General features: G+C 37.8%; 9 protein-coding genes across 15 annotated transcripts; 4 read left to right on the plus strand and 5 right to left on the minus strand.

Annotated features, from left to right (window-relative positions):
- Nucleotides 1-740: 740 nt before the first annotated feature.
- On the plus strand, nucleotides 741-24,654 carry abat (4-aminobutyrate aminotransferase). Its single transcript, XM_088437047.1, has 16 exons — nucleotides 741-1,005; nucleotides 7,061-7,197; nucleotides 9,622-9,719; nucleotides 9,872-9,901; nucleotides 13,122-13,239; nucleotides 14,275-14,324; nucleotides 14,441-14,521; nucleotides 15,512-15,604; nucleotides 16,702-16,764; nucleotides 16,891-16,954; nucleotides 18,253-18,401; nucleotides 18,817-18,954; nucleotides 19,930-20,097; nucleotides 20,210-20,356; nucleotides 20,622-20,733; nucleotides 21,459-24,654. Exons 2-16 carry the CDS (start codon nucleotides 7,128-7,130, stop codon nucleotides 21,578-21,580), a joined length of 1,503 nt encoding a protein of 500 aa, XP_088293173.1. The 5' UTR covers nucleotides 741-1,005; nucleotides 7,061-7,127; the 3' UTR covers nucleotides 21,581-24,654.
- A 457-nt stretch (nucleotides 24,655-25,111) lies between these two features.
- On the plus strand, nucleotides 25,112-33,052 carry rcn3 (reticulocalbin 3, EF-hand calcium binding domain). Of its 3 annotated transcripts, none has more exons than XM_088437044.1 (8): nucleotides 25,112-25,222; nucleotides 25,950-26,183; nucleotides 27,533-27,726; nucleotides 27,794-27,966; nucleotides 28,409-28,469; nucleotides 28,568-28,659; nucleotides 29,066-29,173; nucleotides 30,815-31,536. In XM_088437044.1, exons 2-8 carry the CDS (start codon nucleotides 25,969-25,971, stop codon nucleotides 30,920-30,922), a joined length of 951 nt encoding a protein of 316 aa, XP_088293170.1. In that variant the 5' UTR covers nucleotides 25,112-25,222; nucleotides 25,950-25,968; the 3' UTR covers nucleotides 30,923-31,536. The 3 variants fall into 3 exon arrangements, with proteins under 3 accessions (XP_088293170.1, XP_088293169.1, XP_088293168.1); XM_088437043.1 differs by lacking the exon at nucleotides 30,815-31,536 and adding an exon at nucleotides 32,010-33,052 and having other exon boundaries at nucleotides 25,134-25,222; nucleotides 25,960-26,183; XM_088437042.1 differs by having other exon boundaries at nucleotides 25,134-25,222; nucleotides 25,960-26,183.
- Nucleotides 32,189-38,483, minus strand: nosip (nitric oxide synthase interacting protein). 2 transcript variants are annotated; one of them, XM_088437046.1, is made up of 10 exons: nucleotides 38,371-38,483; nucleotides 38,143-38,236; nucleotides 37,313-37,418; nucleotides 36,594-36,675; nucleotides 36,246-36,381; nucleotides 36,010-36,161; nucleotides 33,049-33,165; nucleotides 32,771-32,841; nucleotides 32,577-32,685; nucleotides 32,189-32,479 (listed from the first exon to the last, which is right to left on the minus strand). In XM_088437046.1, exons 2-10 carry the CDS (start codon nucleotides 38,210-38,212, stop codon nucleotides 32,408-32,410), a joined length of 915 nt encoding a protein of 304 aa, XP_088293172.1. In that variant the 5' UTR covers nucleotides 38,213-38,236; nucleotides 38,371-38,483; the 3' UTR covers nucleotides 32,189-32,407. The 2 variants fall into 2 exon arrangements, with proteins under 2 accessions (XP_088293172.1, XP_088293171.1); XM_088437045.1 differs by having other exon boundaries at nucleotides 38,143-38,481.
- A 4,792-nt stretch (nucleotides 38,484-43,275) lies between these two features.
- Nucleotides 43,276-57,375, plus strand: bcl2l12 (BCL2 like 12). Of its 2 annotated transcripts, none has more exons than XM_088437510.1 (8): nucleotides 43,276-43,499; nucleotides 45,192-45,357; nucleotides 48,235-48,439; nucleotides 49,570-49,840; nucleotides 50,987-51,094; nucleotides 52,621-52,709; nucleotides 52,921-53,184; nucleotides 55,802-57,375. In XM_088437510.1, the coding sequence occupies exons 2-8, from the start codon at nucleotides 45,194-45,196 to the stop codon at nucleotides 55,841-55,843; spliced, it is 1,143 nt and encodes a 380-aa protein (XP_088293636.1). In that variant the 5' UTR covers nucleotides 43,276-43,499; nucleotides 45,192-45,193; the 3' UTR covers nucleotides 55,844-57,375. The 2 variants fall into 2 exon arrangements, with proteins under 2 accessions (XP_088293636.1, XP_088293637.1); XM_088437511.1 differs by having other exon boundaries at nucleotides 43,276-43,494.
- tspan4b (tetraspanin 4b) lies at nucleotides 57,082-70,993 on the minus strand. The gene is made up of 8 exons (XM_088437512.1): nucleotides 70,738-70,993; nucleotides 65,630-65,699; nucleotides 64,510-64,701; nucleotides 64,298-64,372; nucleotides 62,987-63,082; nucleotides 61,132-61,242; nucleotides 59,233-59,316; nucleotides 57,082-58,743 (listed from the first exon to the last, which is right to left on the minus strand). The coding sequence occupies exons 2-8, from the start codon at nucleotides 65,696-65,698 to the stop codon at nucleotides 58,675-58,677; spliced, it is 696 nt and encodes a 231-aa protein (XP_088293638.1). The 5' UTR covers nucleotide 65,699; nucleotides 70,738-70,993; the 3' UTR covers nucleotides 57,082-58,674.
- A 1,001-nt stretch (nucleotides 70,994-71,994) lies between these two features.
- Nucleotides 71,995-79,805, minus strand: unc119c (unc-119 lipid binding chaperone c). Its single transcript, XM_088437705.1, has 5 exons — nucleotides 79,474-79,805; nucleotides 79,259-79,372; nucleotides 77,173-77,263; nucleotides 76,731-76,903; nucleotides 71,995-72,892 (listed from the first exon to the last, which is right to left on the minus strand). Exons 1-5 carry the CDS (start codon nucleotides 79,679-79,681, stop codon nucleotides 72,750-72,752), a joined length of 729 nt encoding a protein of 242 aa, XP_088293831.1. The 5' UTR covers nucleotides 79,682-79,805; the 3' UTR covers nucleotides 71,995-72,749.
- Nucleotides 79,806-81,351: 1,546 nt separating this feature from the next.
- LOC148410192 (putative RNA-binding protein 46) lies at nucleotides 81,352-90,311 on the minus strand. Of its 3 annotated transcripts, none has more exons than XM_088437361.1 (11): nucleotides 90,158-90,311; nucleotides 89,313-89,495; nucleotides 89,048-89,228; nucleotides 88,785-88,941; nucleotides 88,448-88,574; nucleotides 87,707-87,801; nucleotides 86,335-86,698; nucleotides 86,048-86,241; nucleotides 83,817-83,919; nucleotides 81,914-81,954; nucleotides 81,352-81,659 (listed from the first exon to the last, which is right to left on the minus strand). In XM_088437361.1, the coding sequence occupies exons 1-11, from the start codon at nucleotides 90,174-90,176 to the stop codon at nucleotides 81,615-81,617; spliced, it is 1,509 nt and encodes a 502-aa protein (XP_088293487.1). In that variant the 5' UTR covers nucleotides 90,177-90,311; the 3' UTR covers nucleotides 81,352-81,614. The 3 variants fall into 3 exon arrangements, with proteins under 3 accessions (XP_088293487.1, XP_088293486.1, XP_088293485.1); XM_088437360.1 differs by having other exon boundaries at nucleotides 86,048-86,238; nucleotides 88,785-88,953; XM_088437359.1 differs by having other exon boundaries at nucleotides 88,785-88,953.
- Nucleotides 90,312-96,787: 6,476 nt separating this feature from the next.
- Nucleotides 96,788-111,819, minus strand: LOC148410193 (mitochondrial adenyl nucleotide antiporter SLC25A23-like). Its single transcript, XM_088437055.1, has 10 exons — nucleotides 111,506-111,819; nucleotides 106,455-106,578; nucleotides 106,215-106,302; nucleotides 105,930-106,041; nucleotides 102,980-103,138; nucleotides 101,656-101,808; nucleotides 101,339-101,452; nucleotides 98,519-98,686; nucleotides 97,613-97,763; nucleotides 96,788-97,528 (listed from the first exon to the last, which is right to left on the minus strand). Exons 1-10 carry the CDS (start codon nucleotides 111,713-111,715, stop codon nucleotides 97,347-97,349), a joined length of 1,461 nt encoding a protein of 486 aa, XP_088293181.1. The 5' UTR covers nucleotides 111,716-111,819; the 3' UTR covers nucleotides 96,788-97,346.
- Nucleotides 111,820-116,949: 5,130 nt separating this feature from the next.
- gps1 (G protein pathway suppressor 1) lies at nucleotides 116,950-129,824 on the plus strand. The gene is made up of 14 exons (XM_088437834.1): nucleotides 116,950-117,091; nucleotides 118,118-118,210; nucleotides 119,016-119,197; nucleotides 120,149-120,313; nucleotides 122,062-122,197; nucleotides 123,421-123,498; nucleotides 123,785-123,845; nucleotides 123,973-124,058; nucleotides 125,410-125,504; nucleotides 125,591-125,696; nucleotides 126,026-126,106; nucleotides 127,887-128,024; nucleotides 128,098-128,232; nucleotides 129,428-129,824. The coding sequence occupies exons 1-14, from the start codon at nucleotides 117,059-117,061 to the stop codon at nucleotides 129,500-129,502; spliced, it is 1,464 nt and encodes a 487-aa protein (XP_088293960.1). The 5' UTR covers nucleotides 116,950-117,058; the 3' UTR covers nucleotides 129,503-129,824.
- Nucleotides 129,825-131,412: the final 1,588 nt, after the last annotated feature.

Genomic DNA, 131,412 nt, shown 5'->3' on the forward strand with positions numbered 1-131,412 from the left:
GAGAACCACTGCTAAAAGGTGCAGGATTTTCTGTTAAATATCATTTTGAAGACCCATGTTGAGGTTTGGTCCGCATTGCTGAGAGTATTCATGGACTCTGTCTGATTCTGAGTCTGAACCATTCCTCACCTTGCGCACGTCACATGAGCAAACTCAGAAAATAGGTTGGCCGTGATTGGTTGTTACCTGAGCAACTGTAATGTCATTTTCAGCCAACTGTAAGTGGCAAAATTTCCACCCCCTGGAATGCATGAAAATGGCCTGGAGTTTGCAGTTTAATTTATATTGCACGAATGCAATATTGATCAAATGCAGTGTTTGGACAAGTGGCGGTGCATTGTGAACAAAATTGTTTTACTTCACTTTCGGTTTTAAAATGCAGTGAAATGATAAATGAGTTAGAGACCTCTGCTATACATCTACTCGAAAGACAGCGTGTTGCTGCGAGTAAGGTTGCGTGATCAAGTGGTGTTCGGATTGTATTTAAAGCTGGTTCAGACCACAGAAGTGGGTAGATACGGATTTTCAGTGGTGTTTAACGTGCCCCCCCAATTGCGTTTTTTAAGCATAATTCAAATGATTATTCTGAATAGACAAATCACATTACGTAACTCATCCAGCGGGGCTTTCGCAGAAAAGTTGTTTGCGAATCTACTGACCACTAGGGGGCCGAGATGGATGTAAAAATGCAAAGTGGGAAAGCAGCCAATCACACGCGGGTCTACGACAGGGGGACAACTCCGCATGGGGGCCAACGGATCTCGGCACTGTATGAAGCAATCATCAGCGCGCGTTTGAAACGGCGTGGTAGAACAGAACTATTTTCTCCAGACCGACTGGCGGCGGAGCGGTACAAGTTTGTCAACCACCTGAACGGAACGAGAAGCAAGAAGCCCCCCACCCCCCACCCCCTTTCTTTCCTGTAGCGACGAGACTGCGCGCTGCAGTCGAGCGAGCTCTCTGCAAGCACAGACGCTCAACCCCGATCCAGTCGTCCGATCGGCGGTAAGTGTTCGAACCGTTGCATGCTCCTCCAGATCTGCGCCGACATGGTGCTGCAGCAGGCCGTCGTGTTTTGTCACGCCTCCGAGTCGACACTGAGCAGGTGACTGCAGCGTTCATGTCACAAGTGCAGCAGATGTTGCGCAGCCTGCAGGATAATAACGGAACCTATTGGAAAAAGCTTGACCGATATTCTCTACTCGTTCATAACACCTCATGTGTGGGCCAGTCAGATCCAGTTGGAACCAGATTCTAGTGAGGACTACAAGGAACACACCAAAAAAAAAAAAAAATCGCAACTTGAAAACAAGTTGAAAAGGCATTAATCATCACACACTTTATATGGCCTGATGATGAGGGCAGTAAACCTTTGGATCCCTGTTTGATTAGGATATTTTCTCAGTACTATTCTGCATTACTTGAAAGAATTAGTAGTGTTAAGTCTGTTAAAATTCGGTATTCATTCTCAGTGAATATTGACTAACTCAAAGCATTAGTTCAATTAATGACTTCTGGATTTGACTGTGCTATTCTGCAGCATATAACAATTTAAAAGCAATTATATATATATATATATATATATATATATATATATATATATATATATATATATATATATATATATATATATATATATATATATATTGATAAGATCGTCTGTGTCACATCAAAGCTTGAAGTCTTGCAGCTCGGCCGTTTGGTAACACCACACTGCAGCCCGGGTTACACAACAGTCCACTTTGTCAATGCACTTTTCAGGTCAGAGGACAGCCTGCTGATTTTATCGGCCCTGGCCAATGCAGTCATATACTCCTGCGCCTGCTGTTTTAGTTCATATTAAACGGATCTATTTAGTTTGTTGTCTTTTGGGGTTTTTTTAATTGATGAATTGTTAACTTTTAAAACAAACCTTTTCCCTTCATGTCTACATTCAGTCATAAGTGTTGAGAAATTACAAATTTGTCATCCATTGCAGGAAGTAATGTATATTATTTTATTTGCAACAGCTGAGTAACTTGAGCAAAGTAACACACGTTACGACTATCGGCGTATGTCATCAAATATGCAAACAATATAACCTCTAAATTCCAGTCTTATTAACTCCTGGGTGTCCGGGGATTTTTCACTAACCTGGCCTAATTATACCCAACTTGGGCTGACTTTGAAAGGGTCATAACACAGTAAAATAAATATATAAATTGCACCCTGATGTTGAAAGGATTAATGCAAAAAATCTGTGAAAATGCATAATAAATCATCAGGTTTTTAATTTGTTCAAAATTGACAATATTTCCAATATTTAAAGGCAGTAAATGAGCCCGACCTGGGCTAAATTTGACATTTTCAGGGTGTACCTCTCAACCTCCCGTTTGCAAGAAGGGACGGCAGGACGGCATATTGAAAGTTGTCATGTTTTGACAATCAATGCAATATTTTAGCCTCCGAGTGTATTTTTTTTTTTTTTGGTATGCTTTTCCCGAGAAATTTCCACCAGGATTTAAATAAGGTCACAAGCTGCTTCTCCCCTTGTGCCTTTAACCTCTTTCCAGTACATAGTTCAAAAGGAAATGAGATTCCAGCAACATTTTCAACAAATAAACATTAACTGCCTTAACAAAAGAAAGAGCAAAGGCGGCAGAGCCTGAGCTTAACTTATTCACTTTGGAACTCACAGCCAACTCAAATAAAAACAAGTTAAGCTACCTACCAGTTGATGTGGAGGAATGCAGCCATGTGATGTCAAAACGCTCAGGATTGAAATGAGTGTCAGTCAATTGTCAATCAGTCCAAGCAGCTGAAAATAGTGTTTCAAGGTGGTGAGGTTGCAACAATCCAAATTGATGCACCATGTGTAATTTCCTGCCAATTGCCATGTATTTGCTGTGTTGATTTGATGATTACAATAATCGCATTCTATTAAATGGACCAGGGATCTACTCGGCCCCAAATTCAACCCAGGAATTTGAAACAAGGACACCATGGCCAATATATTTTTGTCTTTCTCCTGCTTTGCAGAGAGGCCTCAAATACTAACCAAGGAGGGGCATTTTTTAGCCTGATTTCAAATAACATTGAACAGTAAAACTAAGCATAACTTAGTCTTGATTAAATCAGTACCAGTATTAGTTTAGCACATTTCAAGCTTCATTTCAACCTTCAGTTCACATTTCAGCAGCTAACCCCAACCCATTGACTCATCTTTTTAAGTGAAACATCACTTGAATACTTGTTTGCATTGCACTTCACTTATCGTTTGAATTCAGGCCACTGAGTTCATTGGAAGGTGGCTCAGTGGCGCAGGGGTTAACACGTCGGCCTCACAGTTCACAGACTCGAGTTCAAATCCACCTAGCCCCGGCCTTTCGTTGTGAAGTCTGCTTGTTCTCCCCCAGCCTGCATGGGTTCTCTCCGGGCACTCTGGCTTCCTCCCACACTCCAAAAACATGCTTGGCAAGAGTATTGGACATACTAAATTAGCATATAAAAGGTGTGATTGGGTGCATGGGTAGGTGTTTGCCTCTGTGTAACCTGCCTAGTCCACAAAGTCAGCTGGGATAGGCACCAGCAAGCCTGCGACCCTTGTGAAGAGACCCTATAACCCTATAGAAAATGGACGGACGGATTGATTGGATATGTGTGATAGAAGGATATGTCTTTCGCATGTTAATATTGCTAAAGCCAAAAGCTTTAGCGACACACAACATTTCGAGCCAGTCCATGGAAGGATAGAAAAGTAGCGGTCTGTTAAGTTATTTTTGTAAAACCTCTCTTTTCTGAGTCAGCTTTGCAATGTCATAGCCCATAAATGTCTTTCACAGTAAACATTATGATTGCCTTGTTATGGTCATGTGATCACAGTTAGCACTGCCATATTACAGAATTTTGTGGTGCAGACAATGTTTTTAAGTAAGGAGTAGAACATGGGTGTCAAATCCAGTGTAAATTGTACCTCTAGTTTCTGTGGGAGGGCTGTTATGATTGTGAAGTTAAATCAATTTTGAATATGATCATCACACAGTTACCAAGTTTTGAGATCAGAGGCTTGTAAAAACTTCCACTGTGGGATTGGTAACCAAAAAATGGGTTGTTTCTTCAAAAAATGTTGTCAAAGTTGAAGATTACTTGCAAATTTGATTTTTAGTCACAACCTTGAAGTCATAATTCGCATTTCACGGGCCAACTAAAATGATGTGGCAGGCCGGATTTGTTGCCGGACTTGTTTGACACCTGTGGAATAAAGCACATCTGTTTTCAATTATTAGAGGTAAAAACAATCAGAACAATCTTCTTTTTTTTTTTTTTACTTCCAATTCTTCCCACTGACTGTCGTTTGACTAGACATGAGATCTAATCAACCGTGATGTGACAGTTAATTACAGTTGCGTTAGCACTGAGCCATGTGATTTATATCCTCTCCAGCATATTGCCTTGATCTTTCTCTATATTCAACATAAGTGTGGACGTTTTTTTTTTTTTTTTCCATCAGATAGCTGATGAAAATTGTTTGCTCAAGTTCAAAGTCTGAAGTCTTAGTTTAGGTAAAGAAGAACAGAAACCTTTGCTTCAAAAACACCTAAAAAAAAAATTCCAATATTTTTGTTATCAACAGAACTAAAACCCTTTACTAAAAGCCACTCCCGGCATCAATTTTCAATCAGGCATTCATGAAGTCGTTGCATCCTTTATCCCACAATTCTGGCTTATTCCAGTTCCAACTTGTTGTGTGCCTTCCTTCATATTATGCTTTTATGGTAACTAGTAGGACACTTTTGGCAAAACTCCCACTACATTCAGTATTAAATGAGCAAAGCAGTCACTCGATTTAAAACACAACGGCAAGCATATCTGTGAAAAAAATCTTTGTGATATAATCCTTTTACTGATTTTATTGGATCATTGGATTGTATTGCTGTTGTGAACCACCTTGTATCTAACTTTCAAAGGCGCTAGAGTAATAAAAAATATCTGGGTTTTATGATATCATCCTCTTGCCCTACATCTCTTTATTTTTCCCGCGCCACACACCAAACCATTTGCTCCTCCGGAGCATATGAAGGATGCAGTCTTGTGTAACACTCTCTAAACCAGTTTCATCCAGTCCATGAGGCGTTGCCAAGTAACCGGCTATGTGATGTGTGCGATAATCGGGGTCCACTTTGTGAAAACAGAATGCTGGAGTTTTCCCCATTTTGTGGCTAGTATTACATAAGGATCGGGGAAACCAGAGAACAGACTCAGTTTCTTAATTTGGTTTTAGTAGAATTTGGAATGCAAATCAGCTTTCCCCATTGTTCTCGACGTCACACTGCAGTTGAGGTACATCCACTTGGGGCTCCACACTGCTCACATTTACAAATAAAAGAACGATCTACCTAAACTTGATTGAGGAAGAAAACGGGCTTTTGTAGAATTGCAATTCATGACAAAGTTTAGGGTTAGGGTTAGGGTTAGATTAATGTTGCATTCATGGAATATGAATTGTTGTGGATTTTTTTAGAATTTAGTCGCGATTATTTATTTATTTGAAGCTTCAATGACACAAGTCCAGCAGAACAATCTGGAGTTCTCTATGACAGTGGTTCTCAAAGTCTATGGCAGGGGTCCGTGAAATTATTTGAGATAAAAAAAAAACCAAACAAACAAACAAAAATGGCTTTGGCAGGTTTCTGATCCCTGACATAAGTCTGCTTCAGTCGGAGGTGGGCCCGCTGCACATACTGCGTGACCCGTGTGTATTTTTGGGGGGACTAAGTCATCCAACGCTTGTTTGCTTCAACAACAAAAAGTAGAAAGGGGGCGAAGTCGCAGACGGACACGTTTGCCGATGCCCGCATTTGGCTGGTGCTTCCGCATCTCCCGGCATGTTGTTTACAACAAAAAGCTATGAAAAGAATACACAAACAGAGCTTCTGATCCAATTCACCGGGATGTAAGTCTGCTTCAGTCGATGTTCGGTCCATGTGTTTTTTAAATGTTTTTTAAAGCTCCACATCACAAAAGGGCTCGCTCATGGTTGGCATTCCGTCAGCGACTCGCCTTTTCGCTTAGATAAAGCAAATTGGCGTTGCATGTCCTTTTCCCCGTAAATACTCAGAAGAATCTGTTCAAGAGCACTCATCCACCTATCAATTTTCTCTCCTTCCATTATTTCAAAATACTAAACTGGCCACAGTGAAAACGAAGCATAATGGCGGCTGCTGATACATAAACAACACCCCCCCAAGTTCAACCAAACAATCGGTCTAGTTAGCACAACACACCCCCTCGAGCTACCAAGGTATGCAGCCGAAGACCCTAGTCGCAACTAGGCGCTTAGAAGGTTCCTGGTAGACCATAGGTCTCAAATTCCAGTCCCCGAGGGCCATAAACCTACATGTTTTCGATGCTGCTCTCTAAAACACACCTGATTCAAATTATTAGCTCATCAGCAAGCTCTGCAGGAGCTTGAAAATGATCCTAATAATTTGAATCAGGTGTGTTTAAGAGAGCAGCATCGAAAACATGCAGGTTTATGGCCTGATTCAAATTATTAGCTCATCAGCAAGCTCTGCAGGAGCTTGAAAATGATCCTAATAATTTGAATCAGGTGTGTTTAAGAGAGCAGCATCAAAAACATGCAGGTTTGCCGCCCTCAAGGACTGGAGTTTGAGACCTACTATGTGGGAGACACTTAGGGAAACCTTTCAGACTGGAACGTTTTTTGGTGTGAACGGAAAGGGTAACTCAAGATACAGGTACAGCGGATGGTTCCTGATTAAGTACTTGCAATGTGAAAGGTAGCTCATGACTTGTTTGTAATGGTGTCTGATTGGACACACATTTTGCTCCACTGCCTTTCCTAAGCATAACCAAAAAAGTGGCACTGGTTTTTCTCCCAAGAATATTTCTTGATTAACAACCATATCATGTGCTGTTCTCAGAGTTTCTCTTTTCACACATTGAGCATGTCTCATTGGTCAAGAGACTGAATTTAGTTATTGTTTGATTGAACATGTCTACCTGTTGCCAAATAAAATCTGTATATGCTTATGTCCTTCCCTCCTTCTCCCAACTCCAGGTGGCCTGGTCGGAGAAGCTAGATAAGGGCACCCTCTGCCTCTCTCAAATTCTGTCTGACTACTGACATGGCGTCCTCTGTGATCAGCCGTCATCTTGTGCTGTCCCTCCATAAGAACCTTCACTTCAGTGTTTCAGGTAAAATCATTGTCCTCTTCATCATATAGCATTAACCACACGAGTCCTACTCTGTATTAATTTCATCATTTGATTCATGTTTGACGAACCGACGCGAAGTGGAAGATTGCAGAAAATGAACAATGTGTAGGAGAAAAGTTTCTTGTTCCAAACAGTAGTTATCTTTCAAAAGAGTTTGACTCCTAATCTATGGGAATAGGAACCATCTATAACAATTTCTTGAACTTTACATTATTCAAATAGCGAAAGCCATACTCAATGTTTTAAATTTTGCAAATAAGTATTTGACCATTTTTATTGTTCTGACTAATGTTAAAATCCAACAACAGTAGCTTTGATATGTAGTGAGGCAGTGGTGAGTTTGAAACTGACATCTATTATTAATATTATTCATTCAAAAAAATGTAATATTATTTGTGTAAAAGTATTTCATAATAAATAAATAAAACTGTTCTGAAGGCCGACGATCACTTGCAATGCCATGAACATATATCTTGACTTTTGGAACATTGAGAAGTTGATTTAAGAGCAATACAGTTCCACATACTTATTTTTATTCAGTGATTTTACTGTTCTGGTCAACTTACATCAAATAAGGCAGTAAGTGGCGTAGCCTTCTGAACTTGGGGTGTCAAGACAACAGATTAATTTCTATCAATTCATTTGACACATTATTTTTTTTCACATTAATATAGTTTTGAATATCTGACTTTATGCTTTCTCTATGTTGAGTAGATCCGTTTTTATGCATTGGCTTTGCTTGATTTGTTGGGGTTTAGAAAAGGTCAATCACACACTCAAGTGGACACTTGTTAGACAGGATAGACAATATATATTTTTTTTAATATTTACTTTTAATTATTTGAGGACTGGCAAAAGAAAACAGCATCATTCCTCCCATGGTTGAAAGTAAAGGTTGCAATCAACACTTTGGACTAGTCTAAAACAAAGCAAAGAAAATAAATGACTGAAAACACTTATTTGTTCTTGTATATCAGTTATTTCATCTGCCACAATAAACACAGTGTATCTAAATTTAAAATGAATGATGTTTATTTTCTCTAAAAATGTTTTATCTGATTTTAAAAATAAGTAGATCAATTAATTACATATTTTAATGAATCTCTCAAATGTTGTAATCTTTTGTTTTGACAGCACTTGACTACTCGGAACTACAGTGAGTTTAACATCTCAGATACATTAATTAAAACTGAGGTATGACATCAGTCAGGAATAGACAAAAAATCCATGATATGCAGTAGAGTTTTTGGTCGTAAAGTGAGAAGTACCTTTGGGCCTTCAAGCACCTTTTTGCATTAGCTGTTAATAATAAACTTTTTGTAGGTATCAAAGTTCCTCTAAGCTATTCATGTATGAATGTATCAATGTCAAAGTTGCATTTGACCTTACTGTTATTTTCAAAAGTTTTAAAATATTCTTGTCAGCTCTTGTGTATTTGTATTTCTATTTTAAAGGTATGTGTACCATACCTTGCATTTAACAGGATGATTTTTTTTGGGCAGCTAATTCTATATAAATAATTTTATCCATGGGTGTCTGAGCATTTTTCACAAACCTGCATTTATTGTGAAGGAACTTGAGCTGACTTTGAAAGGGTCCCAAGTATGAATATATTTTTACACATTTTGACTTTCAAACCTTCAACCTTCAACTTTTGTTCAGTGGCATATATATATATATATATATATATATATATATATATATATATATATATATATATATATATATATATATATATATGTGTGTGTGTGTTAGTTAGTTAGTTAGTTAGTTCGTTGTTTTGTTTTTTAGAGAGGGGTGACCTATGTCCCTATTCCGGACAAAAATTGTAAAAATATAATAATAGCTAAAGTAACTATGCATTTATGAAATTATGACTTTTGAAGACTTTTGCACTATGGGAGTCCAGGCTAAGCCAATCAACAAAGGCTTGCAAATGTTATAAGTTGACCGCTAGCACCACCTGGTGGTTGTGGGGAGTCAGCAAAAAAAATTCTATTGCACCTCAGTTGCAAGTTGAAAAGATTATAAATCATCAGCTTTTCAAATGTCTAAAATTGACAATATTTCTGATATTCAATGGTAGTAAATGAGCCTGAAATGGGCTAAACTTGACATCTGCAGGGTGTACCTCTCGACTTCCTGTTTGCAAGCATTTAGACGGGACGACAGGACGGCATTTTGAAAGTTGACATGTTTTGACAATCAATGCAATATTTTAGCCTTCTTGTTTGTGTGTGTGTGTGTGTGTTTGTTGTTGTTTTTTTTTAATGATTTTCCTTCGATATCACACATCAAAAACATCCAAAAGCCTGAATTGGGTCAGAATTTCCGTCAGGAGTTAAAATTGCTTGAAAATATTGAATACAATCAGATATTCCATGTGTTTCCCTGTGTTTTCAGGATGCCGATATGCAAGCAAAGCGGCACCAAAGGCCCAGGTGGAGTTTGATTATGATGGACCCTCCATGAAAACTGAAGTTCCTGGGCCAAGATCACAGGTAAAAAACACATACACGCACTTGTGTTCCTAAATGCAGAAACAGGTAGATAGTAATACAGTATATTATGTATATTTTATATATAATCGTATTACTGTCATTGACTATTATATAGTAATATGGCTTTTACTGACTATTATTTCTATCTTCAGGAACTGACAAAACAACTTGGAGAAATTCAGGTAAATTGAGGTGTGTGTATATGTGTGTGCATGCATGCACATACCGTCATCTAATCAAGTGTCAACACTATGAAAATTGTTTCACATTTGAAAATACATACATTTTAGTGCATAGCATGAGAAAGGGCACTATGGTCATGTAACAGGAGTTTTAAAAAGTTTACACAACCCAGTTCAAATTCCTGGTTTTATTAATATAAAAAGGATGAGACCAATAAACAGTAAATGAATTCAACTTTTTCCATCAGCAATATGAACTGCTGGGTGTACCACTCAAATTAAAAAATATTTTTGAGGTAGATAAACAAGTGAGATGATGTACCGTATTTCTCAGAGTACAAGTCGAGTTTTTTTGTTCTGCCTTATAGATTGTCATTATGCTACCAAACATTCCTAATTACTAATAGAATAATTTAAGAGTCAAACATACGCTGAGAAATCCATGGTTTGTTTTGCTTTTGGAACAACAACAAAAATATGGTTTTAAAGGGAAAGAATGGAAGAATTAGACCGTTTTTCATTGCAGACAGCAGGGGGTGCTGCAGGTACTGAATTTACCATTGTCCGTAGCTATAACAAACATGGCCGCCTCCGGAGAAGTGCCACCTCCCACGTAATATAATTTATCGGTAATAACAACTAGACTAGATGATTATATTTAAAACATATTGTTGGTCATTAACAACACATTCATTTGCAAGTTTTTTTAAATTTACTATCATTTAATTTATTCCTTTTTAATGAAAACCAGTCGAAATCTTACACACTGGCCCTTTAAAGGCTCAGTGTTGTTTTCTTAAATGCACTTTTTTTAAATGAGATTTTCTCTTTCTTGTCTCATATACAATAACACCAGTTTTCTGACCACTTTTCTTCTTTTCATTGATTTTGGAGATACCTTAGAATTTTTTTTGTATTCTTCTTATTTTTGAACCTCCCTTGCTGCCGTGGAAGCTGTCATTTAAAACGACATGGATTGAACATCTGACTGGTGAATTCTAAATGCAGCTCACCTTCATTTGTAAAAGGATATTCACACTTATGCAACCACATTATATTAGTTTTTGAATTGGTTGTTAATTAGTTCTAGGTTGTCTTTTTTTTTAACTGTCGCTTATGGCGGAAAACATTTTTCAATTATTCACGGTGTATTTTTATCATAAAAACATGATATTTGAACAGAGGTGTATTGACTTTTTACAGCCAATTTATGTGTATGTGTATGTGTGCGTGAGGCAAAATGAGATCTTCAATTGTATCTGCCCAGTGAACTAGTTAAAGAGAGCCTGTAGCACAAGTGATGTTGCTTTAGACTGTACCACTTTCCTTTGTCCTCTTTTCTGTGGCCTATCGCTCTGTTCATGTGATGCCTGTATTCTTTCATAACCTTATTATTGAGGCGTGTATTTACAAAATCATATATATATATATATATATATATATATATATATATATATATATATATATATATATATATATACACACACACACACAAACATTTTAAGGTTTCACAGCTTAGTGGGCCCCCGTGTTACAAGATTAATGCGTTTAGAACCCCAGGTAAAAACATCAAAATTGTACATATATATTAAAAATTTGGAACCAAAATACTATAAGTGCTACGTGTATATAATATACATGTATACAATCAGGAAACATCATAAATAAAAAATATAGAAAGGATTTATTTACCTTTGAGTGGCGCTTGTTATGCCCATATTCCCTAGTAAGGGTAGCCTAGGCTAGGCTAGCTTCGTATTTCTTGATTATCTCCAGCTTCGTTTCCATATAAATCATCTTCTTACTTCTCTCTAACATCACTAGCAATCTTGGGACCCATGGCTAACCCATTCAAGTTTGAATTAAGCAGTAAAATGCACTATAAATATAGTTGTGTAACCACTCACGATAGAACAAAGTTTGGCCGACCAATAGCAGACCAGCATCTTCGTGAGGAGACGTCGACCAATAGCAAACCAGCATTGTAGTGACGTGTTGCAGGGAGGCAAGTTTGACGGCAACAGAAAATAAGTGCAATTACTTAAGAATGCCTGCCAATGGAGACAAAACAACACAAATCAGGCAATGCCCTAGGGTCATGACAGTGGTTTTTGTCGCAAAGCGGGGAAAATACCTTGAAGAGGGGACGAAAAAACTTTGTATTCCACATCGCAACATGAAAAAAAACATAAGCCAGGGACGCTGTAACCGGGGGTCCACAGTATATGTGTGACTGAGTCATTTGCCAATGCTCTCCATCTTGCGAACCCTGATGGATGGATGGATGGATGGATGGACACACAAAGGACAGATGTATGGATGGGCACAAGAAGAACGGATGGATAGATGGATGGAGTACAGTGTAAAAGCTTGTTCTTGAAAAAAATCCAACAGTAACAACAACAAAATATTTTTACAATATTAAGAGTTTTGATCATTCACTGCATTTGATGACTATACTGGAGACGTCAAAAGATCCATTTCAACTGGGCTGCAAGGTAATAAAAGTGATAAAACCTACTTGTGCACCCCTCAAGTTACCTGTTAGCGTAAAGAGCAGCGAAATAAGAGACCAACAAATATAAAAACCTTCTTTGTGGAGATATGAGTATTGGAGTGGCATTAATCTGGCACCGTCTGAAGATATTTACTATTACAGTCTCACAATGAACATTATAATATTGCCGCAGGATACTATTGTTCTACTCGTATTCTGAGGTAGCATGTCAGATGTAGGTACTGTACTTTAAATCTGTGACTGAGGAAAGCCAGGTGGAGCGAGAGTTACTCATGTGCACAATGTTTATTCAGCTCCAATTTATACAGATGGCAGCTTGGGATGTAGTCAGCTACTGGCACAGTGATGGAGGGAGGGTACGTGAGAGCACTCTGCTTGGCATTTTAGTGTGACCCACAAGGCCTGGGGGCTAAATGTTAATCGACCACGATAACAAAATGAACCTTAATAATAACTCATTCATGGGAAGTGAGAGGAGACTAATAGGACATGCACAAGGCACTGCCATCTGCTTTGGCAAAGTACGTGCGTGTGTGCTTGTGTGTGTGTGCGTGCGTGCGTGTGTGTGTGCGAGTGCATTTATCTCTCCCTCTCAAAATGTTCATGTTTGTTTCTGCTTTATTTTATTCCCAACTGAGTTTCAAATCTGGCATAAATTGTATTGAATTTTTGTTTTCAAATATAACTTATGTCTCTTCCCAGAATGTTGGTGCTATCAATTTCTTCTGTAACTATGAAGAGAGCAGGGGGAATTACCTGGTGGATGTGGATGGCAACCGAATGCTGGACATCTATACGCAGATCTCCTCCATTCCAATTGGTTAGTCACAAAGGAGACAGTTGAAAGTTGCATAACGTGTGGTTGAGTTTGGATTACAGAGCAAATGCTTAAAATGCATCCCCTGCCCCGTTGAACAGCTGAACACAACAATCTCAGTGGCACCAAATATACTCTAACAATAATTAGTATTTGAAAAGGGTTTTTAATCAATTGTGAATCTTTTCATCTCAAGTATCAAATAGATAATAAAACTGTGGCTGTTTATTTGAGCTTTATCATATTGTTAAACTAGGCTGCACCCATGTAAGAGAAGAGCTGCCTTACGTTTATTGGTCTTGAAGTATGAAACCAGCTGTGTGTAAAAGGGGGCAAAGTGTCAGCATGTGTCATATCTATCGCCTTCTTTTTTGCACATCATTGAGCAGGGACTGAATGGAATGACTTTGTGTTGTGATACTTGTCATATACTATGGTGTTTCCCAACCTCTGTTGGGCCAATGCAAAAATCTCATTTAAAACCCCTGAACAAAAATGCGACAAAAATGTACGGGGGATTTCAAAATTCTACACACTCTGCTTGGATTTATTCTGTATGTATTTATTATTTTGGTTTATGCCAATGCTTCTCAATTATTTCTTGCAAAGCCCCCCTTAGAAAATAGAAAACCTTTTGGCCCCCCCGCCCCCCCATGATTGCATTGCATATTCAGACAGACAGACACAAAGCCTCCTTCAGAAAATAGAAAACTTTATGCCCCCCAATGATTGAATTGCATATTCAGATGGATGGATGGATGGATGGATGGATGGATGGATGAATGGATGAATGGATAGATGGATAGATAGATAGACAGACACTGCAGCTAACCACGGACTATATGCAAAGGCTCATCAGTCAATGTGTTACCATCCTTTTCTTCAATTGGAAAACCAAAATGTTGCCACAGAGATGATTTAAAAGTAATCGGGCCATCGTGTATTTCTGCTGTGTACTCAATTGAGCAGATGGATTGAGCGTATGACCATTAATGTCAATGTTATTAATAAGCCCGCCCTTTTTTTATCCTCTCTCAGGATACAACCACCCTGCTCTCCTCAAACTAATGTCAAACCCTAACAATTTGGTAAGTCAACTTCTCGATCATGTTAGCTGTGATAACTTAAATAACTTAAATAAATAAATTTCCGTTTGCTACTCAGCAGTTTTAATCAACAACACTGATTTCCTTTAATGTTTCAGAGTACAGTTGTGAACCGACCCGCCCTTGGAATCTTGCCGCCTGAGAATTTCCCTGACAAAGTCACAGAAAGCCTTCTTTCAGTGAGTTACTCCCACAAAAACATGCTCTTCTTGATTCAGTTGCATAGTCATTATTCAAAAGCATGGTAGGCTGCAGTACTTAAAAAAACAATAATTAAAATACAGAATGCATAAAAGTCAGAGTTGGGCGATTTTGCTGGTTCGATATTCAGAGCCCAGCCACTTTTCCGTCATCGTCGGTCCGTCATGTTTCAAGTCATGTTTCAAGCCGTACAAAATTGGAATCGTCTGTCATTTGTCAGTGTATTTTTGCCCAACCTTCCGCCATCACGTGAGGGCGACAGTTGACATTTTTTTTCTGGTCTGTCATTCGTATGATGCTGGTGTACGTCTGCCTGCACCTGTGCCAATTCTTTTTTCTGTTTTAGTACTTACCAAAGTTAACACCATGTCTGTGGTTCTACAGTTACACTGCCTTTGAAATACAACACAGTAATATAAGTGTAACATGAAAACGATGCCACCTAAGGGTTTCAACACGAGGTCATAATGACAAAAATCATGATACAAAAGCCACCCCGGACCTGATTAATACAAAAAACTGAAGTATTATGAAAATAAGGCGTTTCAAAACCGATACACAATATATTGGAAAATGAATGTCATATTGCGATATGCGTATTGCATCACTTTGTATTGCAATATATCGATATAGCGGTATTATTGCCCAACCTTACAGATAATCATCCAAGTCAGTTGAATTATATATCAGTAAGCAAAAAGGGGTGTGGTGGGCTAATGGACATCTGAAGGACATCTGACGTAGTGTCTAGACCGATGATTACAACGGATGAAAATTGCAAGTCTGACATCTTTAATTCGACATTTTTCTCGTTTAGCATTGCCGTCATTCATCGGTCTGTTGGCAAAACAGACATTTGCGCCCAACTCTGATAATAGCTATATTTTTTTATGTGCAATGTTTTGTCTTGTCAAGTCAATTAACAGCTTGGCAATGTGTCATTTTCATGGTCTTATCTTCTTATTCAGGTGACTCCAAGTGGAATGAGTCGTGTCCAGACAATGGCCTGTGGCTCATGTTCCAATGAGAATGCTTTCAAGGCCATGTTTATCTGGTACAGGGTGAGTCCAATCACTCTGAGTAAACATATTTGAAGAAAAACAAGTGTCAACAAAATGTGATGTTTTGTTTTGTTCATTATGACTACGACTAGGGCTAAGCATGAATTAGTGGTGCCTCAAATTAAGTTGTAAATCGGTCATTAAAAAAAAATACAGAATCATAATTTTCAGATTCAAGGGAGAACGACTCATAACATATTGGTGGGGTACTAATCCAAGAAGTCGGCATGACGTCTGTAACACAGCCACCATTGAATGCGGATTTTGAGTGCAAGTCCTAGTGCTATGTATGAATATGATTATGATTATAATACTAGTCTGGCAACTGTGGTAAAAACAAACAAACAGGGATAGCTGATAGGACGACACTCGGAGGACACAGATAGGTGGAAACAAATGAGGAACACCAAACGGGAACATAGAATAAGATCCCCAAAACTGAAATGAACAAAAAAAACAATGTAAACACATAACCAAAAAAACAACAACAACAACAACAAAACACCAACAGAACGTGACAAATCGGTCATTCATTTGCTGTAGTTGCAGACCTAAATCTCGAGTCAATATCTTCCGAAAAGTATACCGCTAAACAGATGACAAATTTAATACCAAATCTTAAGGGGCATGGTATAAGAAACTTTCCGGGTAACTTTCGGTACGTATATGATTATATATCACTTTTGGCACTGTGTCGATTACATTTCTTATGAAAGAAGAAATGTTTGGGTGGCTTTCTAACCCTTAAGTAAGTTACCTGACTCCCTTAAACCCAGTCTCTCACGGGTCAGCTCTTTCATGACATCAGTGGGTTTAGTCTACATGGACAGTATTCTATGAGTGGCTTAACCAGGAGGAGCATGTTGTTTTCTTTGATTGGGAGGGGCTGGTTCTGAGAGCACTAGAATGCTCAAAGATGTGTGAATGAAGAAAATGAACACTTTAGCATGGTTTTGGTGAGGACATAACATTGCAACATAAAAAGCTTTAAAACTAAAAGTGTTAAATGATCCAAAATGTTTAATTTGCATGATACAGGGCCTGTAATTTATTTGTTAATGCAACTGAAACTCAATGTTTGGTTGTTGTTGTTGTAGAATAGAGAGCGGGGCCACACAGCACCATCTGACGTAGACCTCACATCCTGCATGGTAAACCAGGTAAAAAAGAAGAAAAAAACCCACTTTACATTAGATTTCCTATCAAATTCTGTATTGTTTTGGGGTGGGTACAAAGCGATGCCTTTGTGTTGGTTTTCATCCCTTGATATCCCCCTTTTTCTTCAGGGTCCAGGTTGTCCAGACCTGAGTATTTTATCATTCATGGGAGGATTCCATGGTAGAACTCTGGGTAGGTGTCAATAATATGCAACATACTTCAAATCAGTCAATCAATCAATTTATTTTAAGTGCAAAATCACAATGGTATATGGTCCCAATACACTTCACAAAATAATACTATGAAAACTCTCAACAAAAGAACCAAATGCAGAAGAAAAACTCCGGGAGAACATGCAAACTCCACACAGGAAGGCCGGAGCCAGGTAGATTTGAACCGGGACCTTTGAACTGTGAGGCGGACGTGCTATTCACTGCGCCACTGAACCGCCCGATGTCAGCTACCTATTAATTTTAAATGCATGTGACAAGAATTCTCGTCACTGGCACACAACTTAAGTATTCTCAAAGACAAGAATTCTCGTTTGTGGCACTCAAAGAGTTAAAACCACATTCTGATATTATCCTGCTCAGTATGTAAATACAAAATAACGGGGGGCAAGGACAGATCCTTTTGGCACACCCAAAATGACCGCAGAATATTCAGAGAAACAGTTTGTCAAACCGACCTGGAATCAGAAAAGTGCCTGGACATTAATCCCAAAGCAGTGTTCTCACCGAGATGAAAGTATACTGTGGTTCACAGCATCAAAAGCAGCACTAAGATCCAGAAATAGACGCAGAGATGATGCAGTCTGCAGAGCTCAATAAGTCATTTACAACTCTAGTCAGAGCGGTTTCAGTGAAATTGGAGGAGCGGAAGCCGGATAGAAAATAGTCAAAAAGATTTTTAGTACCAAGATACGCAGTATTGGAGATGGGGCGTGTAATACTACTGTATTTAAGATGGGAAATATGTCCTGTAAGAGGTCTGATTGGAGCTCTGAGGAAGCTATCAAAGAGGCCAAAGCCACTGAGGAGATTGAGTCCAGTTGTGGAATTGGTGAAAAAGGATACTGACCTGTCCAATTGTTGGAAACCTGCTGATTAATGCTTTCCTGTCTTGTTTGGAAGATCTCATTGAAAAACTGAAGAAAATCGTCAGCAGTTTAGGACATTTTAGGAGCCGTTTAGCATGGGTAAGCTTGGCCAAAGTAATAAACAGGATTTAATCAAACCAGAGAAGTAAAAAATTCTGGCAGCTGAAAGTGCAAAACTTTGGGTCCATACAAGGTGAAAAAAGACAAGATTTTTTTTTGCTGGACACATTTTTTCAAGTCTACGACAATAACGTTTCAATGAGCGATTATGTTGTGAAAACCAGGGTACAGATTTAATTTGCAAACCTTTACTTGTTTGTAGATTAATGCCATCACACTAAGGCATTGAATTAAAATCATGATGCTATTTAAAACACTTTGTTTTGCCCAGGTTGCTTGTCAACAACACACTCCAAAGCCATACACAAGTTGGATGTGCCTGCTTTTGATTGGCCGATCGCCTCCTTCCCCAAGCTGCAGTATCCATTGGAGGAGTTTAGCAGAGAGAACGCGCAAGAGGAGGCTCGCTGTTTGGAGGAGGTACGTTGTGTTTTGATTATGACCTACATGTAAAAGTAATGATGACAATAATAAAACTATCATGTTTTGAATGACTAATTTTCATTGGTTCATGCTTGGTTTCTATAATTTACCTATATGCATTTTTCTTTTTACTTTTACTTTGTTTTTACGAAAACTTTGTCCCTAACCTGACGACGGGTCACGGGGCTCCCCATCTGGGGGTAAGCCTGAAGGGGCTGCTTGGAAACTAGCACCTGCCCCATGGGGCATGTATACAGGCTCTTTGGATGAGGAATGTCACCTCTCTGGCATGGAAGGAGCCAGAGCTGGTGTGTTTGTTGAGAAGCTCCAGCTAAATATAGTCAGCCTTAGCGTAGTTTGTGGTACCAGTCGTGAATCAGTCTTCATTTGGCATCTTTGAATGTGTCTTAAGGTGGAGGACCTGATCGTAAAGTGGAGACAGAAGGGCAAGCCTGTTGCCGGGATTATAATTGAACCCATTCAAGCTGAGGGAGGAGATAATCACGCCTCTGCGGAGTTCTTTAGGAGCCTCCGCAACATCGCAAGCAAGGTAACAAGAACAGTAATGCTTTCCCCTCCCATGTATGTCCATGTTCCATGGCCGAATTTGCTGTCCTCTAATTGTCCATTTCCCTGTAATGGTGGGAGTCGGCCGGCAAACACAAGACGAAAAATCATTCACAATCACACCGAAGGACAATTTTGAGAGTCCTATATACCTTCCGTGCATGGTTGTTTTTTTTTTATTCTGTTTTGCTATTTTTTTTTTGTATTGTTGCCAAACTGTTGGTGCGCCTTCTACACAGTAACATAGAAAATACCAGAATTTGACCCCAAAATTGAAGGTGCGTCCTATATTTCGAGAAATACTGTAAATGTAATATTATTTTATGTACGAGATGAAAATCACTTAAACACACAAAATCACTTAAACACACAAAAATAATAAAAAAAATGGATATAAAAGAAATTATTTTAAAGTGATAAATACAGTTTCTTTCCCTGGTAATGAGTTACTTTTTTTTATAAAGTAATTCAATCACTAACTTTCTTTTTGAGGAAGTACTGAGTAACTGTTATTAAATTCCTTTGTAATATAAAGTAACGCTCCCAAAACCTTTCACTAGTGAATGAGTGATAGGTGAAATACCTTACCAGTTATTAGTCTTTTTTTGTGTGTTTTTCAAAATGTTAAAAGGTCTGGTTCCAGCATGTTACTATCATGATTCCGACCCTTGGTATTTCTGGGTTAGTCGAGTGCTGCAACTCCAGTGCAGACTTATAATGAGGCCGTTTTGAGATTATACATGGTCCAAGTGCCTTTGGTGTTTTTATACTGCATCATTTGAGATAACAAGCAATCTAACTAGAAGAGATTTTTTTTGCTGTTTATTGAGGCAGAAAAGCAAGTAGTGAAAAAGAGATGTGTGAAGTCTGTGAATGGGATATTACAATCAATTGCACCTTTATAGTCAGACTTTCTCAGTTATCGTGTATTGGTCGATTTACCTTTTTCCCCCACCAGCATGGCTGCGCTTTTCACGTGGATGAAGTCCAGACTGGAGGAGGGTGTACAGGAAAGTTCTGGGCCCATGAGCACTGGGGCATGGACAACCCCGCTGACATTGTCTCCTTCAGCAAGAAGCTTCTGACTGGTGGCTATTTTTACAGAGATGAATTTCAGGCTGATAAGGTTTGCCACTTTTGAGAGATATCCAAATCATGGCCAAAGCCTTTATCTAATCATCATGTCCTAATTATTATTTTAAAGCCCCTCGCTGTTGTGTTCTTTTGCCCATTTTCAGGGATATCGGATCTTTAACACATGGATGGGTGACCCTTCAAAGAACTTGTTGCTGTCGGAGGTCCTAAGTGTGATTCGCAGAGAAAACCTCCTTGGGGAAGTGAACCGTTCAGGAAAAGCTTTGTTAAATGGCCTGTATGAGTTACAGGTAATGTGTTTGTGTGTTAATCTCTATGATGATTGTAAAGTTGTTAAGTCTTTTTTTTTTATTGGATGCACCGACCAGGTGAAGGAGCCTTAGCTGTGATATGCATGGCAATTTATTTATTCATATACAGTGTGAATGTATGAATCTGAATTTCTCAAAAATAGATTTTGCTTCAAACATTTGTTTTGGAAAGAAACTACTGACTATATTTCTCTCACTCTTGCTTGTTGAGAGTATGACCTAGATAGATGCTTGTGCTCCTCAGGCTCAGTACCCTGGCATCCTGAGTCGAGCTCGAGGGCAAGGAACCTTCTGTGCCATTGATATCCGCGATGATGAAACACGCAACAACATCCTTTCCAAGGCCCGAAACAAGGGTATGGAATGTATCCCTCTTCATATACAGTGCATCCGGACCGTATTCATAGCACTTCACTTTTTCCACATGTTGTCACATTACTGTCTCATTCCAAACTATATTAACTCCTGGGGGAAATTTTGACCCAGCTCGGGCTTTTGGATGTTTTTGATGTGAGGTATAAAAGGAAACGCATACCAAAAAAACATGAGGCGGCTAAAATATTGCATAGATTGTCAAAACTTGTCAACTTTCAATATGTCGTCCTTTGTAAATGTTTGTACGGGAGGGCGAGAGGTACACCCTGCACATGTCACATTTAACCGATGTCGGGCTCATTTACTCCCATTAAAATTTGGAAATATTGTCAATTTTGGACATACAATCATGCATTAACTCTGATTTTTGCATTAATCCTTAACGGCAACTCACTTACAGGTTGCAATAGAAATTTTTGTAGTGAGACTTCAGAACCCCCGCTCTAAAACTGATGCATACTATATCTAATTAGATATATATATTTTACGCCTTTTATATGACGTGATATGACTTATTCTGCATTCAAATTAATGTTATTCAAACAGATATGTGGAAAATATTGGTCTGTTTTGAGTTATGAAGTTATACGTCGACTGCCCAAATATGGGGACTGAAATGGAGGGGGGAAAAAATTGTCTTGTACTCGGAGGAATACGATAACTGTTTTGACAGTGCAGCAATGTTGTAACTGTATTCTGTCAATAGGTCTACTCCTGGGAGGGTGTGGGGATCGGTCAATCCGTTTCCGTCCAGCGCTGGTCTTCAAGGAGTATCACGTGCACATCTTCCTCAACATCTTCAACGATGTATTGGCCCAGATCAAATGAAAGGCAAACGAACAAGGTTTCAAAACAGAATCGAGGGAGGGAAACCTCCTTGACGTCCTTGACAAGATAAGCACAAACGACACTAATGAAAAAGATCTTTGAGCTAAGGTCAGTTAAGTTTACCCAAGCCACAACAATGGTAACGTGATGTCACAAAGCTATAGATTAATATAGTATTTCAAATCATTGTCATGATTCTATGAAAATGTTACCAAAATGAAGCGAAACAGAACCTATCATGTGCGGATGGAGGTAAACTGGCAAGTCAGTGGCTGAAACCAGAGCGTAAAGTCCATCACTTGTATTACGAATTCCCTACCAGCATCGTTCTTCTTGTAACCATCCACTGATGTTTCTCAAGATACTTTTACACATAATACACTAACTTTCACAAAAACAACCTGATGCTCCATCTGTCATGTGTGAGCGGTATTCTAATTAATATCGACATCAATGTGATGGAATCTGATATCATTTCCTTGATATCATATGTAATAAAGCAAAACATTTTGTCCTAAAGGTCAGGCCTGGGTGAGCTGGCCATGTAAATTCTTAAGGCCTTTTCACACTGCACTACTTCTCTTGGTTGACTCTCGGGCAGCCCAAAAGGACGACAGGGCCCAGGTGCATGTTTGCCCATGTTTTGAAGAACTAGGTCTTTCCCGCTTACATGATTTATTGCTGTCAGCACTTTAACCCATGGGGGAAAACTTTGACCCAATGTTTTTTAATGTGTGATATCAAAGGAAAGGCGTCCAAAATAAAACACTATGAGACTAAAATATTGCATGGAATTATGAAAACCTGTCGACCTTCAATATGCCATCCCTTCTAAATGCGTGCAAACGGGAGGTCAAGAGCTACACCCTGCAGGTGTCAAAGTTAGCCCATTTACTGCCATTAAAAAATTGAAAATATTGTAAATATTGAACACCCGATGTTTAATTATGCATTTCCCCCGATTTTTGCATGAATCCATGTAACAGCAACTCTCGAATAGGGTGCAATATAACTTTTAGTGTTGAAACCCCAAAGCCACTGGAGGGCGCTAGCGGACATCTTATGACATTTGCAAGCCTTTCAATGATTTCATTGGGTAGCTTAGCCTGACTCCCATTATGCAAAGTTCTTGCTCTGCATTGTGGGACTTGTCGTTGACAAAAGGCTTTGATCCAATAGTTAAATTTTGCAAGAAAGCTTTTATTTGGCTACAGGGAAGCATTTTATATCATGCTGCAACGCATAACAATATATTTGCATATTCCTGTCTTTGAAAGCTGTAAGTGTAAATTGTAAGTGTGTAAATTTACATATTTATGGATAGGGCTGATGTCACTGAACATTTTGTGGGTGTCGAAAGTAAAAATATATTTATATTTGATGATGTTTTGACCCTTTCAAAGTCAGCCCAAGTGATAATAAGGGCAGGTTAGTGAAGAATCCCCAGGACACCCAGGGGTTAAATTTCCTCTGTCAACCCCTTTACTATTTAATGCACCTTCTGACGTCACTACGACACCACCCTTGAAACTGAGCATCTTTCAATCCGCAGAATGAACAGTTACGTCAACAGCATGTTCTGTATTGCTTTGTGCAGTTTGAAAAGGCCTTTTCTCATCCCCTGACAAGAAGAATCAGCCATACATTATTTCTTACAAACTGTACAATCATTTTGTTACAACATTTGTGGAGTTATGTCTTTTTGTTTCTTCTGTAAAATGGCATCCCGGTTCGTTATCAATCTCGGGTACAGAATGGTTTGGGAAATCGGCAAGAACAGAGAAACACCAAGGCCTTTTAAGACTAGCCATTTTAAGAGTGTAGGACTGTTATTTCGACATCATTGTCTAAATGTAAATGATACCAATCAATACTCTGACCTCTAATACAATGCTCAGAGGAACATACTGTAAACAGTATCTTTTAGCATTCATACACTGATTGTTCATCACCAAATGACGTTTCTAAAATTAGCACAGATGCTTGTTTGAGAAGGCAGGCAATAATCTTTAATACAGGATTCAGTGTTAGTGATGAGTACAATGCCAGCCTGCATGTCCGTGTCCCATTTAAAATGTCCTTGTAAAGATTCTTCTGGCTGTTGTCTTGCTATTAATAGGAATGACTTCATTTGAAATATTGTAGCCCAGACAAATGCCAACTTTAAATTGACCATGAAAATGTCAAAGAATATTTAGTGCCTGCATGATATTTGGTATTGTTCTTAAATATGACTTTTTATACTCATGCATTTATTGTGGCCATTTATGAAAGCCCTTTCAGATTTGTTTCCATGAATAGAAAAAGTCTGCTTTTCAAAGCTACCGTTTTTTTTTTTATGTTTATTTCAAAAAGGATTTAAAAACTAAACCAAAATGGCTAAAACTAAATCTGTAAATGCCCGGGAATCTAACAACAAACCAGTGTTTTTTTGTAGTAGTTTTTTTTTTTTTTTTTTTTCAACATATGCACATTGAAGGTTAGTGATGCCCTTTCGTAATTATGGGCATCTGAAGAATCTCCCAGTGCAATTTGAAATCAAGTGAACGAAAGTTATTGAAGGTCATTCAGTGGGTTCTATGAATACTTGTGACTTTTACAAAGATGTAGCACATACTGTATGTATAACAGCTTTATAACACGTACAAACAGATTTGTGTAAGTTCAAAAGATGCAGTAAAAATTATGTTGAAAACTGCTACATGTTGACCATCTTTGTGAATGTTTCATGCAGTCTCTTGCGCAAGTGTCAGAAATGTGTATTAAGTAAGGTACCATCTGTCTTGTTTGACTTATCTTTAAATGTGAATTAAAATCTCTGGAGAAGCTGTTTGGTTGGTTAACACTGATGAATATCATAATAATAAATAAAAGTTCTTCACTTCTCAAAATCAGTCAGGATTATATAGAGGAGAGGGATGCAGATAAACTTCTTTAAGCATTTTGCACTCGTGTTCTGATCTAATTATTGATGTAATTATTTTAGATGGCTATAACTGTTGTCTTTAATATATTATACAGTATACTGTACGCACTGTCAACCTACTGTGGCAAATAAATTACATTTTGACTAATTTATGTCTTGTATTTTTGTGATTCATGTAAATCCTATTCTATTTCTTATCGCTTCTGATCGTTATATGTGGTTTGTATTGTAAGCTTAAAGAGATGGGGGGGAGTCATTACTAAATGGTGAAATCTCCTTTCACTTATAGCGCTTTTTACTTTTGGTACTTAAAAGCGCTTTACACAAAGTAGACTCCTCATTTGTCTTGCATACCTCAATGCCACGCATGATCATATATTTCACGTAGTTTTGCAGTGTTTCGTCACTATTCTTGCGCGATCCCACCAAGAACGTGGATCCCTCCCGTTGACTAAGCCAGAACTCAGAATCTCAATTACAAGGCAGTTTGCGTTTGCGTGACTACGTGGCGGTTAACAGCCAATAAGAAAGGTTGGAAAGGACATCGATAGTGTGATTGGTTCAAAATATTCCTTTGGGCTGTCCTCATTGGTGACTTAAACAACAAAACCCGCCTCCTTGACAGTGTTATTTAAAGGTACAGAGTGCCAACGCGGACAGCGTTTTCCCCTCACGCTAAACTTCAACGCGTTGGCAAGGCAACTTGAATGAACTTGGTAAGTTATTTAGAAAATATCTTTAAACTTAATGAGATAAACGCATTTTAACCGAAACACCGCCGTTTTTATTTTTTTGTGCAAGCGTTCCTTGACTGCTTGTTTCCAGATATGCAGTGACAAAGTTGATGGTGATGGGAGTTATAAAATACACTGTACTGTGTGGACAAAATGGGAGGGATGGGAACGCATTCGAACCCTTGTTTCTCTTTTTCGAAACACGAGCGTGCACTACAAGTAATAGAGATGATGTTCATCTTAGTTTATTGTGAAATAAACATTTTTTTCGTCGTTCACTCAAGGAATGTTCAGTAAACTTAAGTTCTGACCTAGGGTTTGGTCTTGTCCACGTTCCTGATTTCAATTTCTGCAGCAAATTGTTTATTGGTCGATTGAAATCTGCTCCTTGGAAGTTACTCAGCACCAAAGAAAAAAAGACTAGTCTTGCCCATCACCATTGTTTAATAAGTGAGCTGATGTAATCTATAATGTGTGAATGAAAGAAAAAGTAACATCCTCTTAGTTGTTAAGTTTTCTGTCCTGACTTTACCATTGCACTGGGTGTGTCCTCTTCTCCAAACAATTCAATGTAACCACCTAAACCGAGTAGCTAAACAATAGCTATAGTCATGGTTACTTTTTAATGACAAAACTCACTCCTGCCATAAAGTCGGTAGCGCTATTTTGTTAAGAAAATGTCATGTTAAATCACTATTTCTAACCTCAGCTGTGGACAGGTAATCACAATGCTGCTGCAGTCACTTGCATCCCTCTACCTCCTGGCTGCCGCCGCTTTCGCCGTCCCTGCTCAGGAGAAACGCGTCCATCACCACGCCGACCTGAGTGACCATGTCCACAATGATGCGCACGACTTTCAGTACGATCACGAGGCCTTCCTGGGTAAAGAAGAGGCAAAGACCTTTGACCAGCTGACCCCTGAAGAGAGCAAAGAAAGGCTGGCGTAGGTTTTTTTTTGTTTTTTTTTTTTTAATTTCATGTTTTTATCATAATGCATGCCAGCAGGTGGCCCCCGAAGATCACATGAGTAGCCTTTGGACCTGTTTTGTGTCATGTTTTCTGTTACGTAAACAAGTAGTTTGGTAAAGAATGACATCATTTTCCCTTCTCTTCTAAATTCTGCAGCAAAGCACTACTTCTATTAGACAGGATAATGGCCTGCGAAAATGAAGCTTCTCCCCTCACATCAACATAGTTGTTTCGCGCCACCAATATTCCACAAGATGGCGCCAAAGTTGCATCAATAAGGTTGCTGGTCTGCTCGAGCCTACTCCAGCTGATGTGGGGTACAGCTGTACACACTCAGCCTAACTGTTTTCTAGACTGTTTTACAGCACATTTAGACACGCAAAGAATTATTTAAGGGATCAATTAGGATTAGTTAAACTTGCATTCATGGTTTTCAAATGCGGGAGGATGCCTGAGGGGGAAGAGAGCATTCATAACCCCAAACTTAAAACTGTGAGCTAGATGTGCTAACTGCTCAACTATGCTGCTTCGAAGAGTCCTAAACCAATCAAAAAGCCAACCAAAAAGCAAATAAGTGAATTTTTCCTACAAGTATCGGATCATAGATGCAAAATGAAATTGCAGGTTTAGTACCGTGTCTGTACAGTATTGCTGTTGCTAATTGACACTGCCCCTAATTTCTCTTTTTACCAATTGCCAATAGATGTCACAAAAGAGTGGCAAATGACTGCTTTTGTGTAAAATAGACTCTTTAACTAATTTTGCCAGCCTTTTAATGACTTCATTGAGTGGCTTAGCCGCTAAGCCACTCAATGAAGTCATTGAAATGCTTGCAAATGTCATAAGATGCCCGCTATCGCCCTCCAGTGGTTTTGGGGTCTCAACACTAATAGTTCTATTGCACCCTGTTTGTGAGTTGTCATTGGAAGGATTTATACAAAAAAAAAACGTATAATTGCATAAAATGATATAATTGATAAAACATCAGTTGTTCAATATGTCCAATTTTAAATGGGCTAAATTTGCACCTGCAGTGTGTACCTCTCGACCTCGCGTTTGCAAGCATTTACAAGGGACAGCAGGATGGCATATTGAAAGTTGACACATTTTGACAATATGTGCAATTTTTTACCTTCCTAGTGGTTTTTTTTAATGTTTTTCATTTGATATCACACATCAAAACCATCTAAAATCCAGAATTAAAATATCCTCCAGGGGTTAATATAGTTGCTTGGCACCAATTGCTATTGATTTGGTGGATAATAATTAGGAAAAGTAAAGTTGGTCCATCCAACCAGATCCCATCTTCCTAACCCTCTACAGGAAGATTGTGGACCGCATTGACACAAACAAGGACGGCTTCATCGACCACGCAGAGCTGCATTATTGGATCAAACACCGACAGAGGAGGTACATCGAGGAGAACGTAAACAAGCACTGGAGAGATTATGACAAAAACGAAGATGACAAAATAGCCTGGGGGGAGTACAAGAACACCACCTATGGATACTATCTCGGTAAGTCAGTCAGTCTTATCCGTATCCCTAGATGCCCATCTTAACAACGGCATGTCGGTTCTCTCAGATGAGGAGTTTGACGACGTGGAAGACAAGGCCACCTACAAGTCCATGCTCATCCGAGACGAGAGGCGTTTCAAGACTGCCGATCGTGACGGCGATGGGATCGCCACACGCGAGGAGTTCACTGCCTTCCTCCACCCAGAAGAGTTTGATTACATGAAAAACTTGGTTGTACAGGTACGTTTAAAAATCTGTTCTACTGTAGTATGCAAGTGTGTTTCATGGCCTTTCATGGTATAGTTGGTGTACGAGAGAGTGTTCTCCAGTGTGTCTGGTCCAAACAAGAGCACCTGGAAAGGTGTGAAAAATCTGTTCACTCAGGAAGCAGCTCCCCAGTGGTAGGGAACTCTGGTTCCTCGAAAGTCGAATCCTGCCTGTTTTCAGTGTACCGCTCTCAACACACCTGATTCAAATTATCGCAATCGTTATCAAGCTTCCATAGAACTTGCAGAGGAGCAGATCATTTGAATCAGGTTGGATGGGAGATGAAGAGAGTGAAAACGGTCTGGCTGTGGCTCTCGAGGAACTGGAGGGTCCTACCCTTGGTCTGAACCATTCACATACGAAAAGGTGTAAAAAGAAAGCCCAAGATAAGCCAGTAAAATCATTTCAATTTTAGGAAACAATTGAGGACATTGATAAAAATGGTGACGGCAAGATCAGCATGGACGAATACATCGGTAAGTGATCTGCATTATTTTTTTTTCCCTCATCAATCACTTCCTCCCACCTTGGAGCCTGAGTGCAATGTGTGTGTATGTGCTGTGACTGCCCATAGGTGACATGTACACACCAGAGGAGGGAGAGGGTGAGCCTGAATGGGTCCAGACTGAAAAGAAACACTTTACTGATTTCAGAGATGCAAACAAGGTACGGGCTCTACCATTATTTCTATTTTGTTGTCAATATTAAATGCAAAACCATTTCAACCTTTGAAGGATAAAACATGTCCAAACCACTTTCTGTTCCTCGAGGAAATAGCTGCACCACTGATGGGCTTGATTAAAGGGATGATTTACTTATTTAGCCATTTTCTATTAAGTTAATATAATAAATTTGATATCCAAATATTTTCTCTTGTACAGTTTTTGCCTCCAGTCACCATGAAAAACAAGGATACTGTAATGTTTGTCTTTGAGTGTACCTAGCTGCAGTTTTATCAGACATTTACATCCTTTCAGAAAAAAATTGCAGTAATTTATACCATAGGTCCTTTCTGTAGTATAGGAAGTAAACCAGTGCACGGTCTCTTCTTCATAAGTCACGTGTCACACAGGATGGTTACATGGATTTCAGCGAGGTGGCCCAGTGGATTTTGCCTGGGGAAGTTGACCATGCCGACAATGAAGCCAAACACTTAATTCACGAGACAGACACCAACAAGGTAACGTTGACAGCCCACATTTATACTATGAAATGCACACAAGTTTGGGGGAAAATAAATGAGTAAAATGCTTGAATAAACATTCAGAAACCAGAAAAGGTTTGGAAACACTCTCTAATCCATCTATTTATTAAGTTAAAGGGCCTATTTCATGCAAATTCAACTTTTGGAGCTATTAAACATGTTCAAATGTGGTGTTTTCCTCCATTCACCTATCTCAGAGTATCCCTGCCCATTGCCCTGCTCTCAGTGATAGCCCCTACTAGTCAGAGAAAATGACAATCATCAGAATCTTCACGTTGTTTTGTCGCTAAATGAGTACCGCCCATGCAGACTCAACACACACTCATTGTCCTCGCAGTTAGCAGTGCACTAAGAAGTTGTGGAAGGAGCAGCCACACAGTGAGAAGCAGGATTTAACCATCTTGCTTTCGGGTTACTCAACTCATATAACAAAAAAGGCAGAAAGGAGACAGTCAAGGCTGGGGGTGGGGAATTCTAGCCCTCCATAGACAAGGTCCTGCATGTTTTCCAGTTTTCTCTCCGTAATACACCTGATTCAAGGGATTAGCTCATCAGCAAGCTCTGCAAGGAGCTTAAAAATGATTCTCGAGGGCCGATATCGCCCACTTCTGGTCAACGCTTTTATTTGGTTGATCCGGTGTATATTTAATCATTGATCACAATATCAAACGGGTATTGAAAACGTCCGTCCAGCCATCCATCAGTCCATAGCCGCTTATCTTCACAAGGGTTGCAGGCTTGCTGATGCCTATCCCAGATGAATTGGGGCACTCTGAACTGGTTGCCAACCAATCGCAGGGCACAGAGAGACGAACAACCATTCACACACCCAATCACACCTAAGGACGATTTAATATGTCAAATACACCTGCCATGCATGTTTTTGGAGTGTGGGAGGAAGCCGGAGAGCCCCGAGGGAACCCAAGCGGGCTCGGGGAGAATATGCAAACCCCACACAGGAAGGCCGGAGCCCAAAAAATGTCCAAATTCACTAAAATGGCTGGCAGTGAGCGAGTTAACTGTGAAAAGCTGAAAATGCTATGATGCAGGCACTTTAACCTGTTCTGTTTATCCAATACATGGGAAAAAAAAAAAATCCTAAACTGTAGAATAACACGACATTCTGAATAAATAACGATGGACTTATCGTTCCATTGTTGCTGTTAACTAAACAGAATTTTTTAGGATTTAGATTGCTCAAAAACAGCACCTATTTGCCCAGAAATAGTTTTGCACATATTGGTATTTTTTCAGTAAGCTTTATAATGCTTTTCAGTTCACAAGTTTCCAAACGTGTGACTGGTACTGTATCAGTTAAAAGCAAGGCTGTTCAGGGTCCCGATTGGATAAATAATTGATGGATCGCAGGAAAGAAAAATCAGTAGATAAATGGATGGATACTTGGATTGAGATACAAAAGATAAATATGTATAAAAGATGGGTGCAGTCATTATTAGCACTGGCATAATTATTAACAATGACTTAATCAAGTTTTAATTGACACTAATTGTCTGTTTTCTCTCTTAATTTCTCTCCCTTTCCATGACTTCATGCATCTCCATCACCTTTTCTTTCAATCACACCAATGTCGGATGCAATGTGGCAATCAATCGTCAGGATGAGAAAATAAACAAGCAGGAAATCCTGGCCAACTGGAACATGTTTGTGGGCAGCCAGGCGACCAATTATGGAGAAGATTTAACAAAGAGCCACGACGAACTTTGATGAGCTGTCACGTTCCAAGCGGAGCTCATCCCAGTTCACGTAATTCCCCCGAATTTTGCTCACATGGGGTCTATGAGCGATGGTTGCCAGGGGTTACACAACAAGTATCACACTCGCTGAAACTATTACACATTCTGTCACATACTGTGTATGTGGTTACAGGTGATTTTCTTTTTTTATGCCCACATATAACTGTATGAAGGTAAACGCAGTCCAAAATATATTTCAATTACGAAGTGGTATAAATTCTGTGGATATCATCCAATGTGCACTGATATTAAACTGTAACAGCATGTTTTGAGTCTGAGCTGTGGTCACAGCATTTCTGAATATCAGAGTGTCATGGTGACATACACTCCACTGGCCACTTCATTGTTTGAGGTGCTGTACTTGAAAGATTTTCAGTACCGTAGTTACGGTTGACCATCCCGTTATAGAAACATTTCAAGCCAACAATTTTATTAGTTGAATTGTTGAAACAACTTTGTATCATTTAAGTTGCTATCAAGTCATGTATAGGTCAAACATTGGCTACTTCAGTCAACTTTGAAAAATTGTGATAAAAGAACTGTTACAGACTGTTGATTGGATAAATAAATGAACTTTTCTATGTGTTTTTTTTTTTTTAAATCTTGCATTTAAAACCTGTCATCATCAGCAACTTAGAAGTAACTCAGAATTTCCAGAAGAAAAGTGAGCAGACAACACTTCCTGTACTACACCAAGTATAAGAATTCTCATCATGCAAAATACTTGATGTCCGCCAGTGACTGTTTTTTTTTTCTTTTATGAATAGAGTGATGACACTCATGGCCAGCGCTCCTCTTAATTTTAAGCTTATTGAGCACTGTAGTAATTAAGTGTGACCGTTTGATGTTGCTCTTTTTAGCAAAAAAAAAAGATATAATCAGCGGGGTGCCTTTTCTTTTAACGCTGGTCACTTAAAGAGTTAAATTATGTAGTTGAGATTTTTCTACCGCTAAACAGAATATTAGTCACATACTTCCATCCTCAGTGCATGCCCATTATTGAAGCATTTCTTTCCTTGCTTTTCTTTTTCCCATCTTCCCTGTTCTACACTTATCAGGATGGACTTCTGACTTTGTCTGAGATGCTAGACAAACTTGACTTCATCAAAATCAGCACTATCACAGACTATGGAGCCATGGAAGTCGACGGACATGATGAACTGTGAACATTGATACCACGGGCGATTAAGATGTTCTGTGTATTTTAGAAATATTCCTCAATACTTTTATCAAGAAATTTGATGTAGAACATTTATTGAACTCACCAATAGCAGGAGCATTAACAGGCTCATTATAAAAATAACAAGACCACACCAATAACATGGATAAAGTGTTGGATCACAGTCAAAAATTGATCAAGATAATGGCAGGACATGTATATGAATGCTATTTTTGGGCTGTCCAAAAGTTTACCCATTTTTAGAGATTCTAAAACCGATGACAAGATCATCATCTATCACACTTGCATCACCGGACGAGCTTCTTTGGCCTTAAGTTCGACACCAGCACCAGCAAAGCCTGTTCCTCCCTGTCAAACATGCAAATCACCAATTTAAGACCTATTTAATACAGCCATTTTTTTTTTTCAGGAACATCACAATTTATTCACAAAACAAAACACGTACCCTCTGCAGTGGTATGATGTCATTGTCAGAGAGTTTGTCGCCACTCACAGGATCCACCATGTCCAATTTGATGAGTTTTTCCACACACTCCTGTGTGACCACGCACCCACTGAACAGACCAGAGGCAGGTGTGAGAATCATTTTGCCGAACATATACGCAAGCATGTAAATGATGGGCCGGCTCGGCGACTCACGAAGGCCGCAGGACAGCACATGGAACGCTGTTGCCCAGGACATCTTTGGTTACTGCACAGACGTACCTGTCCTGTCAGAGAAGAGTGACTTGTTGATGCAAATGTAGAAACATATGACATTTATAACCATTGTTACAAGGAAATGGTAGACTAAAAGGCTGGAATATGGTGTGTAATATGCAGTTCTTGATGGTAATATTGATACAGCTGGGAACAGTTTTGAATTGTGAGTGAAAAATGCTCAATTGCTGTTTCCAAAGTATAAAACACATCCTGACCTGACGGTTGATGAGGGCCACTCTGTCCAAACTCGCGTCTACAGGGGTGAAGCGCACTGTGATCAGCTCGTTCATCTTTATTGGTCGTCCTGACATCGGACACAAGACAGTCTTACTCTGGCATTAGAAAAGAAGAAATACAAGCAAACTGTTAAATTCAAACCTACATTATTTCTAGGGTCACTGTTGGATTTGGAAACCTAGAGATGAGCTTTGGATTCGGAGGTCAACTTGTCTTCATCCAAGTGTAAATACACAAAATAAACATAGGTCATCATGACACAATCTGAAGGTAAATAGGATATCAAGTTCACATAACAGGCTGAGAATAAGTGGCTATAAAGTCTCATCTATAAGGTAGCATCTCACTGGGCATGAGAAATGTATGCAGGAGTAATTTTTTATCAAGGAATCATATGTAGCGCCCTGAACTTTAGTCAAAATGACACTTGTATACTTAACAGGAAAAAAAACATGTACAGGTAATTTCTCTTAAGGTTATTATAGTTCGCAAAAAAAAAGAAAAAAACGTTTGAATGAATTGAGAGTGCTTTAAAAAAAACGGAAAATAACACAAATCACAAATAAAGTTTACAAAGGTAACTAGAACTTACTATGACTATAACAAAATGTCCTTTGTCAATATCATACATGTGCTTCCAGGGCTCATTTTAAATGCATTAATTTTGGTATTGCTGTCTGTCCACGCAGAATAAGAAAGGTCAGGAGAATTCACTTGAACTCTTTGCAAAACGCTTGGTCAATTTTTTTTTTCAACCTTCCCTTGGAAAAACATTTTGAATATTAAGAAAATAACTAAAAGAAAACTAAAATGAAAAAAAAAAAAACAAACCTGTTCTTAAAACGAATTAAAGCTGATTTTTTTTTTAAATGTAAGTCACAGCAAAATAAAAAAATAATTATGAAAAAGCCAAACCTTTAATAACCCTGATTTGATTTTCATTAGACAAATTACAGTGACATGCACAGTAATTTGATCATTTAAAAACACAGAATACAGTGTATTATTATGATACATGTAAAGGTGAACCTGAAAAAGATTTTAAAAGTCAATCCATAACGGAATATGGTTAATAGACAACTGTCAGGGATTGGATAGTTTGATTATTTCAGAGTGCTGTACTTCGAGTGAAATCCAAGTAATAGAGCATTCATATCCTACCCACAAGTGAGATGGCTTCTATCCTACTTAAGTCGAAAGGCAGAGTATACCTCAGGCTGTGCGCCAATCATATATAAACAATTCACACTCACAACTGATGATTTAGTCATAAACAGAAAGCACAATCAACATCAACCAGCAGAGGGGGCAAGAATACGAGTTGAAGAAATAAAATAAAGTATGCCGGTAAAAAGTTCCATCCAGCAAGGTTGAGTTCACAGTTTGACCACAACTGTGTGTGTGTGTGTGTGTGTGTATGTATGTGTGTATGTATGTGTGTATATATATATATATATACATATATATACATGTGTGTGTGTGTGTATATATATATATATATATATATATATATATATATATATATATATATATATATATATATATATATATATATATATATATGTGTATATACATACATATATATTTATTTATTTATTTTTATTTTTTTAATAATCGGGATACCAGAGGAAACGCCAATTAACTTCCAGAAATTGGAAAACCTGGTCCAGAAAGTAAAAACCCTGCCACATTTTGTCTTTTAGCCAAAGGTACTTCCTTTCAAACTGCAGTCAAATGAGCTCATTAACCTGCCAGTTAAGTGGAAGAACCAGTGGCTAAAGCCAAACTGTGGTAAGGATTTTACTTTCTGGGCCTCACTTTCCCATCTCTGCTAACTTCATTGGTGGCGGGAAATTTTATCAAGGTTTTTAAGAGCACTCCAGCTGACATTTTACCTGCACACAGTGATTGTTGATAATTAACAGCCGTCTAAAGTCTACCTTGGACTTGTTTGCTTCAGTCTTCACTAGAACTATAAGAATAAAGACATCGAGGAGAAATGTTGCCATTAAAAAAAGAAAAAAAAGAAAACAAGCAGAGGAGGGGGATTGATAAAAAAAAAAAAAAAAACTCACCGATCATTATGAAATATTGTATGAACAATACAAAACCTACAATAAAACACTCAAACGGCCACGGATATCCAATTCCTTTTTCTCAAAAACCTATCACAGCTAACAAAGACAATCCCAAATGTTTTTTCTCTACCTTTGAGTTTTTAACCAATCCAAATTTTATAAAGTTCCCACAAACTAACAGATGGTCTCTGTGAGGACTTAACACACCACTTTATATGTAAAATTGAAGGCAACCTCATAAGCAGAGAAACACTACAAAGTTTTGCCCTGGGTCATGTAAGGGCACTTGTAGGGGTTTTCCATTTCCCACATTTTCTAAAAGCATTTTAAGGAACACATTTTAAGTGTAATCAGTTGTTCTCTTCAAACAGATGCCTTCTCTTTTGCCTTCAAAACAACAGTGGTGACGCAACTCCTGAAGATGAGCAATTTGGACCCCACCAAATGTGGAATGGCAAATATGGCGTAATAAAACATCAGGTTTTCAATATGTCCAAAATTGACAATATTTCCTGTTTTTAATGGCAGTTAAATAAGCCTGCTAAATTTGACATCTACAGAGTGTACCTGTCGAACCTTCCATCTGCAAATATTTAGAAGGGATGGCAGGATGGCATATTGAAAGTCGACACGTTTTGACAATCTATGCAATATTTTAGGATCCCCGTGTTCGTGGTTTTTTTTTTTTTTTTGGTTTGCTTTTTCCTTGATATCACACACCAAAAAATCTAAAGGCCGGAGTTGAGTCAGAATATCCCCCAGGGGTTCAAATGAAATGGGGAATACGTTTGAATGGCCAATTCATACATTGGAAAGCAGACAATGCCTGAAGCAAATATTACTTCCAAGTGTGCCACTTACAGGTTTCTTTAGAAGGGTGGGCTTTGCTTCAGGTGTCAGAGAAGGAACCCAGAAGCTGGGCAGATTCTGGCTTGACGAGGCCACCGAACCACTCGAGGATGATGCTGATGTGCTACTGTCTGTCCTGATTTTCTCGCCAACTTTGCTTTTCCCTTGGGTTGAACAAATTCCCACATTTCAAAATTAAAGGACCAATAAAAGAAACAAGTTCTACTGTGGTGTAACGAAGCACATACCGGAAATGAAAGGGTTGATGGGTTTGGATACGATGCTGTTCTCTCTTGTTTTAAATTTCTCCACTTTTTCCCTTTCCTCTGACTTGGACTCAAGCTGACTGTCATTCTTCTGAGCTTGTTTTTGCTTCTCATATGCCTACAAAAAAATCCAATCCTTAAATACAAAGCTTTTCTTTAATCGTTTACATTTTGATCGTTATCAAGCAAAAATTCATCTCTCCATTCTGCCCTATATTGGGACAAAAAAGATTACAGGATATATAGGGACAACCATTCACTCTCAAATTCTTGCAGGCACAATAGGAATTAAGATCGCTCCCAAAAAATAACATACCAAGAAGAACTTACCTTCATCTTCCTAGCAATGTCTGTCTTCTGATGGAGAATATATTCAAGAATAGCCTGTTTTTCATACAAAAATCCATCTGGACTGAAAACAACAAAAGAAATGTGAGATTCATATCCATGTTTGATAATGTCTATTTACCAAATCAAAATGACTGTTTTATTACATGCAAAGGAAAAAAAATTGCAGAACCTCCAAACTGAACTACCAAGAGCCTATAATTTAGGAGTGCAGAATGAGTTCTTAATTATGTGAAAGTGTGTGTGTCTTAAAAATAGGAATGATCAAGTAACAATACCAAATATTGGTAATGATGCCATTACCAGCCTTAGTTCAAAGCATTTGTACTCGGAACAGCAGCCAATACTTATATAGGCCATACACTTGTGTACTTGTGGCTAATTTATGAACAGGAACTAGGAATTAGAAGAGTAGAAATTCGACAATTGACAATCTTTTGCCGTTTTATGGAAAATTGCTAAAAAGTGGTATCAAACAGCCTTAATTTCAGACATGCAAAGCTGTTAAAAGGTGCCATCTTTCAAGAATCAAAATGATAAAACATATTTTGTTCTGATGAACATTCTTGTTTACTAAATAATTCTATCATTTATTCATAGTTGATGACTTAAGTATTCATCTACAATTTAGCAAGGTTTCAAATACTGTACAACGATAGAGGGTGTTTCCAATTTTTTGACTGGTACTGTAAGAAACATACGTGACCACAGGGTTCTGGCAGGGTTGCAGAGACAAACAGCAGCAGTCAAAGTCTTTGATGGCATCTTTACCCAGGCGAATGCTCTGTGTTCCATAACCGGATGACGCTGAGCAGGACGAAACCATACAAACAAGCTCAAACAATTTCTTTCGCTTCGATTATATGTGCTTCCGATGCATAAGAAAAAAAAAATTACTGGAAAAACACAAGCCATATTATGGGCACACACCAATAAAAACTGAATACCTAAATTATAGTTTGTGTATGATTAACCTTTAAAAACACTTTACCATTTGCTGTTATCTGAATATGACATCACATACTCAGAGCTCAAGTACCAACCAATCACAGCTCAGCTTGCCAGTGTCAATTGTCCAAAATCAGAAGAAAGGTGAGCCATGATTGGTCGACCTGTTACGTTAGCCTCTTAGCCACAACGATAACCACGTTATGTCATTTACAGTGGACAGCAAGTGGAAAATTGTTTTATATTTCTTAGCTGTACATGAAAAATCATTTAGTTATGGGCAAATTATTAACTTCTTATTGCTGAAAACAGCTAAATAAGCAAAGTTGGCCCATTGAAACTAAACATGACAAGTCAGGTATCAAATTATATACAAGACACAAAAAATAACAAACAATGGATTAGTCGTGGATTTCTGACTTTATAGCTCTAACTCAAATGTTGATTTGGGGTTTTGAAGCGTAATTGATTAATACTAATACTCATACGAATACTCAATTACGTGTCCGATAAGGAGTACGATGTGTAGCAATATATGCAGCTAACAGATTAGCTGAATTAGTAAAGGCGCGTGATTTCTCACCTGTATCTTTCTTTTTCTCGTGGTATGTGTAGACAGCTCCGGCTGTGCAGTTCTTTCCGTGGCGAGTCATTATAGTCTAGAAAATCAGAACAGACTAAAAAACAAAAGGTGTGATTTGGTTGCAATGTTTGCAGTGCTAGTTTAGCTAACTCGGAGCTCGTCGATAACAAATGTCGATCAACGATAGTAAATTAAACTGATACACCGGCTGCGTAAGGGATTGATCACCTCTTGTCACGAGGAAGGGGTTTTTATATAGCGAACACTATTATTCGCTCATCAATCAAGTGAAGTATGTACTAACTTAGAGACGCGCCATCAAAAACGTCATTGCTGTCGCATAAATATGACGTAGTGAAGGGCCGTCAGCTAGTGGACTTAAGTGAATTTTACTAAATAAATACAATATCATCAACGCTATGAAGATTTGTTTCGTCATTACCTCATTAGTGTAGGTGGGTGGCATAACTGTACTATACACATAACAACACATTGCTTGTTCGTACTCACACACACAAACGTGAACGATTCCTTATATGGTATTACTGTGAAATTTGTAACCACCTTCTTTGTCATTTTTTGTAATAAAACAAGTATATATATATATATATATATATATATATATATATATATATATATATATATATATATATATATATATATATATATATATATATATATATATATATATATATATATATATATATATATATATATATATATATATATATATATATATATATATAAAATTCAGACTCTGTCTTTTCTCTCGTCTATTATTATTAACTCTGACCAACCTATCATTTTTGTTTGTTTGTTTTTTTCCCCAAGTTTTTAATTCCAAACGACCTATATAGAAGATAAGGTGTTGAGTTAAATGGGACACGCCTCTGTGCCGGCCATATTGGTAAGGCGTTTCAGTCAAAGATAAGATATGAACACCGACAATATTTTATAACAAACCCATTTCTCAACCGATTTTTATGAAAATCACTTTATTGTCAATGTCACAACATGTGCTTTCATCGTATGATGTTTTATTTTAAAGCACTTATGACTTATGATACATTAGGAAATAGTGATTTTTGAATCAAAATGTATCATTGTAATGGTAATCAAAATCATATCAACTGTTTTAGCAATTTAGCATTTTAAGCCAAAATTGCATATGGAGGGTAGCACATAAAGTAAAACTCTGATTTTTTTAAAAACAAAGATAGTTATAATTATAGAATTATAGAATAAAAACAGGAAATACACTCAAACACTAACGATACTAAAACAATTGTGCAGAGTCGAAAATCCACACAGTAAAAATGTGTTCTAAGATCAATCAAAGACAGCGAGAGCATTGCCTAATGTTTTTGGAGTGATATGCTTATATGATTTAAACCCCCCACCCCATCCCTCAGAATAAACTTGAAACTGCACAGGGAGAGAGTGAAGGGAGGCCAGAATAGGAATAATGTGCTCTCTTCAACAAACTAGTTAGGAGGTGGGTTGTAGCATTTTTGGGCCAGCTAGACATGCTTGAGCGAGACCTGGCTACTCCAAAATAAAGTGTTCACATATGTTGCATCAAAAATGGGCGCGTAATGGTTTTGTGTAACATTTAGTATTCTATTCTCACTAACAAAATGACATGGCAGGCAAATTATTTAGTTTACTTTCAACAAATTTGAAAGTCTGCTGATGAGAAAAGCGTCCTGAATTAGTTAGATAACTTGTTTATTTGACTGTTTTTCAACAGCAGCATTTCCTGCCTGTTCCTGTGAATTTCCTGTAAGCATATCCACCACACCCTTTGTGTGAATCTACATCTGACAGAAATGTGCTATACAGTTTAAACACAAGCTGCAGTGTAGGCCTATTATTATTATTATGATTATGATTATGATTATGATTGTGATTATTATTATTATGATTGTGATTGTGATTATTATTATTATTATTATTATTATTATTATTATTATTATTATTATTATTATTATTATTTGTAGTAGTAGTACTAGTAGTAGTAGTAGCAGTGGAAGTAGTAATACAAGTAGTAGTAGTAGTTGTAGAAGTAATACTAGTTGTAGTGGTAATGTCTAAAATGATGAGCATTGTTATTACTGGTTAGTTTGTCAGTAGTAGTATGTAAATAAAATAAATTCCAATGCAGTTCAAACACATGCTGATCCTTTCTTCATTTTTAATGTTAGACCTAATTCAAAACTGTCAGGGGGAGTTAATATGCTTCGGTTAAAAGCAATGAAAGGGTAATGATATCCTGACAGTGCTAAAGGATGCAAACAAAAAAAAAAGCAACTAAACCTCCTTCATAAACAAAAATCCCCAATGGAGAACCCGCCCTGCAGTTATCAAGAGCATTTAAATACTCTTTATCTGCACTTCTTGAGCTTCTCAAACATGCTGTATCACCCCATCAGTACCCTGCCCATTTGCCAGCAATCTTTTTGCATCCTGACGTCTACAGGTCATTCTGTTTGTATTCAACACACCCTTCAGTAAATTGCTTATTTGCAGGAGAAATATATTGCTTTTCCCTTACTTTAGATTCCATTTCCCTTGGATTAAAGGCAAAACAAGGTTCCAATGCCAAATGTCCTGGCAAGAATTAGTTTTGAATAGCCCACCAAAAAAGAATAAGTATGAAAAGAAGTACAAGATTCATTAAGGTAAATTTACAGAATGGAAAATGTAACTAAAATAACAGCTTTGAAAGAAATTTAATGAGTTGTTAACGGTACCACAGTACCGCATCATCAGTGAAACATGCTGGTGGTAGAACATGACATGCGTCCCTTCTATTGATAAATGATGAGACTGATGAAACAAAGTACGTTCTGAAGTGATTTGGGCAATATTATCTGTTCACATTCCGCCCATGCTTCAAAACCCATTTTGACAGGATTTTACATTGCAAATAGACAGTTTTTTTGTTTGTTTTTTTGGCCATCACCTTATCGCAATACAATTAATTGTAAGTTTCACTTATTGAGTACAAGACCGATTTGAAACCCTTGCATTGTTCCTACACCAAAGAACAGATTTGGATGTAATATCCCAAAATTGAAGCTGAAAGTGTGCAGTTAAAGCACATTTTGTTCATTCATTTTGAAATCCATTGAAGTGGTCTTGAGAGCCAAAAAGATGAGAATTTTGTCTAGGTTCTAATAATATTACTGACCTGTCTGAAACAATCATTCAATAATACAGACTTGGCTTGAGCAATGACAGTGTTAAATGTCTGTATTGACCTTTTCCTGGCCTCTCAAGCTTTATTCAGAGCCATCAAACATCTGCATCTCTTCATCTCTCATTACACCCACCAACCCCCCCTCAATAGTTTCTGTGTGTTTGTTGTTAGCTTCCTGTCACAGAGGAAGTGCCTCACCCAGCCACCTTGCTCGCTATTGGTTCATTCTCTGATCAACTGTGATTTTGAGCCAGTGAGGGGGGCTGACAAAAGGATAGAAAAGGGTTTGGGAAGCGGACAGAGTAGAACAGCGGAGGGAAGGAGGCCGTATCGTATACTTTTCAACATGAATTGACGAGGTAAGAAGGCTGCTGGTAACTTTACACACTCAAAAACTCACTGTGGAATTTGCTTCAGTGTTTTACGAAACAGGTCAAGTTAAACAATCGCGTTGTAAAATTGTATCTGTCCGCTACAAATGTGTACTTATGTATGTTTTCTAAATTGTACACTGTCTAGAAGATGCTGTTAACTTCTGTTTGTCAAATAAACTTTATGTTTGTACTTGATGATACAATGCATAATTTAATTTATTTTTGGATATGAACCTGGATGCTCTTCTTATAGTTAGGGAAGAACATTTTGTTACAATGCAGTTTGACAACTGATGAACTCATTCAGTGCCAAAATTGTATTTATACGTCTTTACAGAGTGCAGACATGAAATCTCAGGTACTAACTTATAGATGTTTTTTTTTTCTTCGAGTATTCGGCTAAAGGGGAGTCTCAGAATAAATTTTTGTCCAAATAAGTCATTAAATGAATAAAGTACCTCGGATTAAATGTCTTGAATGATATGTAAACATATGCCTTTGGGTTTGAATGAGTGAACCACACAATGTGAAGTCAAATCTGATATTATGACGTTATTCGTAACCATATACAGTGTAATAAATAATTGAAACCTTTTACCTGATGTATGCTAGCACAGTAGTCTTGTGATTTCTTGGTGTGGCTACTCCCAATCCTTGTACCAGTGTCTTGATTCCACACAGACGCTGGACTGGTTTGGGGGGAGTTGTTCCAAGTGATAACGACTTGACATTCTTTGCCCCTTTGATGACGATGATGATATCTTACATTTTAAGAACCTCTGTTACATGGCTTGATTCCATTTTGCTCTTGATTTTAACACGTTATGGGTGGATGGTGCCATCAACTACTGTAATTTATTATAGCAGGTCAACAAAAGAAGACGTTGACGACATTGCTACATTTCTTTCACAAGGTGGATGTCTCATTTCTGTCAAATTGGGGAAAAATGTAAAGAGCACAAAATACAGGGAGCCTGTTTTGGATAGAACTGTAATACGTGAATACTTTTATGTCAAATGTGAGCAATAAAAATATTACTATATAACATTTTTCTTGTTTGGTCTGTGTTCAGCCTGGACTCTAAGAAATGTTTATTCTCATTACAGGAGATACTTTTGTGTAGTTGACAAATATGCATCATGAGTGAGTGTTTGTGGGCAATATTTAATCAATGTTAGAGTAAAATGTGATTTAAACCTTCACTTCCCTGGAGGTTGTGTGAGTTTTAGTTCCTACTAACGAAAGTGTGTATTAGTGTATTTGTTTTAAAGCCAGCAATTGAGAGATGAGCGTTCGAGACTTCAGGCTCTCATAGATTGAAAAATATTTGCAACATAGTGTTGAAAAGTGACAATTGTGTTATTAGTTTTTCTAATTAATTTTGGTCACTTAAAAATGCACATGAATGCGTTGTAAATTATAATTTAAATTACAGCTGCTTTTGATTAACGTCTTGATTGTTTCATTTTAAATCTATTGTTTGTGTTGGTGCAGAGCAGGAGAGCTGAAAATTGTGTCAATGTAAAATATCCATAGGCCTGATAGTAAGTACAGTACTTTTGTGACCTCCAAATGCATGCACAAGAGACGGCAGGGTAGCCTATGAGGACATCTAGTGGCAAACAATGAAAACTACAACCGTAGTGTAGCACGTAACCTGTGTCAATTTTTTGGAGGGCTCCAAACTAGGCCCCGCCCACCCTCGTATCTGCGCTAAAATAGCTACTGGACAAACTGGAAATCTCAACATTCGGTGACACCGACACACAAAGGAGGTACGGTAAGATTTTATACACAAACGTTTAATTGATATTTTTTGTGCCCATCTCGTCAGAGACGTTTAGTTAGGGCTGTAATGACTTTATAACTTGAGTATCACCTAGGAACGCGAACCATACACACACTGTCGTGTGCGATTTCGAGGCAGTACTTCCAATCTAAATGAAGGCAACTACATACGTCGTTGAAATTAGTTTAATAGTTGAGCCATGGTGCCATTTTGCGGCGATAACTTTGATTTGGTTTGGTGTGGGCCGTCCTATCCGATCGCTGAGTTAAGAGACGTTTCTCGCGAGACCGCGCTCGAACGAAACCGGCTTCTTTTAACTTCCAGTCGTTGTTCGGTGAATTTTCAAACAGTCAGGGAGTTGTCTCAAGTTAAGAGACGGGCGGTTTGGGACGGAGACAAAACGAGACTTTTGTTGTAAAAGAAATTAACACAGTATCGTCGACGTTGAAAAGGGCTCACTGTGACGTCATTGTTTTCAATCGCGCCCATGTAAAACAAAAGTATCGTCGAGCATAAAAAAAAGCCCCGAGCATTAACCCATCACAAAGAGATACTTCAAAGCCTATTTCAGAGATACTTAAGAGAGAATTGGGGATGGACGGACAATGTATTTCTGTAACTATTTATGAAGTAACACATAATGACGTATGTAAGAGTTTTAAAAATATAGTATTTGAAAAATACAAACGATTATGTATAAAATGAATAAGATCTTGTCTAAAAGTTTGTTACATGTGAAAAATAAGAAATACTGTATGTGTGTGTATGTATGTATGTTTATACAGTATGTGTATGGATCTGTGTCTATAAATGCATAGTGTATATATATATATATATATATATATATATATATATATATATATATATATATATATATATATATATGTATAGTTTATGTATACTGTACATATTTATATAGAAACGTGACTATATATGAATTAGATTATGAGTTTATTTATAGTAATAATGACATCCAATAAGAGGAGTGTGACTCGTTCTGTCTTTATACGTGAAACAATGTTTATACGTCTTGACATCTGAGTAAATAGAATACAAGGAGTTGGATTATATACGTTCTATACTTTATACTTCCTTTTGAACAAATAAACCTCACTGAACTACATACATACAAATGATTTTTTTTTTCTTTTTATTTATTTTTTTGCTTCTGTTCTCAAATCTTGAAAGGTGTTTAATATATGTTCAGTAATAATTAAGCTGGTAACTGCAAAACTAAATGTCATCTGCCTATAGTCCTAATGCCATATGTTGTAATGTTGTTGTCTACAATATTGGGGGTGGGGATGGCAAACTGAAGAGAAACATGTTAACACATTTGCCAAACAATCTGATAGGAGAATGAAGTATTGTGATGAGTATGCATTGTGTAGGAATAATCAGGGCTTTACTCTAGGCCAGAGTTTTCCAACTTTTAATAAGATAACATGTATTTTACATTTGTGGCAAATCACCAGATATGGATTTGCAAAGTTGCACTATATATGTCCAAACTACAAAACCAGTTTCAAAGTACAAAGCATACCATGCAGCGATAATTGTAATGCTGTTCTTCATTGAAAGATTTTTGTTAAGCTTATGTTTACCTCCTCTCTTGTATCTTTCAAGGAACACAGAAAGAGTATACATTAACGCTCTGCTGTATTCTGTCTTACTTCATATTAGTGATGTCTATGGGTCGCTCTTCCTCCGTGACCTCCATCTCTCTGCTTGAGATCAAAGCTGAGAGCCGCCTTGTCCTCCAAGCTTTTCTCCATCGAACACTGACTATTCCGTTTTTGGAGCGGCCGGGCAGAGTTGGAGGTGCTTACAAGGATTACAACAAGTACAGGTAATTTATGTCAATCAAGATTGTATGCAGTTTGGTGTTATTCATGTGTCGTGAGTGTAAAAAAAAAAAAAAATGTAGGAAGAGTAGAATACAGTCAACACTAGTCTCATTTATTGTAAAGCTACAAAATTGTGTGACTGAAGTAATTGCCAGAAAAGGCTGTGATATTGTGATAATCAGGTTACCATCTTTTTTGTCCAGGCCCGTTTCTTGACTTTTTTTTTTTGTTAGTTTGTTTTTTAAATAATTCTGAGAACCATTAATCAAAAGCAATGTCTGATTTTCACAGGTTCACTTTTTATTCCATTTTAATTATTATTGTTATTATTTTCCTTTCTTTTATCATTTTAATGTCGTATCAAGAGGGTGGACAACAATATTGTCCCTGTGTGTATTTAGGTACATTGGTACCTTGACTTACGAGTGCTCCAAGTTATGGGATTTTGACGTTATGTGCTGTCACTTGGTTGATATTTATGCTATTATGTTTGATTTACAAGCAAGCTGGAGATATGCCGCTTTTCAAGGGATTTGCAACAAAAAAAAAAAGAGTTGGGAGAGTCTATTTATTTAGCACTACAAAGTGACCCAATATGAGAACACTTACAAGCACTTAAAGTATGCCAAAATTCATGTGTAAACGTTCACAAAGACTTATTCGCCATGTTCCTGAACTCACTCACTGGGCCACGCCTCCTTTCTAGGCACACTGCGTGTTATGTACTTGACACTTCTGACTTGTCCTAGTGTACATGACATAAGTATGTTCCATATTGAAGCTCAGAGCCTTGCACTTGCACGCCACTCCCTCTCCTCAAAACGATAGGGTCTGCATTTTGTTATGTCGCGAAATGAATATTGCTCTGTACGGCCAATGGAGACTAAACACATGCTCACATTTTCTTGGGCGGCAGCCACACGGTGAGAGGAAAGGTTTAAGGCAGGGGTGTCCAAACGTTTTGCAAAGGGGGCCAGATTTGGTGTGTTAAATATGTAAGGGGGCCAACCTTGGCGGACATTCTTTACATGGAACAGCAATTAATTTAAATACATTTCAGCGAGCCGTTCTGTGTTTCACATTTGCTTTTTTATTTTAATTTCAGCTATCTTAAGCATGTGTTTTGGTTAATTTGAAACGTGCATATCAAAATTGAATTGACATTAAACATTGAAATTGAATATTCACTTAACTTCACTTTTTTTTAACACTTGCTCGAATCTCTCGGACTTGTCCTTATCCAGCTGTCTGTAAAAGTTGTAAAATATTGCTGCTGTGAGATTAAACTAGCTTCAAGATGTTTCAGTTTCTCGCTGCGTTCATTACCTTTGATCTTGCCTTAATATACGTCAGCATGTTTTGTTTGGTAATGTCGCTTCACATTGAACTCTTTAAAAACAGCAACTGTCTCTTCACAAATGAAGCAGACACAGTTGTTCCGTATTTCAGTGAAGAAATAGTCCAATTTCCACTCATCCTTGAACCATCGGCCCTCGCAGTCAACTTTCCTCCTGTTGTTGATTGTTGCCATTTTAGAAAGTTAAGGGCTCATACAGTCAATTACTCATATACTAATTTGCTGTTCCTAATTGAGCCTATAGATGGCAGCAATTAGCACACGCACGTAACAGCGCTGCTGCCCAATGTATTCATTCTCCATGCGGGCCAGACGTTATTGATTTTATGACAGAGGCTGCAGGCCGGATGAAAATTGACCACGGGCTGCATTTGCCCCCCGGGCCGGACTTTGGGACATGCCTGGTTTAAGGGATCCAAGCGCCTTACTTCCAGATTGGAAATAGATTCGCCAAAATAAATCATATTGTAAGGCAGTTCAGATGTTGGCGACCTATAGTTGTGTATCAATTCTTGTTTTGGTTTTCCGAGCCAAGTTTGGTCATTGAATGCAACATTCGTGTCCAGTTCGCGGTTGTCATCGCGAGACGAGTTGTTGTTCTATGGTTGTTTTTTTGGTACTCACGGCTCACTGCACGGATACTGCTCAGCGCTGTCTGTGCCCGAGCTAGAGGCCAAGAACAACGTAGAGTATGTTAACGAAACGTTCACTCGTGCGTGTAACTTGTGTGCGTATTGGAGACAAGTAAAGTGCACTAAGGAGTTATTTTTGTCGTGTGACTCAGTCCACCCACGCTTCGCCATCACACGTGGAAGGTAACAGCACGACAATATTTCATAAATAAATAGCCATTGATGCCAATTGTGGTATATTATGCATACCCATAGTTAATTGTGGAAAGATGAAATCAGCACGATAAAGGAATGCATTTAAAGAAAAAAAACACCTATTCTCAATTGTAAACTCACCTGTTAATAGTTATTTTTTGTGTGAGTTGCTCAGAGTTTTATATTATCAATAGATTAATGAAACTTTTTTTTTTCAATCTTATATTTGGGTTATTCCAGAATTGAAGGACGTTTTACGTCTGACCCATCACATTTTAAATAAAATAGAACTCCTCCACAACGAAATCATATTTGCAGTCTGAAATTTTTCACATCAGGGGACTTTTCACCATAGCAATTCTGTGTAAACATAATTTTCATACTTACATCAATTTCTTGCATTATGTTTTTCACTTTGCTTCATCCATCTCTCATCTTTATTACTTTCATCCTGTCATACACAATACTAAAACATGCATATACGGATATACGACTGAACAAACAAACACAAACAGGAACTTCCACATTTTTTCACTTTTGCTAACAGTTTTTTCTCTCTGTGTGAGCTTCACTCTTCAGTAACAATATTTGGGCATAGAGATTTGTACCATGTCTAGGAATTACTGCATGGCATGGTTTTATTGCATGTGTGTGCCTGTTGTTCATTACTATTCATTCTGTTAATTAATTCACAGTGTCAAGCCAGAACCAAAAGTAAAAGATGGATGGGATTCTCAAGCTGAAGAGCAAAGCTCATCGGATGAGAAGAAGCGTAATTTCAAGCTCTTGCGAAAGCAGGTGCCGCAACGTAATACCATGCGCTTTTCTGCAAAAGATGGGAAAGGTTCTTTAGAAAAAGACGTCAAGCCCAGAGCTCCCTACATCAAAGAGCTATCAGAGGTAAGCAAGTAACACCAAGCCTTCAAAATCATAGGTGACCTGCCACAAAAATGCTGCAAAAAAATCCTCTCCACGGGTTTTCTCCCATCTGGGGTCACTACATTCAGTTGTGTTTCCAGCATAAATGATGTATGTACTTCAGTTCTATGTGCTGGGTGATCTTTACTGTTTATCTGGGCCTTGGGACTGACACTGGAGACCTTGGAAAACTGTTTTTTGGAACCATTGCAGTCCTTTGAATGCTTTTGAAAAATAATCTTAAGTTTTGTTTTTCCTACAAAATTGCCATTGACTATTTTGTGAATATTTTTCAAGATCCTCTTACATATTATTTTTACAAACACAGCAAATTAATTAATATGTATTCCAAAAAATAATAACAGATTCATCACAAATGTTTTGGCTTATAGGTTACGCTAACAACAAGCGGAGGAGCCTTAAATTGATATGAAAGACAGTTTATATGTATATTTAGAAGTAAGTAGAGTGACATATTTAAAACTTGGTTTTGAAGCTCTTAAAGTCCATCCATCCACCCATTTTCTAGAGCCGCTTATCTTCACAAGGGTCGCAGGCTTGTTGGTGTCTAGGCACTCAAAGTCAATAAGTCATAAATCAAATGACAACAATATTGCAAACAAATCAGCAAGGTTATCCCTTTAACTTAATGTTTCATAAAGTTAACATGGAATATAATACTTGAATACTTTTAAGTTTTTAACCTCTCTCTCCTCTGTGTGTCTTATCTCTTGTGTTTGTGTGTGTGTGTGTGTGTGTATATATATATATATATATATATATATATATATATATATATATATATATATATATATATATATATATACACACACATACATACATACACACACACACACAAACAGGCTATTTTCCGAAGCGTTTAAACGTCAATAAGCTCACATCAGCCATTAAAACTTGTCATTATACGTGGTGCTGTCAAAACCAAATCAACAACACCACTTTAATTTTTCAATTCATTTTCCAGAATATTAGGGCATTTCTTAAAAAGTAAGTAAATAATGCATTATTTAATAACTGTACTAACTGTCATTAAATACACACAACAATATTCTTATACAATAAATGTTGACCAGAAAAAAATTTCTCTGCAGGAAGATATTTTGTCTGCATCCTCTACGTCTGAAGAGGATGAAGGCGGAAAGAAAAAGACCAAGACACTGAATAAAAAGAAGATTAAAAAAAGAATTTCCAACTTTTTCAAAATAAAGATTGAAAAGGATAAGGCAAAGGAGAAGGAGAAAGAAAAAGAAGAGGCTAAAGGGAAGGAGAAGGAGAAAGAGGAACCCGGATCTCAACCTCAGAGGCCTTCCACGTTGCTTTTCGACAAAACAGCTGAGCTAATACCAACCATTGTTTCCCCAAGTAAGCTTGTCAATTACAAGAAAGAACCAAACAAACCTGTTTTGCTAACCAAAACAATGCAATGGAAAGATTGGCACCACTATGTTCTCAATGCTTTTGAAGTAGTGGCAATCTACACTATGATCTTATATTGGAATTTTTAAAATTGTTTTGACTATTTTATTTTTGCGGCATTTTATTCACAAAGGTTTCCATAAACATACTATATAGTAGCTACAGGCTCTCTTGAAACAGAAACAGTGTTTCTAAAATGGGGGTGCTAGTACCCCCTGGGGGTACTTGAAGACACCTCTAGGGGTACTTGAGATCTTAAATAAAACAAACATGCAAAAATTATTTTAAAATTAGTGAATTAATTATTTATTTTAGAAAAATATAAGTTCATAAAACAAATTTTATGTTCAGGAGGTTTTTCAATTTCATTCTTCTAAAAAGCCAGATCCTCCCCCATTTGTTGATCCCAAAAGAGGACACATTAAGTTGAATATTTTTCTGTGGACAAATATTTATTTATATTTTTTCTTTTTGAGAACATGTCTGACACTTTATGTTGATTTTTTTTTTTCTTGTAATAATTAAGTTACCTGTAATTTTTTTTGTGAACAGATCTCTTCTGTAATCCCAAAAGAGGACACTTTATGTTGAATATTTTTCTCTGGAGAGATATTTATTTATAATCATTCCTTTTTGAGAACAGGTTTGACACTTTATATTGATTTTTTTTTTGTGGAAGAATATTTTTTATATGTTATTTCTTTTTGATAACAAGATTTTTTTTTCTATGATCCATTGATTGTTTTTGAGGACCAATACAAATGAAATTTGAAAGGGCCCAAAGTTTCATAAATCAGACAGTGATGGCATGTTTTTTAAGTCTTTCTTCTTTTTTTTCTTTTTTTTCTTCTTTCTTTTTTTAAACCCAAAAATGCTTTTTACTGGTTAAGGGTTAGTTGGCTGTAAAGATAAATCACTGGGGGTACATCACTGAAAAGGGTTGAGAACCACTGCCCTAAAATACTATTAAATACAAGACTATGTTGAAGTCATTCTAAATTTCCTGTTGTCAAGTTGTCTGTAAACTGACATGTAGTAGACTTGACACTGATCGCTCGTGTAACCCTTCTATTATTGTATCTTGACATCTAGATCACCCTCCTGAATTCTATGACGAAGTTGCGCAGAAGCTGGAAAAGATTGCCCAAAGGTCGACCAGTACAAAAAAGCCGAGCCCCACACTCCCGCAAGCTCCGTCAGGTAATTCACTTGTATACTTGCATTTGTGAACGCCTCAAGAAGTAACAAGCATCTCATTCCAATCAAGCAGAAAGTTAAACCTTGTTCCCCAGGCTTGGTCCTCATAATGCCTCACCAAAATGTAAACTACTACTCTGGCCATCTTATTGATTCACAGACTCCAATTTTTGTGTTCAGGCGCAAGTCTGGCGCAGCGCAGACATGCTCGGGGTGGTTCGAACGCGACAACGCGTGTCGTTTACGCTCTATGCGAGGCGTTTTGTCGCGGAGTCAAGATGATCACTTTTGTGAAGTCACTTTTTGTCACGCCAGAGGAGGGGAGGGGAGTGTAGTGAACTTGCTTTGCACTTTACAGTGGATCCGGAAACAAGAGCATTGCTGAGAACTTTCACTTTTCCGGGATGTAGCAGAGCCAATATTTTCTCCTACAACACCTTTATTCTTTTTTACACTACGTGTCTCTAGCTTTGTGGTAATACTCGTCTGCCAAAGAAAAAAAAGTTTCAATGTCGCAATCAAGTGGCTGATACCGTGCTAAATACTGTGCTGTCAGTGCTGCACTATCGTTATCTTGGCACAGTAACTACGGTTCAACAGCTGTTAAAAAAGGAAGCAAACGCTGTACATACCAGTTGTCCGATGTTCTCCCTTCTACCATTCTACAAGCCACGTGAGTGCTCTTGCTTGGCTCCGTTTTTGTATTGAAAGCTCAGCTGGCCGGTTGGATAGCTCCCGGTGACCGCAAAGCGGCCACCATGATTCATTCCTGCCCCCGTGTGAGCCGTTGAGCGTTCCCGAAGCTGATTGGCTGACGCGACGTGACAAAAGTTAACATTTTTTTAAATTCTCGCGTCACGCGTAATTACGCGCGGTGCCTGTCGGGCGAGGAGGCAGCGCGTCGCTCTATCGCGTCCATCGGTTCGCTCGACCCGTCATCGAACACCATTGACTACAATATAAAGCCGTCTGTTTTTTCGCCTCCATCACGCTCCATCTGAATCGGCATTAGACAGATATTTGGCAATTTGGTACACTAGGTAGACGGGAGGCGCTCTGCAGCGTTTGGGCATCAGCGCAGCCGACTCCAACTGCCGGAAAATCTCCAAGGGCTGATGATTTGTGAAAGATGTTGTGAAAGATTTTTCCTTCCATGGCACACTGAACCACTGCCAAGTGTAAAAAATAATGTTAGACACAGAAGTGGAAGCAAGTTTATTGGATAGTATCAATTTTTTTCACTAATAAAAAAGCTGAAAAGTGGGGCGTTCAATATTATTCGGCCCATTTAACGTTCAGTGGAGCAAACTCACTCCAGAAGTTCAGTGAGGATCTCTGAATGATCCAATGTTGTCCTAAATGACTGATGATGATCAATAGATTCCACCTGTGTCTAATCAACTCTCTGTATAGTTGCACCTGCTCTGTAATAGTCTCAGGGTTCTGTTTAAAACGCAGAGCATCAAGTTAAACAGTTTACAAATATATATATTTTGTATTACTCTTTCCATGACTCACTGAATCTAAAGTTCCATTCCCCGATGTGGATGACAAAGACCTTGTGGTGCAGCGGCTTGTTCAAGTGTTGTCTGCTGAGGCCGATTCTATCAATAATAAGGTACGTAAAAAGTGGAACGGAAAATACGAAAGTTCATTTTTGGATCAATAATTGCAAAACTGCATTTTGTACCGTATATCCAGGCACCATGTAAATCACAATTCAATTGATGTCAGGGCATGTGTTTTTTGTCTTGTTCTCTATCTGTCATTGTTCACAAGGATTTCCTTCAGATGAATGATGTATCCCTCTGGTTTTTTGTTTTGTACAGATCGAGACGGATCCGTTCCTGCGCTCCAGTTTATCTCGCCTATCGTACGCGTCCTTCGCCAGGCTTCTCGACACCGTCAGCACCACCCAGGTATCGGACGTCCCCCTCCTCCTGCCGACAGCGAGCCCAACTTTACGCCGCATGGCCGTCACCATGGAGGTGTCAAGGCGCATAGTGACGGCTACTGGGGTTCATCGAATGCAAGGGTATGCCGAGTGCTACATGGAGACGTTCGCCCCCTGGTTAAAGAGTCAAGGAGGATGGGTGAGTACTTCGTTATGTCGCACGCCTGATATATTCCATTTAAAAGACTTAGAAGAGAAAGTACTGTAATTCCCCAAAAATAAGTCGCACCTGTGTATAAGACGCACCAACACTTTGGCAACAAATGTCAAAACTATAGCAAAACAGAAAAAAAAATCTCAAATTCCTAAACCTTTCGTATCTTCATGTGTTCATATCCGTAAATTATGTGCCATTATTTCCCAAATATAAGGCGCACCGTTGTATCAGACGCACGCTTAATTTTGGGGTCAAATTCTGGTACAGTAAGTATTTTCTTGTCAGGAATCATATTTGCATTTTCCAATCTTTCCTTATCACGGAATTTCCTTATTTGGGAAACAATGAAACATGTCCTGCTCAAATGTGCAAGTACGTTAACGAAATAGAGTACATGTGTAACAACACAATCAATAACTGGTTTATTAAACAAAAACTGCAGTATTCAGAACATGCACGTTATATGAAGACAATACTGGAAAGTGCAAAATATGGCCCAAAGGCTGTGCTGTTTATAAAATAACGCAGATACAGTACGCTACTGTACTGTACTTAACTACGGTGTTGTATACTGCACTTTATTTTTAATGTTGAGTTTTGACAGTCTTGGGGAAAAAAATGAGTCTTGTGAATTGCTGTGCTGGCTTCATTTCTTGCTTTATGAAAATGTTTGCATATCATACAGTTATGTTACTAATTGCAAGTAATCTTCCAATTGAAAATCGCTGATGTCTGTTGATTCTTATGCGTCAAGCAACAAGCAATTTCCTCTGAGAAGGTGAATTGCCAGAATACTAAGCAAGAATGGATTCCTTGTTTTTCAATGTCTCATAGATTTGAGTCTTTCCGACTCCGAGCGTCTCCTGAATGTTTTTTACTTTGCATCCCGTTTTGCTCAAAGGGATTAATTTCACGCTCTCTTCCACGGTCATTACCGTTCTTTTTCTTATGGGCGCCACGATCTACAGGACGCAAATAAATAACATTAATATCTTTCGTAAGTACAGCCAAACTCATAACAATACAGAGTCACTTACATTTCGCTATTTTGGATGATATCAAAGTGAAAAAGCAGGAGTGGAGACTTTTCTGTTATATCGAGCAGGAACTTCCTGTGTTTGCGCTAATGCGGTCCTGCAAATAGCTTCCGGTTTCCGGATACCGGAAGTTCCGTTGCAAGGCATCGTTCGTTAATGTGATACAGGCGTATAAAATGTAACGCATATGTTTTTTTTCCTGGTTCAGAAATTTCCGTTTGACAGAGTTCCGCAGTTGGAAATACTTCTTGTATTGCCGTGTATGTTGCCGTGTATAAGACGCACCAACACTTTGGCAACAATGTCAAAACCATCGCTAAACAGAATCAATCTCGTCTTCCTAAATTCTTCATATTTTCTTTTGTTCATATCCATAAGTTAAATATTTGATGTGCGTTAAGTGTGTTTTATATTTCCTACATTGTGAGCGGTCAGTGAACGCCTTGCCAGTGTAACAGAATGCGCACGAAGCAGTTGTTTTTCTGTTTCCTCGCGATGCGATTCCAGTTCATTTTACCCTAAATAGCCAAAGTTGCGCAGCATACGTGTTTCACCAAGTTTATAATTGTGTTCATCTGCCAAAAGACCGCAGTTAATAAACGAGTCAAGTAGAATACCGTATTTCTCCGTGTACAAGGCGACCTTGTGTATGTCGACCCCTCCCTTTTTTACTTCAATTTGGGTGAATTCTACAAACACACTAGCATAAGTCTACCCCTGACTTTAGTGGTTCCACATACTGTACAATGGCTGCCCAATTAAAACACATGGTGTGTTAGAAAAGTGATAAAATTATGGCACTTTAAACACATTTCTTCATCTTATACTGAATAATGTGGTTATGGGGGAGGGGGTGGGGCGGAAATGAGACAAGTGTGAGTGCATTCGCGTGTAGATGCAAATGCTAATGTTACAACAATAAAACGGTTTGAAGTTTCAATGCTTATCTTAATTGAATGAGCTGGAGACATCATAACCTTAACATGATTCTCTCGGTTTTAGTAATCTAACTTTTGTGTGAACAAGGATGGACTCGGACGTTGGTTCAATCTGCTCACTTATTTAACCAAAAATAATGCTGTAACAACCCCAGCAAACTTGAGCTGCCGTTAGCTGCAACAGGCACTGGCTGCTTACAAGCTAAGCTAGCAAACGGCTAATATAAAAATGCACTGCGTCAAAACTCGAGATCATTTTTTCCTGGTGTCGAATAAAACAAAGTTTATAGGACACACCCATACTTTTGGCCTTTATTTTTGAGAAAAAAAGAGCTTATATTTGGGGAATTACGGTACATAACCACTGCTATTGCAGAGACAAACACAAAGCACTGCCTAATTTTTACCAATTAGATTCCAGTACATTTTATTCATCCCAGAATATTTTTCCGCTTGAAGTTATTTCAGGGAACACTGTGGCACATTCTGCATTTTTTTTCATTGTGTACAGTGTACACCATGTACTATCCTCATTGGAAACCGGCCGTGTAGTTTGAATGTAATTATGCTAGCAGAGCATCTGTTTGAGATTGACGAACATTTTTTATTGTGTTTGATTCTCAGGAGAATGTGGCAGATATGAAGGATCCTGTGGAATATGACTGAAGAGGGCTAGTGATGTTTCATGACATCAACTTTGGCGTGAAGAGTCTTGAAGTCTTCCTGCATTGTGTTAATTGATCTGAGTTATTGCTGTGAACATTTACTCATCAACTTGGATCATCACTTCTGATCAAGTTTGAATGAGATTGAGGCATAGTTCACACGTAAACGAGATTTTTGATGTCTCCTGTTTGCCCTGTCTTCTAGATGGGTCCGTTTTTTTTTTCATGAAAAGTTTTACATCATCGCTCTACTCCACAAGTGTCAAAGTCAAGGCCCGGGGGGCCAGATCTGGCCCACCAAATGATTTGACGCGGTCAGCAAAGTGTTGATTTGACTTCAAGTTTCTGGCTCAAATTGCAAGTTGTCAAGTTGTCTTCAACTTTAAAAAAAAAAAATTTCACACTCCCAATCGCTGTTTTGAACAGTTTTTGCCAATCTCTGATTTTAAAATGAGGTAAGTGAAACATAAGAGAAAAATAAAGTAAGAGACAAACGAAGAGTATGGCAAAACTAACGTCAATTATTTTTAAATAAGCAAAGCTATATGGTCGGAATTATTTTTTACACACAAATTGGGGAACTTTAAATAGCCCGAATTATGTGTAGACAAGTCCTGAAAAGGTTTAAGGAAATATTGGCAAATATTTTCTTGCTGACAACCACAACGTATCACAAAAAAAAAAAGGCTTTTGCGGAATGCGTACCGGAAAACTATTCCTGTTTTCCTGTTTTAAGGAAGTCATGAAATGGCTTGGTTTTTTTTTTTTGTGACATCAGATGCTGCAGGACTTCCTTTTTGCTCCTCCAGGCCATGACCATTAACTATTTGCAACTTAGCATTGAGCCATAAATGCTTGATCCTACCTCATTTGACTGTGTGGCTGTTTTGAGATACTGTACTAGTAAGGTAAAAGTTCAGTTTACGTTTCCTAATTGTACACTACCATAGATTTTGTTTGGATTTATATTTATGTTGCTCAATGGATGTTTTCAAAATGTCAAAACCCTTGGAATCATGCATCACTGTGCCCCAAAATTTTTCTATTGCCTTTTTGCTGTTCAGACATAGTTGTGAAAATGATGTGTAATAAGTTATTTTGAAGAGGACTTTATTGTTATGTTATGTTATCCACTACCAGTGGATTTTTTTCAATTGAATAATGTCTGCAGTTTTTACCAAGTTTGTATTTATATTTGCAATGTTGAGAAAAAAAAAGAGACAAGCGGCAAAGCAGCGATTTAAAATACACAATATGTTTATTTACAGCCTGAAGAACTTTAAATATGCAAAAGTGAAATTAATTGATTTAGCAAGAAGCATCACTGCTGTTTGAGTTTACGTTCGACGGAAGTCTGTCGAGTAAGGTCAGTTTACATATGGATGCCAAAATATTTGAGGGCTTTATAATGAAACTTTGCACTGTAGAATTTGAGAGTGGCCAGAGGCTGTGAGAATACTTTTCACTTGATTGTATGAATACAAGATATTTGTAAAGAAATACGTTGTAAATAAAACTGTCAACTGGAAGAAATGACATAATGCTTTTTGTTGCATTCCAGCTCATATCTGCAATATCCATTACAGTAGATTTAGTGCAGTCAAATATGCATCACACACAAAAGAGAGATAAAATATTGAGACATGAAGCACAATAACACATTGCAAAGCATGACAAATATATAATGCTTCATTGGTCACTGAAGGTTATTGGTACAAAATTCATTGGTTGAAAAATGATTTCTTCATAAAAAAAAAAAAAAAGCTTAGCTTTGCTATAAAAAAATGGTAATGGTTAAGGTAAATCTGACCCAGTTGTCTGCAAGACCAGTGGTCTAATTGTACACAAGCGAAATAGCCACAATATAAGGAAATGTTTATATAATTTTACATGATAAAATATTTTTGAATGAATACTAGAATTTGCTGTTTCCAGACCAGAAAGTTTATTTATACAGTGTGTTGGAAAGTACCCAGTCCTTTACTTTTTCCACGATTTCTTGTTCATAGCCATATTTTAAAGTACAAGTACAAATAGCTTTTGCCCTAAAAATTATTTGAATAATACTCTGTAAGGATGGTATGAAAAAAAAAACTAAAAGACAGAAAAAAAAACGAACCAAAAAAAAAACCTTTGTCGTAATTTATTTTTATTTAATATATTTATATATTTTTGACAAGACACAAGATGCAGAAAAGTCGATTACTTGTGTCAATAAAAGGGAGACAAGTTATGGGGACAATTTGGACAACCTGTGATTTTTTTTTTTTTTTTTTTAATTATGGAGGTGCTTTAATCTCTTCATTTAAGTTCGCTTTGTTTTTACTGCGCTTTATTATTCCCCTCTACTGGGTTGCTCTCAGTCCAGATGTTAATCAAACGTAGCATCTATATATATATATATATATACTCAAGAAAACGAAGTGGCCGTCATTGCTTTAAGAAACTAAAGAGAGGGTGTGGCCAAACCTTTGGCCTGTATACAGTGTAAGCTTGCACAAGTGTGCATACCCTCTTATAACTCTTTCGAATGCTCTCTTGTTTGTTTGTTTGTTTGTTTGTTTCAATTGAGTTGTACAGTTTCCAGTTCAAGTTTAATAATGGGAGAGGTTCGGAAAAAAATTCATCTTTATCACATGACAAAAACTTGGCTTTTGGATAAGGCTGTGTAGACTTGACCTCTGACCATGTGTAAATCCATCATTTTTATGTTCCTTTCATTTCAATGACAGAGTTACCACTGGGTCCGTGTGTGTCACTTTAGCAGTCTAAACCGTAGTTGGCATCTTGAGCAGTGCTTGCCCCTTAATGGGCCAGTCAGCAGGTCCACAATCAGTCCATATACTTCTCAGCGCAAGTGATTTGGCAGTACATCAGCATGGAGAACACCAGGGCCAAAATCTGATGCGGGGGATTACGGTTGAGTATTAGACATGGGATAACTTTAAGGCCAAACATTATTTCATCAACATAAATACTTAAATGTACCCAAATAAGCTACAATAAAGTAAGTCATAACTATCAGAAAACAGTTGTACAACATTTACCTCTGGGAATTTATATTAATTAAGGGCTTCAAGTACATTTGTTACAGTAATGATGTGCACTAACAGTTATGTTTCATCAATAAATATTATTAGTGTTCGATTTAGATGATTTGATACAAGGCACAAAGTGGATATGTTTACACTTCTTGAAGCTTTAATCAGGATGAATATTGTATTTTAGCTAGTAAAAGCTCAATTGTGTTCTATGTGCTCGTAGAATCTCGTAAAAACAAGGAATTTTGATTAATATTGCACCTGGGAAATATTGTCATCCCAAAGGAACCTTTTGACTACTTTTCCAACAAACTTGCTGATGCGGAAAAACATGTTTGAAACTACGTACCTGCACAACACCAATGCACACGCCAAACACCAGAACTGATGGAATGTTGTCCAGAAGCCACTGCCTGGCCTTTTGGTAACAAGGCTGCAAAAAAACAGACAGGGAAGAAACATATATCGTTTATTTTAGAATTTGTACACCCCCCCCCCCCCCCCCCCCCTTTCTTCCTCAGAGTACACACATTATATGGGTTATTGATAAAACACCTATTGCCCACAGAAATGTACATTTGATTTTTTTTTTCTTTTCATAAGAAATAAAGAACCAAAATAATGGTACTGGTGAGCCGAATTGTGAGGTAGTAATCAAGTAGATGACAATTTGATCTTTGTCACGACCTGTTTCCGGGAAAAACTTGAAAATAAAATCACCCCAATGCTGTTTGTTTCATACGTGTGTCAAGCTAACTATATTCATTTAATGGTAAAAGCAAGGATAAATATTACATTTGAAGAGTTTCTAATTAGGAGCCCCTACTTTTAATATGTGCTGTGTAATGTTTTTACCTCTGGATGTCAGTACAGTGATCGCACCTACTTCGCGGTTAATGGGGGCTGTCAACCCCCCGCGAAGTCTGAAACCCGCGAAGTAGGGTATCAGTTCCTAGATTTCTATGTACGCCCCAATATAGCCGCAGTAACCATAAACAATCCTTTTTTTTATTTTTTGCGTATTTTATTTCCATTATCCTATTATTTAACATAACATTATCCTTATTGTATATTCATTAAATAACTAATATTACTTAGTTTGTTGAGAATTTGTTGAGAAACAGGACTGGCTATCTGCACCAAGACTCCGGTGAAAGAGTCATCATTGAGGTCATCACGTTCAACTTGACATTTATTTTGGCTCATGTATGGTGTATCATGTAGTATCTGTTGAATAGTAAATCAACAACAATCTCAAAGTCAGTAAACTAACATATAAACACTTAATCGATGAAATTACTGTATTTTTAGCTGACATTAGCGGGTTAGCAACAACTAACAACTATAAAGTGCAACCTCTACACAAACGAACGCATAAACAGAATAAACACTCATCGCTTACTAAACATAGGCAGTATCGTGCGTTATCAACATAAATGATAATAAACTATAAATATGAGCTTACGTTGTCATTCACTACGTCACCGTAACGAGCCGAATGACTCACAGAGAACGTAAAACAGGAAACGGAAATGCAACGCGACCCGACAAATTAAAAGCACGCATTTCAAAATAAGATAATAAACGTCACGAACTCTAACGTTTGAAGAATTCTTAACATAGTTATTAACTAATATTACTTCGTTATTTGATGAATATAGTACTTTATAATGTACTTTTTTTCTTTTCTTTTTTTTTTACATTTTTGCACATTTTTTAAATGATTTTTTATTTTGAAATATTTTTAATTTTTCCTGGAAAAAAAACACAAAGTACTGAGACCGCATATCTGAGACCGTGAAGTAGGAGGGATCACTGTAAAGCCTAAAGCATGACGTTCAGTGCAATCGTTAATAAATTATGAGGGGGGCTGAGGTACTGACTACAGACAGGGCTATTGGGATATCTTTCAAACTCATATCACCAAATGATACAAAAAGTTCATTTAAAACCATGTTTGCCATTTCAGCTATTGTGAGGCGCAACCACTGAACATCTGGGGCCACAATCAAAATATGGCTACATTTGGCTCCTGTTACCATGGCAAGAAATGTATGTAAAGGACGGAACTTGACTAAATCATTGCGCTCGTATTGACATGGACATTAGCCCTCCTTGGTGATGTGCAGCAAACCACATGTAAACAGCGAGTGATTTTATACATCATATAAATGGATCAGGCTTGTCAGTTGGTAACCACATTTCTCGCCCATGCGCCCCTGTGTAAATGCCACATCATGGCACTGACCTCACTCCATCCATCAGTGCATTGGTCAATCCCGGAGCAGCAGGACGATGGCAGCGTTCCGTTGAGTACTTCAAACCAGTCGGTTTTGTTAGTAACGCCGCAGCATTTGAACTGCAAAAGAAGTATAAGGCGGTTTCAAAATATGACTCATGTTATCTTGTGATAGCGAGGAGTTCAAAACATCCAAAAAGTTGTACAACGCCTACACAAATCTTCTTGAAAAATATGGCGCTGGAATCGTTTTATATATATATATATATATATATATATATATATATATATATATATATATATATATATATATATATATATATATATATATATATATATATATATATATATATATATATATATATATATATATATATTTTTTTTTTTTTTTAAGGCACTTTGATGCACTTGGTTATTTTTTTGTTTGAGATGAAGATGAAGATGAAGAAGATGAAGAAGTTAACACTTGTTGATAGTTTATTTATATTGCTTTTTTCTTTTTTTTATGTTAAAAAGGATACAGTATTAGGTATATGTATACATGTTGGGGTTTTTTTTTTAGATAGTACTGTAATCTTATTTATAGTCTGCACGGCAAGTGAGGGGGCACGTCACCCACTGTGATTTTTCTGCCATTTTCACATGTAATATTTTTAGAGCCAACGATACCTGGTAGTTGTTTATATTACCTTGAATTTATAAAAAAAAATCAAATTATTTTATTTCATAAAACCCTGCCCCTGTTTGAGGTTTTGTGACACCATTGCCACCCATATAAAATGGTCTGGCTGTATCCCTAACTATAAGCTGTACTGAAAGAAAAAAGGGCTGAATTTAGCATATCTGAACTTAACATTTCTCGAGCGGCTTATCCTCATTCAGGTCGCAGGCTTGTTGGTGCCAATCACAGCTTTCATTGGGAAGAAGGTGGGGGACACCCTGAACTAGTTACCAGCCAAATCGCAGGTCTCAGAGGGACAAACAACCATTCACGCACCCAATCACACCTAAGGACAATTTAGAGCAGTGATCCCCAAACGGCGGCCCGTGGCCCAGATCCGTATTTTACCCAGTCCCCAGAACAATACTAGAGACGCATTATGATTTTTTTTTTCTTTCTAACTACACGATCACGTCTTACACATGCATCCATCCATCTGAACCCCACCCCATCCTAAAAAAAAATCCTGGACACATTCCTAAAACAAACGGAAAAAGTGGATTTGGAGTGCAGGATTTTTAACCTGCAGTGGACACACAATTATTTTTTGTACAATGCGATGAAAAGGCAATTTTTCTCATATGCCAAGAAACAGTGGCTGTATTCAAAAAATACAATCTACAATCTACACACTATGAATCCCGCCAAAAACACAATTGTGATAAATCCCAGAAAGGGGTATTAATATTTGGTTACGATTTGATATTGTTATTTATTTTCATTTTTTTCCCTGTCAAGATCCCAAAATGGGTATTAATATTGGGTTATGTGTGGCATTCTGGAAAACAATAAATGTTCACGTTCTGACATCTCTGCCATCGTCACACTTTTTACTACATAATGCAGAGTGGGGGGGGGGAGCCGAAGTACCCGGAAGAACCCATGCAAACTTGGGGAGAATACGCAAACTCCACACAGGAAGGCCGGAGCCAGCTGGATTCAAACTCGGGTCCCTCAACTGTGAGGTGGACGTTCTAATCACTCTACCACCGAGCTGCCTGATACTTAACTAAATAAATATATTTAAATTTCATGACACATTAAATAATTTATTAAGGTCATAGTCATTCAGTTTGGCAATATTGCTATGTATTACTGCTTCATTTGTAATGTATTTTGAAGTGCATCTTTTTTTATGCTTACCATTTTTTGGACATAATCCCAAGAATTTTTCAGGCCAGGTTCTGATTCATAACTTTTTATCCCATCCTTTAATTCACCTTGTGCTTTGGAATCCAGCTGAAAAAAGAGCAAAATGGATCAGATTTTTATTTTTGGTGACAAACCACATAAAGATCGGTGAGTTGACAAAGTACTATTTGTTCACCGCATCTACCAATTGAAATCCGTACGCTAATTGCCAAAGCGACTGGTCGATAGTTAAGCCAAAACATTCTCAAATAAACTAAACTAAAGTCAGACTTGCGAACCACAACAATAAAAATGGCTGTACGTAGAGATATCTTTCACCTGATCAACCAACAGCTTTATTTTTGCTTTGTTTTTTTGCTTTTTTTTTAATGTTTTTACTCTTCAAAACGGCAGTTAGTCATGAGATATGACTTCATTATTGTTTTCGCTGAGAGTGAAGTTATGATTCCTATTGACCCTTTCACTCCCTTTTTTAAATAAAAAAAATAAAACTTATGGCATATATTACTGATTTATAAGTCTAGGATACTTGGAAAAATAGTTTCGAAATTCCCACTTCCATTTCCACCAAGAAATACCACTGGGACTGTATATCCCAGACCAGTGGTTCTCAACTGGGGTAGGGGTACCCCTGGGGGTACTTGAAGGAACTTCAGGGGCAACTAGAGATTTTAAATAAAACAAACATGCATAAATCCTTAAAAAATAATTATTGAATTAATTGTTTCAGAAAATACAGTATAAGTTTCCCAAAAAATGTTATGTTCAGTAGGTTATTCAATTTCAATATTATAAAAAGACAGATTCTCCATCATACATGAATGGTTCAACCCAACTTGTCACGTGCCAACTCTTGTTACCCATCAGGTTAATGGTTTATTTTTTCAAACACTTTTCGACTATGATCCCAAAAGAAGACACTTAAACCGGAATATTGTTCTGTGGACAAATATTTATTTATAATTCTTTCTTTTTGAGAACAGGTCTGACACTTTATGGTGATTATTTTGGGGGAACACTTTTAATAATTAATAATTCATTTTTGCAAAGGGATCTCTACTGTAATGCCAAAACAGGACACTTTATGTTGAATATTTTTCAGTGGACAAATATTTATTCATTATTTTTTTTTAGAACAGGTCTGACACTTTATATTGATTATTTTTTGTGGAAGTGAAAAGGGTTAAACAACACTAAGAATCAGTGATGAAACACAAAATAAATTGTTCATGTGATTTTTTAATCATTTGTGTTCTTGTAATATTTGCATGTAGACAGAATGTTAACTGAAGGTGAACTCACCTGATCTCGAAAAATGTGTACAACCAGCGCTAGAGTGACTTCCGTCAGGACAAGGAGCAACAGGATAACAAAGAACTGAATCGCAAGAGAAGGGGCCAGTCAAAAACCCGTTTCATGGCAATCAATCACATTGCATTAGCATATTGACATCTTCAGCGTAACCCCTACAAATTGGGGGTGGGACAGTGCTCAGGCTGTATATGTTTGCCTACCATGAACAACAGGCAGCGTTGTTCTTTAAGGGCCCCAAGACAGCCGAGAAAGCCCATCACCATGGTGATCCCACCAGCGACCAGCAGCAGGTTGGCTGCCGAGAGCGACGGGAAGGATAGAGGAAGAGATGAAAACTCGGACTGGGTGAAGGACAGCCAGACTCCAACGCCAAACAATCCACATCCCCCCAGCTGTTTCAGACATGAAGTATTAGCATCAACAGTGCAATAAACATAAACGACAAGCTGAAGTCCAATGAAGTTGGGACGTTGAGTAAAATAGAAATACAAACAGAGTACCATCATTTGCTGTGGTCTGATGAGTCCACATTTCAAATTGTTTTTGCAAGTCATGGCCGTCGCAATCTCGAGGCCAGGCATGTCCAAACCCGCTCCTCGAGGGCCACCTATCCTGCATGTTTTTGATGTTTCACTCATCCAATGCAGCTGATTCAAATGGTCGGGTTTCTTGTCAGGCTTCCGCTGAGCTTGCTGATGAGCTGATCATTTGAATCAGGTGTGGTAGGAGGACAGAAACCTCTAAAACATGCCGGATAGGCGGCCCTCGAGGACTGGGTTTGTACATGCCTGCTCTAGACAAAATAGCAAAAAGACCATCCAGATTGTTACCAGCGCAAAGTTAAAAAAAAGCCAGCATCTGTGATGGTGTGGGGCGAGTTAGTTCCTGTGGCATGGGGCAACTTACATATCTGTGAGCCTTTTCCAGGACGTCCTTGTTTATTTCAGCAAAATAATGCCAAGCCACATTGTGCACGCGTTAGGGTTGCGAGTGTTTGTAGTAAAAGAGTGTGGGCATTAGACGGGGTTGCCTGCAGTCCAGCCTTGGCTCCCACTGAGAATGCGTGGGGCATTATGAAGTGCAAAATTCGACAGTGGAGATCCCGGACGGTTGAACAACTCCAATTGTAAATTAAACAGGAATAGGAAAGAACCCTACTTACAAAGCTTCAACAACTGGTGTTCTGAATATAGGTTGAATAACATTTGTCAATATTTTTTTCTATTTTTTTTTTTTTTTGACATTTTGTCCCAACTTCATTGGAACTGGTGTTGTACATTGAAATGTTACCACATAGAATTCGCTTATGCAAATACTCACCCAGAAGATGAGGTTAAAGACAAACATCACATATTTGACGCAGCACAAACATTTGCGGGATGCTGACATCCTGCAACAAGAAAGTAGTCGTCAACATGCTGCAATTTACATGATCCAATTGGTCTACTAAATATATCTATCAGTTACCAATCCATTAGCAAAATATTCATTTGTGGTAGTGTAGTTGACAATTGTTGTTGCGTAGCTAACGCAGACTAAGTTCACCATTAAACTATCTCATTCACGTAACATGCATAATGAAACTTTCCAGGGAATGTAGACAATGAACATGAGTCACAAATGTGTGTGTGCTTGTGTGTTTTTATGTTTATGTGTGTGTTTTTCTGTGTGTGTGTATGCATGTGTGTGTGCATTTGCTGAATGTGGGGGAGGGGCCTTTATGGAAGCTTTGGACTTGTGGGAGCCTTTTCTTGACTGTGTACCCTTTTAGTTATAATGCATAGGAACCGAATAGCATGGTGGATCAGAGTACAAGTCAAGTTTTTTTCAACCCAATATTAGGAGGGGTCGACTTATAACTGCAAATCTCAGTGCATCTCAATTATATTTTGTAAAGCCCCCCTAGAAAAGAGAAAACATTTTGTCTCCCCCCACTTGCCACGCCAACCATAAATAAGACAAGATTTGCCAAAATTGTATAAGCATACCTAAAACCTATCAACAGCTGTTAACTACCATTTTTTACAGCAAACTCGTGCATCAAAGTGCCTGAAAAAAAAGATGGCAATCCTTATTTTATCACAATTACACTTCATATGATAAAAATAAATCATTTTCCCTGGGGTCATCTGGCATTGTGTCACACCCCCCAAGGGGGCCCACCCCACTATTTGAGAAATACTGGCATAACTCAAAACTGTGCGTGAATGACATTCATTCGAATGGGAAATAGGTCATCATGTCACGTACAAGGCTTAAAATGACTATATATAGCCCTAATTCGAGATAGTAAGCTTCCATTTTGGAGTGTTTGCACAAAACATTGCAAAAATACACTTTGATCAAGTGTCGTATAATTGCCTCTTTGTTGTCGAAAACGAGGCTGCGTGGCTCATTTTTTTTCAGCAGTCTTTGACGCTTTATGAAAAGGAAAAGATGGCTTGACTTGTCCGTTTAAAACAAAAATGCGAGAGCAGTAGTACACGTGGATGTCAGCAGGTGGGGGGAGAAACAATGTGCAGGGCAACATTCCACGCTTTGATCTCACCACAGTTGTCAAAATAAAACATAATTCCAAACAAATTGGACGGGGTCCAAAGATGACTACTCGTGGAAGAGTAACGATTATGTTTGAACAAATGACGAGCAGGAAGGAGAGGATGTCCACGAGTTAAATGGGAGGAGCTATAAGTTATGTCAGATAGTGATGAGGACTTTTCGACAAATTCATATTCAGCTGTGTCAAAAAAATAAAGCATTGAAACTTATTTCTAAATTATTTTATTGTTACGACATCATAATTTTAGCATACATAGATTGCCTTGCAGTCTTGTCCCCCCCCATGACTGCAACAATATGTTACTCTATATATGACGTAGAAATGCCTCTGAAAGTAGAGTAAATTCATCCTTTAAAAAACACCCATCATATGTTTTTGTTGGAAAGCCATGATCAATGTAACCACTAAAGTCAGGGGTAGACTTAAAATCACATTTTTGTCAAATTCACCCAAATTGAAGAAAAAAAGGGGCTGTTAACTTTTACTCGAAGAAATACGGTAGTTACTCTCAGTCAGCATCCTCTGATTGTGTTTCCTTAACATACTTGCATCGTGAGACATTTCCTCGGCGTTACAAGTGGATGTGTACAGCCACAAATTGACGAACCGATCTATAACCTTGTGTCCGAATGAAGATGCACTCAGCTTTTGTCCATGCATTCGTTTGTGTTTAAGAACCTGAATGACACTGATGCATGACCTCACACAGGAAGTCAAACTGCTGACAGGAAGGAAGCTCCCTTCCCTACTCAGTAGACCTAATTATACTATTGTAGGCATTTCCCATGGTCAGAGCAAACTTGTGATCCTCTGAGTGGTATCCGTGAGCTAACCACGACTGGTGCGTAGTAAACAATATGACATTTACATTTGTGATTTGGCTGTTTTAGCAGCAAAACTGTTCATAACCTATCGCAATTACTCTCACACAATTTACATTCTGATATGTATTTGTTGAATCAATTGACTGTCTACTTAAGGTTTCAAAACATCAATAACATTCTATAAATAAAAACAAAAAACAGCTTTCCATAATATGGTCTTTTTTTTAAAATGTTTTACAAGAAAGCAATCCATTATATAATTTATTATTAATTCATTAATTAATTCAGTCGAACATGGCAATAATTTTGATGTCCATTTTTTAAGTTCTGTGTAAAATGATCACATTTGGCATTTTTTGTTGTTCAACTACAATCAATTAATAATAATTGTTGTACTATTTTGTGGCAGATCAAAAGATTGATATAGAACAGCATAAAAGGTCTTTAGTCATTTATTTTCTTAAACAGATGCAGTCGTAACATTAACCTTCAGCAGTATTTGAAACTGGTCTCAACTAGTCCCTGGAAATGTTCGTCTTGACCATCAGGAGGATTGGTGGATTTTTTTTTTTTTTGCAAGTTGTCAAAAAATTAGCGATTAACATTAAAATATAACTTTATTTATCCTATCTGTCACAGATTTGCTCAAAGATGAGGTGTTTTCACGTTTAGTTTGGCAGAGAGCTTTGCTATGGCGTCTTTGTTTCTATTGCCTTGCATTTTTGCAATAGGCTAAAGTTGGGCAGTGGTAAGCAAGCTCCTTCTTTCAAACAATGCATATCACTCTACCTGTATCAAAATGGCCCTTGGGGCAGGAGCTTATTAAGTTATGTCAAGCTTGTTGACTAACCTTTGTTTTCCAACCTCCCACCACTCAATTACAAGAAACCCGTTGCATAAACTTGGCTTATAGCATACAAAAAGTTAGATATTAAAAATGTGATTTTAACCTTGACTGTAAAAAAATGATCACAATCTGCTTATGTGACACCCCCAAGCGCTTTTAATTTCTATAATTTATTTGGCGAAGCTGGCATTATCTGACAAAAGCACAGGGGTGTCAATGATTATGTCCATGAGACTCACAGACGATGATCACATGATTCCAGATCAGTAATCTTGATTTACCGTATTTTGCCGAGAATTAATAGAGTTTTTCAATCTACATAATACGGGGGTTGACTTAACATAACTCAAAACAGACCAAGTGTTTTCCACATATCTATTAGACATTTGTTTGAAGGACATTAGTTCAAAAGCGAAATACATGCAGGGCAGCGGCCCTCGAGGACCGAGTTTGGAGACGCCTGTGACTTATTCAATATGTGTGCTTATGTTTTAGAGTGTTTGCCTAATTGCTGCCTGAATAATTGTTTTGATGGACTGATGCATTATGAAAAGGAAAAGACGCCCTTCAGCCCTTGGACGTATGCTCACATAAGCCATCACGGATGTTGGCAGAGCTGGCATTGATGTCGGCAGGTGGGGGAAGAAACAGCAATGGGCAACGGTATGCGCTCTGATCTCACAACAGTCATTTGGATAAAGAAAACTTGGGATAAAATCCCAAGTAAGATGATCAGCAAATCATTTGTGAAGACTTTCATTTTAAACAAATTGTACGGGTCCGAAGATGACTCCCCGTGAAATAGTAATGAGGATGTTTGAACAAATAGCATCCGCTAGTAAAATGGGAGAAGCTATTTGGTGTGTCAGATAGTGATGATGAATTTAATAACACACATCATGTGTTTTAAGTGGACAGCCATGATCTATGTAACCACTAAAGTCAGAGGTAGACTTAAACTCACGTTTTTGTCAAGTTCATTCAAAGTGCAGTAAAAAAAGAGTGTGTGTGTGTGTGTGTGTGTGTGTGTGTGTGTGTGTGTGTGTGGGGGGGGGGGGGGTCGACCTGTAAATGAGGTCAATTTGTCGTAGTTTTGAATAATTGTATGTACAATCAAAAAATGTGTGTTTATGTAAGTAAAACTATGTGCATTTCAGTTTAAAGACAAAATAACAGCTAAAGAATGTGGGTTATTTGACCATTTTATAACAGTTCATAACAATTATGCACACTAGGTATACTGTATCTTAATGCAAAGATGCATACATGTGGTTGTTCTTGATTCCTTGCAACTGAAATGGTTGGGAATTCTGAATAATTCACAGTAACCACAAAAATACTATATCATTCCATGACTTTTTTTTGAGGAATTCCCTTTTTTTTTCACAGATTATAATAACATAATTATGATTTTGTTTTTTTTGTTTGGCATTAATTTAAGATTCCTAGGTTCCAGAGGCACAGTTGCCACTACAGGTATTTATTTGAACTTTATAACAGTACTGTTTAAGAGTGAGGCATTTAAAAATACCAAAAGTAATTTGTACCCTTAAATTATTTTAGTTGGGTTATTTTTTGACGCTGAAATCAACTACCCAGTGACACTGACATTAAATGACCGATGACAATACAGACAAACTTTATTATCGAAAATGAAACCAAAATGCAAGAAAAAACGTTTTTTCCATCAATCATTTTGAGAAATATTTCAATTACAACATTTGATGAATGTTCTTTCTCACAGTGACCCAAATGATTAATTTCACCAGAGGAGTGATCTGGTACAGATATTATATTAAGAGTTGGAAGCATCCTCCCATACTAAGTATACTAATATTTTAAGATATTATCGTCTGATAGATTGTTCAAAGATATAAATAAAATGCAAAAATTGATGAAGATGTTTTGATGTACCTGATCATTTTACATGGAGTATTACGATTGTTAGATGAACAGAAAATACTGTAAAACAATGTGTTTTGTCTAAATTATGGCAAATATTAAAACTAGGTAAGACAATTATTTCTTTTGTTGGCTTAGAAAATACATCAACTTAACAACACTTATGTAAGGAGAGCTACAAAAGAAAGGGAATTATATAGAATCTTTGGAATGATGAAAAAAGTCACATGTTGTTGCACATGCTGTTTTTTTTTTTTGTTCCGATTTAGAATCTATGCAGTACAACAGATTTTACCTTGAGGATGTGTTTCAGTTGTCTAATGGTGTTGCTGTTGGACTCCGTTTTAAATTCCAAAACTGGCAAATTCCTTGGTTTTCTCACTTCCTTTCCAGGTCCTCTTTGGGTTATTGTAGCCAAACGTTTCAAAAAGCTTTCTTTGCTGTTCTCTGTGGTCACCTCCTTCACCCGATTAGTTAGTCGTCTTTGCTGATTTCCAAACTGTAGACTTCATGTATTTTTCCATCTGGGAAGCCTTAACCTAGTTTCAAAAGTTTCCAGATGTGTTACTTTGGTCCGTCCCTCTCCATGCTCCTCCCCTCCCCATTCTTTTCCTCACGCTCAGCCCACTACCTCTACATTTTCTCTTTGTTCCAAAAGTGGTTAGGAACACTCTGATAAGACCTCTATTAATGTTGTGGAACTAGAAACTATTCAACATTCAACGTTAATTAAATTTAATTTACAATATGTACAGATCTTTAATAGATGGCATTTTTACAGCAATAAGAAACTGTGTTAACCTAATTAGATTGTTGTTTAGCATGTATAAGATCTTTTTTTGTGCTTGGTAATTCTTTGCATTAAAACACCGTGAAACAGAGTAAGAAGCCCAGCCGACTCTTCAAAATAGACCTTAGCATACCAAATATTCGCCTTAGAAAGCTTTTATTTTGAAGTATTTCCAGGAAGCCTGTGACAGCGATTAACTTCATTCTTTCTACTGCACCAATTCTTCCGATTTTACAATTGAAAATCACGTTCAATTGCCAATTCAGGATGCTTTAAAACAAATTAATTACTCTGACATTTTTAACGTGCCTATTGCTCCTGCAACCTTCGTGAGGTAAAGTGGTTAAGAAAATGGATGGATGGATGGTGCCTGTTGCCAGCATTTATTGCAGCATCTAACATGTTACCTGCATTTAAGATCTTAAGCTTACATTTCAAAGGAAGTTACATTGACATAAATGACTCCTGCACATCCTGACACGGTTGCTGTTCTTGTTAATCATTTTTTAACAAACCATCCATCCATCCATCCATTTTCTAGAGCCGTAGGTCTGACATCATTTCGTCGGATGACCAAAGTATATGGAGAGAGTGCTGTCTAAACTCTGTTATATTGAACTAAATAAAAATGACTTTTCAAATAATTTATACAAGTTGGTCTCATAATGAAGCGGATATGTGTTGCATAGTCTTTGGTGTATATAATTGTTTTTCATGAAGCACACACTAAAATAATAATAATGAATACCCACTCTCAATAGCTGCAGCCATACAGGAGCAATAGAGTATGAGATTTTTATTTTCCAGTTGAAAAAAAGGATGATGAAATATTCAGAAAAGTCAAAGACAGTAAACTGAAAAAAACCCCAAAGGTTATAAATTTCCTTGCAGTTTGCTTAATAAAAAGAAAAAATGTTGAAAACTAGAAATTTATAATGGACATTATTTTATATTGCAAATGCTGTAAAAATCTCATCTCATTCTCACAAATTCAAGTCTCGTGAGACATCTTGTCTAAGGGCTTTGTGTCTCCAGCCCAAGAATTCAAATATGATGAGAAAATTCATGGAACTTAGTACTGTGCGCAGTCAGAGAAACATGATATCCTATGTTGGCTCTAGACTGAAAAGAAAGAAAAAACTGTTTTTTTTGGTATTATTTTTACTTGAAAGATATAATGCACATTAATGAACAAAGTGTTAAAATACCGCTATAATTTGTAATTGTGCCAAAGTCAGCTCAACAGCTAATTTACATTCATAGCCCGTGACATTTAGCATAGACAAGACATATAAAAAAGCAAAAAAAAATTGTTCACAAGCCTAAAGTGCATAAGTGCAATTAATAAGCAACTAATATACTGGTAACTTCAAACACGTTTATTTTAACCCTGTTTCAAAAGCTTGTGCATACCTGATGCAGATGCAAAAAATACCCCATGTAACCTATAACCAATACAATTACAGCACATTTGAATACCAAAAGCAACAAAACATTACATTAATGACATTCATACATCACTGTCCATTTTCAATCGACATGTCAGTATGATATTGCGGCGCGAAGGAGTACTCTGCTTTGTGATGCATGACCAGCTTGTTGTTAACAAAGTAAAAGCTGTCTGAGCGGGTCTCGAATGGGTTGGCAATCATGTCTTCAACTGCAAAGAATAAAACCCAGAAAGTTACTATTGTGAAAGAAACGGAGTCAGGTACACACAAAACAAAAAAATGAATAAAAGTTGTTCAATGGGTCAACGCTTCTTTCAATTTTTTTTATAATGTGAAAGGTTTTCATTGTTATGGAGTCTATCGATGATGGCACAATCTTTTTCAAGGAGTCCCTAAACAATAGTGGTCTGAGTACTTCTAGATGGGGAAAGTAATTGAATACAGTACTGCCGATTTGACTGGATGCTAACCTCCCACACAGTGCAAGGTGATTTCCGATGGCCCACGTCGACTAAACGTCGTGCGCGGTCGACTAAAAAGTACTTAACGTAACTTGCGCTTATGTCTTCTTCGTCCTTCTTTTGCAATGCAATATGGGTGAATTTGACAAAAACGCGATTATAAGTCTGCCCCTGACTTTAGTGGTTACACAATGTGTGTTATTAAAATGATGAAATTACTCTACTTTTAGAAGCATTTCTATATCGTATATCGAGTATCATATTGTTGCAGTTAGGGGAGGGGATGGGGCGGAAACAAGACAAGACTGCGAGGCAATATACGCGCACAATCTACATTGCAACAATAAAATGATTTGCATTGCTTTCTTTTTTTGACAGAGCTGAATATTAATTTGAATAAAAGTCATCATCACGATCTGACACGCCAAATAGCTCGTCCCATCTACCTCCCGGACATCCTCTCCTTCCTGCTCGTCATTTGTTCAAACATCCTTGTTACTCTTCAGTAGTCATCTTCAGACCCCGTCTGTTTTGTTTGAAATGGAGGTCTCCATAAATGCTTTGCTGAAGCTTTTTTTTTTTTTTTTTAGCCAAGTGACGACTGTGGCGAGCGCTGAGCATGGAATTTTTGTCTTGAACGGACAAGTCAAGCTGTCATTTCCTTTTCAGAATGCATCAAAGGCCACCAAAAAATTTAGCCACACAATTCTTTTAAGTCGTATACATAACATGATAGCACTTATTTGGCATTCAAACTAATGTGATTAAAACACAGACGTGGAGAAAATTGGTCTGGTTTTGAGTTATGCGGTTATAAGTCGACCCTCCTAATTGTCATGTTTGGTTGGGGTTTGTGGTTTTTTGGGGTTGTGTGGGTTTTGTTCATATTCTTTTGTTCATGTTAGTTTCCCTTGCGGCTGCCTTCCTGCCGGTGTCTCATTAGTTTTATCTTGTCCACCTGCCTGTTTACCTGCCCTCCTCATGTCATCCAATCAGCTTCCCCAGCCTTTCGTCTCTCTCAAGCTGTTACGCGTTCCCTCGTTAAGTCCCCAGTTTGCATTCAGTTCTTCTCGGGTCATTGCTGCTTCTTTGCCCTTGCTGTTGTGCTGCAGCCTTTCCGTTCTCTGTGAGTTTATTTTAGTTCCTAGTTCTGTTGCTACTTTGTTCATCTTTTGTTACTTGTTGTTCCTGCCTTGTTTTATTATTAAACCTTCATTGTTTGAGTGAGTTCCTTACAGTTTCCTGCTTTTTTTGGGTCCCCCTCCTTCCTCGCCTCCACTCGCCATGCCGTCGCAATAAAAGTGACACTAATATGGGGGTTTGAAATGAGAACCAAACTCGACGTGTACTCTGAGAACTAAGGTAAAAGTTGTGCAAAGTCAGGGAAAATGTCAAAGGAAAGAAAACTCTACTTATGTCCACAATTAGATTTCCGTTTGGGTTAGACTTGCACTTGACACAAAAATGGGTCCTTAAGACATAAAAAGATATGACACAATTTTGTTTGATTGTTCGTCAGTCTTATCTACAACAGCCTGACTGAAAATAATGTTTGCTGCACATACTGTACGAGATGAATGGATCCACGCTGACGTTTAAGAATTCCACTTTTAAGGAAGTCTAAGTTTTTTGTGTAGGCTTGTGTTTAGTGGCATGAAATGGCTTAAAATGTGTGCATATTTGTAAATAAGAGAGAGCCAAGGACACCACACAAACTAACAAATGGAACAGTTTAGAACGCCAATGTAAGCGTAAAAAAAATTCTTGTTGCTTACTAGATCATAAAATTCCAATCACTTGTTACCAAAATGTACGCGGACATCTCTACTAACACTAATTATTGCCTATTTTATGGGGGATGTCTTCCCTTAATTGACAAAAGCTTTTGCAGTGAGTGCCTCAATGGCGAAGATCGGGCGATGGTTTGAATCTTTCACGAGATCGATGTGAAGTAGAGATAGCAATAAAAGTGTTGCTGATGCCCGCAGATTTCTGATGTCGGGCAATGTTTAGTTTACGTACATTTTTACTGACCCTGCCACAATCAAATTACGACAAGTAAGGAGGGATATATTATATTGTCGTTGGCCATTAAATAGACATTTGTACTCATTTTTTTTCCAGAAACCACATTTAAAGTGAATATCAAATGAAGAATAATTTCCTTTTCCTTTATTTAATTTCTACTTGACACTCAAAGAACCTGCTGTCTCATTTCAAGTCATATCAGCACACCCATCAGATTTGATGAGGATAATGTGTTAGACAAAGTCAAATAAATTTGAAAAAAAGAATCATTAAATCACACATCACTTCACTTCACAAGACTCAAGATAGCTCTACCACCACCTGTCGATGTGAGTAGTGTTTAAATTACCATAAGACCCCAAATAAGACGCAACTGTGTGTAGGACATACTGTACCCTTTAAGAGACAATGTGTAAGATTTAGACCGTTTTTCTTTAAAATAAATAAATTATAAATTTCAAAAACTTGCCAATAATTGTGTTCTTAACGACCAGAAGTATTTTTTAAATATAATTGTAGGTCTAGTTATTAAATTATATTACATGGGGGGTGGCACTCCTCCGGAGGCTGCCATGTCTGTTATACTTACGAACAGCCAGAGTAGGAGAGAGAATTGCTGCTTTCACCATAATGCCCCTAAAGCTCCCATGGGTGCAAGCAAAAAAAATTATACATACTCCCTTTCATTTTGGGCTCAAATTCTGGTGTTTTCTATGTTGCAGTGTATAAGACCCACCAACACTTTTGGCAATTATATAAACTATAGAAAAACAGAATTAATCACAAAATCCTAAATTCTTCATATTTTCTTGTGTTCATATCTGAGTTATATTGTTGTTGCGGGTTAAGCTTGATTCAGATTTCCCACCTTGTTAGTGGTCAGTGAACGCAGTGTACGGTGAATGCACTCGCAGTTGTTTATTCTTCTCCTCGCGACGCAGCCCGAGTTCATTTTGCCATATATACCTTAAGTTGTGCAGCATCCGTATTTTACCAAGTTTATGATTGTGCGAATATGCCAAAAGACCGCAATTATTAAACAAGTCAAATGGAATACCTTTTCGTGTTCTTTAACTGGTCCACACAGGGCTCATGCCTTGGCACTCTTAATTGAATCAGCTTTGAGACATCATAACTTTTACTTGATCCTCTTCGGTTTAGTAATATTCTTGGGTGTGAACAAGGATGGACCCAGAAGGTGGTTCAGCCTGGTCGCTTCTTTTATTGAAAATAATGCCATAACAACTCAGCTAACATGAGCTGCTTTTAGCTGCTAATAGCCAACTGACGTCCGCCCTCTAAACTCGTCCCCATGCATGCATGCACAGTATATCTCCAATCCATAGATCTACAGTAGGGGAGCACTCAATGAGATCACACTTATCAAAACTTAAGCTCACATTCCCACAGTAGAATATCCAATCTGTATGGGTATGTGCTTTGACGCTGGCAGATGCCTGTGTCACTTGAAGGATGTAGCCAAAGCATTCCCTTCTGTTATAGTGTGATGTATGTAGCATGAGTTAGATCAACACATGGTCATTGACTGTAAATGTACCTGTCTCAGGCTCCAGGTCAGGTAAGCAGTAGATGTGTTCACAGGTGTTCCTGCTGTGTGGAATGCAGAAGCCAATCTCAAAGTCAAAGGTTTTGAGCAAGGCATTTCTGAAAAAATGTCTCTCAATGAGGCGAAAGCGGCTAAGTGCCCTGCTGCCCACGGTAAACTCCAACCTATAAGACAGGCAGTAGACCATCTTTGCACTTTAATTGCAAAAACACACAAGCATGAATTATGTTCTTTTGTCGCTGTTATTTTTGAATGAAATTCATACATTAAATATGCTGTCATCCCTAATGAATGACCATTTTTCTCACTTGCAATTAGGGCTATATAAATAAAATTTGATTGATTGATTGATTGATTGACAAATTAGGCTAGGTAGACCAAATGATACTTTTATTTATTTAACCTCATCTCAGTCAAAGTGAAGTTGACTTACGTGGCTCCAATTTCTTTAAGGTTGAGAAATGCAGGGGAGAACTGATACTGGATGAATCTGTTTGTATCTAGCTCAATTATATCTTGAATTTCTGGATTGAGAAAAAGAGTAAGCAATACAACATCAGAGAAACAATGTATACAGTTTGACAGACGTTAATATAGAGGCCTAAATATACTGTTTTGCTTGAGGGTAGCATAGTGGATAAACCAATTACTATGGTTAGTGCAGACCTGCCCTTTACCATAAACCAAACCCTCGCCCTGGCCTAAACCCTTATCCCTCTAGTCGATTCAAATGATCGAAACAGACTTTTCATACTTCATACTTTTCCTACAGTGAAAAGTCCCCTGTTGTGAAAAATTTCTCTCTCTATTGCGCTCTCTCTCTGTCTGTCTCTCTCTCGCTCCCTTTATATACATATTAGAGCTGGTGTGTGTGTGTGTGTGTGTGTGTGTATATATATATATATATATATATATATATATATATATATATATATATATATATATATATATATACACATATATATGTATATATTTGGGCTGCATGATTAATCGAATTTTAATCGTGATCACGATATGAGCTGCCATGATTAATTAAGATCAAAATCGGCAATATTAACATTTAAAAAGCCGCCTACCAGTACATGTCAACTCAAGCACTTTCAGTCATTCTACCACCAGGGGGCAAATGCAAGGTTAAGACATCATTAAGCTTAAGAAACAGCAAGTGAGCAAATCCTGCAAAACGTTCTCAGCTTGGTTTATGCTTGACGCGTCGCACGAGTTGGATCATTATTTCATTCTCACTGCAGGTCACTTCCAGCATGACTCAGGATTTTGGTGAATCATCCTGTGGTCTGGTGAGGCAATGTTACTTATTTGGACCTATGAAAGCTTAGTAAATCTGGAGAAAAAAAAGGAGATGCTTATGAGCAAAAAAACATCATCCCTACTATCAAGCATGGGAGTGAAAACATCGTTTTATGGGAACACTTCTCCTCCAGTGGTGCAGGGAACCTTGTCAAGGTTGAGGAAATTATAAAGGAAGGAGCATTACATCGGAATTCTTCACGAAAACCTGAAAGAGTCTGCTGAGAAACTCCAATTCAGCCACAACTGGATGGATTATCCGAAACAAACGGCCAAGGTAGTGAAGAAATGGACAAGGACAATGACGGAAATGTCTTAAAATGGTCAAATCAGAGTCCTGACCACAATCCGATCAAAATCCTGTGGTGAAACTTGAAGATGAGATAGGTGGCTCGGAAAGCCATCAATTTGACCCAGCTTGAAGCCTTAGCCTGTGAACAAGGGGCCAATGTTCTACAGGAGGAATGCTGAATGCTTGTTGACACATACAGGAATGGCCTGGGGGTAGTTTTAAAAAAATAAAGCTACGGTATTGATTATTAATCAAGACATTGGACTCAGGTATGAATCATTTTGAACATAGCATTTTTTTGGTTTTCCCATCAATAAAATACTTGCTAGATTTTGATTTTCAAGTGAGTGTTGTTTTGATGTATTTACTTGTTTGTCACATATAACTCAAGAAGAAAAGTTGCACAATTAAACATTTTTTCCTGTTAGTAAACAAATAACTATAATTTGTCATCTGAATAAAAAAAGTACTTGTTAATAATGTAAAACAATGCATTTGGAAATTCATTAAAAAATAAAAATAATAACATTAGAAAGTACAGTAATTAAAAATATGATTTGGATATTTCTTCCACATACCAATATATTTTTACATCACACCAAAATATAGACAATTAATTTGGTAATTAAAACATGACTATTTAGGTATCTAGGACAACTGCAGCATGAACTTTGGGTGATGAGCTGCGCATCTACAGTATTGGAAAAGCGCTTGCATTTTACAGAAGTGAATGAACATGCCACTTGGAGGAATCTTGCTTTAATATAAGTGAATGATTTGTCATGAACTTTTTAGAAAAAGTTCAGGGTATTTAAAATATACTGTAGTATGATGTACTGCATTGTGAGCTGCACTACAGTAACATGTCAGTCTTCTGAGAGAATTTACAGGTTATATCCCTTCTAAAGGTAGAATCTACCTGCTGGACGATATTTTTTTATGTCAAGGATGACCGTGCCACTGGCCAGATCTCTTATCTTGAAGCGAGAGAAGTTGATGTTGTAGATGTTGTCCTCTGGTAAACACAGGTAATCTGTAAATATTCAGCCAACAAGACATAAAGCAAATACAATTTTATGTTCATTGCTGAATAAAAGTAGTAAATATTCATGGATTTATACGTATGTAACGCACCCACAGTGTACCTGTTGAGTCTTAAGACCTGCTGTGGGGTCACTGTTTCACCAGGTCTCCATTCATCAACAAACGTCTCCTCTTTTTCAACCAGTGCTGCTCCTTGTGAAATAAACCTGTTCCAGTACTCTTCTCTTTTGCTGTCATCATTTTCTCTCTGGCATTCCTCATGGCTATAGACTGGTGTGTTTTCATCAGGTCTGTCCATTTGCTGTACAAAAGTCTCTCAGTGTCACTGTCACTGTGCTCTGTTTGCAAATGTAGTGAAGGTAGGGCGCAGTCGATCAGTTGGTCATCTGCTGTCTAAACTGATTATGTCTCTTTGGATTTGTCTCTGAGTGTCAATCTCTTATTAAAGCTAGGCATTGACATTGCATGCCATAGCTTCATGATCATTAGTAAAAGTATTTTATCCTAGATCACCTTGGAATCCCCTACACTTTCACCATAGTGCGTGAGTGAGTTCCTCAAGTTCATTTTTTGTGTGCAAAATTTCATGCGAGTTACAATTATACTAAAAAGATGTTTAGTGCAGGACAAAAACCCATTAAGTTTTGGTGTATATTGTCTGTCTTAAAACCCAATATATTAGAATACAGCACTTGATCATTAGTTACTGTACAGAACATTGCTCATTAAGTTGTTTTGTTGAATATACAGTAGCATGTCACCATGTTGTCACAAACTCAACAAATGGCGAGTCGGCATGGTTATATATACAGTGGACCCCCGGTTTACGACGTCCCTGGCTTGCGTTTTTTTTCACCTTACGATGTCGACCGCGGCATTTTTTTTTTGTCCCCTTTTTACACCATTTTGTTCGCTTTACGACAGAAACTCCTCCTAAAACATGGCGGTCAATGTGCATGCGTGACTCTGTGAGTCGCTTCCCGAATTTCGGACCGGGTCGGGCCCAAAATGTCATTCATTACGTTCGTGTCGAGTCGGGTCGAGCTTCTATCTCGCTGCCTTTTTTTTAAATAAATATATGTTTATAAAAATGTATACTAAAATGATGTGTGAAATGTGGATACTAAACTAAGGAATACTTGTTACAAAATAAATCATTTGGATAAAACAGAGAAGGTAATTGCTATTTAACTACTTTACAAGCCGCAGAGCTAGAGCTTGCTCTGCACACGTGAACGCCACCCTCTTAATAATCTGAATATATCTTTTCCCATTTATTTGATTTGCATTATTCTATTTAAAGCCTAGTGGGCTTCAGTATTTCTCCACGTAATTAAGCAAGTGCGCACCAATGACGGACGGCCTTAAAATTTTCCCCGTCAACTCTTAAAAAAATCCATCAATGATGGAAAATTGTCGTTTAATGTAACCTCTGCAGACACAGAAATATAAAAGATGTAAATGTTTATACAGTCTTGTTAAACTTTGATTTTGTTACAAAAGGCTTTAATTTGTTATCATAAATGAACTCCTCCTCCCGAGTCCTCACAAATAAAATATGAAATTTCAGGTTTTCTTCGGGCTTGGGCCTGCAAATCAAGTTAACTGGTCGGGCTCGGGCCGGGTCAGGCTTTAATAGGCCTGGGTTGGGTCGGGCTGGATTTTTTAGGCCCAATCTTACCTCTAGTATAGCATAAAGACTTTTCAAGTTATTTTTTATTTCTTCATTTTTTTTGCTTATTTTATTTTAATTTTTTTTAATATGAAAACTGGGGACGGGGGATTTTCAGCTATCACAGCCGGTTCTGGAACGTATCTACCGCAATAAACGAGGGTTCACTGTCATTTAAGGGAAACTGAGTTTAGAATAGTTTTAGAATGTATGACTTTTCCGTCGCATTTGAGAGAAAAGATGTGTGCATTAGGACCCAAACAGCGACTGCTTTACACACATAAGAAAAATGTGTGTACTAGAGAAACATATCATATTTTATTGTTGCCAATTACACAAGTACACAAAAAAGGGTGTGTTTGATCTTTGGCTACAACAAATGTGTGAAACTTGTAGCATCTCGAAACAAAGCGGATGTTTGTTTGATTGTTTTTTTTTTCATTCTACCACTATTCCAATTAATATTGTACTAATTAATACATTGATAACAGTTACTATAACAACTTGAACATGAACTTAACTTCCTTCACTCTCCTGTTATGTCGGGTTGTCTGCATCCTCACATGCTGTTGGATGCCATAGCCACTGACTCTAAATCAACTTCCTGCAAGAAATGGAAAATTATTTTTTTTCATTATTTTGAAAACTATTAATTCGTATTCAGTGTAACCTTTAATAATGCTGCCAACTCTGTGTAGCGTTTTTAAAGTAATGTTTTTATTACGCGACTGTAGTATTTCAATTGGATTATTGAAAACAGTGTTTTGTTAATTGGTTCCATAAAAGATTAAGTGCAAGGTGAAAGTGGTATCTCATACAATGTCAAACATGGCTTAGGCAAAGCTTTTTGGTACAAACCTCCTGAACTGATGCATTGGAATGCACAATGTCCTCTCCCTCTGAAACAGAGAACCAGTGTTTAGTTCACATTTAGTTTGATTTGTGTGTCTTCCTAAACACTTTTATTTTTTGAAAGGGACCAACAGAACATGCAGTGCTCCATTTTGCCAGTGTTCCAGCTTCTGCGACACATAATTCTTGCCATGGGACGCATACTTTCAAATCAACGCGCGTCCTCTGGACGCAACGTGTTTTTGTTTGGGAAGATGTGAAACACTTGGTTCACACAAGGCAATTTCAACGAGCAGTGTGAGCCTGCTCTCGATGTGACTTATAATGTTTGACTGCCTTAGCCAATCATGTTCTCACGTTCACTTCCTGGTTTGTCGGCTTGAGATACCACTTTAAAAATTAACTATGCTTATGCTACTTTCACGCAGCGTTTTTTTTTTTTTTACATATCGTTCGAGGTAGGACGTTAGTAGTATATCGAGCTAAAGTGTGGGTCAAGAAGGCAAACCAATCGAACTTTTCCCAGCGCCTTAACATAGAAAGTCGGCTGTCTGGGAGTTTTTCAGCTTTTGAAAATGAGACTCTCATCGACATGAAATGACAGAATCCACATTGTGCTATTTATTAATACACATAATAGTTCAACGATAGATTTGAAATAAACTACTATCACTTGATGGCAGTTAATTTCAAATCAGTCATGTTTCAAAATATTTTTCTGAATTTATACAATAAACAAAGCTGTATAATCTACAAAAATTGCTATTTACCAAAAGATTTTGAATTCATACATTTTAGAGCTGTCATTTCAATGCCGTGATAAATTTGTTCAGTTATCATAAGCTCATATTCTGAAATTGTCCCATGCCAACTCACAAACATTCAAAATAATTAAATAATATGTTACAATTGTGAATTATAATCCTTGAACAAACTAGCACACGTTGAATGCTTTACACATACAATTTTGAGGCTCACTTGAAAAGGTTTATTTTCATCTCGTTGTCATAAATACACTGAGAAATATTTATATTATTAATATTTTCATTTGGGCAACATTTTTTATTTTTGTTTAATCTTATTTTATAATGTAAAAATTATAAACGTTCTAGCTATCTTCAAAGAGTAGCGGTTCTCCACATGTTATTTTGGGGGAAAAAGGTGTGTTTCCTATGGATCAAGTTAGTAGTTAAAAAAAAAAAAAGACACTTTCCTTTTTTATTCTGTCTTGCAAAGCAGACTGATGTTGTGTGATGATTCGTAACACATCAATATATTGAAGCAGAAATCATTTTTGCTTGAATTGAATCATTTGAAATTGAAAATTGATTCTGAATTGAATCGGGGACCCCAAAGTCAAAATTGAATCGTGAGACAAAGATTCACGCTCCTAACTGTACTGTACTGTAAGGCTCCATTAGCACCCAATGTTCCATATGTGTGTGTATGTTACATGCAAATGGCAAAGAGAGGAATTGGGTTGCTATAGAAAGGTAAGGCATCTCTTCCCTTTTGAACTCTAATCTAATGTCAGAATCTTTCCTGCTCTGAAATAATATGTTTTACACTGAACATTTTTAATCACATGTTAGATGTGTCATTATGTAGCATAGAATTTTTTATGCAAACGTGTTTACACTTTAAAAAATAGGTCTGAAAAAAAGTATACTTTTGCTTTGTTTAGAACATTATTATCTGTGTTTGTTCTATCTATTGTATTATTCAAGGAAGTGCCACATGATAGTAATGCACTGTGGCGAGGAAAACCTCCATCTCAGCATTTATTTAAATGACTTGGATTTAAGTTTGATGGAATTTTTCTGTGTGTGTGGGTGTGTGTGTGTGTGTGTATATGTATGAGTGTGTGTGTATCTTGTTCGGGATAAGAAATCTGTGTGTGAGCGATTACCAAGATTCCACAATGCGTTTTGCGCAGCTAGCTCTTTTGCATCCTCCAATTGCACACATAAGTTGTTTGGCATGAAAGTTCTCTGGGTCTGCGGCATCACAACCTAAACACATGCACACACACACTTTTGAGTCACAGAAATTGGCATGGTGACACACCATTATTTTTCAGCATGGTGGAATACTGATTAGCATGACCGCCTCACAGATGGAGGTTCTGGGTTAACTTTCGGCTCCGGCCTTCCTGTTAGGAGCTTGTATGTTCTCCCCGTGCCCATTTAGGTTTTACTGTCATTTACAGGAGTGAAGCAAAATACTGAAGTGCAGTTCAGTCAGTAAGTGAATTTGTAAACGATATCCGCTTCCATTATGGCAATTTTTTTTTTTTTTTTTGTCCACACAAAAGATTTTCAAGGCATGAGGTCACACCGTTTTCTTGGAGTTCATTACAAGGATCTTAATTGAAAAACACTTTGAAGTAGGAACTTAACTAATAGCAGCACCTAAATACAAAATGAAGCAAAAATGCTGTCTGCATTAAACTTTCAATAATCGGGATGACAGCTGCAACTAATGATTATTTTTGATAATCAATTAATGTGTCAATTATTTTGTTGAGTTTCTATCTATCTATCTATCTATCTATCTATCTAGCTATCTATCTATCTATCTATCTATCTATCTATAGGGTTATAATTATTTTTATTTTTTTTATTTATTATTTTTAAATCGTCTACCAACTGCAACGTCCTCTCTTTAACAGCATTCTGTTTCCCATTGTTTAATTGACTGATTAATTTAGTGAACATTGCACATAAATAACATTGAATCTGCCCAACACTGACAAAATGTATTGTGTATATCATTTTTAAATTTTCATTTAATCAACCATCACTATCATAGATATACAAATGAAAATCCTCCGGACTGTCCCTGTTTGTGTGTTAGCGTATACAGTCCTAATCAAATGTTTGGAAACACTTTCAGTATTTTTTTTAGAGTCGTCTCTACTATGAAGCAACCCACAAGGAATCATTTATTGACCCTCTGTTATGATAAATGGACTAGTAAATGGAATTTCACTTATATAGCGCTATTCTACCTTGGGTACTCAAAGCACTTTACACTAGTCATTTACTATTCATTTTGTACATAAACGACATCTGTAAAATCTCTAAACCGACTATAAACCTCACCGGTATATAAACCGCAGAGGTATATAATCTGCAGCAACAAAACTTGACCAAAAAAACATCTATTGCCACGGATAAGACGCACTGGACTATAAGCCGCAGGTCATAACATCAGATATTTATGCAAAAAAATGTTATATGAAAGTTTGAAAAAAAAAATTAGACATATATTTTTAAAATCGCTAATCAGCTAATGATACATAGCACTTTTCGAGCTAACACACAAGTTGCACAACCAAAAAATGTTCTTATTTCCAATACCTCTAACAATAAACAAAACAGATGAACAGTGTCATAATTTTGAGAACTTCTGTACTTACGAAAAATTCTCATCCAAGGCAAAACAAAATAAGATCATCGAACATTAACGTGTCGTCTTTGCGTGCAGCCACATAGGAGAACTGACGTCTACTGAGAAAAACAATATTTCGAAGTAACCAAAAGAGCGTGCTCTAAGCCTGTGTACAAAAGTAGAACAACACAGGTGTTACTGCACTTCTGAAGGGCAGAATAACTTTTTTTAAAAATATTTTTAATAATATATTTAAAACTTTTTTGAGCACAGCCATTGATTCACATTTTTGCAGTTCTATTTCATAGTTGTTCTATAAACTGACTCCTTGAACTGACTCCTCAAATCATGAAAAAGTCGCGGTTTATCGTCCGAAAAATATGATTATATTATTAAATATATATATATACAGTATATATATATATATATATATATATATATATATATATATATATATATATATATATATATATATACATATACATATATATATATATATATATATATATATACATATATATATATATATACACATATATATATATATATACACATACATATATATATATATATATATATATATATATATATATATATATATATATATATATATACATACATATATATATATATATATATATATATATATATATATATATATATATATATATATATATATATATATATATATATATATATATATATACAGAGAGAGAGAGAGAGAGAGAGAGCGAGAGAGAGCATGACCTTGTAGACAAGCAGCAAGATCCCATCCCGACCAGACGTAGAGAAGAGCTGGTAATGTGGGGGCGGCAAGTTGTGCTTGGAGCAATACAAGTCCAGGCGACCCACAGCTGAACTTATCTGATCAGGTTGGAGCAGCATCAGGCTTGTGTGGTACAGCGGCATACCGGGAAAAATTGGGAACACGCATCTGTCTGCTTTTCCAGAATGCAAACAGAATGGCAGTTGGAAAAAGAAAACTGTATCTATGGACTTGATTATTAAAGGACTGAAGTCACCTGATCATTTACCTGGTCCAACAGCATACTGGAAATTAGGAGGCAATGATTCCAGAATACAATGCTTATTCATGTCTCCATGGTGTGGAAAAACTGTGCCCTTGACTCCGCTTTCTGTCTTGTTTCTCTGGCCTTTCCTGCCAAATCTCCCCAACCAAAATTCTCCAGCGGGCTTAGCTAGGCTAACCTCCACGACGCAACCATCGATGGTGGCGCCATTCATGGCACCAGTGACAGCAACGGCGTCCTTGTGGCAGCCAAAGTGAAGAAAGGCGTGGTTGTTGAACTTCTTCACTCGCACCACTGTGCCCGCTTTGAAGCGATTGCACTCGCGCACAAGTGTTTCTTCTGTGGTGCTCTGCGAAAGGTTGCGGACCTGAAAAGGATGTGAAAAGGATGAGTTTGACTTAATTGTGATTGCCAATCATGGCGGTTGCACTGCACCTCAGGGTTATGGTTTTATTAAATAAAAGCATAGGTGTAAACCATTTGCTCAACAAATTTTTGTATAGGTCTAATGTAAAAATCAATGTGTAGAATTAAGTATTAAATGATTTTTAGGCTATTTCACATTTTACCTTATTTTTCATCAGATGACAGAGATTTAATTGATTTTTTTTCTTCTTTTGGAGCTATGCAAATGATGACAGAGGTTTACATTTTTGGGGGGGAGCAACAGAAGTTAAAATGTTAGTGTTGTTAATATTTGACAACCGACAATTACAGTTTGTAAACTTCCAAAAAACATAGACCGACGAAGATGGAAAGGGTCGAACGGACCAGCAAAAAAAATGTAAAATGCTTACCTCTGACAATATGCCCTAAAAACAACACTTATCCTCATAAGTCTTCCGACGCCAGCTCTAACTTCTACTTTCCGTTTTTCCCTTTTGGGGTCGCAATAGGGAATCAGTCCATCTAAGCCTGTCTCTGGCATCCTCTTCTCGCTCCAACTACCTTCATGTCCTCTTTCACTACATCTATAAACCTTCTCTTTGGTCTTCCTCAAGACCTCCTGCCTGGCAATTAAAAAAAAAAAAAAGCATCCTTCTACCTAATATTCACCGTCTCTTAGCTCTGACTAACTTTTATGATTTTTACTTTCGAATCAGGAAATGAGTGCATAGATTACTTGCAGTGAAAAAAGAGATCAAAGTTGAAGGTTTCCATCCAGACTATTGCTTTAATTCCTTTTCTTTAGCTATAATAGTCTTTCTATCTACCTATTTCTGGCTGTTAGAAATAAAACCAAATGTCTTGTATAGAAGTGGCTCGTTCTCCAGAGGAAAAACACCTCACACCTCACCAACCAACAGTGACTTTTTGTTTAATTAAATTATTTCAATATACAGTAAATCATTCAACACATCAAGACTTCACTTACATGAGCAACTTTGACATGCTGCACGTTTACTTCTTCACCATGTTTATCCGGCTTGGCCCAGTTCACCCAGTGTGTTTGGCCCCACAGCGTCCTTACTGTAGTGAAAAGAAGATAGTCGGAACGTAAGGAGGTGTCAGTTTTATGAAAAATTAATCCTCAATAAAGAGTAAATTGTTTTTAATTGTGGGGAAAAGGAAAAACAACTGCTTTGAGCACAATCAACATTACACTGGCAGGGTATTCACTGACCGCTCACTGTGGAAAATCTGAAATATCTGAAACAAAATTCAATTAATGTGCAAAAAATGTAACTTACGGATACAAACACCAGAAAATATGAAGTTTACAAAAGAGGAGTTTTATTCCGTTTTGCTATAGTTTTCACATTGTTGCCAAAGTGTTGGTGTCTCTTGTAAATGGTAACATACAAAATACCAGAATTGGACCCCGAAATTAAAGGTGCATTTTATATACATGTGAGTCTTATATTTGAGGAATTACGGTATGTGTGATATTTTGAACAGCTGGAAACAAGATCATAGAAAATTTCTGTTTGTTTCATGCAACTTAAGGAGAAATGCTACATTGTGATGGATAGGGGACCCAAAAGGATAGATTTTCCTCCAGGCGGCCCCCCGGGCCAAAATAAGTTTGACACCCCTTGCTGTAAACTATTATTCAAGGAACGCGTGTTGAATGGTGTTGACATTGCAACTGATAATGATGTCGGAGAACACTTACCAGCAATTAATTCCTTGCGTGCAAATGCCGCCGCCTTGTGTGTTTCAAATTGCAAAAAGGCGAAGCCTCGATTTTTTCCATCATTTGAGCTTAAATTCAGAGTGACATCCAAAAGGCCCTCAGTCACCTAAAAAGTTCGACATGAAGTTTGTCATGCTGCATTAATAGCAGTGCTGAATGATTTAGAAACTTGACCAAAAATGTTCAGCTATGTTATGACTGACAGACTTTATTATGCAAGTATTTCTTCTATATCCTTGCATTTTACTACAATATAATGTCCATTTGAAATAGCTTGATCATTGCTTCCTAATTCACAAAGACATCTTTATTCTACCTTCTTGACCTCATCCATGATCTCCTCCTTGCTTTTGTCTTTAGGAATGCGGCCAAGGAAGAGGCGACAATTATTCTGAGAGGCAGACACGTATATGAACTTTCCTGGACGAACCTCATAGTCATTCAGCATCTGGCTAGCTTTTTGGGCCTCCTCCCTGAAACATAATCTTCACAGTCATTATTAACATCCTCCTCGGTACATCATTTTTTTCACAGGCACAAAATCTGCATCAATATACAAAATTTCATATTCAAAGTCACCTATTGGTGAACATGACAAACGCATAGCCACGGTTGTCTCCGTTAAACTCCATCATCAGTCTCAGCTCATAGATGATTCCAGCTGCCGCAAACAAAGGAACAAGCTCATCTTCAAACATGTCTCTGGGAATGTTTCCCACAAAAACCTCACAGTCAATGCCTGGTGCTGGACCCTCCCAGTCTGCAAGGAGAGTCATAAATGTACAAGTGTATATGAATTAAATATGCTAACGAGCAGCTCAGAAAATCTGTCATTTACACTCACTTGGTGGTGGTCCACCATACTTCCTCTGTCCATTTTCTTGCAGAATATCGTATCCTGTTTTGTCCATGAGTTCCACTAAGGACTTATGAATGGATAGTGACCTCCTGAGCTCTTCCATGCCTTTCATAGGAATGATCTCACCAGAGGATGATGGCTTGTGTTCTGCCAACTCTTGGTCACAGACTGCAAAATAGAACTTTTTTAAGAGTACTACTCACCTCTTCAAAAAAATAAAATAAAAAATCACACACACATACACACACAATTAGTGAAGAATGTGCTTTAAAACCCAAAGTAAAATATTGCATCAAGGAAATTTTACAGTATCCCTTTTGCAGTAACCATTTTCAAGCATTCACCTTTTGAAACAGTGGTAAAAAAAAACAAAACGGAATATTTAAAAAAAAAAAAACCCTCACGCACCAAAAGGGTTCAGATATTGTACTTTGTGTATTCAAACTCATAGCACGAAAAATGTTTACAGATGACAAATCGTTCTATTCATTGACATGTCAAAAATACTGGGATGTGCTAAAATACGCTCCTTTTGGAGGTTATATATATATACATATATATGTGTGGTACTCTCTCAATTGACCACCCAACTTCGGTCAACAATCAGAGAAATACATAATAAAAGTAGATAACAACTATAATGACGACTCATTTAAAAAAACAAATGCGGCAGTCAACAAAATGTTGGTTACACCGATGACCACGGCACGTTGTACATTGCCAGCAATATAATAACACCACCGCAGCAGTTAAATTAGGTTAGCATTTATGCTAACAACTCATTTGATAACTACTTGCAACACGATGTTTGTGAAGACGAATACACATACCACCTCGGTGTTCTGCCATTTCATTCGAAGTATTTTGTAATATTTTAAAAGGATTTTTAACCCCAAACGGCAACAGTTTGGAAATATTTTCAAGAAACCTCTCTTGTTAGAAAGACTTCGCAAGGTACAGCCCACGTATTATTGTGCTCGACCAATCGGCTCTCCTAAATTTTGATTGATATGAATTTTGAGCCCAAGCAGTTTTGAAGACGCAGGTACGGATACTTTTTAGTCAGGGACGGCGGATACTTCATGTTTACTATCAAATTCGATGTCATAAATAAATAAATACACCGCAGTTATAGATAACAATACACGAAAAGAACACTCATTTCAAGTTGTTTTAGATAATTAATCCATTCAACCGAAACAAAACGTCATGAAAAGTTTAAATTAAAAAAAAAAAAAAACGTGTTTGAATCTTCCAAGGTAAAGCCATTTTGGCCGTCAGCCCTAAAAAATATGGCTAGAAAGATTTCGTATGACCTTATGTATGTGTGTGTGTGTGTGTGTGTGTGTGTGTGTGTGTGTGTGTGTGTGTGTGTGTGTGCGTGCGTGCGTGCGTGTGTGCGTGCGTGCGTGCGTGCGTGCGTGCGTGTGTGCTTTTGTGTAATTGTGTTGGTTGTCGCAAAATTTTAACCTGTCTCTGATCAGGTGTTTGCACATCTTTGAAACTTGAGGTAATGATGAACCTAAACCATACTGTGAACACTTTTCAAGCATTACGAGCTCAGTTCAGGAACAGGTTAGATTGCAGTGCAAATCGTAAATCCTTACCTTGTTTAATACCTATTTATGTCATGTACAACGATACTTTAGGTAAGAGTCAAAGTATGTAACAAAAATAAAAAGAGAGATCAATATGTTACAGTAAAATGAGTAAAATGAGTGGACTGACAGATACAAAACTCACATTATGGACACATACAGTCACGGCATAGGCCTGCCTGAGGACATGTACTTGGCATTTTGTATAATATGAAAAGATCAAGCAAACAGTACGGGTTCTGATTTATATTCATCATCATCAACATCATGACATTTACACATGTCTGTGGAAAAACTTTGTTTTAATTTTGTACATTTTTACATTTGATACTTTACAGCTAAAACATTTAACCATTCAGGAGACCATCCAGCAACCATGTCCGCTAAGTCAGGGGTTCTAAAACTTTTTGGAGTCAGGGACCCCTTTTACAAAGCAAACTTTCCTAGGAGCTCCATTGCAAATGTTTGCAGACACAAAACAAATTGCAAATTGCACGCCTCCTTATAACAAACTGGGTCAATTTCCCCCCAAAATGGTTGCTGCCAATTATTTAGTCAAAAACAGCACTATGAAATAAATTGCAACTTTAGCTTTGACAAATTTCAAAATTTAGATGTTCCAATGGCTTCTCTCTAGAAAGACAGACAGCGAAGAGCAAATGAGTGTAACTCTTCTTTAATTTAGTTGTCAGTAGTATAGCTCTCACTCAAGTATTTTGTAAAGCTGTAAAATATACGAAACATAACTCAGTCCCATATACAAAGGTCCCATATGGAAAAATTATATATCTTACTAAATGTACACAAATTGCATTGATAAAACAATAATATAACTGAATTACAAAAAATGTTTCAGTTTTTCTTTTCAATACAAAACGTTAAATGCAAACGAGTATGATTATCAATGCAAAATGGTAAATGGACTTGAATTTATATAGCACTTTTCTACCATGGGCACTCAAAGCGTTTTACTCTTACTTGTCATTTACCTACTGATGACGCAGAATCAGGAGAAACTGGGGGTTTGGTGTCTTGTCAAGGACACTCTGACCCTGAGGGTCCGCAGAACCCACTTTGAGAACCACTGCGCTAAGCGATGAGGTGAGATGACGTCTGCCGCTTGTTGGCGGCTCATAACTGTAATGAATAGGATGAAAGAAAAAAAGGGTGACTGGTTTGACCACAGTAATATTCTGGCAACTTTGTCCACAATCATGTTGTTTTCCTTGAGCATAAGCCCTTTGTTTCCTTTATAGAGAATTTAACTTGAGTCCATTGTACACGATCAATCATTCATTTCACCTACACTATGCTAAAAAACAGGCTCGTGGCTACTGGCTTGTGGCTACTGGCTTGCGGCTACAGCACTACTGTACTTCCTGTGTTAATCAACCTGGCTGAAATAATCGGAAAAACAAGAACAAAAATTCAAGTTCTTTCTTTGCTCTTTTTTTTTTTTCAAAAATAGTTGGCAAAATGTCTATCCTTTTTTTGTTTTAAAGATGAAAATTGAAAATGCAGACCTAAATTATTATTTTAATTTTCATTTAAGAAGGATTTGATCTCAATATGCATATTGTGACTCACAGAAAATTTGTATCCACAGATGGAAATCCACAGAGAGGTTTGTTCACAGACAGTATGCCATGTACTGTATATATAAAGCTTTGTAGTTGTACAAGTGAGAGTTATGTTGAAAAGACTTTGCACTCGCAGGTTTTAGATTTGTAGTCACAAGTAAAAAAATGTAGTCATACTCACATGTTTAAACACAGACAGTTTAGACATTCTGTAGATAATCATAGAGCAAAAAGGGCAGTAATGATCCAAGTAATGAACCACAAATAAATACATAATAAATACATGTGAGTGTGTGCGCGTGTCTGCGTATATGTATTTCAAATGTTGAGTAACTTTATGAAAAAAAAAAACAATAATGTGTTGAGTTTGTGTTTATACAACCCCAATTTCAATGACTTTTGGACATTTTATAAATTGTTAATAAAGGATACATAAAAATATTTGCAAAAATTCACTTGGATACAAAACAAAGGCAAGATATTTAATGTTTAAACTCATGAAATTGTTTTTTGCAAATATTCACTTTTGATTTTGAATTTGATTTCTGCCACATGTTCGAATGTAGTTGGGATCAGGCATATTCATCACTTTCTGAAAAAACTCAATAAGCGTTTGGGAACTGAGAACACCAACTGTTGAAGCTTTGTAAGTGGAAGTGCTTGATGTACAATTTTAAATTTTCAACAATACAACAATAACTTTCATGATTTTAAACATAACTATAGCCTGCCTGTAGTCTATTCAGTTCAATATAGTTCGAAGATAATTTGCCACATCATTGTAATCTGTTTTCATCTCCATTTTACACAATGTTTCAACTTCTTTGGAATTGTGGTTCGTGTGAGTGTATGCTTATTTCATATGTTGAATAAATGTATTAAATGTATTGTTTGTAGTTGTGTATCACAGCATTTTCTAGTGAGTGTGTGCGTGTTTCAGTATGGTGTATGAGTGTGTGTCATATGTGTTTATGAGCCTCAAATGTTTGACTTGTGTGTGTGAGCGCGTTTCATGTGTGTTTATGAGCAACTAATATTTCACTTGTGTACGCAAGAGCATTTCACTTATGTGTGAGTAAGTGTTTCAAGATGATGTGAGCACACATTTCATATGTGTTTATGTCTTTGTATATGAGTAACAAACAGTTCACTTTTGTTTGAGTGTTTCAGTCGTAAATGGAAGAGGTAGTCCTGAATTATGTGCTTTATAGCCTCTCATAGGATGTTGAGGTGTCTCAAACTCTTGCAACTGACAACTACTTTTGCATCGGAGAAACCGCCGGAGTTTTGACAGAGTGACCTTGAAGCTGGTCTTGAAGCTTTGTGCCTTACTGTCAAACAGAGTTTTAACGAATGTTGTTGCGATTGGCTTGAAAGATTTTTTTCTTGCGTAAAGACGAATGTTTTGATACAGTAATTGGGTAATGCCTCGAGCATTTTTTTGATATAACTGATTTTCTTGCATGTTACTTCTGTCTCAAATAACTCTAGTTAATTGACCATATAGCTCATCCTTGATTTTTTTGGTAATGTTTACCCTGTTGAATCTGGCCGCTTTAGCTCCAGCTTTCATAACTTTCACACTGCAAATCTTGCATATTGCACACACTGGAGATTCTAGGGTGAAATTCTTCCAAACCTTTTCCTGCGTTCACCCTCCATATTAGTATCGGCAACTGGCTGATGCCATTTTCTGATACCACTATAATAACGCCATACCGGGATCTATTTCGATACCGGTGTCAGAACAACACTAGCTGTAACTACATATTACCATGTGCAGTGCTCATGTTACCTCTGAACTTACAGAATGAACTTGTAGCATCTGACATCATCTTCTTCATTTAAAAAAAATAGGGGTGGAAATCTTTGACTGTTTCACAGTCCAATTCCGATTTTAGAGTCTCTGATTCAATTCAGAATCAATTGAAAATGATTTTCGATTCAAAGTGATTCGATTCAATCAAAAATGATTTCTGCTTCAATTTATATATGCGCAGAGAGTGGACAGGAAGCATACTGATTATTTTTTTATTACATAACCGATATAGTGACGTTTTAAATTGATTTAAATTGTAGTGAATTGTAAATTATAGTGAATAAGATCCCTATTCTTATGTGAAACAGGTTTTTTAGCAAACTCCTACAAAAAAAGGTTGCGTCCGGTGGACATACATTGATTTGAAAGTATACGTCCCTGGCAAAAATTATGCACCATGTACGCAGGCAAAATAGATGTGCAATGTTCATTGAACCAATAATACATTCATGCTGTTGAAAGACTGCCCCTTGATGGGGCATTTTTGTTCTACTTGAAACTTCATGTGTTTATCAATGTGAAGAACTCTTTATGTCTATTTTTCACTATTTTGACATAAAATCCCATTGCACACAAAAATGTACATAAGTTAAAGTCATCTGAGCTTTTTTTTTCATAGTGTTACTTGGGCAATCCTTTAGTCGGTTTTAGAATGACATCATGAAGGAGTTGTAGCAGCCACACGATGAGAGGCAGTTTCAGTTTCATTTTACTTCTTGGTTTAAAATGGAGCGATCAAAAAAACTCTTATTTTATTAGAAATTAAATTGCTAGTGTGTCAAAGGTAAAATGATATCATATATTCAAACAACAGGTGGTTTACATGAAGATGCACAAAATAAAAAGGAAAGGCAAAGCTTTTTATTTCATCAAACGTTGGTGCTGCAACAATGCATTTCTTAGCCCGGAACAATTGAAACAAATTTCAATGGTCTGAACATTTGTGAAAACATATGAAACTTTGTTTACATCATGATAGGCATTATAGTCAGTATGTTGTTTATTTATTTGACAGTTTTTTTTAAACATTGCTCAGTAGCACCCCTTAGAAAGTTTTAATTATGCAGCCCTGCTAGTATAATTTTCCAAGTTATGAAAAATGAAAAATTGGAGGCAATGGTACAAACCCAAGCCCTACAAAAAATTCTGTCTTTGGGCATTAGACTTCACTCTGTTTGCCAGCCAATCTCAGGGCACACAAAAACAGACTGTCACACTCACAAACACACGTCAGGACGATTTAGAATGTCCAAGACACCTACCATGCATGTTTTTGGAATGTAGAAGGAAACCAGAGTACCTGGACAAAACTCTCACAGGCACTGGGAGAACATGCAAACTCCATAGAGGAAGGCCCGAGACATAAGTGAACCCTCTGCATTCTGGGGCAGACATGCTAACCAGTCCCCTACATTTGTAAATAAAGTACAATTAGGTGTTTAATTTACTGTATATGGAATAATTCATTCACTCACACCTAAACTAGCTGACTAAACAAGCATAACATGCATACATGCTTTACAAGTATGTCATGCACGAAAGGCCTCATTGGAGACAAGCATACTTCATTTGAAGCAGACTTATATGACAGAGTAATAATTGCAGGACAGTGAACCCTCATTTATCATTGGGAATACGTATATACGTATAAGTACATATATATATATATATATATATATATATATATATATATATATATATATATATATATATATATATATATATATATATATATATATATATATATATGTGTATGTGTGTGTGCGTGTGCGTATGTGTGTAGATTGCAGAAAGACACGCCTAACAGAGACCAGCTGACTGTAACTGCGTATGCTACTGACACTCCTAGAGGACGCAAGCTTAGCTCCATGTAACAACCAACAATGAGGGCAGGAGTTTTAATCCATTTACGAGTTGGATTACAACTCCTGCCCTCATTGGTCAATGTGGCATTGGGAAACAATCACACGTCTTGTTGGTGTGCCCGTGATCTGATTGACTGATTGTCTCTCCAGTCTTGTCCACGCTGTTGACTATCTGGTTGAGTACATCTCCAGCAACGGTCTCTGAGTGAACCTGAACGTAACGTCTTTAAGAGTCAAGTAAGAACCTCTCCTCCAGCAATGTAGCTGAATGCTAATAATAGTGTTGATGTATTGTGGTGCCTTTATGTGACAAAGCTGTGTTTTTTGATGGAAAAAAAACCCCACAAAGCACTGAGTGCACGAAAGATGAAGCGCGAAGTGGCGAGGGTTCACTGTAATGCAGAAGATGTTACATTTGTTACATCAAATGCGAATCATTTCAAAAGAACATTCTTTGCCATCGGGGATGCAGCAGCTGTCTTCATACATGCCTCTGCATCAAAGCAGTTTAACTTATTTACTGCCAGCCCAGTAAAAATGGATCTTTGACATCCATAGTCATCAATAGTAGTGAATGAGTTAACAAAAACAAGAAAAATATATCTTCCATTTTATATTTGCTCATGCAATTAATTATTGAAAATAGAGCTGTATGCTAGTAAACTACTGTATAGTACATGACAAATCATATTAAAAATTATATTAAATATTATATCTGCAAACATTTTATAATAGACAAAACATCAGTATATCTTGTTTTATGGCAAAAAAAGGTGGAGCAGCTGAGAACATAGATGAAAGTATCTAACCAACGTTTCATGATTTAAAAAAAATGTGTGCCTCACCCATTAAAGCTTAAACTAGAGAAAACAGTGACATTGGAATACTAAAAGAACTAAAAACCAACATATTGTGTATTCTTTAAAAATGCTGCCCAGCCATCAAGCTTATTTATTTATTTGACCATGAGCAGCAATGCAAAAAATAAATAAATAAATAAATGCATGTACACAGTTTGGGCTCCAAAGTTGGAGTAAGAAAATCCGCAGGACATATGCACTCATTTTTCTTCTGTTCCTTTTCAGCGAGAGACTGGAACTTGTCTCTCGCCTTTTCTTCATTTTTTTGGTTTGGGCATCCTCACTTGTCAGCCTTTTCTAGTATCGCACACCAAGGAATTTCTTCATGTGCTCATACACTACATAGGAGATGCTAACAGCAGGAATTACTTTAAGAAAGTTGGGTGTGATGCCACGATACAGACCACACACGCCTTCATTGGATAAGATGTATTTGAACTGGCCCACCATTGTCAGTTTTGGGTTACCCTCTGTGCTGGCTGAAAGAAGTGCAATGATATCTGTCACAGACTCACATGACAAGCACATTCATTTTCTTTGTCAAGATTTGCTGCGAGTCTCACCTTGCGCCTGCATTCGAGTCCGAATTAGAGCAAGTGGATACGACGCTAGCTGTCCACAGGTGCTGGAAACAGTACCGCAGCCTAGTAGGATCAAAACACCTGGATCTGCAGAGTCTACACAATACCGATGGAGCCAAGCATTCTTAAGAGTCTGAAAAAAATACAAATAATAGTCTAACAACGATAAAAGGGAATGAAAGGTGATCGCTGTAAATCGGAATGTAAAACTACACCTACACTGAGACGTTGACATTGTAGGGAGACATTCAAAATTAGACACTATGACTACAAATTTCCACCCTACCACAACAAATGTATTCCTTGTTTCCGGTTCAAAATGTTTCAAGTACTGTTTTCAATATCATACAAGTGTACAGTAAGTTACTCTAAATTTTTGATCACACATGGGAGAAAACGTAGGAACGACATTTTATTTTCCAAGGACCCCCATTGCAAATCTCTGTGGAAACAAAACAAAACAAAAATTGTTTAAGCCAAACATAAGTGCTCTTTTAATTCACCAACATATTGGCAAGTATATCTGTTACCTTTCAGCCATACTGAAGTTTACAAAATAAAAACTGAAAATTGTACGCCTCCTCGTAAAAAATTAGGCCAATTTCCCCCAAACAGGTGGCTGCCAAATATTTAGTGCCTAAATATTCAAGCTTTGATGTTTCCTAAAGTTTGACAGGGGGGACTTATAGCCTTCCTATTAGGTGCTTCCTTTTTTATAATATAAACTTATGATCACGTGCCATAAAATATTGTACTAAGTAGCCTAGACAAAGAAGTGTGCAATTTTATGACATTCTATTTTGGGGTCTTGCCATAGGTTGACCTATGGCTAACCTCCAGGCAAGCCAAAGGTTGACCTAACCCCTGGTGATGACTCATGGCACTAACCTCATACACAGCTAAGTCGATACCAGCGTAAGGGATGATGCCAATTGTATTTGGCAGGTAGCCTCTGTAGAAAGCCCGGACTCCCTCCCTTCTCAGGATCTGCCTGGCACAGTCAGCTAAACCTGAGTATTGCCCCGTTGTCCTTAATGTGAGACGGGTTTTAAGCACCTACCAGAGAGAAAATAAAGAACATGGATTCAGAAAATAATACTTTATTTCATGTTGAAAAGCCATGTGAGCAATACGCTACTCCCGGTAGAGCAATTAAAAAAAAAAAAAATCCATGCATCCTTGCATTCTCGTCATTTATTTATTTTTTTAGTTTCCCTGTGACCCAAGTTCAAATTCACCTGGCTCTGGTCTTCCTGTGTCGGGTTTGCATGTTCTCCCCCGAGCCCACGTGCTTTCTCTCTGGGCACTCCGACTTCCTCCCACACCCCAAAAACATGCATGCGTGTCTTGGACATACTAAATTGTCCTTATGTGTGATTGGACGCGTGAATGGTTGTTCGCCTCAGTGTGCCCTGCGATTGGCTGGCTACCAGTTTGGGGTGTCGCCTGCCTACTCCCCGAAGCCAGCTGGGGTAAGCATCAGCAAGCCTGCAACCCTTGTGAGAATAAGCGGCTCAAGAAAATGAATGGATGGATAATTTCCCTGCTTTAAACTCACTGTGTCATAGAATCATGGAAGTTCAACTTTTTGGAGATTTTAACCGTGTTACAATGTTTCACCTGCGACGAAAATTTGTGTTTGAAAGACCACCGTCATTGGTAAATAATTCACAGAACTGTTATTATGAATATACTGGTTTCCCAGAGGGCTGATTTGATAGGAGCAGTGGCTTTTAGCAAGTGCTTTTGACACTGTTTTGCATTTTAGTGTCTGTAAAACGCCTGATTTGACACCTTCATTCAATCCATTGGGGTAGTCTCGACTGCTTTGCAAGCCTTATAAGAATAAGCAGTCAAAATAATGGATGGATGATCTGAGGCCAGCCATCATTGAACAACGTCATGAAGGGGGCAAGGCAGCCACACAGTATTAGGTGTGGCTTCAGTAAATAGGAGATTTACCTTTTTTGAAATATCTGTACTATAAAGCTCTTATTTAATAAGAAATTAAATCATCAATGTCCCAAATGTACTGTAATTCATATGCATATAAATCATTGTGGAAAGTATATCATGATATGGGCCCTTTAATGTTTCAGATAATCAGGAAAAGATAAATATCAACACAGATAAATACAAAGCAAGTTAATATGAAATAGTTTTCAAATGGTGATTTCATTAATTGAGGAAAAACATTTATCAGAGTTACTTGGAACCATACGAAAGAGTATGCGTTAAATCATAAATTAACTGTTGCTAATACAGTAACATGTTGGAATAACCTAAGTCCATATTTAGTGACCACGCCCAAACAAGTAACTACCTCTAGACCTCTTGACTTCATATAGACTTATTAATAGCAGGAAAAAAAGGTTAGTAAATCATAAGTAAATTATGTCAACAAATAAAAACATACATTAAGCCAATATAAAGTACATACCACATATTGAGTAATGTTAATCTCTACAATTATTTTAAAACATGCTTGTGGACCAGCTTCCCCAAAACCATAAAAAACATTGCTTTACTTATTGGCCAACCAATCAGCCCAAACATGGTGTTAGAGGAAAGTAGATGTGAGGGGATCAATATTTGGATTTTTTTTTTTTCATTCTACAGCAACTGCCTTGCATTGCTTTGCATTTTACTCTATAGACCTGCAATCTTTTACATTTTAACATGTAATAAAAATTAATGAAATTATATTTATATATTAATGTAACCTCCCCCATATCTATATTGGCGCCCCCCTGAAACCCGTGGCGTTCTTAGCATCTGCCCAACTGGCAAGCCAGACCAGCCTCAGCATGTCTTGTTGATTGGCTGTTTGATTTATTGAGCACACCAACTCCTATGTGCACAGTCAATAAGTAGGGGAGTCATTATGCTCAACAAAAAGTCTTTGTCTCTTGTGTTTCATGAACTTGGTTGTTCTCATCACCAATCCCCATGGTGGTATTTTTTAAGACATATCTGGGACAGGGTAACAAGATATCTTTTCCTTCTACATAATATCACTTCAGTTGGGACTGAACCACATATGAGCAGTCAAACATGGCCGTGGTAGTGTGATACTCTTTCTGGCATTCAGTTTGTGATCTCGAACGGAAGTGCACGTAGGTTAAGCAAAAGCACAACAATCCAAAACCAGCCAGCAACTTAACTTCTGAATGGCTTTAAGAAACATGTCCAAGTTAAGGTCCAGACTTGAATAAGATTCAATAATTGCATGACCATACAAGGCCATTCATAGTTGGGACCCAAGAGAATCAAGAATATTTCTGCAAGGAAGAGTGTGCCAAAAACAAAAACATCTCAGCAGAGATGTCACTTTAGAACACTTTATTGCCAATTATAGAAAACTTTCAGATGTTGCAGCTAAGGGTGGCCCAGCCAGTTAATAGCTTTTTGGGGTTTTTTCACAGCTGAATTAATATTTTTTCCATTGGTAAATCAAATCATCATTTAAAACCCAATTTTAAGTTGACTTGGGTTACTGACATTTAGATTTATTTGAGATGCTAAACACTGAAGTGGGAAGACTAGACTAAATAATATACATTTGAGACAATTCTGGACAATAATGTTGGTTTGATAAGAGACCAAGTGTACTGCAATTCTCCCAGAAAGTCACACATACAGTAGAAAGCTCATTTCAAATCAAGGTCAAGCGCATGAATAAAAACATTCAAAGTTTCATGTTTTGACCTCCATGGGATAGATGATAGTCTGGGCAGTAGCTCCTGCCAGAGAGCCAGCAAGGAATCTCTCTTGTACTCTTAAACTTCCCCCATCCTTGCTGCCGCGGATTAGCCACTTGATCTAAAGAACAAAATCAGAAAAAAAAGAGTTCAAGTGCAGAAATGTGGTTGTTCAACTGGTAAAAAAAAATTTAAAAAATGCATTTACTCCAAATGCCCACGAAAAAGAGTTAGACATCTGCAAAAATACTCCGTATAAGATTCTAGAATTTGGAATGAAAGACGTTGGAAGCAGGTGGGTGTTGTTTACTTCTTAAGACTGACCTGTTCATAGGCCATAAATTTAATTGCAGATTCTGGGGCAATCTTGAGAACATTGATGCCATTTCCTCTCCAGAGTGAAAGGACACCTCCTTCTTGGATCATCCCTCTCAGCCCTGACCACAGATTTGTCCCTTGTGACACAGAACCGTGCACCTTGACACACAAACACAAACCAGGCTAGCAGTCTTATAATATCCTGTGCTAAATTTGAGAACAGCCTCCCTCATGAATGTGGATACTGCACTGATCCTCTTGTGTATGCTCAATTTACTCTCTTAGGAGCCAGATCCCAATATATTCATTTAGATCACTTTGGAAAGCCTTTTTTTTCTCAAAGTAGATTTCTTTTAGTGATGATAAGGCCAATGATGGGATTAGTACTGTCGTGCGAGAAGGAAATTTTTGTTATACAGTGGACCACCACTTTATGACGTACCTGCCTTACGTTTTTTTCACTTTACAACATGGACCGCAATGTTTTTTTTGTCCCCTCTTAACACAATTTTTTTCGCCTTACGAGGCCTCAAACATGGCTGTGACGCGCGTCAATGCCAACGTCACCAATATGCTGGTCTGCTATTGGTTGGCGTCACGACGCCCTAAGATACTGTTCTGCTATGGTCAGGGAGGCACTAAGATGCTGGTGTGCTCTTGGTTGGCGTCACTTGTTCCAAAATGGCGGACCATTAAAGCCACAAATCTTGAATGTTATTTTCTTCAGTTCACAATGGGATGTTGGAGGAAGCCTTTTGTTTCTTTTCTAGGTGGTATCTGGTCTCAACGTCTTCGGGGCCAAGCCATTCCTGTTTCTTATACTGACTTCCAGTTGTGTCAATCCTCATTAGAATAGCGCTTTTGCATGAACTCACTATTTTACTGATACATTGTATTTTAAAAAAAGCACACATTTCCTTTAATATATACAATTTTGATGTTTTTACCTGGGGTTTTACACACATTACCTAATTAACATAGGTTTGGATAGCCCCGCGATACGGCGAATTCACGTTATGATCCCAATCGCGGACCGGATTAATCTCGTAAACTGGGGGCTCATTGTACTGTAAATGTTAAAGAATGACCTTTAGGAATTTTCTGCTGTGAACGATGTTCTCCTATTGTTTTTTAGTTAAGATTGCTACAGTAAACAACAAAAGTGTATGTCATGGAACTTTTGGATGTTGTTATACACTACATTAAGTTTTTGAAAGCATATTGCGTAACTGTAAGGAAGCTAATCTGTGACAACAAACTTAACAAACACATAAAATGTAAAATTAAATACTTTCCTCCAATTCATCAAAGTACAACTGAAAGAACTGACCTGCAGGAAAACTTTCAGGCGATCCAAAGGAGCAGTTCCTGTCCTGGACACAGCACCTGCCATTGCTCCTGCAACCAACTGCCTCCATACCAGTCCGGATCGCCGTTCCTTCTCTGAGAACTCATCTGGCACCGTCAAATGTTCCCCAATGTCAAACATCTTGTAGTAGTTTTGAGATTAATGAATTCCATAATTAATTTGGGGCACGGTACAGTGTGCTAAATTTTCATCAATGATGTATATACTACTCATGGTGCATCACAGTTCAAATGGTAGAGAAGCTAGGAAAAACTTCACAAACATACTCTGGGTTCGAAAGATTCTATCTGTTCACAGATTCTTCCTAATAGGCATCTATTACTTTTTAACACCAGTGATATTTTTCTCGCAGTCCTCAACATATTCTAAAGCTGGGGAGGCGGCCAAATCAGGTCCTCAAACCTCAATCCAGCCTGTTGTTGATGTTTCCCTTCACCCAACAAACTTGATTCAAACGATTAGGTCATCAGCATGCTTCACAGAATTCCGATAGCAACCCTGATTTGAATCAGGAGTGTTGGTTGGGAAACATCGAAAACAGGCTGGCTCTTGAGGACCATACTTCGTCACTACTATTCTAAAGGGTTGTATGGCCAACCTTTGTGAGATGGCTCTAATTGTCACGTCCGGGTATGGCGGCGTGCAGCGGTGGAGGGAAAGGGACCCAAAAAACGCAGGAGGACGGAGAGGGTGTGCTCAAACAAAATGCTCTTTAAATAATAAAAAAAGGTAGGAAAACCAGTAGACAAAAACTGGACAAAGTAGCAAAATAAATGAGGAACGGAACAAAACTTATGAGACTGTAATCGCATAACTGGGAAGAATGGAGGGCGAGTAGGAGGGGAGGCACACAGCGACACAGGGAACACGAATCCAAGATATCGATAGGGTAGAGGTGCAATAATCCGACGAAGGCTACAGAGGGACGGTATCTTAAATACATGAAAACTAATTACAAAAAACACACTGCAGCTGGACGGGGATATGAGGCAGGGGAACAGGATTGGCTAACACGTGAGGAGCGGGGACACACGGACAACAGGTGGACGAGATAAAACTAACGAGACTGAGAAAAAGGCAGACACAGGGAAGCCAGCACAAATTAGCCAGATGAAATGAACTAAAAACTACTTAAGACAGCCAGCACGAATTAGCCAGATGAAATGAACTAAAAACTACTTAAGCTAAATCCAAAAACCCAAAAAACTCAGACAGAACTTAACACTAATTGAGTGTGGGTTGGAGCTCAGAGCTTCAGCCGAGCCATTTGTTGGATGGCTCTAATTGAGCCATCAGTGCAGAATAATCCATTTTGCCTCAGCTTCACAATTGCTCTGTTTTTTCACATCCATACATCCATCCGTTCGTTCGTTCGTTCGTCCACAACCAATTTGCCCAGCTTCTCTGAGTGGATGTAAGGTGTTCCAAGGTCAGCCTAGAAACATAGTCCCTCCAACGTGTCCCGGGTTGTGTCCTGGGCCTCCTCCCATTGGAACAGGTGTGGATCACCTCACCAGGGAGGTGTCCAGAGCATGCTTACCAGATGCCCGAGCCAGCTCAGCTGCCTCCTCTCAATGTGAAGGAGCAATGGCATGACTCTAAGCCCCTCCTAGATGACCGAGTTTCTCACCCTATCTCTACAGACACACTGCCTTGGCCGAGTTCAAACCTCAAAAACCTCCTGAATGAATCATACTTATTGCCAACAATGTGGACCAAATTCAGACATCAGTGGTACAGGGACCAAACAGCCTGTATCAGGGGGCTCGGTACCTCTTACTCTTGAAGCACCCTGAAGGAACGCATGTACACTGGTTGGGTGAACTCCCATTTACCCTTGAGGATCCTGCCACCGGTATAGAGCTGGTCCACTGTTCCACAGCAGGGACAAAAACTATACTGCTCTGCCTGATTCGATCTCCCAGTGGACCCTCATCTCCAGCACCCCAGAAAAGACCTTACTAAGGGGGCTGAGGAATGTTCTCCCTCTGTGGTTGGAATACATCCTCCAGTCCTCCTTCTTAAAAAGGATTATCACCACCCCAGTCTGTCAATCCAGAGGCGCTGTCCCAAATGTCCACGTGATATTGCAGAGACGAGTCAACCAGGACAGCCCTACAACATCCAGAGCCTTTAGAAACTCTAGGTGGATCTCATACACCCTGGGGTCTTTCCAACCAAGGTGTTTATTGACAAGTGACTTCAGCCCCAGAAATAGGAGAGCCCTCCTCGAAGTTTACAGACTCTGCTTCTGAAGACTAGGACATGTCAGTCGAGTTGAGGATGTCTTTCAAGTATTCTGCCCGCCGGTTCATGACCGTTTCATGACGTCCCAAGTTGAGGTCAGCAGCATCCTACCTCTAAAGCCATAGTGGTGCACCTCTTCCCTCATCCAAAAACATCAAATGGCGGACCAGAATTTCCAAAAGTCATTCTCCATGGGCTCACTGAGCTCTTCCCACGCCCGGGTTTTTGCCCTCAGAATTCCAGTGGCTAAAAAGTCCCGATAGAGTCCTTCAGCTTGACGACGACCGCTGGTGTCCACCAGCGATTTCGAAGATTGTCGCCACAACAGGCATGACCAAATTACGACCACAGCCCTGATTGGCTACCTTAACAATGGAGGCATGGCACACTATCCAGTCTGACTCAATGTCCCCCTCCCTCAGGACATGGGAGAAATTTCATCGGAGGTGGGAGCTGAAACTGCTTTTGACAGATGATTCTGCCAGATGTTTGAGTTCTGAATTTGAATGCAGCATGCTACTATGCAGCATTGTAACAAATTAGAAGTTGCATTTTACAAAATAAGGATTCCAAAGCAGAGCAAACGCAGCCAAAAAGTACATCATGATTCATGAAGCCCTTATTTTTAACATTTCAACACAATCACTGCAATTTGATTACTCACATGGGAGTGCTTCCAATAGTGTACAATCTCCTCCATGTTGTGGAATGGATTGAACAGGAAGTGATCTCGCCATTCTTTCCAGTCGATTGTCATGGTGCCATCCCTGTCCATACTGGGAAATTGACACAATTTTTTGTTATTAGATCATTTCGCATATTTTATGTACATTTCATTCCAATATTGCAAAAAAAATATAAAACAAGAGTGGTTGAAGTACAGTTGGTTCCATTAATGAAGATAGAAATAAAGCATGTGATATATTTCTTTTTAAATCTTTTGTTCTACCTCTGCAATATTCTGGAGGCCTGCTCCTTAGTGACTTCAACTCCAAGTTTGTGCAGTAAGTGCTGGATCTCTCCCACATCAATTTTACCTGGGAAAAAATAGGAATCAGAAAGCTACGTACCTGAGCCATGAAGTGTTTTTATTCTAACTGCAAGATACTAATAGTGATTTTATTTCAACAGCTGGTAAAGAAAGAAATGAATGTGTGTATATTGGCTTCAATGTTTTGCAGGTCAGTACCATCTTTGTTCCGATCAAGATTGTGGAACATAAGCCATAGCCTCTTCTCATGAGCCTGTAGGTACTGGGAGAACTCTTGGAAGTCCAACAAGCCATCATGATTGATGTCACTCTCCAGGACTATCTGTGGATGTAGATTTGAAGATACCAGGTATTTAGGTTGGAAAGCTCTTTCCTCCAATACATGACATATTACACTTGATTCACATATTTACTACAACTGTTTCTTAATTATTGTGAGAAATCAATACCATGATCAGGGTCTTCACATAAACTGGTAGCCCTTCATATTACTCAGTATCAGAAAAGTAGCTCTCGCTTTCAGAAAGGTTGGTGACCCCTGCTCTAAATAGTAACTTAAAAATTATATATATATATATATATATATATATATATATATATATATATATATATATATATATATATATATATATATATATATATGTGTGTGTGTGTGTGTGTGTGTGTGTGTGTGTGTGTGTGTGTGTGTGTGTGTGTGTGTGTGTGTATATATACAGTGGGCCCCCGTGTTACGAACTTAATCCGTTCAGCGGCTACGCTCGTAACTCGAACTGCTCGTATGACGGGCAATCCAAACCTATGTTAATTAGTGAATGCGTGCAACGCCTGCAAAAACCTTAGGTAAAAACAACACGACTTTATACACATATTAAAAATGAGTAACATAATCGACTGTACAGTTAAATTAAATAACATAAATATACAAAGGAAAAATGACATTTACCTTTGGGGCGATGTGACTTGAGCTGGGTGGAGGCGGAGGGGAGCAGAGACCAACCCGCAGAATTTATTGAATTATTTTCTTAAACAAGAACTTTTCTCAAACTAGAACATATCACCGGCGATTTCCTTCTCTTTAATCCATAATAGAAGAAGCCTCTCAATTTTGTTGTCGACCGAGGTCCGTCCCCCGGCAAGGAAAGTCTTGCCCTTAGAAAACTTGCTTGCTTTCATAGCTTCCTTGTTATTGAGAATTGTCCCGATCGTCGAGCGGTTACGGCCATACTCACTAGCAAGGTTAACTATGCGTGCGCCTCCTTCGTATTTTATCTTCATATCTCCTGCTTGGTTTCTATTGTCATCATCCTCTTACTTCTTCCTTTACCGCCACTTGCAGTTTTAGAAGCCATGTCTAACAGATAAAGTTTGCAAAGTCTTCACAACACGCCGACCAGCTGTGCCATCAAGCTAGATCCATGTTTCTCAACCGCTGTGTGCCGCGGCACAGCGGCACAGATATTGTCAGTTGTGCCGCGGGAAATTATCCCCCTGGTCCGCAGTCTAAATTTACGGCATTGACTGTGCCGCAGACAGCACCCTCAAGGCTTTAAATGTGACGCGGTGATCAAAAGGTTGGGAAACCCTGAGCTAGATGAAGGCGTTCGGCCAAGCATATCGGCTTTTCTGTGATTGACGTGACGGCGGCCAATAGTATATCCGCATCACCGTGCGTGAGACCGGGACTCCGTGACTGACACCGTGACTGACACTGTGACTGTGACATTGTAAGAGCAATAGCATTCAGCGTGACCGTGATCAGCGTGAACAATTAATTTCGTTGATGCAGCAAATCGAAAATTATTGTGCAAACATATTGACCGGCGGCATGTCGGATTGTTCGTAAGAGGAAAGGTTTGTGCGTAAGTGGGGGACAAAAAAACGCCACGGTCCAAGCTCGTAAGTCGAAAAGTTCGTAAGAGTCGGAGTTCGTAAACCGGGGGCCCACTGAACTTTTCATCTTACGAACGTGGACCGCTGCGTTTTTTGTCCCCCTCTTATGCACAAACTTTTCGTCTTATGAACAATCCAGCGTGCCGGTCAATGTGTCCGTTCTATATTTTTCGCTTTGCTGCATCAACAAAATCAACTGTTCACGCATATCACGGCAACGACGATATGGAAGGAAGGAGAGAAAAGGAGTGAGAAACGGAAGGAAGGAATGTTGTGAAGACTTTGCAAACTTTATTAAAGAGAAGGAAATCGCCGGTGATATGTTCTCGTTTAAGAAAATAAATAAATAAATTTTGCGGGTTGGTCTCTGCTCCCCTCCGCCTCCACCCAGCTCAAGTCACGTCGCCCCAAAGGTAAATGTCATTTTTCCTTTGTATATTTATTTTATTTAATTTAACTGTACAGTAGATTGTGTTACTAATTTTTAATATGTGTATAAAATCGTGATGTTTTTACCTAAGGTTTTTGCACGCGTTGCACGCATTCACTAATTAGTTTCGATTGCCCATCATATGAGCAATGTGAGTTACGAGCATAGCCGCTGAACGGATTAAGTTCGTAACAAGGGGGCCCACTGTATATACTGTATATACATATATATATATATATATATATATATATATATATTTTTTTTTTTTTTTTTAAACACCGATCAAGGAATGGTAGAGAGATTGATTTAGAGATTGATCTGTCGAACACATAAGCCAGTTTGAGAATCTGTAGTGTTTATCTGTAAAAACGTTTGCATTCATAGCTTGTAACTGCCAAGAGCAGTTTCGAGTTTACAGAATTTTCCCTGTCAAAAGTGTGAGACACACTGTAGGCCTAAAAATAAAGAACAAATATGTACTACTATATATTCCATAGTGTGTTCTTCTGTATCTCATTGTATAACATCGTATCACACTGTATCGCATTGCGTTATATCAAATCATACTGTATCGCAGTAAATGGGAGAATCGTATCGTATCTTATCGCTGGTTCTTTCATATGAATCATTAATGTATCGAATCATTGATAATGTATCGCAATGCGTATCACATCACTTTAGTTGTGAAGATTCAAATCCCTTTTGGACACCTGTGCTATAGAGTGCCTGTGGTGTATTTTAAACTGTAATGCTACTCCTAGTTTTTCACGCAATGCATGATGGGTAACCACGGCTCCGGGTTGCATTGCACTGCCTTTTGTTACGACTTCTTGCTATGCTAATAAAGAGTTAACGTCCAAAGTATCATTGTTATATGAAGTAACAAAGAAGAGCGAAAGCTATAACAGTGCCCCTGACTTGCACCAGCCCAAATTAGGTTAATCGTTTGTCCAATTTTATTCAATTCATAAAACAAAAAGAATAAAAGATAATAAAGAAGAAGTAAAATAATTTTGCCCCTTATAACATAACCTCTATAAATGAGTACAATGTGTTTTAAATATATAAAATATGCCGTTTTTAGAGGGGGACGTGTTTGAGTTCCTTAAATATAAATCTATCTATCTATCTATCTATCTATCTATCTATCTATCTATCTATCTATCTATCTTGTCCCTTATCGGAATTATTTTTAACTCATTCAATGCCTATCTTGTCCCGTATCAGAATTATTTTTAACTCCTTCAATGCCAGGGACATCATTTCACATTTTTTAAGAGTCCAGACATTCAGTCCCAGATACTTGAGTATCAGGGATTGAATGTTGATACTCAAGTATCTGGGAATGAATGTCTGGACTCTGAAAAAAAGGGAAAATACATCCCTGGCATGGAATGAGTTACAGTATGTACTATCTGGGACTTCATGTCTGGAATCTTAAAAACTTAAAAAATTACATCACTAAATTACATGACTAGGTGCTTAGACTTTTCAAGATTTCACAAAAAAATACTCCTTGTTTTTATTTAGAATATAAATAATGATGAAAAAAAGCTTTCCGTCGGTATGTGTTGTTTGTAGTGTTATTGAAGCTAAGTAGACAACATTCTGTTAACTGAACAGTGTGCAACAAACCTTCATATTTATTTAGCTGATGCTTGCTCAAAATAGTGACTATATATCAATCTTGAAATCACAACTCTATACACAGACAAAGTTTCATCAACAAAATTCACGCATATTCAGAACAATGGCCACCATGATCATAATTAATCAGTAACAAGTAAAAAGCACCATTTTAGGTTTACTTGCTCAATAAAGCTATTTTTGTTCATAAAACAATCCTTAGACCAGTTGTTTAAGAGTTTGAAATCAAATCAATTTAATATTTATTCTTTAAATATACAAATAATCCAAATCACTTGTGGCAGATTAAGGTACTGAGGTATACTGCAACAAGGTTAAAATGGGAGAAAAAAAACATACCTATTAAAAAAAAAAAAAAAAGAAAGAAAGAAAAAAAAACCACCCAGACATATGGGGGTGGCCAGAGAATGGCACTGGGTGGTCTGGCAATGGGTAGACCTGTGCGATATTTGAGATCTAGGTATCGATCAATACCATGAAAATACTGGTGCCAGTATCATACCTTATGGTTCATAAATATTATGCTGTTTTAAATAATTTGTCTAATCAACACCATGCTTTTTTTAGTAAACATTCTTGTTGAGTTCTTAACCATACCATAATATTATTACAGTTCTACAATTAGCATTAATATATAAATAATAAATAATAAAATATGGGGAGGCAGAAATGGCAATTGTAATCACAGCAAAACTACACAAAAGTAAACCTGAAACTGGAATTAAAACTATGTATATAAAATAAATTAACTGTTCTCTAAAATTACAGCACTGAAAATTCAGATGATTGTAGCTATACCATGACTGGCCACGTACAGTAAAAAGGGATTGTGTGTGGAATTTAAGAATAACCAAAATGAATTAATTAGTGAATAATAAATGAATAAGTAAACGTAAAGAGACAATTGTGCTCTTCTGTTACACATTTTACGGTAGTTGCATTAATTGTATGCTTCTCCCAAGTTTTCTATTCTTCACTTTCATAGACATTGTAATATGAGATGTTTCTTTCAATTAAATAAATTATCACACAATCGTTGCGCATGAGGTGACTATTATTATTGATAAATAAAAAATAAAATCTGCTTCAACGGCTTCCGTTGAGATTAAAACTGAAAATAGCTAAGAAATATTCAAATGAATGGGCTAATTTATTAACTGAAATGGTTGTACTGTACTTTAGACGACTAAAAGATTACGTATTAACTGCTGACGGCACAAATTGCTGCGCACCTTAAACTAGGACTATTAAGAGAGTCTGTTCCAGCTGTCACGGTTCTCACCTCTTCAGCCTCTCCCTTGTGTAAACCTCTTGCAGCAAGTCCAATTCGCAGTTCGCTGATGTCAACCCTGCCATCTCTATTCAAGTCCAGTTGCTCAAACAGCTCAGCATATCTCCTTTGGCGTTCTAGCTCCACTGCCGTGCTATTTTCTGCATTCACTTGGTTTTCCCCGCGCTGAGGTCGGAACAGATCCTTTTCTTCTTCGCCCATTAAGATGATGACGTTGCTGCGGTTTTTCCTGTCTGGTCTTACACGAATATCTACCCTGATATATTACACGCTGTGTCCACGGAGACCGCAGCAGTACAGTACTTGATCACAAATGGATGAACAAATGGATGAGGTACGCGTGGGTGCGCGTTGCTCGTGCGCAGTGGACTTGTTTAGTCACGGATTGATGCATGCGGGGTTTTTTTAATAGTGTGATATTTTTCATCATCATGAATATAGTTGATCGTGTCGATTATTTAGCATATTTGCTGAGAAACTATGCGCGCTTGATTTTTAGCAATATTGGCATTTTAAATGAAATGCCCCTCTCTGCCTTTCATTAAAAATAGCATCATATATATATATATATTTTTTTTTTAATAGTGTTGATACACCCCAGCGTGTACAAACAAGTAAACCTTTGATGGCTTACTTGCTAATAATAACTCTAGTAGAGAGGATTGAAAAACTGTGACGCAAGGGATAGTTTAAAGTGCACAGTCAGCATTCACAGGCTATTACAGAGAGTTAACGGTATGTTTCCAATGAGATCTCCCTTGGGATTAAGTTGCATGCATGCATACATTATTATTTTTAGCATTACCATGCAACCTAGTGGTCATTATTTTATTTTGTCTAATTCCAATGTCAATGGCGTTTTCTTAAAATAATTGTTTCCTTACTGCCAGAAGAGGGCTGTGATCGGCACCAGCAAGCCAGCAACCCTACTGAGGATAAGCAGTTAAAGAAAATGGGTGGCCGGATGGATATTTTTGACTCAGATAATTCGTATAATGGAAATAATTAATTGTTTTGGGTGCAACCCTGTGAAGGAAATTATATACAGTATTAGGTTGTTATCATTATGTGTTTATTTCTTTTCTAGAATAGCATGCATTGCTCTCCATCCATGCAGTCCTAGTTCATCTCGCCCAGTCCTTAGATAAAGCTGTTGACGCAGGAAAGTGTGATCTGAAACCTTGGCTCAGCTATTGCCACCCTTTTTGTTATGTCTTGTATTGTGTAATGCCATGCTGAATGAATAAAAAGCAGGCAGGGGCGGTTGGGCTCCGACGGCTCTGGAACGAACACGAGAGTGAGAGCTGAGTCCTCCCTTGCCGGCAAGAAAAGCCAATCTTGGTTAGTCATAGTTACTATTTTGCTGCGTAGCAGCTTGGCTTGTCTTAGTCTTATTTCATAGAATTCTCTGACAAACCCGGTATCAGTTCCATGGACTGATACTAGGCTGCGGACCGGTGATTGGGGACATCTGATAGAAAAGCATGATGATGCCCCTCAATAGACAAGATTTCTAGTAGCATAGTTCCAACTAGACCTATAACCAGACATGATGACTTATTGCAGTTTGCTGCCGAGGAGTTTAATTTATTTTTACTTTAAGGTAGCGGAGAAATCATAGATATTTGAACTACTGTATCAGTCTGAAGCATTCGTTTTAAAATGGGTCCCAGGTGAAAAGAGTTAATGTAGTATAACAATAATGCTTTCTGAAACCCTATCAATTAGAGACAATTGTGTCAAATGGGGCGGCATGATGGAAGAATGGTTAGCACATCCGCCTCACAGTTCAGAGTCCAAGTTCAAGTCCAGCTAGCTCCAGCCTACTTGTATGGAATTTGTATGTTCTCCCCACGCTCGCACAGGCTCTCTCCAGGCATTTCGGCTTCCTCCTACACTCCAAAAACATGCAGGGAAGCTTTTTTGGGCATTCTAAATTGTTTTAAGGAGTGAGTGGGTGCGTGAATGATTTTGGTGTGCCCTGCAATTGGCTGGCAACCAGTTCAGGGTGTTCCCACCTACTGCCCATAGGCAGATGGGATAGGCATCAGCAAGTCAGAAAATGAATGGATGTGTCAAAATGGGTCATTTTTTAAAGCAATCCAGTCTGGTGGCATCTCCTGAATAAAATAATCTTGCATTTACATTTGGGAAAAGCGTCTCAAAATGAATGGCACAGGCACACTACCGTGTAATTCTCTCAAAATGAAGTGAAATTCTTGTGCAACACATAACTGTGATGGCAGTTTTATGAAATGCTTGTTACACTTGGATGAGGATTTGAGTGTTTCACATGTTTTTATTCATAAATAAAATAAATGATGCAGAATTTGGTTTCAGTCTGTTCCTTAGTTCACCTTTCCTCACTCTCAAATAATCAGGCAATCACTCAAACGCGTAATGCTCTCACATAAACAAACACACTAACACACAAAGTAAAGGACAAACTATTTTATGTGTGGATGCTTAATGTGTATGGGCCTATATCAATGTGTAGTGTGTGAATGAATAATTAAACTGTGTGCAATTGCAAATCAATCTAATGTGTAATCTAATCTATCTTCACCTCTGTCATTCTAAACTACACGTGCAAGTGCTCTCCTCTCAAAACCCACAACGTACTAGCCCATTTCACATCAAAACCCCCAGGAACTCTGAGTTCCTGGTCACGGGGGTTCCGGGTCCGAAGATCCTAGTCCGTGGTCCCCAAGTTAGCGTTCACACCCAGCGACAGCGGACGAGGTAGTGTATTCAAATTGAATTAACTGTATGATGTAAGGTGCGTGGGGGTTCACTCCCTGTTGTGTCTAACAAGTGGCGCTAACTTAAAAGGTGAATGACAAATAAGCAGGATGATGAACAGAAGAAGCTGCCACACACTGCAAGAGAATTACGCCAAATTAGCTTTTTCTTTATTTACAGTATATGCCTGTTAGCTTGATACTAATAAATTGATATACGGTATGTTATTATTTGAGCAATGAAATCTATCAACAGAGCTACGAGTTGCTGGCGGAGCTTTGTGAAGGGAAGCCTATTAAAAGTACACAGTGAAAAGGACCACCAACGGGTGTGAGCTGTAGTTGGCGCTCTGTTTGTGTTCTTTTCGAGGGGGTTGCATCGTGGAGAGCTTGCCGGAGGACACTGAAGTGCTCCCTGAAGGCGGGCATCTGTGAGCGTTTGAGTGAGTGTTTGAGAGGACTAGGACATGTAACATCAGTTCGCTTGAACAACGAGAAGTGGACAAGAAGGCGAGGTTGCCTAAGGTAGACCATCCATCAGCGAATCGACTTTTCGCGTAGTTGAAGCAAATTGTTGGTGTTGGATGTCCTCTTCCCTGTACATACTCATATAATCTGATCCAGAGAACCTATCCACCAAATGTTCACTCCTTCCATCATTTCAAAATATTCAACTGGCCATGGTGAAAAGAATTGCTGAGTTGCATAATAGTGGCTGCCGATACCTAAACAAGTTAAACCAACCAATCAGCTTTAGTTAGCACAACAAGCCCACCTTGAGCTACCCAAGTAGGTAGCAGAAGACCCTTGTCATGACAAGGTGCTTATCAAGTTCCTGGTAGACACCTGGGGGACCCTTCCACCCATTTAAAGCACTGACATTTTGAGTGAGTAAAATTGTTTGACCCAAGCCTTGACGTTTACCTAAATTACCTGACGTCAACATTTCGGCTAGGTTCACAGAATATTTGCGCTCATTCATTAGATCCAGCATGTTTTTTAATGTCCTCCTACACACCTGAAAAAATGGCAAAAATGATATACTCATAAGCAAGCTCACCAGAAAAATAAAAATAAAAATAAATAAATAAATAAATAAATAAATTATATATATATATATATATATATATATATATATATATATATATATATATATATATATATATATATATAGATAGATAGATAGATAGATAGATAGATAGATAGATAGATAGATAGATAGATAGATAGATAGATAGATATAGATAGATAGATAGATAGATAGATAGATAGATAGATAGATAGATATATATATATATATATATATATATATATATATATATATAAATATATATATATATATATATATATATATATATATATATATATATATATATATATATATATATATATATATATATATATATATATATATGTTAGAACTGTTAGAAGTTAGATGGTTTTGCCCAATCTCCGGCTATTAAAGGAGACCGCTTGCGCGTGCGTATAGGGCCTCTCACACACGGTAAGGATTAGACAGGTAAACAGAGTTACTGCCACCTGGTGTACAAAAGATGTATTGCTGTTGGCGATACGAAAGAAAATAACTGAGACCGGGTCTTAAAGAAGAATAAATAAAATAGACACACTTTCAAAATACTGAAACCAAATAAAACAATCACACGAATGTGATGACACTTTAGTGAGTATCACACACTCCCTGACAAATAAGAATGGCTCCTGACACAACGTACAACGCACAAACGTATGAACTGTTAAACTAAATCATATCCAAAACATTATTTCGGGTGCAGCCCACGAGGCCCGGTACCAGTTGGTCCGCGGACCCGTATTGGGGGTTGGAGACCACTGCTTTGGAGGACTGAAATATCCAAAATGTAAATGTGCTTTATTTATATAGCGCTTTACAACCACCTAGAGGTGGACCAAAGTGCTTCTCAATAGAACATACAGAACACATTCAATGTAAGACACAGAATATGCAATAAAAAACACAGAATAAAAGATTTAAAATAGAGAGTCACCACACTTCTGGATATTGAAAGCCGTCCTGAATAAATGGGTTTTCAGGCTAGATCTGAAGAGTCCCATGTCCGGTAAAGTGCGCAAATTAAGAGGGAGTTTATTCCAAAGTCTGGGAGCAGCCACCGAGAAGGCACGCAAACACGCAAGAGAGCGGCCCTCGTACCGGGTTTGGACACCGCTGCATTAGATGTTATGCTCAAGATGATTCAAATGCTGTTATTGAAAAATTCGGCAACTGTTCTATCATTCCATAAAGCCTGTGATATCAGTGCTCTGTTGTGGGGGAAATTTGTTTAACATTTATTGCTCATCAAATTGTTTTCTACATGTCATTCTTTTTTTTTTTTTTTTAATTACACACTTAATTGTCCTTCAGTGTGATTGGGTGTGTGGATGTTTTTTGTTTCTGTGTAATGGATAGCTAAAAGAGCTCACACATCATAACTTCTGTCAACGATTAATCGTTTCAATGCTTGGTTTGTTTGATATTTTTAAACAACAAAAACAATGCTAAAAATACAAAACAAACAATTGTGAGCCGGTTACTCTTGCTTTCCACAATGGAGCAAGAGCTGGGTTTTTTATTGTATTAAAAATGGTGTCACATTAACCTCGCACTGCTGTAGATGAAGCTACGCCTTCTCGCGACCCGTAGTGAGCTCATCACAATATTCTATCTGGATCTGAAAAGCGACCCACCACTTACTGCATCGTTGGTGGATATTCTGCGACCATAGTCGTATCGTTAATAGCATCAGAAAAGGCATACAAGCTAAATATGCCTTTGCCTGTGCAGGTTTTTAACTTTCAGGTAAGTGTGTGGCTGTTTTGATATACATATATGGAATCGGCTAACTGGCGTTGTCCACGAAACCAATAGAGGAACACATTAGCTAGCTACGTAGCTAGTTAGCAATGCTAAGCTAAAGATACTGAATTTGATCTACACACTGAAAATTTCAAACACTGACCCTACCATATATGGCAACAATGTAGTTGAATTGCGCAAGTGTACGCATTTAGGTTAAAAACGAATGCAAATGTGGCTTTAGTCCTCTCCTTGAAGTGTTACGAACTGGTGATCTAGCTGTTGCCCCAAGTGCTCACGTCTCTTTATTTAACCATACAAAAATCCCCAAATAAAACGCAAATAAGACTATCCTCTCATTTCAAACAAACTGCTTTTGCGTCAAGTTTCAAACAGTTAGCATGACAAGGCCTCGGATTGCGAACAAACATTGACGGATAATATATTGTTTTCGATTTGAATAACGGCAAACAGTTCAAATATCCGACTCTTACACAAGTACGGATGTTTTAAATAAACGTGCGTTATACATGTTGTATCCGGTGGGTCTTTTTAAATTATGTACATCTTGTAGAAACCATAGTCAGCGATGAAAACTTTCTGTTGGTAGGATCTTAACACTTTGTCAAATGTACTCCGAATAAATGGCATCATTTACAGATTAGCATCTGATCAATTTTACTGCTAAACTGTTTGTTGTTTGCACTATACTAGCATAGTGCACAATTTGTAGGAATTGTTTGTGCAAGTTCAATGTACCAATATATGAGGCAATGCTACCTTTAACAGATACATATTTGAGAAAAATCTGTCAGTCTGGATGATCTGCACAACATGTTTGTGTATTGTTTTGGCTCGTAACTCAATTTTAGTGTTTTCCATTTTCATTTCATTTTAATCACATCACTTAAGTGCAGTATATAGCCTAATAGTCATTCGATATTAGTGCAACACAAGTGCGGTATAGATGAGTAAGTCATTCAAAAACAGCGTAGTGGGTACAATTTTTAACTTTAGTATTCCTCAAAGGGGGCTGTGGAACCGATGCAGATTGATGCAGACCCCCAGGAGGACCAACAGAATGCCCCTGATACCAACTACATTGTGGAAAACCCTACACTGGTATGTTTTCAAAACATTATATTTTCGCAGTTTTCCACGAATCATGTGTTATTGTGTGATATGACTGTTTGGTGGAATAGTATATATATAGTGAGTATTCTCTAGGAAGGAATCGTATTTGTGTTTTCCAATCTTTCCTTAAAACAGAATGTCCTTATGTGGGAAACCACGGTACAGATTCTGGGCGAACGCGCAAATACGTTAACAAAATACAGTACATGTGTAACAACACAAGCAATAAAATGCTAAAATATATTGTCCAAAACCTGTTTATTAAACAAAACTGCAGTATTCAGAACATGTATAGTATATGAACACAGTACTGTAAAATGCAAAAAAAACATGGTCCAAATACTGTACTGTTTATAAACTAACACCCAACACAGTACTGTACAGTATTGTATACTGTACAGTGATCCCTCGTTTTAATTGGTTGATAGAAGATTGAAAAAGAAGGAGCAGACAGTCCCCATTCCCTAGACTTGAGCGGGAACTTCCTCCGTTTGCGCTACTATTGGCTACTCGATGGCTTCCAGGGTTCGGGTACCGGGAGTTCCATTGCAAGGGATCGATCGTTACTGTAATATTGTCGTAAAAAAATGTAATGCATATGTTTTGTGGGGGGGGGGGGGGATTCAGGAATTTCCATTCGACAGGTCCGTAGGTGGGAATACTTACTGTATCAGTGCATAATATTACCATAAATCCATGAAATGTAAATGCAAAAACATTTACTTCGGGTGTTAACTGGAGTAACACTGTTGAATATGTCGTTTATGTTTGAACTGTCTTATGTTCCTTTTAGGACCTAGAACAATATGCGACCAGTTACAGTGGACTAATGCGTATCGAGAGACTACAGTTCATCGCAGAGCATTGCCCACAGCTGAGAGTGGAGGCCTTGAAGATGGCTCTAACTTTTGTCCAAAGGACCTTTAATGTCGACACCTATGAAGAGGTCCACCGCAAAATAACGGATGCCACACGGTATTATTGTACTCTTAATTAACACATTGCAGTTGCATTTTTTTATTTCTGGTGTGAATGTTTCTGTTGTATTTGTGTGAATGAACATGATACTGTCTTTCCAAGGCATCATAAACCACCATTCTATAAAAGAGGCAGAATTTGCAAGAATGCTTTAAATTGATAGAAGGTACCAAACAGGCTATAGTGTAGTACTTGATTAAAATTTTACTGTTTTCAGTGCCCATTTCTAGTGATAGCCTGTTTAATGTAAGATCAGCTTTTTCTGTAATCATATTCCTTATTACATCTAAAATCACATAAATTGGGACCCGACTGACTAAATCGGCCAATTATGGCCTTCAAACATCTGCTAAAAATAATCAGCCAAATGACCGATATACTGTATGCCTATTTGTTTTACCGTTTTTGTCTTGGTGCACTCTTAACCATTTACAGCAATTGTGTACAATAATTAGGTGAGCAATGCATGACCTGAATGTACATATCTACTTAACACACAACTTAAAGCCATTTTGTTAAATAAATAAATAAATCACAAAGTGCATAGTGCAGCACAAATCAATCATAAATGTATACAGATTTATATCTGCTTGTAAACACAGGCATATATGGCAAGAATTATTGTCATTGTAACATCATTAATTGCACCACACAATACATTCTGTGAACCAACAACAATTTTTCTAAACATTACTTTTGCTGCTGTAGTTTCTGGAATTACATTGAATTTCATGAATAGTGGTAGTGAAAATACTTTTTAAAATGACTTGTCCCATTAATTATTAATGTTTTTTTTTTCCTGGCAAAAATTCGTATTGGCTTAAAAACAAACAACCAACCAAACAAACAAAGAAACAAACACAAAAACTCTGTAGTAGTTAGGCCCTATAACTAATGCACCATTACATTAACATTACATGAAACAATGTTTTCTGTTTTTGCCTTTAGGGAAGTTCAGGGTGCACCAGAAGTACCTCCAGAAGGTGGGGTTGTCCCTCCTCCTCTGGATTCAGCATGGGCAGAGTCCACCAGGAAGAAGGCTCTGCTAAAATTGGAGAAACTGGACACAGATCTCAAGAATTACAAGGGGAACTCGATTAAAGAGAGCATCAGGTACGATGAGTGAAATATGGAGGTAGTCATGTATTTGATTTGGCAGACAGGTGCATAGGCAGATAGACTGAGGTGGTGCATGTCAAAGCAGCCAGCTACCATCGCACTCCCAAATTTAAGAAAGAAAAAAGGGATCCTTATTGCAGTGGTTCTCAACATTTTTTGAGTGATCTACCCCCTGTGAAATATGTTTTCAGCCAAGATCCCCAGTGCAAAGCGTTAAAAATAAAAAATAAAAACGTCAAACGTCAAAACGTCAAACGTCAAAAAGTTAGATTTATTCAACTTTAGAACCCTTCAAACTTCATTGGTATTGGTTTGCAAAAAAAAATAATCTACCTATAGTGTCCTCTTAGATCATAGAAGAAATCTGTTATCAAAAACAAAACAAGTGTTTGTCCACAAAAAATTATCAACGTAAGTGTCAGACCTGTTCTCAAAAACAAAAAATTATGATAAATATTTGTCCACAGAAAAATATTAAAAGCGTCATCTTTTCGGATTACAGTAGAGATCTGTTCACAAAAATGAGTCATTCACTTAATTATTAATAGCCAATTTTTCCTTAAAAAAAAAAATCTGCATGAAATAGTCAGACCTGTTCTCAAAAAGAAATAATTATAAATAAATATTTGGCCACAGAAAAATATTCAACTTAATAGTGTCCTCTTTCGGGATCATTGTGGGGAAAAAAAAGGTGGTGGCACGTGACAAGTCTGATCAAAACCATTTTAGTATGGGGGAGTATTTATGTTTTAAAAATAATGAAATTGAATAACCAATTGAACATAAAATATGTTTTATGAACTTATATTTTCCTGAAACATTTCATTAATTCAATGTTTTTTAAAGGGTTTTTACATGTCTGCATGTTTGTTTGTTTTTTAAATCTCAATACCTCAGTTCCTTCAAGTACCCCCAGGGGTACCTGTACCCACATTTGAGAACCACTGCATGAATAAACATCACAGTTTACTGACTACATGTTCAAAAAAGCAGGAACAAGTACTTTAGAAAAACCTACCTCGTCACACACCTGCTATTCTATGTATATTTTACTCATATTAATAAAGCAGTTATTTATATACTATATAGTAAAACACATTCCTCCTTACACATTTACAAATTCCTTAATGTATGACCATGACTTACGGTATAAACACCAAAGATTTGCCTGTAGATGTGCAAAAAAATTAAAATAACCCTTTGTACTTAAACAGATCTTCTTCATGCTGATTTTTGTTTTTGCAACACGATTTTTTAAAGAATCCTTAACACAGTGAGTGATTGTCACCCTCAAATCTATTTCATAGTTATTCCATAGATAGCTTCATATCTTTCACACAGTTGCTTTGCCTTTGTTCATTTTTTAATTCACTTGTGCACTTTCAACTGTAACATCTACCCTCTCTGATTGAATGAAGCATGGCTGAAGATTTAAATATTTTAGGGTGAGGGTCCTCATGTTTTCAGTGGCCTTGGAAGAACTCATTCTTTCAAAAAATGAAATGAAACTGTTCTTACAGGAGCTCTTAAGTTTTACAAAGAACCCTTGATGAGTCCTTTATTTAAAAAGGGGGTTTGCAGAAGCAAATAGTTTTGGGTAGGACCTCTGCTCTTCAAGAGCAACATTTTTAGAACCCTAATTTATAAGATTGCAGTTAGATCATGGGACTAATCCTTGCTTTGTGCCCAAGATTGCAGTTAGATCATGGGACTAATCCTTGCTTTGTGCCCATCCTTCTTAGGAGAGGACACGATGACTTGGGGGATCATTATCTGGACTGTGGTGACCTCAGTAATGCCCTCAAGTGCTACTCTCGAGCTAGAGACTACTGCACCAGTGCTAAACATGTCATTAACATGTGTCTGAATGTAATAAAGGTAAGAAAATCACACACCAATATTCAGTTGCTAATTTACCGTATTTCTCAAGTACAAGTCTTTTTTTTTTTTTTCGGTAGACTTTGACGCAAGTGTTCAAGTGTGCTTGAAGATGACTACTTGTGGAAGAGTAACAAGGATGTTTGAACAATTGACGAGGAGATAGGAGGGGACATTCGGGTGTTAAATACGAAGAGCTATATGGCATGTCAGATTGTAATAATGACTTAGTGCTTTTTGAAACATTAAGATTCAACTGTGTCAAAAAATAAAGCAGTGAAACTTTTTATTGTTGCAGCATTTGCGTCCACGCGCTTCCTTGCCACTTGTCTCCTTTCCGCCCCACCCCCTACCCCCATGACCCTAACATTATTCGGTATATGATGAAGAAATGCATCTAAAAGTTGCATAATTTCTTCATTTTAATAACACACACCTTGTGTTGTAATTGGACAACCATTATCTATGTAACCACTAAAGTCAGGGGTTGACTCAATTGTGTTTTTGTAAAATTCACCCAAATTAAAGTAAAAAAGTGGGAGTCAATTTAAAAGCGAGGTCGACATGTACTCTGTAGCTGTGGGCTTTCATCTAAAGCAGAAGTTGGGGCGAGATTAGATTACAACTCCTGCCCACATTGGTCGATAGTCGTGCCAGTAGCCCATCGCATGGCTTAATAGAAGTGCCAATTACCCTCTTGGCTCCCGGCGTGACCATCGACCAATGAGGGCAGGAGTTGTACTCTAGTGCCGCCCCAACTTCCGCTTCAGACACGCAAGCCAGCTGAATAAAAAAACACGCAGGCGACAGAGAACAATACAGAGAAGCAGATCCCCTCTTCGCACCGTTGGAAATCTCTGACCTATATTTCTTTTATAATAAAACGATATTTCAAGTGTAAACTCTGAATGTTGTCATGTTTGAATATCTACAATTGGACTTGAATTCGACTTCTTATAGCCAAAGAGTATGAGTCACATCAAGAGAATAGAAAAACAGAAAGTGAATGTGAGAACGTGATTGGTTAAGGCAGCCAAAGAGTATGGGTCATATTGAGAGGATACTCCCCGTTGCAGGCTGCATTTGCCTCATGTGAAACAATTGTTGAGCAACACCCTTACAACGCAAGGGGACGCAAGGACACAAACAAACAAGAACACTGCTACTATGAAAAGATTTTCAATAATCACTTGCAATGTGTGGGTGTTTCTTTGTTCACACAGGTTAGTGTTTATCTCCAGAACTGGTCCCATGTACTAAGCTATGTCAACAAGGCAGAATCCACACCAGAGATTGCAGAGGTGAATGTCACTTTCTTCAAATTGTGCTCAAAGCTGTTGATACCTGCATTCATGAGCTGTTACAACAAACCAATGCACGATTCAATTAAACACGCACGTGTGAAATTGCCCCAAGAACACAATATCCCTGAAAATGTCGATTTTTAAGTAAGGGCATGCGATACCTGACTCCGCATGTGGCGGATTATTGGATGAACACCGGCTTTCAGTGTGAATAGGGGCGATTATTATCATTTGGGTGGGGTGCAACAAAGAATTTCAAATCCGTTGTTTTCACTTTATACAGCAACGAGGAGAGCGAGACAGCCAAAATCAAGCAGTTCTTACCAAATTAAAATGTGCTGCAGGTAAGACAACAATTTAGTATGTTGTTTCCTTCTCCCTATAAGAAAATATCATTCGTGTGCCTGATCATTGTTAGGAGATGCATCTGCTGTTCCGAATGCTTATACTTCTGCTGTGCTTATATTTTAGGCCTGGCGGAATTGGCTTCTCGAAAATACAAACCAGCTGCCAAGTGTTTCCTACAGGCTTCCTTTGATCACTGTGACTGTCCGGAGGTGAGTTGTGTTCAACTGTGCTTTCTCCTAAAATCCAACCCTACTTGTTTACTTTCTTTACTCATATTTCATATTTCTGTACGTACCTGAGGTTTAATGTCCGTCTCACTCTTAAGACGTGTTTCACACGGTGTGGCACATTGTCGTCAAACCCATTCATTTTGAAATGGAATTTAGGACTTTGCAACGTTGGCAAGGGGCCTCAAATTGAAAAACGTTTTTTGGCAATGGCAGGGTGTCATATTCACACTTTTAATTGCAGAGGAGCAAGGGGAAGGATTTAAGTGTTTTTTTTTTGTTGACTCTGTACAAGTAACATTTACTTCCTGGTAAGCTGCACTTCAAAATATTGGCACTTACTGTATGTTTCTTTTGTGTAAACAGGAATGACTTTGTTTTTAAAGTCATTTGAAAAATGTTCTTTACAAGAATATGTTGTGTGTCCTCACTGGTCATAAAATAGCATTGTGGTGAATACTGCATTTGTGGAATATGAAATAGACATCAAAATTACTCCATTTTGATCAATCTCAGGTCATTCATTGCCCACTTGCTGTGAACGTCACGTGACCAAACTCAGAAAACAAGTGAGCCTTTCTAGGTCATTCCCCAATACAGTAACTATTGTGGTAAACACTACCACCGTACCATAATGGCCTTGCTTGACATTAGAACCGGGAAATAGTAGAGATAATTGCAATTTGAAGTAACACTATATGCATATCGCAATACGACCTTCAGTTTCCAATGTATTGTTCCTTCACAACTTTGCACTTCCAACTTTTGCGCCCTCAGCGCTAAATTGCAGAGAGACGCTCTGTGAAGGTTTCCTGCATGTTAAACAGACAAGTTGACTCCAAACAGTAAACGTACATGCCACGGGCACTCCTTGGATATCGACCTAGCGTGGATCCCGTAGCTGGCCGATCATGATAACGGGGAACCTCTCAAAATTCCAACTGCACTCTTTGTAACAGCTTCCCAGTGTTCTCTTTCGTCATCACCGTACTGCGGCCGCACGTTTTCACTCGCATGTGAGCTTCACTGGAAATTGCTGGAATTACTGTCCTAAACAGTCATGAGCTTGAACAAGACTGGCGAGACAATCAGTCAATCGGGTCACTGGTGCGACATTGACCAATGAGGGCAGTAGTGTATTACAACTCCTGGGCAGGGGTAGATTACATACAACACTACAATACAGTATTTGTGAGCATTTATGCAACAGAATTTGTTCTTAATGCATTACGTGTAGGATTCCAACCATATCATCTTTCTTGCGCAAAAATGAAAGGCGGAGTTTTGAAGGGCAACTTCCATTATATAATGTATGGTTGGGTTGTCTCTTCAGCTTTTGTCACCCAGTAATGTAGCGATCTATGGAGGTTTATGTGCTCTGGCTACATTTGACAGACAGGAGCTCCAACGCAACGTCATTTCGAGCAGGTAAGAGATGAACTAGAATTGAAAATTTATTTCACAGATGGAACACTGTAATGACATTTTGTGTGTGTGCGTATGTGTGTGTTAAGCTCTTTTAAGTTATTTCTAGAATTGGAACCTCAAATCCGTGACATCATCTTCAAGTTCTATGAATCAAAATATGCATCTTGTCTCAAACTACTGGATGAAATGAAGGTAAGCGCAGGAAGCACAAACTGATGTTGTCAAGGCAGAGATACAGAAATACCGTAATTTCCTGACTATGAGCCACTCCTTTTTTCGCAACGCTTTGAACTATGCAGCTTTCAGTGCGCCCCGGTTAATTAATAAATTCCTACTACCACCACCATTCATCAAGAATTGTTGTTGGTTGAAAGCGTGTTTGTCGGCAACGTTGGTGGCTGTGGTGGGATTTGTGGGCTGGCATTTTCGGATCAAACATTCCAAGCTATTTGTACTCGTTTGTTGATTGTTGATGTTTACATGTTGATTTTGGATGATTGATTTATGATTTTCACCTTTAGGATAATCTTCTGTTGGATATGTACTTGGCCCCGCATGTCCGGACACTGTACAGCCAAATTAGAAACAGAGCTCTTATCCAGGTAAAACCAAACTCTTCTTGGGTTAAATCAACATGTGTTGAGGCTTGAAAAGTAATGAATTTGCAGCGCTCATTTCTTTGATTCCAGTTATGATCCATTGATGCTAAAGTATGGGGCAGATGGGACTCAAGTGCTACATATAGGTTGGCAAAAGCAGCAGTTGGATTACTTTTAAAGGCACTTGAGTTGAATAGATGTGAATGAGTGTGCACTTTGATCCTGACAAAGTTGTCGTTCCTACCTACCACTTTTGAACAAAGCAGGCTGATTTACGTAAATGTGTGTGCTCTGCTTCTGATGTAACTTTGATCAAAATATACTGGGAAAAGGTTGACTAAAAGGTCACATTATATTTAACAAACAAAACATGTAATTCATTCAAAACGCTTCAAAAACAATAATAAAATGTTGCAATACATTTTTCGGATGCGGGTGACCCGCACAGTGTTCAGGTCATCCAATATCCGACTCCTGCTCATTCTCATTGAGCAGCCATATTAATGAGCAGTAGAATCTCATGTTGCGTTTAATTAAAACGGTTATTTTGAGATTTAGGTTTTGTTTTGTTTTTGTTCGTTTTGTTTCTTTTATATGCTGAGTTGTTTTTGTAATTGTAACCGTACAGAAGTGACCGTATCTCCAGGTGTCACTGCGTTTGATAAATTATAAGAATAGATTTCTCCTTGGTTTTTGTCTCCCCCCGCCAACGCGAGTGACGGAAAACAAAACACAGATGTGTTTTATTTTCGGTTGAAGAGCACTGTCAACAGTATTATACACTGGCACGTGTGGCAAATTGCTACCTGTGTATATGTGCCCAATCCATCTGAAAGAGTATTCGCAACTGCTAGGGACATATTAACACAGTCTTGAAATAAAACTGCTGCTTTATTAGAAAAAGAATGTTTAATGTGTGCTCATAGATGTCAGTTATGTGTGGCTTCTAAAAAATAATGAATAGAATTTGTCTATTGTAAATATTTCCAGTTTTTTTTTCAGTCATTGTTTATACATGCCATAGATTTGTTTTACAAACATCACCCAATATATCACAAAACGTATCACAATCCTCCTTTGCTGCATCGCAGTATTTCGCAATACACTTTTAAGACACAAACCCAGCACTTGTTGTTTGGTCTTCTGTGTTTTGACCAAGAAAAAAATAGGCGTAAATTGTGAAAATAGCGATTATAGTTTTGCCACAATCAATATAACTGCTTGCAATGACAAAATGCTTTGCCGTGAGAATGGATGCGTTGCTTGCAATGAAACAATGTTTGCTATGAGAAGTTTGCCGTCCGGAACTTGGCCACGGGAAGGACAGCCCTGAGCAGCCTGCTCAAGCTTAACCCCAGATAGATATCAGATATCACTTTACTTGTTATCTACAAAATATCTTGCAGAATGTCTTGACACACAGAATGCTTTGCCACACATGTACTAATCACACACACACAAAGACATGTTTTTTTTTTTTCTTTCTGGAGCGGGAAAGGGAAAAGAAAGGGTTCAGCGAGGCTGCTTCAGAGCACAGAGCGAAGTTGAACTCTACCCGTGCAGTCCTTCGCCGTTCTCCTCGTGCATAAGCTGAAAAAGAATGCCTTTTTTCCTTTTTTGTGTATAATTTCTCACAAATGTCTAACAGGAGAAGCTGCCAATTTTATACTGCAAATTTTGCAAAAATCTGGCGAAGTCTAGTAGGATTGTGTCTATCCCACCCCTGATTGATATGTATCCATGACTTTCTGATTTGCATGACACATGCTTTTTTTCTTTCAAGTATTTCAGCCCCTACGTATCAGCAGACATGACAAAGATGGCTCAGGCCTTCAACACCACAGTGGCGGCCCTGGAAGATGAGCTCACCCAGCTTATTCTGGAGGGGCTCATCAATGCTCGTATTGACTCTCATAGCAAGGTGGGATAGGAGGCAAATCTTTTTTTATTGAATTTGTTTTTCGATGAAATGCTGAAAATTGTCTTCACAACAGATTCTGTATGCGAGGGACGTGGACCAGAGAAGCACAACGTTTGAGAAGTCGCTCCATATGGGAAAAGAGTTTCAGAGACGAGCCAAAGCCATGATCCTCAGAGCGGCTGTGCTACGCAATCAAATCCATGTCAAGGTTTAAGAAAAACATTTTATTTTTCGTGGCATCGTCGTAAAGCACAGGCGTCAAACTGTGGTCCTCGAGGGCCGGCATCCTGCATCTTTTCCGGTTGTGTCATCCCAACACACCTAATTCAAATGATTAGCTCATCAGCAAGCTCTCCATGAGATTGAAAACTATCGTAGTGCGTTTGACAGAGAGGGTTCAATAATATGCAAAATACCGGCCCTCAGTGACCGGAGTTTGACACCTGTGTCGTAAAATCATTTCTCTCGACTTTAGTTGGCATAAACTTGGATCCTAGATTTGTGTGACTTGCAGTTTCCTGTAGTGGTACACAGTGGTACTTTTGGATTGCTCAAGTTGAACTCTTCTCAGTGCGATGTATGAGAATTCTCGTCTTTTAAAACAGTAATGAAAATAATTAAATCAAATGTGCTTTTTAATGAAGGGTAGCTGCACTCTTGACTAGTGCTTATCTAATATTAAACCAATTGCGCAACTGTAGTGATAACTCTGACCATTGGATTTCAGTGTTTTCACACATACAACACATGTATCACAAGTAAGAAATGGAAATCAGTCTTTCATAGGATAGCACCAATGTTTACATAGACATAGCAGAACAGATTGTTGCCCTTGAAAGATGAGTGAAAGTGCAAAATATATTAGGCGCTAAAAGAGGTTTTTTTTTCCTCCCGATGAAAGTATTGATAAAAGGGGAGAAAAGTACTTTATTATTATGTGTATCATGTGGAATGGAAGTCTGCTCGTGGAAGTAAACAGAATTTGAATTTCATTGTCTAATGTTAATATGCATATGTCAATAAAACTCTTAAATGTTGACCAAGAAATTAAAAAAAAACAAAATCCAGCCCTGAGGTGTACCATTTACAACTACGTCACGCATTTGCTTAGTTTTGAAGAACTGTTCAAACTGTTCAACATCAAACAAAATGACTGTTTCTGAAGAATTTGTCAACGTTGATGACAATTTGCAATTAATATATTAACTCATTCAATGCCAGGGACATATTTTGACATTTAAGAGTCTGGCCCTTAATCCCATTTAATTATTGATTTCATGCTTCCGCTCTAGATGGAATTATTTGGTGAGCAAAATAGTGAAAGAAGCAAAAGGTCTGCAACACTGAGTTGTGCCCTTGGTCCAAAAGTTGATTGCTGACTTGTGACTCTCCCCCCTCCACAGTCTCCACCCAGAGAAGGAAGTCAGGGCGAGCTGACACCAGCCAACAGCCAAACGAGAATGAGCACCAACATGTGAGTCAGCGCACTGACCGGAGGGAAGGATCCTCCAACTTTTTTTTGACATCCCTGAGTCACCGCAAGTGCGCCTCCTAGTTTCTTTGCTGAAGATAAAACACACCGTTTAAAGACAATACAATTCTGCATTGAGCCGTTTGGTCACATATCACGGAAAAAGTCAAAATGATATGGAAATGTGTTTGAGAAAAATAACGCAGCACTTAAGCTGTTGGAGATGCACTTTGCTCCGCTTGTTCATTATGGAGGACTCTTGAACTGAAACAATGTTTTAAAATAAACTATCTTCCAAAATAATCCTGTTTTCATTTGGTGGTGCATATTTACATGCAATTATTTCAGTGTACATCAGTATAATACAATAAACATGGTTATGATTTCTTTGGAACGTTTAAACCTACTTTATGATGTGTTTTTTGAAAGGGATTCATTTCAATTATATTGCAAATTTAATACCAATTGTTAGCTGACATGCACTGCTTCCACAAGCAACATTGCAGAACACTGAATAACTTGTTTACAAAAGCAGAGTTACCGAGTATGATATTCAGCGATGTTTTTTTTCCCCCCATCAACCACTCACTTATCCATCCATCCATTAACTTAACTGCTTTTCACATTAATTCAGCTGTTTTAATCACGGTAGTCCCTGGCGTGCTGGAGCCTATCCCAGCTGTCTTGGGGCAGTAGGCGGGGTACACCCTTAACCGGATGCCATCAACACAAAGATGAATAAGCCTGTCACACAAACATAATTAAGGACAATTTAGAGCCTGGGTGTCAAACTCGTTAGTTTGCAGCAGCATGGAGGAAAATCTATTCCCAAGTGGTCTGAACCAAAAAAATCACGAGTATATATTTATATAACTTAAAAACTGTCAAAAATAGTACAAGTACAACATCACAATCATAAAACATTTCAAGTTTTTCATTTGTGGAAAAAGAATCCAGCTCAATTTTATATTTTACATTGGAAAATCTCCTCGCTGGCTGGTTGAAACCCGTTTGCGGGTCAGAGCTGGCCCACGGGCTGAGTGTTTGGCACCCCTGGATCAATCCTAGAAACATTTTTGACCAACTGAAACATTTGACGCTGAAAAAACGTGTTCTAATAAATATCCTAAAGCATGTCAGCAAATTTGGCATTTGTTTAATACCATTTTTTTCTCTCCAAAAAACTTCCCCCTAAAATTCAAAACTCCAGTTTGAATAAACTGAACCTACCCTGCATGTTTTTTGGAATGTGAAACTGGAATACCCAGAAAAAAACAAGTAGGCACAGGGAGAACAAGAAAACCACATCGGAATGCCTGCTGCGTTAACGAACCCAAGACCTCCACAGGTGAGGCGGGCATGCTAACCAGTCTCGAGGTGGGACATTTAACTGGACTCCGGAGTCCATACAACTCAAAACAGTGCTTGAAAAGCCTTGCTCAAATCTCTATGATCAAGGGATGATGACGTATGAGGCTTCATATGAGAGACAGCATAAACTGAAAACCATAAGTGATTCACATTCATTTCAATTCAATGGTCACTGCCACATACAGTATATACTGTGTGTGTGTGTGTGTGTATGTATATATATATATATATATATATATATATATATATATATATATATATATATATATATATATATTTTGGTCCCAGCAATGATGGAAGACGAGGCACGGGTCATCCTATTGAAAGGTGCCTACCGAAGAGGAGACTGTCTCTATGCCGACATCGAGGGAGTACCCTACTTGGTAGACACAGGAGCGCAGGTGTCGATGACCCGTAGAGCCTTAAAGCCGCTAGGACACCTATCAGTAATAGTCGCAAATGGACAAAGAGAACAAATGAAATACGGAATATGGCTAGGAATTGTTTGGATCCTTGGTCCTTACAATTTACTGTCATTAAGAGATT

This window comes from Hippichthys cyanospilos, chromosome 16 (genome assembly GCF_059441005.1).
Source record: "Hippichthys cyanospilos isolate Australia breed blue-spotted pipefish chromosome 16, RoL_Hcya_1.0, whole genome shotgun sequence".
Lineage (NCBI taxonomy): Eukaryota > Metazoa > Chordata > Actinopteri > Syngnathiformes > Syngnathidae > Hippichthys > Hippichthys cyanospilos.

Excerpts from the sequence above, each read along its gene's own strand:
- abat (XM_088437047.1), top strand. The coding sequence starts at position 7,128 with ATGGCGTCCTCTGTGATCAGCCGTCATCTTGTGCTGTCCCTCCATAAG. Across the intron at positions 7,198-9,621 it reads CCTTCACTTCAGTGTTTCAG|GATGCCGATATGCAAGCAAA; the intron begins GTAAAATCATTG and ends CTGTGTTTTCAG. Across the intron at positions 15,605-16,701 it reads CCATGTTTATCTGGTACAGG|AATAGAGAGCGGGGCCACAC; the intron begins GTGAGTCCAATC and ends TTGTTGTTGTAG.
- rcn3 (XM_088437043.1), top strand. Across the intron at positions 26,184-27,532 it reads GAGAGCAAAGAAAGGCTGGC|GAAGATTGTGGACCGCATTG; the intron begins GTAGGTTTTTTT and ends AACCCTCTACAG. Across the intron at positions 29,174-32,009 it reads ACGAGACAGACACCAACAAG|GATGGACTTCTGACTTTGTC; the intron begins GTAACGTTGACA and ends TACACTTATCAG.
- nosip (XM_088437046.1), bottom strand. The coding sequence starts at position 38,212 with ATGACTCGCCACGGAAAGAACTGCACAGCCGGAGCTGTCTACACATAC. Across the intron at positions 36,382-36,593 it reads ACATTGCTAGGAAGATGAAG|GCATATGAGAAGCAAAAACA; the intron begins GTAAGTTCTTCT and ends ATTTTTTTGTAG. Across the intron at positions 32,480-32,576 it reads ACATCATACCACTGCAGAGG|GGAGGAACAGGCTTTGCTGG; the intron begins GTACGTGTTTTG and ends CATGTTTGACAG.
- bcl2l12 (XM_088437510.1), top strand. The coding sequence starts at position 45,194 with ATGTCTATGGGTCGCTCTTCCTCCGTGACCTCCATCTCTCTGCTTGAG. Across the intron at positions 45,358-48,234 it reads AAGGATTACAACAAGTACAG|TGTCAAGCCAGAACCAAAAG; the intron begins GTAATTTATGTC and ends ATTAATTCACAG. Across the intron at positions 53,185-55,801 it reads TAAAGAGTCAAGGAGGATGG|GAGAATGTGGCAGATATGAA; the intron begins GTGAGTACTTCG and ends TTTGATTCTCAG.
- tspan4b (XM_088437512.1), bottom strand. The coding sequence starts at position 65,698 with ATGTCAGCATCCCGCAAATGTTTGTGCTGCGTCAAATATGTGATGTTT. Across the intron at positions 61,243-62,986 it reads GGGATTATGTCCAAAAAATG|TTCAAATGCTGCGGCGTTAC; the intron begins GTAAGCATAAAA and ends CTTCTTTTGCAG. Across the intron at positions 59,317-61,131 it reads GCACTGATGGATGGAGTGAG|CCTTGTTACCAAAAGGCCAG; the intron begins GTCAGTGCCATG and ends GTTTTTTTGCAG.
- unc119c (XM_088437705.1), bottom strand. The coding sequence starts at position 79,681 with ATGGACAGACCTGATGAAAACACACCAGTCTATAGCCATGAGGAATGC. Across the intron at positions 77,264-79,258 it reads AAAAAAATATCGTCCAGCAG|AAATTCAAGATATAATTGAG; the intron begins GTAGATTCTACC and ends TTCTCAATCCAG. Across the intron at positions 72,893-76,730 it reads TGACCTGGAGCCTGAGACAG|TTGAAGACATGATTGCCAAC; the intron begins GTACATTTACAG and ends TATTCTTTGCAG.
- LOC148410192 (XM_088437359.1), bottom strand. Across the intron at positions 87,802-88,447 it reads ACGCAAGGAATTAATTGCTG|TAAGGACGCTGTGGGGCCAA; the intron begins GTAAGTGTTCTC and ends TTTTCACTACAG. Across the intron at positions 83,920-86,047 it reads TCTTGCTGCTTGTCTACAAG|GTTGTGATGCCGCAGACCCA; the intron begins GTCATGCTCTCT and ends GCATGTGTTTAG.
- LOC148410193 (XM_088437055.1), bottom strand. The coding sequence starts at position 111,715 with ATGGGCGAAGAAGAAAAGGATCTGTTCCGACCTCAGCGCGGGGAAAAC. Across the intron at positions 98,687-101,338 it reads CTATCATCTATCCCATGGAG|GTGCTTAAAACCCGTCTCAC; the intron begins GTCAAAACATGA and ends TCTCTCTGGTAG. Across the intron at positions 97,529-97,612 it reads GACTCGAATGCAGGCGCAAG|CCAGCACAGAGGGTAACCCA; the intron begins GTGAGACTCGCA and ends CACTTCTTTCAG.
- gps1 (XM_088437834.1), top strand. The coding sequence starts at position 117,059 with ATGCCTTTGCCTGTGCAGGTTTTTAACTTTCAG. Across the intron at positions 118,211-119,015 it reads TTGTGGAAAACCCTACACTG|GACCTAGAACAATATGCGAC; the intron begins GTATGTTTTCAA and ends TGTTCCTTTTAG. Across the intron at positions 122,198-123,420 it reads TGTGTCTGAATGTAATAAAG|GTTAGTGTTTATCTCCAGAA; the intron begins GTAAGAAAATCA and ends TTGTTCACACAG.